Source organism: Haliotis rubra, unplaced genomic scaffold, assembly GCF_003918875.1.
Source record: "Haliotis rubra isolate DU_JTF1 unplaced genomic scaffold, ASM391887v1 Scf544, whole genome shotgun sequence".
Taxonomy (NCBI): domain Eukaryota; kingdom Metazoa; phylum Mollusca; class Gastropoda; order Lepetellida; family Haliotidae; genus Haliotis; species Haliotis rubra.
Genome location: NW_025767240.1, coordinates 618,031 through 762,209, shown reverse-complemented (window position 1 = coordinate 762,209; position 144,179 = coordinate 618,031). Strand labels below are relative to the sequence as shown.

Genomic DNA, 144,179 nt, shown 5'->3' with positions numbered 1-144,179 from the left:
TTCCGTGTACGTTTTATTCATGCTCAGAGTAGGGCACATGATAACGATGTTGTCGAACACATCCCTGTAGTACCCCTCAAACATATCCAACACGAAAACGGTCTTCCCACAGCCAGTCTGCCCACACACTATGGCGCAGTGTGGGTCGCGGGGCAAATCAGCAGGCAATGGCCTAGTAGATGGCTTGCACGAATCTCCCATTGTCTATATTAAGTTGTGCGTCCATAATAACGTACAGATATAATTTCAACTTGCCAGTGGATTGAGCCTTCTTGGTGATCTGGATAGTTATCCCCTCGCTGCCGTTATCTATGCGGCGACCGCTACCGTGCAGTTTATCGTCATCCGTGGATCACATGTCCAACCATAGGGCGTACTTGGTGGTCAGGTATTCACCGATCTGCACGGAGGATAGGTCCAGGTCCTTGGTTATGTATGGGTGTTGTTTGATGGCCGGTAGCTTTTTTATCTCATCCCACTGCTGGTATGCCCTCATACCATGACTGAACAGCTGGTTGGGCACGCCCTCTATGGTCACTTCCACCTTTTCAATCTCAGGGTTGAAAAACTTCTCGCTGTCCCTCCAGAACGGCTCGTAATCCTCCACTGGGACGACCAGGATACCTTTCATCGATCGCGCCCGCACGTTCAGGTTGATATTCCACACAGTGTCGCTCTTATCTCGCACGACTGATCTATGCCTCAGTATGCGATCGTACAGGATGGCCATCTTCCCAGAGTACTGGCTTCGAACCTGCCTGGACAGCTCCGGGCTAGTGACCATGTCGAACTCCAGAGAGATGTTGTCTATGGCGTAACTGGCCTCATCACCGTTCGGCGTACGCACTACTTTGCTGTAGTCATTAAACGTTAGCTCATATTCAAGCCTATCACCCAGCTCGGCCTGGTAAAACGGCGCGTGTCCCGTGAGCAACTCGAAGTCGAGGGGCACGCAGAACCGGTTCCCGTACGCTTGAGCGATGGCCTTTTCACCGTCCGATAGCTTGTCTAGCTGGTCTTGCGTGAAGCTATACCCAATGCGCAACCGGGTCGATTTTCTGATACCCTGGTACACGTCATTGACACGTTCTCCCTCGCTTTTCCAGAGATCCCCGTAGCAGTGAAACACGTCGCTGTCGTCGATGCTCAGCACCTCGTTACCGCTGATCTTGATGGTGGTTTTCTTGATAATGGCTCGACCTACGTTCCGCACTAGCTCACGTTTGTCGTTGGTGGAGGTCAACGTGAGGTTGAACGCCAGTCGAACTGTGCCTGGTACAATGAGGTCATTCTCGCCAAGGTTCGGGAATCTAACCAGCAGAGTTTGATTCTGGTCTATCTTGCTGGGATTGTTGGTGATGGTCACCGACTGGCGCACGGCTCTGACGCCTAGAGGCTCTCTTGATCTTCTGAAAGGATCTAGTTTTCTACCGTACATTGTTATATAAATGAAATATATAAGTTTTAATACTAAATAATGGCTGAGTACATACCTATGGATGATATGTGGGATTATAGTGCCCAGGCATTCGAGGATGACACCTCATTCGAGATCTCACAAGGCAACGAACTCATGAAGCAGGCCGTCAACGGGTTTTACGATGGTTTAAAAAGGGATAAAAATTACGTAGAGCCGTGGGGGCGAGACTATTCCAAGTTTTTTGTTGATGACAATGGCACGCTGCGACTGAGGGGTCGCCCGGAGATCGATCTCATGAATAAGCGCACTAGAGAACCGCTTGCCTTATCAACACTCGGCAGTCGCCATGGGAGTGACTTTATCCGTGATGAACTAGGCTTCATAGATTACGGGGGCGCATGGTCTAAAGCCCTTCCCAAGGAGGCCGTTCAAGATCTGCAAGACATCAGGGCGCCACATCGGATCAAGACATGACTGATAACATTGAAAAGCTGTTGGCCACCTACCATAACAAACCCTTACCCGGGTTCGAATTTACCGTTCGGGAACTGCGGGGGCTGGACATGGCCATGCAAACCATTCGCGGACATCTCGTGAAAAACACGGCCAAACTGGACGCGATAGACGACCACATCGCCCATGAAAAGGCCAAACTCGGTGAAACCGAGGACGAGTCTCTGAAAGCCACCATCGAGGAACGAATACGTAATTTGGAAGAGGAAAGGAAGACCCGGCTGGAAACGGCATCCTCCTTCCGAGACCAGCTTCGATCCCAGGTCAGCCGTGTGCGGGAAACTGTTGATCGAGTCCTCTACCAGGACACCACGCTAGCTGACAGGATTCGGATACTGTTCCGGGAGCAAGGGATCACCATCGCCAGCATTCTGACTGCATTGGGCTTCATCATATCAACCCTGGTGGTGTCATTGAGTGGGGGTACCCCCACACCCCCAAGTGGCGGCGGTGGCACACCACCAAGTGGTGGGGGCGTCAAAGCCTGGATAAAAAAACTCTGGGAGGCCCTGGCTAAACTGGCTGGTAAGGCTGCCGAAGCCCTGCCCGGCATCCTCGGTAGCATCGTCTCGTGGTTGCTGGGTGCTTTGGCTAAAACTGCCACGTGGCTTAGTCAAAACCTGTGGGCAGCCATCGTCGCCGTGGCGGGTCTGGTGTACGTAGCGGCTAAGGAATTTTTAACCAAATGAGTCCCAAAGCTACCCCACCAACCACCAGGGCTGTTTTACGATCGATATGCTGCTGTGTGTGTGACCCCACAGGGGGTGGTCCCACAGGGGGTGTTGGTTGAACCCTAGGCTCCGGGGGTGGCGCCACTATACCCGTTTCACCGGTTTGGGTGGTGGGAAGTGGGGGACGTTGACATCGGGGTTGACGCCCAACTTTTGGTCCGCCGTGGCTATAACTATTTCGTTGTTGTATCCCACCACTTTTTTTACTCTCAGTTGCATATCGCTCGGAGCCATGTACAACCCCACGTCGAACACGTAGTCGACTTTCGACCTGGCATATTCCAACACGTCTTGGTAGCGTTTGATGGCACTCGGGAGATCAACTGGAGCATTGATAGCATCCTCAATGTTGACAACGAACTGTTTCTGAGCGTCGTAAGCAGTCCCCTTGCCTAGGATATTGGAACGCATTTGCGTCTGCGCACCCAACAGCGCCCACACGTACGTTCGAATCGAGTCGTTCAATCTGGTGACACCGGCACGAGTAAACCCTTTCGACGTGTCCAGCATGAACTTTTTCCAGTCATCCGCTGCCCCCTGCTCAAACCTCCAGACTCTGTAATCCTTACTGTTGTCGAAAGCCATGTAACGGTCATCCCACTCGTTGGTTGTGAGGTGATGATACGACTTGTATCCCCATTCCTTCAATTTCTTGCTGGCTTCCACGAGGTGCATGTTATGAACGATGGGGATACCCAACCCGTGGTTCGGTCCCGGCAAACGCCAATCCGTCTTCGGGTTTAGTTCGAATTCGTTACAAATACGTTCATAGGCCCATCTATCGTACTTGTTGTTTACTGCGTTCCATGCGTCGTCCTGTGGGAGCGGGGCGCTGATTTCTTTGAGGATATGCCTGACCTGGTAGTACACGTGGAACGTGACCACAGACTGACTCAGCGGTCCACGCCGAGTGTCGGTTAATGTCACACCACACCCCGTTGTAGCGCACCACACGGCGAAGTTGAGTTGATTCTGCCAGAACTGCATCGGGTTGTTGAACCAAGCATGAACTACCTTAGCGTTAGTCACCAAAAATTTATACAGGCTGAACACATCTAAAAGCTGGGCGTTGAAATACATCCCATCAGCAACCGCGATCTTCATGGGTGAGAAATCTACGCCCAGTTTAGGGTAAAACACTCCAGGGAAGTAAGACACTCCTTGCGAGGATGCTCCTCCTTGGGAGTACATTTTAAAACTATTATATAATGAGCATATATACTCTAACATGTACATAACACTTCCAGGAATAACGAGCGGCGAGGCCGTTCAGCTGACGCATGCGATCGATAACACGTTGGGTCAACTCGAAGTCGCACTCTGTGATATCACCTACCTACCGCAATGGACTAACATCAATGCCAGCAACAATAAGCTGTTCATCAGTGGAGCTCGCAGCCAGATAACTGACGGCTACTACAGCGTGTGCTCTCTAAGCGACGAGGTCTTCAAACCCCTGGGAGCCGAACTCAAGATGAACGACTCAAACGGTACAGTGGTGTTAATCAACAACGGAAGAAACTCCTTGAGACTCGGGCGGCCATTAGCGAGGACACTCGGTATGTTGCCTGACGAGATAAAACCAACAACAACCGTCACAGGCATGAAGTTACCCGACCTAGTACCGTACCGAGAGCTGTACTTTCATCTCGGCATGGTGAGCACAACGTACAACATTCAAGGGGGTCACCCTTCCACTATACTGAGAGCCGTACCGGTGAAAACGGAGAAATACAACGACGGTAGAATGGAGTCGTTTTCACCGCGGCAGTATAAGAGGTTGACTCAGGGCAACATACCTGAGCTGATAATATCGGTGTTAGATATAAATCATAATCCCGTCAATATAGGATACCTCAGCTTAATGCTTCACATAAAATGACCAGCGCACAAGGGCCCGGGGTGAAAAAATGCGTCAATGTGGGGATCTCCGACCTTGGGGACACACGCGGTTTCGATGCTCCCGGAGTAGATGGTACATTGTACGCCTTGCAACTGAAAAACAACATTTACAAACGCGTTGAAGTCCCCTCCGGTGGAGCCCTAGGTGATATAGTAGATACCACAAGAGCGGTCGTCAACACTAAGTACACCCTAGTCAACACCGGTGACGATAAATGGATAATATACCCATCGTTCGGAGGCAAACTGTTCTACTTAGACGATGTTGAGAGCACTACCGAAACAAGCCATATACCCTCGTCTTCACCGAAGATGACAAGTGGGTGTTGTTACCCGATAAAGACGACTGGTTTCTCAATATTAGGCTCTGCTCCCCCTACGTGTTCACGGATAACAAAGACAACCACCTAAACAAAGTCGTAAACAACGGAACCCTGCTAGTGGCTTACGTCCCGACTCAGAGACGTAGCGTAGTCATCAGCCCACTCACCAGTATGGCAGCCCACATGCTATCGGGTAAACCGAACATGCAAAACGTGGTATTGCAGTTGGTGTCTGAATTCGAAGGCGTGGTCAAGATCCTGGAGAGTCTACCGGCGAACTCAACACTGGTCATCCAAGTCTACCTAGGGGAACCATCGGGGAATGATGTTGAGATCGTGAAAGGGATCAAACTCGGGTGGGCGAAACGACACCAGTATCAGGTTTGCAACGTTTACGTGCGGGTGGGTGTCGACTCCAAAACCAGTCTGCAGGGAGTCAACGTGATCGTGGAAGACATGATATCACTAACCAAGATATTCCTACCCGACAACATACACTTCATGGGGGTGAAGTTCACCACTGAACTATTATCAGAAAACCAGTTGGAAATTATCTCGTAATAGTATTATAGCAATGACCGGTCATCGTCCCAACGCTACACTTAACGACCTAGGGGACATGGAGGGATTCGATCAGCCTGGTGAGGAAGACACCTTGTACGTCCTATTATTTAAAAACGGTGTGTACATACGGCAGGACCTGGCAGACTTAAAGGAGCCCAAATGGGTGATCAACGTGACCATCACCGCACCTTATATCTCACTAGACAAATATGGCTATGTCTCTGAAATTAGGAACAACGGTACCTTGATCATGTCTTTCATTCCAACTGAAAAGATGATAGTTTCTAACTCCGAATATTTGCTTAGGGACACCCTGTTAATTTCATCCAAGCAGTCCCAGTTAAAAGCCACCCCCCATCATACCATAGCAGGGGTTAGGGCTATGGCCCCAGAATCCACACTCATCGTAGAAGTCGCTCACAATGGTAAGTTTGATGATTCTGGCGTGGCGTTGACCCACCCCCAAACTTGCAACTTTTACCCGGTGTAACAATACGTTGGGGTGAATCCTACGCATCAGATTTCGTATATTGCCGTATCATTATACGATTGGGGGACTCCCAACAGGGATTACTACCCCCCATAATAAACGGCTATGGTGTTGATATAGACCAGAAGTTACCTATTGACCCTTCCCGTATCTACACATACGAGAATCTAAGTTTTATAAGCCTCAGGTACGTTGACCGACTATTAACTGAAACCCAATTAAAATATCTTTTGTAATATATATTATAGGATGGGGCTATACCCAGTCGTAGAGGAAGTAGCGAAGACCCTGGAAACCGTAGACGGGTTCCGTTTGAGGCAGTTATGTGATGTGAAACGCCAACTAGAACAAGACCGCGACACGCGGAAAACACTATGTAAAAAGTACCATAGAGCTTTCAATATCGTAGACGGAGCTGATACTGCCCTTATGGCAACCAGCATGGGGCTAGGGGCGGCAGGTGTTGGGTTGTTAGCTACCATCGTGGCTACTCCCGTAGTGCTAGGCATTGAAATAACAGCTGGGGTGGCAGGGGTGTTAGGGTTGGCGCTTAAGTTTGCATCATGCAGACTGCATCGTAAGGCATTGAAACACGACGAGATCAGGGTTCTGGCTGAAGCAAAGCTGAACACAGTAAGTGAGCGTATTTCCACGGCACTCACTGACAGTAAAATCTCAGAGGAGGAGTTTCGTTCAATCCTCTCTGAACTCACAAAATATAATAAAATGAAACGAGATTCGATCCAAGTCTCGTAAGTCTGCTATCAGTGAGGACGAGAAAAAAAAGTACATAGAACAAGGAGTGAAAAAAGCCCAGCAAGCCTTTATTACAAACACCAAAGAGATCATAGGCGATTCACATTAAACTGTTTCATCGAGGTAAACGTGGCATAGCGACACAATAGTGCCATAGCGGCACGTTAGACGCAGCCCAGCATTGGATGATGCAATCCCAGGATACCAACCTACTTCAACCATGTCCCCGGTAGTTAAGCGGCGCGGACATGTGCAGTTCGTATCCCTTAGCGTCCCAAACTTTTTTATAGTAGGGGTAATGGTAGCAAGAGCTAAGGGTCCGACCAAAGCCTTATTTGGGAAATAAGGCTTTGCAGAGGCTTCTGTTGGACCTGGTCCAGAACCCCCATTGTATATACTACTTGTGGTATGACATGTTTCATGTGATGAACACTGATGACATGTGGTATGACATGTTTCATGTGATGAACACTGATGACATGTGGTATGACATGTTTCATGTGATGAACACTGATGACATGTGGTATGACATGTTTCAGCTTATGAACACAGATGGCATGTCATATGACATGTTTCAGGAGATGACCACTCATGACATGTGGTATGACATGTTTCATGTGATTAACACTGATGATATGCAGTATGACAAGTTTCATATGATGAACACTGATGACATGTGGTATGACATGTTTCAGGTGATTAACACTGATGACATGTGGTATGACATCTTTCATGAGATGAACACTGATGACGTGTGGTATGACATGTTTCATTTGATGAACACTGATGATATGTGGTATGACATGTTTCATTTGATGAACACTGATGACATGCGGTATGACATGTTTCATGTGATTAACACTGATGACATGTGGTATGACATGTTTCAGGTGATGGACACTGATGACATGTGGTATGACATGTTTCAGGTGATGAACACTGATGACATGCGGTATGACATGTTTCATGTGATGAACACTGATGACATGTGGTATGACATGTTTCAGCTTATGAACACTGATGACATGTCGTATGACATGTTTCAGGTGATGAACACTAATGACATGTGGTATGACATGTTTCGTGTGATGAACACTGATGACATGTGGTATGAAATGTTTCATGTGATGAACACTGATGACATGTGGTATGAAATGTTTCAGGTGATGAACACAGATGACATGTGGTATGACATGTTTCGTGTGATGAACACTGATGACATGTGGTATGACATGTTTCAGGTGATGAACACTGATGACATGTGGTATGACATGTTTCATGTGATGAACACTGATGACGTGTGTGTGGTTGACATGTTCCAGGTGATGAACACCGATGACAGGTATGTGCCGGCTAAGCCTGTCCCCGGCGCCATCGTGGTCAACATTGGTGATATGATGCAGCGATGGACTGCGGATCAGCTTAAAGGCACAGTGAGCAAACGTTACTGTATAGAACCAAACGAAATATCATGCAAAATTGTGAAACTTGTGTCAATGAACTGCAAGCTCAAAATGACCTTCTATGAATGTGTCGTGTACATTGACGCTCATGATGTCAGTCACTAGACTGTCTGGTTTAAACAAGATTATTTACAATTACTTATAGCGTTACACAAACAAAAAAAACCTTCAGGATGTGTGTGTGTGTGTGTGTGCATGTATATTAGTGGACCCAACTATCATTACCTATGAGGGCGAAGATATCGGGGTTCATATATATATTTCATATGATGCCCAATTGCAAAATTTCAATGTGTCATGGCTACGCGACGTCATGAGCAATGTTATGACGTCATGTGTCTTCTATGACGTTGCACCCTACATGCGGTGACGGCGGGTAGCCAGCCTATGTTAGACAGTAGATTTTTTTGTATATTTTCTTCACTTTCACGCCTTCGGTAATGAAAAGAACATTATATTCGTGCCCATATCATAGTATGTTTATGACACGAGTGCATAAATGTTGGTATTTACCCAGCGAGAGCTACCCGCCGTATGAAAAATATTTACCTCATATTTTCGCCCTCGTAGGTAATAATGGATGTCCCTTGAAAATACAACCGCCGCAGCCTCCGGATTCATATACATTTATATTTACAACCTCTCTGTGGCCAAGTTAAAATCAGTGAGTAGTTGAGATCAGTCAGTTTCAGAATGGGGTAACTGCCTCTGTGTTTATGGTGTGAAGAGTCAATCTTGTCAGTCACAGATTGGTTAAATTAGATAAAAACGTCAAAGTGCATGGTGACGTCACAAACAGTATGTAGACGTTAATCCCATGTTCTTGGGGCAAGCCAAATCTCAGAATAGCTTGTACCAGCATAGTACATGATGTCTGCTACAAGGTTTTATCGGTCAGCTGTTCATGGACACCTTGAGCTTGTGCAAAGAAACTGTACATGAATGGCTGAAAGTGTGTAATACGGGATGTAACTCTGATCAGTATTCACATAGACAGGCGGCGGATAATGTCCACATTAAGAGAAGTAACGGCATGAAGGGTCTGATCTGGTCCGTCATAGCTTGGTAAAAGTCCACGTGGAACGGTCTGACGTATCAAATAGTACGTCGATGTTATCCCCGTGTTCTTATTCCACTTGGCCTACACGACATACGAACTGCAAAGATGTGGTTCAGCTGTTAAGGTGATTATGGATAAGGGAACGTTACCTGATTGGCTGAAAGTTTGGAATCAGTTTGTTTTGGGAGTTTGTAACATCAATATTCCGCAGAATTGTCAATATCTTGGGTGGCTACTCACACAGACATCCGCGGCGGGTAATGCCCACAGGTTAGTGTTGAAGCTTGACTTCATGCCCGACGTTAAACATATGCTAGAACGGCCACCCTCACATATAGCTAAGTCATGGCGTCCATGACCTGACCTGAAATCATGATTGTTATTGAGGAACATTGTTCCCTCTTGTGTCAAGTATATCCTCCACGTTTGTTATTTTCAGAAACACCGGGTCCTGATTCCTGAAGCGGAACTTAAGAAACATCAGAGTCGACAATCAGTTGCTTTCTTTGTCAACCCTAATAGTGATACCATGATTAAATGTCTGGATGGTTCAGACAAATATGAACCAATCTCATGCGAGGACTATCTGAACTATAGGTTCAGTCTGACCTTTTAGTTATGGAGGGGCGGTGGGGTAGCCCAGTGGTTAAAGCGTTGGCTCGTCACGCCGAAGACCCGGGTTCGAATCCCCACATGGGTACAATTTGTGAAGCCCATTTCTGGTGTCCCCCGCCGTGACGTTGCTGGAATATTGCTAAAAGCGGCGTAAAACCAAAATTCAGTCAGTCAGTATTAGTTATGGGGGCAAGCACTTGCCAACATTGCTTGGGAAATCTTATCCTTAACAATTAAACCATATGTTTTGCCGCTTCATCGTGTGCGTTTCATAGCCTACTTTTACAGAATGGTAATGCTGATAGACATCCCGACAGCAATGGTACAAGAATATTTATTTTGAGCATCATTAAAATTATATGAGGTTAGATACATTTTAGGGTATAACTTGAATCTTGGTTAGAAATCACATATAGTACTTGGCTTGTTAGTTCTAAATATACAGACTAAGGTGATCACATGTAAAGCTCATTGTTGTTATTTGTGACACGGTAGTCAGTCGTCTAAGGCTCCGCAAATAGCTGTGCAGAGTTGCTTCCCTATGACACGCCAGAAACCTTTGCTGTGGGTTGGTGAGTGAGGGAGTTTAATTTTACGCCGTACTCAGCAATATTCCAGCTTTATGGCGGCGGTCTGTAAATAATCGAGTCTGGACCAGACAATACAGTGATCAACAGCATGGGCATCGATCTGCACAATTGGGAACCGATGACAGCGAGCCTGACCACCCGATCCCGTTAGTCGTCTAACGACAAGCATTGGTTACTGAAGGCACATTTTAAACCCGGACCTTCGCGGGTCTGTGGGTTAGGATACCGATTGGGTATTGTGCCATAGTGGTTAGGGTCGGTGTTTTGTCCGGTACAGAGTTATTTGGGCACACAAACAGGACACACAGTCAGCGAATTGAAAGTTGCTGCGAATGAAATGTTATTACATGGACAGACAATTTTGTCAAGGTACAGTAACGATCAACAGTCCATAACGCATCTTGCATATGCAAAATGCCACCATATTATTATAACAATCCATCCCATGATAAATTTGTCTCATTAATGTCAACAACATACTCTGTTCTTATATTAAAGGAAGATCTCAATGTTCCTTAAAAGTAATGTATCATGTTAAGTAGTCTTGCATTGTATATCAATATGACTTGCTCACTGTAGGATGATTTTTGTATCCTAGCACTATGGGCCATGAGGCCGCAAATGCAAAAATATACTTGTCACTTGTCACACACTTAAACCACATCACAGAAGGGGTCTACAAGAATGTTTACAGGATCACTAGCGATTCTATGCACCTTTTCCGTTGATGCAAGCCTCTCAACTGCGCTTCATGAAGACCACTGAAGGTTGATACTTCCTGCGATCATTATTTTGTTGTCACTTTTCGCTGTTTGTTACGAAGGGGGAACCACTTGAGGACAGAACAGTCAGGTGACCAACAAGCGTGTGCAGTGAAATTTGAATTTCACACGTACAACTTGCACACTTTGCTGTTCTACCAGCAAGTGTACCTCCTTCGTAGGAAATAGAGAAAAGTGACGACAAAATAATGATTGTCTGATAAAGAACTTTTTTATTCGGGTGTCCACAATTATGTGACAAATCATCAGAGTGACTGCGCAAAGTTTGGTTTCGTTCCATTTATTAGATTTTGTGTTAGTGAGCAATTCATCGGTCTCAGACAGACAGACAGACATTTTGTTCAGTAATAGGCCACTGGCCCAAAATACATTCATAAATATGATAAGAAGTTACATGCGTTTTACCAGGGAGGCTATATAACGTTGTATATTATCCCTGGTTTTACATAAAAAACATCAGAATCTCTTATTTTCCCAACATAATATAAAAATAGGCACAAATTATTATAACATTTATGTTTGTTGAATCATTATGTTTATAAACCTGTGTTGTGAAAAAGGATGTTTCAAATATTTACCCAGAAACTTATTCCTTATATCTAGGTAGGCTTTACAACAAAGTAAAACATGTATTTCATCTTCAATTAAATTAAGATTATTTTTGTAGCAAAAAGGACAGAATCTTGAATAATAAGGGACATTGTTATATCTACCGGTCTCAGAACTAAGTTTAAATTTACCGCATCTAAATTTTGTTAAACAATTTCTTAAATATGGGGCAATTTCTAAACTGAGATAAGTTTCAACATTCATCGGTCTCAAATGACATCAAACGGACTATAGCTGGACGTCTTGCACGGTTCCGTTCTCGCAGATACACCGCAGATGTGGTACGGACTGTGGGTGGTGCAAGATTGTTTAAGACTTCCGTAATAAAACTGAGTCTGGATAGCAGTTAATAGATCGTAAGTCAGATTTCCTTACTAAATGTGTCAATATTTTAGCAAACTCACCCTGTCATCCCACCAGGTCCCCGAGTTGGTGCTGCAGGTGCTTGGGTGGTCACGTGGTCACGTGGTGTCACGTGATTTTGTTACGTTTACTAAGTTGAGGCCACACAATAATCAACCACATTACCCTGATGTCCTATAAATATTTATTCCCCGTTTGTATCTTTCCATGATCTTGTGAGTGTCAGCTATGAATTGAGACATATAAAAACATGTTCCCCATTTGCATTCACTGTTATATCTTTGCATTTTCTAGGAATGTCAATACTGCTATTTTCATGGTCAGCAACATCTTTAACATATGTTATATCTGGGATTACACTTTCTTTGTAAAGTACAGATTCTAGTAGTTTTGTTGGGTTGAGTCCCATCCGGGATTCGAACCCACACCCTCAGAGTCAGGCACCTAATCACCAGCACACAAAGTCAGACGCCTAGACCGCTCAGCCACCGCGGCTTCCACAAAAATGGAAGTCGGACAACTGGTAGTCTAGACTGCGGACTTTGTGTACCCCTCTGTGAGTGTTAATTGGCACGGCTCCCACGGCCAAAAGCTATGAAATACGCAATGCCATTTAGAAAGTGATCTTTCTAAATGGCATTGCGCATTTCGCAGCATCTGTTGGTAACTGATCTACTGAGTCTTACTCTATGAAACATTGCCCATGGACAAGATACAGTCTGACCAATCCTCGCACATACGGTTGAGATCGATTGCTTGATAAACGCTGCAAAACCTCTGCTGTATCCCACGCACTGCTGTCAACATATGACTTATATATGAATTGTAAACGTCTGACTTGAGGGAGGCGGACATTATTCGTTCTTAAAATAATCATGGATGTTTTGTCAGTTTTGTACTTGCGTTTCTGTATTTCTCCAGTGGGGTAATTATTCACTCACTCACTCACTCACTCTTACTCACTCTCACTCACTCACTTACTCACTCACTGAGTGAAGACTCCTCAAGCAACGTCACAGGCCGCCAACCACGTTGGTTAAACTTGGCCAAGCGCTGCAAGAGGAGTGAGAGGGTCTCCCCCGAAACGCCATAAGCGGGCAGTACACCTCCTCAACTGAATGAATGTTGGACAAACCGTTTGAAAGTTACCAGTTTATCCCTATTTTACTCCTGTTGACCTTACAGTTCAAAGACGGTCATCTGCTGTCATACTTCACTTGGCAGTTAGGTGTTCTCAATTCGATAGTTATTATCACACAAGTTATCATGATACAGTGTCATCATCCATCACACATGTAATGAGTATATTCATACAGTGTCATCATCCATCACACTTGCAATGAGTATATTGATGCAGTGTCATCATCCATCACACATGTAATGAGTATATTGATACAGTGTCATCATCCATCACACATGTAATGAGTATATTGATACAGTGTCATCATCCATCACACATGTAATGAGTATATTGATACAGTGTCATCATCCATCACACTTTCAATGAGTATATTGATACAGTGTCATCATCCATCACACGTCATGAGTATATTGATACAGTGTCATCATCCATCACACATGTAATGAGTATATTCATACAGTGTCTTCATCCATCACACATGTAATGAGTATATTGATACAGTGTCATCATCCATCACACATGTAATGAGTATATTGATACAGTGTCATCATCCATCACACGTAATGAGTATATTGGCACAGTGTCATCACCCATCACACATGTAATGAGTATATTGATACAGTGTCATCACCCATCACACCTGTAATGAGTATATTGATACAGTGTCATCATCCATCACACATGCAATGAGTATATTGATACAGTGCCATCATCCATCACACATGTAATGAGTATATTGATACAGTGTCATCATCCATCACACATGCAATGAGTATATTGATACAGTGTATATTGATGCATCATCCATCACACATGTAATGAGTATATTGATACAGTGTCATCATCCATCACACATGTAATGAGTATATTGATACAGTGTCATCATCCATCACACATGTAATGAGTATATTGATACAGTGTCATCATCCATCACACATGTAATGAGTATATTGATGCAGTGTCATCATCCATCACACATGCAATGACACATATATTGATACAGTGTCATCATCCATCACACATGTAATGAGTATATTGATACAGTGTCATCATCCATCACATATTGATGTAATGAGTATATTGATACAGTGTCATCATCCATCACACATGTAATGAGTATATTGATACAGTGTCATCATCCATCACACATGTAATGAGTATATTGATACAGTGTCATCATCCATCACACACACATGTAATGAGTATATTGATATAGTGTCATCATCCATCACACATGTAATGAGCATATTGATACAGTGTCATCATCATCACACATTGTCATCATCCATCACACATAATGAGTATATTGATGCAGTGTCATCATCCATCACACATGTGAGTATGATATATTAATGATACAGTGTCATCATCCATCACACTTGTAATGAGTATATTGTAATGTGTATATTGAGTATATTGATACAGTGTCATCATCCATCACACATGTAATGAGTATATTGATGCAGTGTCATCATCCATCACACATGTAATGAGTATATTGATACAGTGTCATCATCCATCACACATGTAATGAGTATATTGATACAGTGTCATCATCCATCACACATGTAATGAGTATATTGATACAGTGTCATCATCCATCACACATGTAATGAGTATATTGATACAGTGTCATCATCCATCACACATGTAATGAGTATATTGATACAGTGTCATCATCCATCACACATGTAATGAGTATATTGATACAGTGTCATCATCCATCACACATGTAATGAGTATATTGATACAGTGTCATCATCTATCACACATGTAATGAATATACTGATACAGTGTCGTCATCCATCACACTTGTAATGAGTATATTGATGCAGTGTCTTTATCGATCACACTTGCAATGAGTATATTGATACAGTGTCATCATCCATCACACATGTAATGAATATACTGATACAGTGTCGTCATCCATCACACTTGTAATGAGTATATTGATGCAGTGTCTTTATCGATCACACTTGCAATGAGTATATTGATACAGTGTCATCATCCATTACACATGTAATGAATATACTGATACAGTGTCGTCATCCATCACACTTGTAATGAGTATATTGATGCAGTGTCTTTATCGATCACACTTGCAATGAGTATATTGATACAGTGTCATCATCCATCACACATGTAATGAGTATATTGATACAGAGTCTTTATCCATCACACATGTAATGAGTATATTCATACAGTGTCTTTATCCATCACACATGCAATGAGTATGTTGATACAGTGTCATCATCCATCACACATGTAATGAGTATATTGAGACAGTGTCGTCATCCATCACACTTGCAATGAGTATATTGAGACAGTGTCAGTCATCCAGCACACATGTTATGAGTATATTCATACAGTGTCTTTATCCATCACACTTGCAATGAGTATATTCATACAGTGTCATCAAACTTAACATAGACTTAGCGCTAAAGTTGCTTTTGTACAACTGCACACAGGTCGATGAATGTGCTATGGTTATTCCAGGTGGATGCCATGTTCTCGGTGTCAAGGTCCTTCTTTGATCAGCCTGTAGAAGAGATGAGGAAGTGGGCCCGAGTTTCTGCAAACCATGGTGGCCATGGATTGCCTTGGAGAGCGAATCGTGAGCCACAAAATAATCGTCGCGTTTTGGCTTTATGTTTTTGATTTAGACTCTGTATTATTTTATTTAGTCATTGTACTACATTATACTCTCACTCTATTTATATATATGAAACATAGGTTTTCATGATGCATTGTGATAAGCTGTTTGGACAGAAGTAGTTCTCAGAACTTTTTCTATCATGAAAACACAATCCTAACAATAACTTTTGTTACATTCTTAACGTCATTGAAAATAATACATTTGGTCACATATGTCGCAACATTATTTGTACTGTTGCATCTCGTTGTCATGCTGCAGTTGGATTCGAACCCGAGACCAAACTCTCCATTGAATGTAATCACCGTACCAGTTCTCTTGGGGTTCACTACCATACGACCCCCATGGGGATTTACGTATTAGAAGTGATCCCCAGCAACATACTTACCGACCAGTTGGTTGTTTGTCTTGATATTAATCACTGGTTTTCTGACTCGATTATTTACCAGACGGAATCAATCTGCGCTTTCCTATCACATTAATCCAATACCTGTGAATAGCTGATATACTGCTCCAAACGGCTCAGTTCAGTGGTTAGCTCTTTGTTTATTTCCCCACAAGGTTGAATCCCGAAAGAAAGGTTGGAGACCTGAAGGAAGCGTTCAACTTTACACCAGGACATGATGGGGTATTTAGAATTCGTCATTATCAAGAATGTGTATGTTACTTCTGACTGTACGTAAAGATTGGTTATGTGGAGGCCTAATTGTCTGTCAGCATCCATCTGAAGACTACAGTAACTCATTAGAAACATCATCGGACGAATCCTGGCGTTCCTCTAACCACTTGATGACACTTGACTGACTGACTGACTGAGTTTGGTTTTACGCCGCTTTTAGCAATATTCCAGCAACATCACGGCGGGAGACACCAGAAATGGGCTTCGGACATTGTACCCATGTGGGGATTCGAACCCGGGTCTTTGACGTGACGAGCCAACGGTTTAACCATTAGGCTACCCAACTGCCCCCTGATGACACTTGAATATTTCAAGACGCTAGATGTTCATTCGCAATATGGTCACTATGGCAGCCAAATTGTCCCTTTTTATAGTTGTAACTCGAAGTTGAATATATACAGGTGGTTTCGACATACACATGTACCCAGTTTCGGCCATAATAGAGTTATTAACCTGTGATTGTATTTTGCACATACACATAAAGTCTACGAAGCTGAAAAATGTTTCTTGGTTTGACACCATCATATCCGTTATTTGTTGGTTTTCAACATCATCGGCCTTCATGCTCTTTAAAGCTGACACTGATGTAACTGAAATACTGTTCAATACGGTTTACCATACCACCCACTTACATCGAACGCAGATTCTAATATCAACAAACTCTAAAGAGTGAATAAGATAAGTGTTGTTTCCGTAAGTAAGACGGATTAAATTTTTAATCCTTTTTAATTTTTGAACGTGGGCAGGCCTAAGAGGATGTATAAACAAATATGTTTTTCATACTGTTGGCCGGAGGATCCTGTCCAGTTTGAGTCAACTTTTATATCATTCCATGCCGACTGCAGACGGTTGACAGAGCGAATCCTTGATGTTTTGTCTATCGGTCTTAAACTTGAGGTATGACATCCATGAAGCAAAATGTGGTGAATATAATCGCGCAGTTACAGAATGGAGGTAAAACAGGTAACAGAGGGAGGCCAGAGTGTTATGTCAAGCTTCAGGTATGGCATCCACAGCACATTCATGGGTGAACGTAGACATTGTACAAATAGCTATCAAAGCTACTTTATATCCTGTCCACCGGCCTGAAATGTCATCATTACTATCAAGATGATCTTGTTTTTGAGGATAGTGCCTGTGTATTTCAGAATCAATTTCTCTATCTTTTAGGATCCAATTTCAGTATTGTCCCATGTTTCAGTATCGGAGAATTAAGTTTCTGTTTCTGCTTCAGGAGAATAATTCAATTAGTCCTCGTAATTCAGGATCTCTATTACCTTCGTGAGTTTTAAATTTCTCCCCATGTTCTAGTATCGCTATTACCTGCGTGAGTGTCACAATCTGATGGGCAAGAAAGGCGGCGCCACCACACTGAGAAGTCTGTACTACCCCGCTCTGTCTGGATGTAAGGATTGTTCCTGTTCAGTGTGAAATGGGTTGAACTGTTGCTGTTGCTTTGTATAGAACGTTGAGGCGTGTTTTTCTGTAAATGATGGGTTTGATGATGGGATGGATGGTTGTTGGGCAAAGGATGTGGGGTGTGGGGTGTAGGGATGTGCACGTGGCGGTGTGTATGTTGGTAATGAAAACTATATAACTGCAATTTCATATGGACAGTTATCTCTATATAATTATTCTTATAAACTACAAAGACTTTCCAATTCTGCATCTACAGCCGTGAAACCAGGTCAGGTTCGCTATGGAGAACACTCCGACTATGGGACAATAACACTGCTGTTCCAGGACGACATCGGAGGCTTAGAGGTGATGTTCTCAATGTGTTTCTCGGGGAAAACGACATAATCGCAATATAGCAAAAATGAAACGATGGCAATGATGTTTTTGCTACTTTGGTCACTTTGAAACTATAGATCAGAAAGCACATGGAAAGGAAGTGTGAGTGTCTTGTACATCAAAATGATATGGTAAAAATGGTATTTAGAGACTTCACAGATCTGTATATGACACGTTTCAAGTGGCGATCACAGATGTGTGTATGACATAAATTTATTATTTCAAGTGACGAACATGTATGTGGTATGACATGTTTCAGGTGATGACGATTGATGACCTATATGTGGTATGACATGTCTCAGGTGATGAATGGTGATGATGTCTATGTGGTATGACATGTTTCAGGTGATGAACACTGATGACATGTATGTGGTATGACATGTTTCAGGTGATGAACACTGATGGCGTATATGTTCAGGCTCTGCTGTCTGGAACACAGCCCTTCTGACACTCTGGGTAGGCTGCAGCGTTGGGGAGCCTTCATATTCTCCGGAAAGTTTTTGGATTCGTCAAGGAAGTGTTTCCTGAGAGAAGTCCCATTCGTTATCTGGGCTGCGTGTAGAGGGGGCAAGGGCCCTGAGCTGATGATGAGCCTAACTAGCCTGTCTGTGCCAGGATCACCCTAAGCCAATCTTCTGCAAGCGCTTGATGTTCTCTGTTGATGTTCCAATGAGGATGCTGTTGTAGTAGTCGAGTTGTGACAAGATCAATGACCTAACAAGTGATCATGTAGCGGATACTTCCGATAGATCTGATGTGAAAGTAACATTCCTTGACGATTTTGTTGACTTGTCTGTCCATGTTGAGAGAGGAATCGAAGTAAACACCCAAATTATTCACAGATGGGGAAAACGAAATGGTTGAGTTGCCAACTTGTGAACGATCTACAGTCACTTTCTTGGAGGTCCAGTGAATATTGATTCGGTCTTGTCATGATCGTTTAACTTAAGACAGTTCTCACACATCTACGATTTGACATCTTCAACACAGGTCTCCATTGTTGTCATGGTATTGTGCTGGGCTATTCCATCTGTCATGAAACCATCCTGAAGTGTGTCATCTGCATAGGGGTTATATGCAGGGTCATGTTGAGATATGACACCTCCAAGTAGAGTGATAAACAAGCTGAATAAGACTGGTCCTAAGACTAATGAAACAATCCAGCTTGTTTAAATCAGAGTGTCACAAATATCAAATATTCTGGGTTGCCACTCGTACTGACTAGGTTGATTCATGTCAAAGCATGCCAGTTGTGTACATTAAAAACTCATGGTTCAGATAAGATTATTTACAGATCCTGAAGCGGAATCTAAGAAACACCAGTGTCGACAGTCAATGGCTTTCTTTGTCAATCCAAATAATGACACAACTGTTAAATGCCTGGATGGTTCAGACAAATATGAACCCATCTCATGTGAGAACTATCTGAATTATAGGTTCAGTGTGACCTTTTAGTTATGGAAGAAAACACTTTCTGACAACATTCAATGCGAAATCTTGTTTTAAACAAGAGTTATTTTTTCACCTTTCCCTCCTTTGCGTCTGGTGCTACTTTGACACAGTAATCCTAGAAGAGAAACTAACAGCAATATGATGCAGGGATATTTGTGCTGAGCTTTGAGAACCAGTATAGAACATCCTAGTGGCTGCAAGAGTTGTATGAGGCCCAGGGAGTTGAGATTGATAATATGATGTTCGACTGAGATTAACACCCAATGATCGAGGGAAAATGAAGAAGAGCTTTGAGCATGCATGTGGGTTGGACTATAGCGCTTTGTAAATACCCATATAATAATAATATAAGTATATGACGTAAAATACATTTTAGAATACAGTAAGCTTTGTAAAATTAAAACGTGATTATAAAATAGCATATGGTACTTGGCTGATTAATTATAAATACAACAAATGAGAGCAATCATGTGATGGGCTCATTATCTTATTTACGGAGGCCAGTCGTCTAAGGTTCAGTGTGACTTTCAGTTATGAATGAAAGCCTTTGCCGTCAACCATGCTTGATAGATCATATCCTTAACAATTATACTATCTGTTTAACCTCTTCATCGTGTGAGTGTCAGCCCCTACGTTACACCATGGTAATCCTTGTAGATATACCGACAGTAATGATACAAGAATATTTATTTTGAGGACCATTTAAATTATATGAGGTAAGATACGTATTAGGATATAAATTGAATCTTGGTTAGAAAATCTCACATTGTACTTTACTGATTAGGTCTAAATATACAGATTAAGGTGATCATATGTAGATCACATTTATGGTACGTTTGCCAGTCGTCAAGGTTGTGACGAGTTGAGTCCCTCCATTCGTGGCTTGTCTGGTCCAAAATAATATGCTCAAAACCAAAAGTTATTGTGCACACAGAAAACAAACACGGCGTGGCCTATGGAACATGTTCCAGAACGATGAATGTGTTCTTCTGACTTTTGCTCTTTGTTACTATTGGTCGGCCATTTCGGGACGATCTATAACTTGATCGTATTGTGAAAAACCTCACCATATGTACCCGAAATGGTGTTTTCTTGAACGTTAATTCGACGAGCAACATCACGCTTCGAGGTAACAGACTTATAGGAGAATAAAATATAATTGCAATAATTTGCTGGGTGAAAGATAAAGTCATCAGAATCATGTACCCCAATTTTTATTTCAAAAATATGGTTTATTATGTTTTTATCGCGAAAACAGTTTCTGTTATCTGAGCTTCGGCCATTATGCATATTCCGCTGGAACTCACGTGATCTTTCCGCTCGTGACGTCATATGTGACAAGCGTCCGCCATATTGCCAAAGAAACAAGCGCTACAGTAATACAAATCGTGCTGTTTCTGTCGTTTTTGTAAATGGTACGATGGTGTATTCCGTTGCCTGGGGATGCACAGAATCATCGAACAATGGAAAGAGCCACCATTTCTTCCTTCTTCCAAGTAAAGAGACAGATTTAGGCAGGAGAAATGCTCCGATCATTCCCGAATCGGACGCATATGAAAGAGACATGCACACATGGGGTATGAAAATCCCAAACCTATGCTGAAGAAGGAAGAAGTACCCAAGAGATTCATTTATACTCCATCATTTCTTGTTACAACTTACTATCAGTGGTATTTTTAGCATAAATTAAATTAAAGTCCGATTGCCAGTCGAATTGCCCCCGCTACAAATTGCCCCAGCAAATTTGGTCAAATTGCCCCGAAGTTTTGGTCAAATTGCCCCAGGGGGGTAGTCAAAATGCCCCAATTTATTTAAAATGATTAAATATAGGCCATAAATGCATAGTTTTGTCAACTTTGATATTATGTTCTTCATATAAAAGTATATACATAGTTATGAGTTTACTAATGGAACATTTTTCAGAAATATTACTTCCTAATAACTTTTATATGAAGAACATAATATCAAAGTTGACAAAAACTATGCATTTTACGGCATATATTTAATCATTTTAAATACATTTGACCAAATTAGAATGAATGACCAAATTTGCTGGGACATTTTGTAGCTGGGTCAGTTCAACTGGTACCCATGAGATATATATTAATTATCAAAATCAGTAAGAGATTTCACATGAGCTTGGTAGTGTTTCGTTATAACTTTCTTTTCGGTTGGAGCCCTACATGCTGCAGTCTACCCGAAACATTGCCGAATACAACGGCAAACCATGAAGTACTTGTTGCTTTCACTGTTTTCCATTTTGTCCAATTACGCACGTCGGCATCAGACTCGCTTTTTGTCAGTAGTATGTGCCGTGAAAGTTGTTCTGTATTCATTGGCTGACAAGATGTCATTCTAAGGCTATGAGCGAGTAACATAACTATTTCCATACCCAAAAACTACGGAAACATACATTGTCCTGACTAGTATTATATAATTCACCAGTTTGGGGGAATAACTTATCTGCGTAGCGAATATTATCTCTGCTTAACCAGGCTGGGATCTTGTATGGAGACTTGATACGTTATTAATGAGAACCAAGATCCTATTTTTTTTCAACAAAATAATTCCAGTGTAATTTTGTTTGTAGCAAGTAATTTCTATTTTCCCACGTCTGAAGCATAATTATTTTGTTTTTAAATCCAAGACACCTTGACACATTTGATTCAAAAGGAACTGCAATAACATTAAAAAAAAACATTTTAGGCACTGGTCATATATTTATAGGGGTGGGTTTGCTGGTTGGAACTATATCACATTTTGCTGACAAACAGTATTCTTATTAAATGATATGGTCTATCTTTATATTTATTTTGACCTCAAGCGGTGCCCCCGTTCCGCTTGATTCTTCTTCTTCATCTTCACTGGAAGATTGTCTTGCAAGATGTAAAATCTGATCGTACTGATACGGTCTAACATCCAGTTCAGAAATGACATCAGGAACATCTTTAATGCTTCAGCATCCATGGACACTGTTAAGTTGTGAGGCAAAATCAAAGAAGAAGCCATCAGCAACAGGCACATATGACGTCATGTCAAGTGATACCCCCTCCGCTGATTAACTGTCGGGTGTTTCCGCACTAGGTGGTAATACGAGTACGTTTTTGTGTTTTTATTGCTATTTTACAAACTTTTAGTTCAATTGTAATCACGGAATGTGACTTTTAGAATATCCCTCATAATATATCAAAAGTTTTGTTTTCGTTCGTATTCACCTTTAAGATTACCTATAGCACATGTCGAACTTGTTCCAGAACGATGAATAGATGTGTTAGTCTGACATTTGCACTTCTTGACTGTGCTTAATGGAAATGGTGGTAGACTGCTTGTCTGACCATTTAAAGTAAACATTGTCGGCCTCTTGTCTCGAATATGTAATGCTCCTTGTTTGCGTTTGAACCAATTTGACACATTCTTTCTCTTGTGCAAATCCCCAAATCCATTGATAAGTTGATCGTTAAAATATTTCATGGCACACTAACCTTTGTCTCTTGGTTGTATGATAAGAAACAATAAAAACATTAAAGGTATTGTTGTCAGTGATAATAATAAACTGGATCAATACGCTGATGATACTGAACTATTTCGGTTGATGGAACCGAAATATACATCTGTTTATCTGTACATCATGTAGCTATATTACTTTAAGCCGTATGTATCAAGGCTCTGTCTATCTGGTATATCTCTGATATTGTAATCTTGGGAACCAATAAAAAGAAATAAACCCAAAACTTTGTCTCTGAGTGTCTTTCCGACGACAGTGGATAAAACAGCCCAGTGTCCGAGTTGGGGTATAGAGCCGATTTGAACACTCTGATACGATAAAATCTATTATCCCGAGGCAAATCCAAATTGCGCAGTTAATAAGCGCTACAATGTGACAAAAAGAGAATGTATGACATTAAAACAATGTTTAGGAAACTTACTAATATAACCACAGGTCATGTATTGCACTTACTTCATGAACTTGTTTCTTTTTTCGACATGGATTTTGGAAATCTGTTGACATACTGTGTTCATTGAATTCGTTTTTTTGTGTTCCTGAATTTGTTTAAAAAATTATATTTGTATCTTTTGTTTTGTTGACAGTACCTACGTCTTTGGTGGCAGGTACCTGCCTCTTTGGTTGCCGTTGTGTACATTGCCTCGTGGGATAAGGTGCTCTTCCACTGAGAATACGTTCATAATAAAAATCCTTACACTGTGTGCAAGACAGCGCACACAAGGAACAACATATAGAGATATATATGAATTGTAAACATTTTCATTGACGGAGCCGGTAGCCTCGGATTCGAACAAGTAATTCGTTCTGAAAACATGCACTGTTTGTCCGTCCACCACTCACGTTCTATTTCTCCATTGTGGTAAATATTCACTGACCCACTCACTGCGTGAACAGTCCTCGTGTATGTCGTGATAACCGACTTGGAGATGGGATTGTGATTTATTCCAAATATGTATATCATTTGATATGCTTTGGGCATACTCTTATTGGTTGGATTTAGCGCTATATAAATTTTCAGTATTATTATTATGTGGATTTTGGGTTTTGTCTCTCTGTACGACAACGATGGTGCTTATTGACGAAGCGTCAATACTCACAACCAGCACCGGAACATCCATACAAGACCATGGCCAGCAATGAGCCCAGACCTTTCCCAACACGTCTGGGACATGATAGGAAGACGTGTGCATCAACGTCAACGGCCACCAACCACGTTAGAACCTTATTTAATCAGTCTCCCATTGAAACAACGTATCTGGTTAACAAAACTGCGAACATGCAATCACAGATTACCGATTGAAACCGGCAGATGGTATAATATAGACACGGAAAATAGAATATGTACAATTTGTAACCAGCCTGTTATATGTGACGAATTTCATATTATATTATCATGCAGAGCTCTAGATGATGTAAGAAAAAGTATACTCCCTAGCTATTTTTGTTATAACCCCCATATTGATAAATTTGTTTCCCTTATGAAATCTGACTATCATCCTTTGGTACAGAAACTGTCACGTTTAACGAAATTGTATTATCCCTGTTTTAGTTATACATTTATATTATATTCATATGCATATAAGCCAAAATGGAACTTTGTATTCATCAAAATATATGCATGTTCTCGATATCATTTTGTATGATTTATGAGAATAAAATCCTTAGTCCTGAGGGTTAAACTTGACCAAGCGCTGCAAAAGGAGTGAGATTGTTTACCCAGAATCGCCATTAGCCGGCCCACAAGCAGTACACCTCCTCGAGTGAAGGAATGTTTTGACAAACCGTTTGAAATTGTCCAGTTTACCCCTATTTTAAACCTATTATCCATTCAGGTCAAAGACGGTCATCTGCTGTTATACTTCACTACTGGCTGTTATGTGTTCTCAATTCGATAGTTATTATCACACAACCATACTCAGAAAAACTATGACTCTGCAAATGCTAAGGTATTCTGAATAGCCTCAACTTGTTTTGAACAGTATAAATACAGGTCAGTAAGAGGTTACGTGTCTGCCACGTGACGTGGGTGAGTTTTTCGTAGGTAGGTTAATCGTGCGACTATGGCGGCGTCTGCTATCCCAATTGTTGACTTCCAGAAGTACGGACTGAATGTTACCGACCCCAAGTCCGTGACGAGTGACGTCCTGGAGACCACGGCCAGGGAGATATATGATGCCTTTAGTACAATAGGCTTTCTGTACCTGATTAATCATGGGATTGAGCAGAGAAAGGTAAACAGCATATCCTGTTTCTAATGTATTGTGGTTGATGTCTAAATATTTTGTCCACCGGGAGGCCTATTTGCTTCCATAGTTTTGCTGTTAAACGTTACCTCCTTAGTCTTGTTTTGCCCGTTAGATAATAGCGAGTTGTAACTGCGGCTGAAAAGACCCTGTTGACGGGGTTACCTGGGATCAAGGCCACCTTGCACTTGTTTTCTTATATAAGTAGGTCGCGCCGTTATCTAATCGGGAAGTCTATGATCAAATGTTGCATAGGTAGTAGGGAGAGATGCATTGCTACAGTGCACCGATCTCTCACTCGTCCGATGTGTATATTGACACCGTGCACCGATCTCTCACTCGTCTGATGAGTATATTGACACCGTGCACCGATCTCTCACTCGTCTGATGTGTATATTGACACCGTGCACCAAAATCTCACTCGTCTGATCTGTATATTGACACCGTGCACCCATCTATAACTCGTCCGATCTGTATATTGACACCGTGCATCCATCTCTCACTCGTCTGATGAGTATATTGACACCGTGCACTCATCTCCCACTCGTTTTGGTGTGTATATTTACATCGTGCACCCATCTCTCACTCATCTGATGTGTGTATTGACACCGTGCACCTATCTCCCGTCCTTACTAATTTGTATGTAGCTAAAATGACATCATCCATCGCACTTGCAATGAATATATTGATACAGTACTGTCGATATTATACAGTACTGTCGATAATATCTTTATATTTAATTCAATTGTTCAGAAGTGTCTAAATACAAAGGGAAAGAAAATGTATGCTTTGTTTGTCGATTTTAAGAAAGCGTTTGATTCAATACAGAGAGAAAAACTTTGGGGGGTAATGCAAAAACATGGTATTAGCCCTAAGATGAATAGATTGCTACAGAAGATATATGATAATGTGAAAGTTTGCATCAGAAATAATCATGAAATATCAGATACCTTCAATTGCAATGTTGGGCTTAGACAAGGCTGTATTCTGAGTCCATTCCTGTACTCAATGTTCATTAATGAATTTGCTTCGATAATACAACAAAATGGTACTCATGGTATCCAGTTACATCCCTATTTGACACAATTGTTTTTATTGTTATTTGCCGATGATATGATTCTGTTTGCGACTACTGTTGTTGGATTACAAAGGCATATACGTGAGTTGGAACATTATTGTAATGTGGCAGGATTAACTGTTAATTTTGAGAAAACTAGAATAATCGTATTCAAAATTGGGGGCAAACTATCTAAAACGGAAAATGGTATTATAAAGGAGAGCCGCTCCAAGTCACACAATCATATAAATACCTTGGAGTCTACTTCACTAATCGTCTTGGCTTTTCAGCACATGCTAAATATTGTTCCACACTAGCCAAAAAGGTACTTATTGGGGTTCTCAAAAGTATTAACAAACTCGTAGATATTGATTATCATTCTTTTTTCAAAATATTTGATACAAAACTCCTTCCTATTCTATTGTATGGTTCAGAGGTATGGGGTTTCAGTAATTTTGACGTAATTGAGAAAATACATTTATATACTTGCAAGAAATTTTAGGAGTGAAAGTAAGTACACCTAATGCCATGGTATATGGAGATTGTGGAAGATTTCCCATACACATTTTTGCTAAAGCTAGAATAATAAAATATTGGATACGTCTGTTATATATGCCATCTGATAGATACCCTAGACAGTGTTATGACATGATGTTAATGTACGATAACAACGGGAAGACTAACTGGGTGACTAACATTCGAGAATTGTTAAATACAATAGGTTTTGGGGAGGTATGGCAAAGGCAAAATGTTGACTTTCATACAAATTTGGTGAATAATGTTACTCAAAGGCTCAAAGATATATATACACAAGAATGGGTAGGAGCACTGTCATTGTCAAGTAAATGTTTCTATTATAGAATGTTTAAATCCCATATATACACAGAGAATTATCTGCTGTCACTAAATATCAAGAATTTTCGAAAGGCATTTGCTCGGTTTAGGTGTTCCTAACATGACATGGCAATCGAAACAGGGAGATATCATAAAATAGAGAGGGAAAATAGAATTTGTACATTTTGTGATCTTAATTGTGTAGAAGATGAATATCACTTCCTCTTAATTTGCCCATTATATTGTGAGTAAGAAAAAAAAATTTCCCAAGATATTATTCTGTATATCCTGATAGAGTGAAATTTTCTTTGTTAATGAGTACTGATGACAATGTTCATATTGATTCATGTGTCATCATGGGCCTGTGGCCACACATGAATAAAGATTGATTGATATTGATACAGTGTCATGCCAGTAATGAGTATATTGACACAGTGTCACCATCCATCACACATGTAATGAGTATATTCATACAGTGCCACCATCGATCACACATATACTGAGTATGTTGATACGGTGTCATCACCCATCACACATGTAATGAGTATATTGATACAGTGTCATCATCCATCACACATGTAATTAGTATATTGATACAGTGTCATCACCCATCACACATGTAATGAGTATATTGATGCAGTGTCATCATCCATCACACATGCAATGAGTATATTGATGCAGTGTCATCATCCATCACACATGCAATGAGTATATTGATACAGTGTCATCACCCATCACACATGCAATGAGTATATTGATAGAGTGTCATCACCCATCACACATGCAATGAGTATATTGATACAGTGTTATCATCCATCACACATGTAATGAGTATATTGATGCAGTGTCATCATTCATCACACATGTAATGAGTATATTGATACAGTGTCATCATCCATCGCACATGCAATGAGTATATTGATACAGTGTCATCATCCATCACACATGTAATGAGTATATTGATGCAGTGTCATCATCCATCACACATGTAATGAGTATATTGATACAGTGACATCATCCATCACACTTGTAATGAGTATATTGATACAGTGTCATCACCCATCACACATGTAATGAGTATATTGATACAGTGTCATCATCCATCACACATGTAATGAGTATATTGATGCAGTGTCATCATCCATCACACTTGCAATGAGTATATTTATACAGTGTCATCATCCATCGCACATGTAATGAGTATGATAATGAGTATATTGATACAGTGTCATCATCCATCACACATGTAATGAGTATATTGATACAGTGTCATCATCCATCACACATGTAATGAGTATATTGATACAGTGTCATCATCCATCACACATGTAATGAGTATATTGATACAGTGTCATCATCCATCACACATGTAATGAGTATATTGATACAGTGTCATCATCCATCACACATGTAATGAGTATATTGATATAGTGTCATCATCCATCACACATGTAATGAGTATATTGATACAGTGTCATCATCCATCACACATGAATATTCCTATGAGTGTCATATCCATCGCACTTGTAATGAGTATATTCATGCAGTGTCATCATCCATCACACATGTAATGAGTTTATTGAGTACCGTTTTGTGTTTCGGGTCGATGCCATGTTCTCCGTGTCGAAGTCCTTCTTTGATCAACCTGTGGAAGAGAAAAGGAAGTGTTCCCGAGTTCCGGCAGATCATGGTGAAAATGGCTGGATTGCCGTGGAGAGCGAAACGTGAGGCACAAAATAATCTTTGCACTTTGGAAATCCAAAACATTAGTTTTTCGTTTGATTTATGCATTATACTTAGATTTGATCTTATCTATCGATATCTATGTATATATGAGTAAATGTACATGATTCATGTTCATAATCACTAGCTGATAAGGCCAGATTACGAATAATATTTACTTTACCTATATCCTAGTAAACTGGTTGGAGTGAAGTTGCTGAGATATACACTTAAAGTGGGTTTGTAGGTAAAAAGGGAACTGACGTTAGTGTGTCCATGCTGGTGACAACGGTGATGTAACAGTCCTACTTGTTATAATCACCTCTGTTTGCTCAATTTACGGTGACATACCATACCAACAGTGACGTAGATACACACGTTCAAATATGTAGCAACATTTTGTGTACTGTTGCATCTCGTTGTCATGCTGCAGTTGGGTTCGAACCCGAGACCAAACTCTCCATTGAACGTAATCACCGTACCAGTTCTCTTGGGGTTCACTACCATACGACCCCCACGGGGATTTACGTATTAGAAGTGAACCCCAGCAACATACTTGCGGACCAGTTGGTCGTTTGTCTTGATATTAATCACTGGTTTTCTGACTCGATTATTTACCAGACGGAATCAACCTGCGCTTTCCTATCACATTAATCCAATATCTGTGCATAGCTGATATACTGCTCCAAACGGCTCAGTTCAGTGATACCTCTTTGTTTATTTCCCCAAAAGGTTGAATCCCGAGAGAAAGGTTGGAGACCTGAAGGAAGCGTTCAACTTTACACCCGGACATGATGGGGTATTTAGAATTGGTCATTATCAAGAATGTGTATGTTCCTTCTGGTTGGACGTAAAGATTGGTTATGTCAATCCTGCTTGTCTGCCGGCATTCAATTGAAGACTGCTCATTAGAAAAATCTTCGGACGAATCCTGGCATCCCTCTAACCACTGTCATGGCACTTGACCATTTCAAGACGTTTTTGAAGACGGATTGATAGAAATATCAACCTGTGTTTTTATTTTGGCACATAAACATAAGGCCTAGTTAGCTAAAACATTTTTCTGGGTTTGACACCATTAAATATCCGTGTTTTTTTTATTTTATTATCAATGGCCTGCATCAGCTCGGGAATTCATCCACACTGATGAAACTGAAATACTGTTTAATACGGTCTAACTACCCACTTGCATTAAACGCAGATTTAAAAGATAAGATAAGATAAGATAAGATAAGATAAGATAAGATAAGATAAGATAAGATAATACTTTACTACCAGATTATTGACATCGTCAAACACATGAGACAGAACAACAATGATTTTTCAGTAAGCACTGAGATTAAACAATTTTGTTGAGTTTAAAACTCTATTTTGAACTGAAATGTTGAGGTAAAAACCCAAAATGGTACAACAAAGAAGGTTAAAATATTAAAATTAACTTTGTATAATGATGTTTTGTTCTAAACGGCATGCGCAGACGACCATAAAGAAATTCAAAATCGTAAACAGATCAATGTTAAATAGATGTCATTGACTCAGTTTTTGTTTTTAGCTCTATTTTGAACAGACAGGTTACCAAACCAACAAAGAAGGTTAAAAGTTAAAATACTTTGTATGAATGTTTTGTGAAACAGTACCATACGAGAACAACCAATGTTAAAGTTGTTTAAACGACGTAGGAAATACAATATCTGCTGGCCTTTCTTATACAGGTAATCAACATTGTCATTCCAAGTAAGCTTACCATCAATGACAGTTCCTAAATATTGGTATTTTCTCACAATTTCAATTTCCTCGTTGTTGATTACAATAGGGTCCAAAGAGTTCCTGTTGATTTCCTGAAATCTATAATCATTTCTTTCGTTTTCTTAGCCTTTAAAACCAAAAAGTTTTCTTTACACCAATTAGTAAAATTCAAGACTGCATTTTTGTAATCAAGGTCAGCAGATTTTAAAGTGAAACAATCGCTGCGCCATCGGCAAACTTGATAATGAAACAGATAACTGCTTTACAGATACAATCGTTGGTATAAATGATGAACAATATGGGTGACAAAACACATCCTTGTGGAGCTCCAGGGGATAGGTTGGTAACCGAGGAACTGATTCCATTAACAGTAACATACTGAGGTCTGTCAGTCATGAAAGCGTCTATCCATCTGATCAGATTTGCTGTTAACACTTAAGTTTGTTAGTTTTGACAGAAGTAAGTGTGGCTGAATGGTACTGAATGCGGAGGAAAAGTCAGCGAACAGAATTCTCACATATGATCTATTTTGATCTAAATGTTTATAGATAAGATTCAGGAGGGTTAATGTGGCGTCGTCTGTGCCTCTTCTCTGTCGGTAAGCAAACTGGAGTGGGTCTAGATGTTCTTCAACCTCGCGCATAAGTAGCTATTTCACAATGCGTTCCAGACACTTCATGGCTACCGATGTCAGAGCAACGGGGCGATAGTCATTTAGCATTTTCGGGTTTTGCCTTTTCGGGAGTGGTACAATGTTAGATGTTTTCCACATACTGGGTATATGATTGAATAGCAGGGTAGTTTGGGAAAGTTGTTGAAAGACACCACTTAACTTATCACGGCACTCCTTGAGAACAGCACAAGTGATATTATCGGGGCCCGCACTCTTGCGTCAGTTTAATCTTCGAAACGACTCTTTGACGTCATCAGTGGAGATTACTGGAGTTTCGCAGAATGAAAGGTTTCCCAAAAGATGATTTCTTTCCTCTGAAAAGTCATGTTCATCAAAACGAGAATAGAAAATGTTCAATTCATCAGCAAACTCTAGACTGTCATTCACGTTAATCTCCGTTTGCTTCCGATTGGTTCCAAAAATAGTTGCTAAACAATTCCATCCATCCCGAAGGTTATTTTCCCGAAATTTTTATTCGACCCTTTCTTTGTACTTGAGTCACGATATGGCTGAAATATTGCCGATGCGACTTTAAATCTTAAGTCACTCACTCTTTGTATATATACTTGAGCTTACACTCCTTAATATGTCGTAATATGTCCTTCTGTGCTGATATAACTCTCAGCTTGTCCCCTGAACAGAATGCACGTTTCTTGTCACTAAGTAGGGCTTTCAACTCCTTTGTCACCCATGTATGTTGTTCGGAAAGATCTTGATTGTTTTATTTGGTACGATGGAGTCCACGCTAAAGTTTATGTAATTCACACAATTCGTCAACACTATCGGAGTCCTGCTTGAATAGGTCCCAAGCTGTGCTATCAAAGCATGCTTTCAACTCATCAATGGATTCTTTAGAATAGACTTTCACTGATTTTTTCACTGTTTTTCAGTTTTAAGTTTCTGTTTGTAAGCTGGGATTAAGTAAACTGCGTTATGGTCAGAAGTTCCGATAGGTGGCTGGCAAAATGATTTATATGCGTTCTTGATTGTCCCATAGCAGAGGTTAATTGTCTTCTCGCCTCTTGTTTTACAGTTCACATCCTGATATAGGTGTGGTAGTGATGACTTAAGATTGCAACTATTAAAATCACTAAGGATGAATTTGGGAGCATCCGCCGATAGCATGTCCAGTTTATTAACAAAATCTCATAAAACATCCGAAGCAAGTTTATCATTTCCATCAGGTGGAATGTACACAACAGTTATAAACACTTGACCGACTTCCCTTGGTAGATAGAACGGTCTGAAAGACACAGTTAAGAGTTCGATATCGGGTGTGCACACAGTATCTCGAACAACATAATTAGTGCACCATTTAGAATTGACATACATGCATACGCCGCCTCCACTAGATTTACCGGTTGCCACTTCATCTCTGTCCAGCCGTATCGGGGTACCAAATCCATCGAGGCAAAGACTTGCACTATCAATACTGTCCGTTAGCCATGTTTCCGAGAAGCAAAGAAGGCAGCTGTCTTTATATTGATGTAGATATGTTACACATGCTTCAAGCTCCGTGAATTGTTTCCATAGACTGCGTACGTTAGCGAGAACTAGTGTAGGTAGAGGGGGCCTGTACTGTCTAGCCCTAATCCGCCGTCTCACTCCACCCCTCTTACCTCTTTTCCGCGTTCTCTGTGTTTTTCCAGTGTCAGATTCCTGTGGAAAATCCAGTCTTAGTGAGCTGATAAGTAAGATGGATTTAAATTGTAATCCTTTTTAGTTTTTGAACGTGGGCAAGTCTTACCTGAAGTTTTAGCAAATATAATATGTTTCATACTGTTGGTCTGTTCCAGTTTTGGCCAGAAGATCCTGCCCAATTTGAGTCAACTTTTGTATCATTTCATGCTGACTGCACGCGGTTGGCAGAGAGAGTCCTTGATGTCATGTCTATCGGCCTCAAACTTCAGGTACGACATCCATGAAGTAAAATGAGGTGGATGTAATCGTGCAGTTACAGAATGGAGGTAAAACAGATGACAGAGGGGGTCATAGTGTTCTGTTTATTGGCTTCAAGCTTCAGGTATGACATCTACAGCAGAGTCATGGTACCAAGTACAAAGAGCAAACAAACCGTGTACTAATGCCCTGTCTACAGGTCTGAAATATCAGCCATTACTTTCAGGATGGTCCTGAAGGATCTTTTGAGGATAGTTTGAATCTACTGATGTCAGATTCAATGTCTCCATCCTTTGGAATCAGATTTCATCTTAATGTTTCAGTGTGGGATCCTTCAGTTTCTGTCTCTGTCTCTAGAATTCAATTTGTCCTCGCAAGTTGGGATATATTTTACCTGCTTTAGGTGCAGGTATAGATTGAGAGCAAATAGGTAATAATCTGTCCCAATCATTTTCAGCAATTACTTTCACTATTGAGGGTAGTCGTACAGTTATGGACTGGAATAAGGAAACAGATAAAACAGAAGGTGTAGTTGATATCGGCCTCAAAGTTCTGATATCCATAGTTCAGACAACCATAGCTGATTCGTGGTGGGAATGTCTGTCAGAGATAGACTGTGTTTGAGCGAGTCCATGGTGTTCTACTTCAGGCATGACATCCAAAGTAGATTCAGGTTTGAAGGGAGAGATGCAGTTATTAACATTGAGAACAAATATAGCTAACAAAACATGTACTTTATGTCCTGTCTACAGGCCTCAAATTTCAGCATTATGTGCCTGCGTAAAAGGATGGCAACAGTTTCAGAAGTTCAGGCTCAATCTTTTTGTCTTTTGTGATCTGATTCTTATTGCGTCCCATTTATAGCATAGCAATTTCAGTTTCAAGTATTTGTTTCAAGATTAGAGTTCGATTTGTCTTCGTAACTCAGGATCTCCTTTACCACAATTTCTCTCTGTGTTTTAGAAGAGTTATTACCGACGTGAGTGTCTCAGTTCTCCCGTGTTCTGGGATCTATTTTACCTGCTTGAGTGTCTCAATTTCTCCCCGTGTTCTAGGATCTATTTTACCTGCTTGAGTGTCTCAATTTCTCCCCGTGTTCTAGGATCTATTTTACCTCCTTGAGGGTCTCAATTTCTCCATGTGTTCTAGGATCTATTTTACCTGCTTGAGTGTCTCAATTTCTCCCCGTGTTCTAGGATCTATTTTACCTGCTTGAGTGTCTCAATTTCTCCCCGTGTTCTAGGATCTATTTTACCTGCTTGAGTGTCTCAATTTCTCCCCGTGTTCTATGATCGCTATTACATGCCTGAGTGTCTCAATTTCTCCCCGTGTTCTAGGATCTATTTTACCTGCCTGAGTGTCTCAATTTCTCTACGTGTTCTAGGATCGCTATTACATGCCTCAGTGTCTCAATTTCTCCATGTGTTCTAGGATCTATTTTACCTGCCTGAGTGTCTCAATTTCTCCCGTGTTCTAGGATCGCTATTACATGCCTCAGTGTCTCAATTTCTCCCCGTGTTCTAGGATCTATTTTACCTGCCTGAGTGTCTCAATTTCTCTACGTGTTCTAGGATCGCTATTACATGCCTCAGTGTCTCAATTTCTCCATGTGTTCTAGGATCTATTTTACCTGCCCGAGTGTCTCAATTTCTCCCCGTGTTCTAGGATCGCTATTACATGCCTCAGTGTTTCAATTTCTCCATGTGTTCTAGGATCTATTTTACCTGCTGGAGTGTCTCAATTTCTCCCCGTGTTTTAGGATCGCTATTACCTGCGTGAGTGTCACAATCTGATGGACAAGAAAGGCGGCGCCACCACACTGAGAAGTCTGTACTACCCCGCTCTGTCTGGATGTAAGGATTGTTCCTGTTCAGTGTGAAATTGTTTGAACAATTGCTGTTACGTTGTATAAAACGTTGAGGTAAAGGTATTTTTTTCAGTGTGGAAGAGGTTTGGTGTTGCCATCGTCGTTGGGATAGGAAGGATGTTGTGTGGGGGGTATGGGGTGTTTGACGTGGTGTAGTGTGTGGTGTGTGTGTGTGTGTGTGTGTGTGCGCGCGCGTCTGTCTGTCTGTGTGTGTGTGTCTGTGTCTGTCTGTGTTTGTCTGTCTGTGTGTGTCTTTGTCTGTGTGTGTCTTTGTCTGTCTGTGTGTCTTTGTCTGCGTGTGTGTCTTTGTTTGTCTGTGTGTGTCTTTGTCTGTGTGCCTGTGCGTGTCTTTATCTTTGTCTGCCTCTGTGTGTTTGCGTGTGTCTTGTCTGTCTGTCTGTGTCTTTGTCTGTCTGTCTGTGTGTCTTTTCTGCGTGTTGTTTGTCTGTCTGTCTGTGTCTGTCTTTGTCTGTGGCTGTGTGTCTTTGTCTGTCTGTCTGTGTCTTTGTCTGTCTGTCTGTCTTTGTCTTCTGTGTGTGTCTTTGTCTGTCTGTCTGTTCTGTCTGTCTGTGTGTGTGTTTTTGTCTGTCTGTGTGTGTCTTTTCTGTCTGTCTGTCTGTGTGTGTCTTTGTCTGTCTGTGTCTTTATCTGTCTGTCTGTGTGTGTCTTTGTCTGTCTGTGGGTGTCTTTATCTGTCTGCCTGTGTGTGTCGTTATCTGTCTGCATGTGTGTGTCTATCTGTCTGTCTCTTTGTCTGTCTATCTGTGTGTCTTTGTCTGCGTGTGTGTCTGTCTGCGAGTGTTTTTGTCTGTCTGTGTCTTTGTCTGTTTGTGTGTCTTTGTCTGTTTGTGTGTGTGTGTGTGTCTGTGTGTGCATGAGTGAGTGTGAATGTGGGTAATGAAAACATAACTGCAATTTCAAATGAACAGTTCTCTCTAATGAACATAATATCATTCTGATAAACTATAAAGACTTTCCACTTCTGCTTCTACAGCCGTGAAGCCAGGTCAAGTTCGCTGTGGGGAACACTCCGATTATGGCACAATAACACTACTGTTCCAAGACGACATTGGGGGCTTAGAGGTGAGGTTCTCAGTTTGTGTCTGGGCGAAAATGACATAATTTCAATATGACATATTAAAACCATGGCACCTTTTGCCAGTTTCAGGTGATGATCACATATGTGCGTATGACATACTTAAAGTGATGATCACAGATGTGTATATGACATGTTTCAACTGATGATCACAGATATGGGTATAACATGTTTCAACTGATGATCACAGGTGTGTATATGACAAGTTTCAACTGATGATCACAGATATGGGTATAACATGTTTCAACTGATGATCACAGGTGTGTATATGACATGTTTCAACTGATGATCACAGATATGGGTCTAACATGTTTCAAGTGACGATCACAGATTTGTGTAGGGCATGTTTCAAGTGACGATCACAGATGTGTGTATGACATATTTTAAGTGAGGAACACAGATGTGTATATAACATGTTTCAAGTGACGAAAACTAATCACGTGCAGTTGGCATGTTATGTTTCAGGTGATGAACAGTGATGATATGTGTGTGGTATAGCATATTTCAGGTGATGAACACTGATTGCGTACTGTAGTATGACATGTTTTAGGTGATGAACAGTGACGACATGTATGTGGTATGACATGTTTCAGGTGATGAACAGTGATGACAATATCATGACATGTATGTGGTATGACATGTTTCAGGTGATGAACAGTGATGACATGTATGTGGTATGACATGTTTCAGGTGATGAACAGTGATGACATGTATGTGGTATGACATGTTTCAGGTGATGAACAGTGATGACAATATCATGACATGTATGTGGTATGCCATGTTTCAGGTGATGAACAGTGATGACATGTATGTGGTATGACATGTTTCAGGTGATGAACAGTGATGACATGTATGTGGTATGACATGTTTCAGGTGATGAACAGTGATGACATGTATGTGGTATGACATGTTTCAGGTGATGAACAGTGATGACATGTATGTGGTATGACATGTTTTAGGTGATGAACAGTTATGACATGTATGTGGTATGACATGTTTCAGGTGATGAACACTGATGGCGTGTATGTTCCTGCTCAGCCCATTCCCGGCGCCATCTTGGTCAACATTGGTGACCTGATGCAGCGATGGACTGCAGATCAGCTTAAAGCCACAGTGAGCAAATTCTGCTTTGATGGAAATTGATGTCGTTCAACTGTTGAGATGGTTATGGATAATTAGTGCGTGTTCAATGGAACGTTACTTGAATGGCTGAAAGTTTGGAATTCGGGTTGTAACTCTGATCAGTATTCCACAGTAGGGTTCAAATCCACAGTAAACGTCTTGGGTTAGTAGTAAAAAAACAGGCGCGACGGAATCACGGATCACGGGTTAATGTTTATACCTTTAGTCACTGTTAATCACCACACTATCGACCACAGGTTAGTGTTGAAACCTGACTTTATGTCCAGTGTCAAATATATGCTTCTGCGGTCATCCACATATCTAGCGTCATCGCGTCCATATTTGATGTAGAGGAACTAGTGGAGAGTCATCTATGTTGCCACGTGTGTCATAATATATGATACATGTTCCTTATTTGCAGAAACACCGGGTCCTGATTCCTGAAGAGGAAGTTAAGAAACGTCAGAGTAGACAATCCATGCCATTCTTTGTCGATCCAAATTATGACACCATGATTAAATGTCTGGATGGTTCAGACAAGTATGAACCCATCTCATGCGAGGACTATCTGAATTACAGGTTCAGTCTGACCTATTAGTTATGGAGGAAAGCACTTGCCAACATTGCTTGAGAAATGATATCTTAAACGATTGTCTATGAATTTTAAATGGTGGTCAGCTTATGTTAAAAGAGGAGAGCCCGAAGAGTGAGTTAGCATAGATTTACGACGTTTCTAGTAATATTGTTGTGCAGACACAGGATTTGGTGTTTGCACATTGTACCCATGAAGAAAAACCAATTGGGACCTTCTGAATGAATGAACGCTTTAACTACAAGACTACCCAGCCTTAAGAACTGCTTGTTTTAGATTTCAGTTAAATGATATTGGTGAAACCTGACTTTCTTTATGACAATCACCCGTGTCTATGGTGCAGACACATCGCTGATCGTAATCGGGGAAAATGTGGAATTGAGTCATGGCACACCCATCGTAGAGGGACTTTAGAGAGTGTCCATCAGTCCGACCGATGAGAGAGACGTCAGAGTGAATCTCACCAAAGTTTGACAATGCATCATAATATAACAGTAGTACATGACATCTTGCAGAGTTGCGTCCCTTAGGCGAGACAGGAACCGTGATTTCAAATCTCAGATACGCACAGATTATATACCTGGTTTTAAGGATCATACCCATGCTCGTCGTCGTTCGCTCTTTAAGACGACAGTGTCGTCATTATCAACGCGTATTTCGTAAACACAAGTGGAATCGAACAATGGTCTCTGCTTTCAGTGTAGGTTATAACCCGTGGAGATCCGGGTTAGAAATGGTCTCTAGCAACACATGCTTGTCGTAACAAACGACTCTCGGAATCGGGTGGTCAGACTCTCTGACTTCATTAAGACATCAGTTAAGATTTTACATGACATATTTCGTATCGTGACGACTTCTTTAAGACATGACATCGTATCCTAATAGCGTAGATCAAAGCACATGATGTTCATCACTGGATTGTCTGGTGCAGACTGATTGTTTGCAGATTGGTTGCTGAGTGTGACGTTAACCAACAAGGAAACAAAAGAAACAAACAAAAACAAACAAAAACAAAAACAAAAAACAACCAAGTAAACAATAACCAAAAACATAGACCCGAATAGTTGAGGTATGAATTTTTCGATTGGATTCGTTTTGTCTGCTGGTGATCATCACTAGGTTTTCCTACAAATAATAAACAGGCAAACTAGGAAGGGTTTCAATCACGGCCGTGAAACATCCACAGAAAATGTACCTTTCTTCTTATAGTCGTATTATGTCGTTGTGTACAGTGATGCTCAAGAAATACAATCACAATTAAAGGACCTGGTCAGCCTTTCCAATAACGAACTCCCAAATACGTCGACGCAGCTATGATCAAGCAAGAGGTCAGAAGATACAAAGTTTCTCTTAGTTTGGGCGTATCTAATTCAGGAACCATAGTGACTGTACAAGTAAGATAGAGGAAGCCTAATCATACGTTTGTAGCATCGTTGGCTGATGGATGTATTCAGAAAGAGAGAGGCTACATTGTCAACTAGAGGGTACAATAAATCTTGTAATTGTTTGAAACGTTTGGACAAACCAGAAAACAGAAGATCCACATGTTGCCGAATATAATAAATATGCTAAGAGATCTTAAGAAAGTAGCTGCCTTGAATTAAAGCAAAATTCTCAGGCAAAAATCAGTTTCCTCAAATGACCAGCATTTGAAATTTCGGGAAGCATAGAACGTTTCATATTTCTAAGACGGAAATCGTTTCATCAAAGTTGTGAAGGTACATGAACGTGTTTCAGATTACAAGGCCAGTCCTACTACTTGTGGCTTCCAAAATCTGTCATACTGCTACCAGGGTGTGGCTTATTAAATCACAGGTGACTTTCAAATACTCCAACAATGACAACCTTCGCCAGTTATTTAAACAGAGACCAAACTATAGTGCTTCTTTAAGTGGCATTTACATGCTGGTATGTTGAAGAGAAATACTGCTTTATAGATAGATAACTTCTTAGTTGCAATAGATGACACGTTTCGGTGTAGATCCTAACACCGTTCACAAGCAAATTTGCTTGATAACGGTAAAGTGTTCCTCTTCCAAATATAGTGAACTATGGTGATATGAAGAATCAGCATGATATGACATGTGGCCTATAGTAATATGAAAGAATCGGCATCACATGACAGATGAATCACAGTATTATGAAAGAGGCATGGTATGACAGATGGCCTAATGATAGTAATATGAGAGAATCGGCATCACATGACAGATGAATCACAGTATTATGAAAGAGGCATGGTATGACAGATGGCCTCATGATAGTAATATGAGAGAATCGACATCACATGACAGATGAATCACAGTATTATGAAAGAGGCATGGTATGACAGATGGCCTCATGATAGTAATATGAGAGAATCGACATCACATGACAGATGAATCACAGTATTATGAAGAATCATGAGGCATGACAGATATGACAGATGGCCATCAGATGGCCTAATGATAGTAATATGAGAGAATCGGCATCACATGACAGATGAATCACAGTATTATGAAAGAGGCATGGTATGACAGATGGCCTCATGATAGTAATATGAGAGAATCGGCATCACATGACAGATGAATCACAGTATTATGAAAGAGGCATGGTATGACAGATGGCCTCATGATAGTAATATGAGAGAATCGGCATCACATGACAGATGAATCACAGTATTATGAAAGAGGCATGGTATGACAGATGGCCTCATGATAGTAATATGAGAATCGGCAATCGACAGATGATCACATGACAGGCATGAATCACAGTATTATAGTAATAGAGGCATGGATGAATGACAGTATTATGATGGCCTCATGATAGTAATATGAGAGAATCGACATCACATGACAGATGAATCACAGTATTATGAAAGAGGCATGGTATGACAGATGGCCTCATGATAGTAATATGAGAGAATCGGCATCACATGACAGATGAATCACAGTATTATGAAAGAGGCATGGTATGACAGATGGCCTCATGATAGTAATATGAGAGAATCGACATCACATGACAGATGAATCACAGTATTATGAAAGAGGCATGGTATGACAGATGGCCTCATGATAGTAATATGAGAGAATCGACATCACATGACAGATGAATGATAGTAATATATAAATCGGCATGATATGACTGATGGCTTATGGTAATATGAAAGAATCGACATCACATGACAGATGAATGATATTAATATGAAAGATGCATGGTATGACACATGGTCTATAGTTATATATATGAAAGAATCAACATGGTATGACAAATGGCCTATAGTTATATGAAAGAATCAGCATGATATGACATATAGCCTATAGATAAGAATCAGCATGATGTGACAAATGGCTTATTGTAAAATGGAATAGGCATTACATGAAGATGCTATGAAAGAATGTGCATGCCGTGCTAAATGAATTTTAACAATATGGAAGAATCGGTATGAGAACGCAGGTGAACTTACTGTTATATGAAAGAGTTGGCATGATATGACAGGTGGACTTTGGCAAAGACAGATGGCTGTTGTAAGAGGCAACTAACGGGATCGGTTAGCCAGACTCTGTTATTTGGTGGCATGTCATGGCATCCCATTTATGATCGGTACATATGCTCCCAATTACTGGAAAGTGTCAATTATACATTAAAGGAAATCCACAGCTTCAATACCACCGCGTGTAGCTTCAAACAACGAAGCTATATATAGTATATATTACGTGCGCTTCAAGAGATTACCATGCGCAGCCAGGTGATATTGGATTTACGAATGCTTACGTTTTTAAGTTTTGGTGAGAAGTACTTGATTATTCTGATGAGCAATATCACAGAAAGGTTGACTTAATTTTCTTTGTCATGTTTGACTAAAGATGGTTTATCAAATTCAAAACGGCACTACATATACCCCCAAATAAAAGAAATATGGCGAGAAGCATTATATACATACACTCATCAAAACTGACTGACTGAGTATGGTTTTACGCCGCTTTTAGCAATATTCCAGCAGTATCATGGCGGGGGACACCAGAAATGGACTTCATGCACTGTACCCATGTGGAGAATCGAACCCGGGCCTACGACGTGACGAGCTAACGCTTTAACCACTAGGCTACCCCACCGCCCCACAAAACAATTCATGTCCAGGACAAACTCTACGATATTCCGCAATTAAAACAATATTCCTTCTCTGAGGATTTAGATTGCAACATGCTACAGTATCATGGCGGGGGACACCAGAAATGGACTTCACGCACTGTACCCATGTGGACAATCGAACCCGGGACTATGGCGTGACGAGCGAACGCTTTAACCTCTAGGCTACCCCACAAAACAATGTCCAGTACAGACTCTACGATATTCCGCTATTAAAACACTGTTCCTTCTGTAAGGATTTTGGGTTACAATATGTTACAGTTTCTTGGTTTGGTGGCTTGGCTGATTGCGTGTTATTGAATCCAATAACTTGGGGTTGCCAACTGTGTCACATGTTTGTATCACAGAATGTTGCATTATGCTCAACAATCATCTTTGAAAATAAAAATAATTCTTCCTAAGGCAAAAAGCAAAAACTTATAAAATTACGACATTTGGTAGGCACATTACTTTCCAAATCCTTACTTAACCAAGATATTTTTACAGAAAAGTACCCAATCACAGATTACTAACTGTCTCATGAATCTGTGATAGTTAAAAAGGTATTACCTAGTTTAGCAATAGTTCTTTCAATGATCAAATCCATTAAAAAAAACCCAAATACCTTCGACCTTTTGACATTCAGCTTATTTTAAATTTGGTGGAGTATGACCTTGATGAGGCTGTTCGCATAGTTGTATTGTAAGGAAACCATCGCCTAATCTAATGCCTAATACCACATTACATAATTGTGTCCAGCACTTTCACACTGCTGTTACTTGACTGTGAGTGAATAGGACACGAGAAGAAGAGAAAAAATCCAACAATTTCAGGCATTGATATTTTCAGTATTTAAATATAGCTGCGAGCAGCGATGTAGGGCTCCTTGGCTTTACTTCTTTGGAGCCTTGTGCATCTCTCACATATCTCATGAAAGTAGTAATGAATCATATCACTGCTAGTCGAATGCTCTTCGACTGGAAGTACTGGGAGGTCATTAAATTTCGATATACTCATCAAAAAATCCTATTTTCGTAGATTAAATAATATCACTTAGGTACAATGAATATCAAAACAGAAGAACCCTTTGTTCAAACAGTCAGAGAAACAGAAAATTTTGTGGCCTGAACTAAATAATTTGAAAGGTTCACTGTGACTGACATTATGTGAATTTAAATGTACGTCACATGTAGCTGACAAGTCGTGATTCACATTTAACGGTCAGTAAACACAACTCATGTGCCATTTTACGGAAAGAATGACATTTTCGTGCTCTTTATTATGGTGCATTGCCTACTGATAGAGGTACCTGGCGAGTTTAGTGCGGATTTTTCTGCACTGTTGGTAGACACCATTTCCATCTAAATATCAACAGCAACCAAAAAGACATGTCGACACGAAGCACTCGTGCTCTGTATTTCGGTAGCGTTTATCAATATCCATAACACTGTTCCTCTCACGCTGACACAAGTGAACATGTGGTTTTACAGCAACTAACGTACTCCAGTAGGGGTATTCTCGGACGTGGACATCCTAAGTCGTAAAAGCAAAGTCTAGAAAAATGTGTCCACTTTGGGTTACTAAGCCAATTAACGCCAGACAATAGACAGAGTTTGTGATTGCAAGAATTCAGGCAATGCTAGACTGCGTAATTATAAGGAAACGAAACAAGGGTTTATTTACAGTTTTAATAAAATTATAATACACTGTGTCGGCAATGACGCTAATGTTCCCACGGTTATTAAACATCGACAAATCTCAGTTTCATTTGGATCAGCGGGTGGTTGTGAGAGGATGTCGTTACCTGTAGATACAGTTGATTTACAACACTTGATGCCACGAACACCAGTCATTTCTTCTTCTCTTCAGGATTCTGTATGGGTGTCAATTCACGCAGAAATATCTTCCGCCTCGAAATGTCAGAAGTAATTTGTAATCTAACTGTAGCAACAATTTCCTGACAGTGATTATTACTCACCTAGCGTGTACACTTATCGGAGTGAACACATTTTATGAAATCAGTCAACACTACAAGCGATTTCTGAGTGAACTCACTCACCTATCATAGTCACATGCTAACCACGCTTACCAGAGTGAACTACCAGAGGAACAGACTCACGAAACCTTCACAATTCCGGTAACAGTTAGGATTTTAACACTTCCCGACCAGTTAATCCCTTACTTAAAAAACAGACGACATCAGCGAAACCCTGTCTGTCCACGTCCTGAGAAGACAGACAAATATTTTCCTTAAGTCTCACCTCATGTAAAAGTACAGAAGTGGCATATATGATAAAAGGTACACTATGGATTTAGCCGCATAAAATAAGTTTTCTTCTTTGAAGAACGCAGGTTTTGGCTGTAAAATAAACATGTTCTTTAAATAGTAAAATCATTTCTTCATTATCACATAAATCTAAGAAGTTGGGATAGCTGAAACACATATGGCAATATAAACTTTCACGTAGATCATCGTACAGCGCACATGCCAACAGTACATGACGTTCGACTTAAATCTTATCACTACATTGAAAACACACTCTTTCATTTACATGCATATTTGAATATCTGCCTGTTTCCAACTTTAGAGGTGCAGAACCGGATCTAAACTTGGAAAGGGCAGATCGATAGGAGCGCGGCATTTGCACACTTACATAGCTTTCGCAACCATACACACTTCTCTCGCCTCCCATACCTGCACGTGAACCACGCTTTGCAGTGGTAGTCTCTTTATTGGACATATCATGAGGGGGAAATTAAGCCGACAAACAGTCGCCAAGGTATCCCATGCACATGTTGATATGTAGATATAGATGTAGATGTAATGACTGCATACTTACCTATTACTTTTCAAGTGCTATCCATGCTGACACGGTGAATAAACGTGCACAACTTGTCTGCGTTTGTGTGGAATCGATAACAAACAGCGCGTTTCAAGGAGCGGCTATAATCGTCCTCGCGCTTTTCTTCAGACTGTCGCATGTTTTGCACGGGTAATGTGCCGTGTGTCGTAAATGTGTGAGAAACTCTTTGAAACATTCGGCAATGTATCCCTGGGCCTTCGGTGATGTAAAGTACTGCCATATAGCTTGAATATTGCTGACTCCGGCGTAAAACTAAACTCACTCACTCACTCTCACGCTGATGCAAGTGAACTTGTAATTTCACAGCAATGAAGGTACTTCAGTAGTTTGTATTAGTATCCATTACACTGTTACACTCGGGCTGTTGCAAATGAATAGTGAATCGAGAGCAGGTATATATACTGGAAATACACCTAACAGCTCGATAAAGGTCACCTATGAAGTTTTAAAATCCATGCAAACAGCACCGAATTGTTAGCAAAAGCGTATTACTCTTCGGGCATTGCAAAGTCGGCGCCTGGTCTTCGTTGAACGATTTTACTAGCGCTTACTTCAGCTAGACCAGAGTTTCCCCCCCCTTAGACCACAGCTACAACTTTTACCCTGACCCGGAACGCTCAATCATTGACAATCTTTAAAAGCTGCCTAAAGACATACCCCTTACAAAAGATTCAATTACAATGAAGGAATAGCACCTCTACTGCAGTGTATTTTAATTTTGTGTAGCGCTAGCGCTCGTCATTGTCAATTGAAATTTACATCGTCTCCCATATCTGCACGTGGACCACGCTTTGCAGTGGTAGTCTCTTTATAGGAGATATCGTCCTTGCGCCTTCCTTCAGACTGTCGCATGCTTTGCACGGGTAATCTGCCGTGCCGTAAATGTCGATGAAACTTATGACACATTCGGCAATGTATCCCTGGGCCGTCGGTGATAAAAAGAAGTCCCTATTTTGTTAAATCTGTCCAAACTTTGGGGTATTTACTGTAAGTATTATTTATGATCACTGGCACGTTGTTGGAAGCCTCTTTGCGTAATGTTTGGCGTGGTGTGCCTGGAGGTGTGGGTCAGTTTGTTTGGCACTCTTTTTCTTTCGTTTGGGGTTCGTCTCAAATAGTATTTTTTCCTTTTAGCTCCCATACGTTGTATTCACACGGATAATGTTGAACGCCGTAGCGCTTCACGTGACTTTTGACATAGGACCAAGAACAGAAAATGTTCAACAACCAAAGGCCACTTCAGAACAAGCGTTTAAAGTGTTGTATGTGCTAAGTTTAGTTTGGCACAAAATGGCAAAGAAGCCCGTGAAAGTTTTGAAGACAACTTTGCCCAGAAGTAGCGTCAAACATGGCGGCCATCAAATACACATAGCCACATTTGACGATGCTACTGTGTAGTAAGGTGCATAGACACAAAGTATGCAAAGTTTGAAAGCCGTAGCTCTTGAAGTTTCAGTGCAGCACATTTTGGGAGGAAAGTAGTCAGCATTTTGCTGAAAAAACATCACCAAAAACTTCAATCCAAAATAGCGGCCAAACGGTGCATTTTAGCGACTTGAGCCGTCCAGGCGAAATTGTAGGCATTTTGATTGCGCATCTGCTCCAGAACTTTGGCACACATTGGAGCATTAGTTTTGGAGAAATTTGCATTTGAAATTGAAATTTTTGAATTAATTTTGAATTATCTGCCCTTTGCTATTGGTCCTACAGCCTACAGATTTTAAAGCGCGATATGTACCCCTCGGTGGGCATCTGGGTGATTTTTGTCAAGGCATTCTGTCCAGCGGTGCTCTCTGTAGCTCAGTTACAAAATACGGCGGAAGAATAAATAATAATAATAATAATAATAATAATAATAATAATAAAAACACGAACGATTACAATAGGTCTCCTGCCTAATGGCAAGGAGCCCTAATTACCAGTTTCAGGTTTAGCTGAAACGCTTGTAAAAGGAACATACGCAGGGTTGTGTTGTTTCAGCCAGCAGCTGAGATTAGCCCTGTAGAGCGCTTAGAGATTAGGAAACAGTCTAAGCTACCTTCATCTTCGTGTGGTTGACACACAGAAAAAGGTGACGTATGTATATGTTACGCAGAATGACATCCATCATACACACGCAGGCACGCACCTGTGACGAGAGATATGTCTAAAAGCGATATTTTAGTAATCTAAGGGAGACAACTTTATTGTAACGTCGCTTATGATTTATTTATTCTATGAAATATAATGTAATATTCATAATAAATACAGACAAGACCTATAGTCCGTCAACTGAACTTTTGGCACCCTGTTTTTTCACAATTGACCTTTTAACCAAAAATGCCGTCAACATGTTTTTGTGCATACGCTCTTTATATCTAATGACCTATCTAAGGTTTAAATTTCATAATTTTATGGCAATTATTAAAGCTTCTTCTTAAGAAGCCATCATATAAAAATATGAAAAATAGAAGTAGTTATACCGGGGAGTAAAATATTATGATGGAACAGCCAACAACATGGTGTGACACACGTGCATCTCGTTTACAAAATTACGCCTGCAAGCAAATCTACAGGGACTGTATAATCATCACAAATCCATTTTAAACAAGTAGATTTATTGAAGTCTTTAAATACCTTGGGTAAAGCATGTGAGTACATGATTAAAGAATGTCACTGTTCTCTATCTGATCCTGAAGTGTCGTATATACCTAGTTCTACGTCTGTGTCACTGTCTGTGTTCAAATCCACAATCACTGGGTTAACACACCCCTTTTGCAAACCATCCCTTTTCCAGTACTGCTGTTCAATATCTAGCACATGCTGTACACAACGGTTCCGCAACTCTGGCGTAAAGTCCCTGATTTCTTCATGAACGATGTTCTTCACATCTCTTAATTTGAAGGAAAGTTTTTTCTTGGCCACGTTGTGTTTTATATGTCCCCACACAAGTTCAAAAGGATTTAGATCGCAGTGGTAAGGCGGCAACCGAATGACCTCGTTTCCATGAAGCTTCAGCAAGTTGTCAATTTGATACACTGGTGGTGTTTTCCTGGCAAGGATGATTTTATGCAGTATTACATTTGTGGCCTTTGGGGGATATTCAATGCCAAGTCTTTCCAACATTGCACCATATCTCCCTTCCTTGATGCAGAGGTGGGGCATCTGTTGTTCGGTTCTCTGCAGCTATGGTAAGGAGCATTATCCATGACTACGACAGATTTAGCGGGTAGTGTTGGAATAAGCTGCTCTGTCACATATTCAGTAAACACAGCTGAGTTCATTTCCGAGTGGTAGTCGCTTGGAACGGAAAATAAGGTCACAACCATGAATAAACCCTAAATGAGAGCCTGCGTGAACAACAGTAAGTCCCTCGCCTTTCCCCAATGGAATCTTCCTGTTGTTGGCTGCTTCCGGATGTTGCCACTGATAAGAGGAAGTATGGTTTGCATTCACCCATGTCTCATCTAGCCACACGATCTCTCGTCCCTCTTGTCGCGTATTCTTCTCAGATAATGGGCTCTCATACAAGTGATATCTGCCCTTTCACATAGAGTCAGTTTCTGGCTGCTCAATCTCTTGTATCTATATCCAAATCTGAGCAACAGCTTGCATATAGTATACTTTGATACATTGATGTCATGGTCTTCTTTCAATATTTTCTTCAATTTACTTGACGATATGGACTCATTGGATCGATGTAACCGACGTATGAGGTCCCTCACAACCCTTCTATCGAATTAATCAAGCTTTCTTTTCTTTGCATGTTTTGAGAAGGCCCCCCGAGTTAACTGCCATGTCATCATCAGGCTCTGAAATAGTGCCATGGGAGATAACTCTTTGCACAGTTCTTTTGCAGATCTTGGTGGCATTAATTGTTCTTTTGGTGAAACACTCAATTGAGATAAGAGGTTTTTTTTCGCTTTGTCTCGCACTTGAAAAAAGTTGTGACCTCTTTTGATGATTTGCCGGGCATCTTTGGACAACATCGTTTTCACTACAACTCTTCAACCTGTGTGCTGACGATCTTTAACATCACTTAAGCGTGCTAATGTAAATACCCGTGCATGTACATTTCACACTGACACACATTTTACAATGTTGTTGGCTTTTCGTTCACGTGCGTTAACCTCGTAATACTCTCGATAGTTTTACAATTATTACATGATAGGTTTAAAGGCAAACTCTTTAATAACCGTTTTGAAATGACTGAACTCGATATTGTGATACGTCACGGGATACAATTGCCATATGAACAGAGTAATGTTTTAAAATATTCAGGAGTTTTTTGTAAATTGTGAAAAACAGGGTGCCAAAAGTTAAGTTGACGGTCTATAAGTGATGAATATCAAAGCCTCTACCTCCGATCACCATCAATAAAGGAGAACTGAAGTATGTCCAAGACTTCACTTACCTTGGAAGTGTCATTAGCAACGACAATGGTGCCCACAAAGATATTAACGTCCGGTTGAGTAAGGTAGGAGGTATCTTCAGCAGGCTCCGCCCCATCTGGAAGAGCAAGAACTACATTCTCAAGACCAAAGTGAAGCTCTACAACAGCAAGCTAAAGTCTGTACCCTGTATGGGTCAGAGCGTGATACTGACAAACATGAAAAGATCGATGCCTTCCACAATAGCTACCTGCAGAAGATCTGCAACATCTACTGGCCAAAGAAGATCTGACCTCTACAGAAAACAAGAGCAAAATGCAGTTCTCTTGAAATAAAGACAAGGAGGTACAGATGGCTTGGGCACGTTTTCAGAATGAGTCCAGACTCTATTCCAAGAACGGCACTCAAGTCGACGCCACTAGGAAAGAAGAAATGAGGAACAAGAACAACAAGGCGAAGAACAGTAACTTCCGTGAACAGTAAGAGCGATGTCCCGGGTACTTCAACGCGGCTTTCATATGCAAAAACTTCATCGTTGAATATTTCATTGTTGTACGGCCATATGCCAGTGCATTTGAACAAATTGACAGCTTTTGCCATAGTTGTGGGCATCACCAAACAGTTCAACCATTTCAAAGAAGGAAATCCTTTTACCTGGATTGACAAGGATTTACCTGGTTGTACCGTGTCTTCAGTGGTCCAAAAACAGTTCTATCGATAGGCTGAAGTTAGTACGTGGTGTGAGGTGGGGTGACCAAGATGGTTATACCCAATGATCCTCTCGGAGGACCAAGATGGTTATACTTCAGTGGTCCATAAAAAGTTATATCCAAAGGTTGAAGTTTACGCGTGGTGTGAGGTGAGAGGACCAAGATGGTTATACCCATTTCACGTGCATAGCTTTCAGCTTCCAGTGACTTATTGGCTGCTGTGTCCGTCAAGCAACAGAAGACAGGCCTTTTGTGCTGCAGGTTTGGCAAAGCGTTTGAGACACGTAAGGAATTTATCATGGTTGATCCAACCGTTGTCGCTCGTAAAAACGACAGATCCATGTGGTGTACCTTTCATCAGATTGGATGTCATTTGTTTCCGTGGGAAAATCATTATTGGTGGGATGTAGTTTCCTATTCCATTGACACAGCAGAGAACAGTGACAGGCTTACCTCTTCCCCAACTGGTGATTTCCCTCACTTCCCAATTATCTTACCAGATTTATGGACATTGGTTATGGAAGACTCATTAGCAATCCATATGGTTTCTGGCCTGAACTTGTGGGTTTCGTAAACCTATTTTAAGAGGGTTAAACATTCGTTGACTGCTTGCTTGCTGAAACCACTTGCTCTAGCCATACTTGTAGCTTCAGGTTTACGCAGTGACAACTCAGGGTACCATTTCTTTAAAGAAGAAAGCCAATCACTACCAGCCACTTCCTTGGAAGTCATGATTGAAATGATAGGGGGGAATGGTTCCTTTCAGCCATGGAGAATTCTAATTTTTGTATGTCTGTAAGGGACATTCCATGGAACACAGACTGCATTTCTATTATATGCTTGGTCAGCTCTGATTTGAATCTGTCGTTATAAATCACGCCCGAATCTGCCAAGTTGGCCAGAGTTTTCCACTTTGCCTATGTAATTTCGTTGCAAGGTCGAACAAGGTACATGTATATATCAAGTTGACTTGCTACCTTGCGGATAGCACCGCCGGATTTTATAGCGTCCAATACAAGCTGTAGTTTTTCTCTTCCATAATCTCCTTGCTGCGTCTTTCTTGTTTGGTTTCTTACCATTGTTTAACCATTACATGTTAAGCTCGTCAATACAACCTTGACGCAGATGATAGTCCCGGGGGATGTGGATGTATGCACACCTTGTGAGTCGCTCTGATATTCTGAGAAGTATTTTCGCACACTGAAGTACAGAAAGGGATGCCTTATTGTACATGTATATGGAAAGAGTGTCATGGGAACACTTGACATAAAACACTGCTTCTTTCACTTTTCCTCAGAAATAGTATGGACCGGTAAGTAAATACACAATGTGGAACACAATATCATTTTGCGTGTCATCGTTAGCATCAAAGAAGAACAGATTTGAAACAGCTCCTCGCTAAAAGTTCGATTCACTGGTTCTGTATGCAAATTCTCTTTTCATAAGCTACAAGCAGGAGTTGGGACCGATGAGAGAAATGTCAAACCCTTGTATTCTGAAAAACAGGAAAGTAACATGCCAGAAAACATTAAACTAGGGGTGTGTAACATAGTGTTACATTTTGATGCAAGAGGTAAACTAATATGCACCTCTAAAAACATGCAATATCATTAATTACTTTTTAAAATATATTGTTAAGATATATATTACTGTAGTTCCGGGAATATTCAAACTTTATCCAAACGAACAAACTGATAAAACATTCTTCTATCATAAACAAATAAAATCAGAGGTTCCTAGGTATAGATTTCTCTTAAGAATGGTGCTAAAATGGTGATTAGGTTATATATAGGTTTACATAATGTTCCCGGTTCCAATTTATATCGCCCGACCCTAACATCCGACCCAATTCTACTGTTCTATAATATTTTGGCACAAGAGAATAAGAATGAAAGTCAACTGCTCAGAATGCTTCTGTGACAAGCTTTGAAGCTGTTGCATTCTCGATAGTAAATAGGTAAAACCTTACACAAAAAAGGGTTTTGGATATGAAGAGAAACATATTCATAGAAAATAACTTCCGCTCCAACAACCCTAAAAGTTATGAAATGAATAGCCGAGTAATAAAAAACATGAAGCTTTTTTAACAAGAAAGTATCACTTATTTTACAAAATATTTATGCAACACGGATTGAAATACGCGATCAAATATTGTTTTGAAACACATTTTCTAAACTGTAGGGGTAAAGTGGGCCACCCTGGCTCAAAACAACGGCATACGTCTAAAACTAACATTAAGGCATCGGTTACTTCTAATACACACTTTATTTCATCTAGCGTCATTGCATTTATATACTGCTAAAAGAGGAGGAAGTCATATTTACTAAAATTACACGTATATATTTTTATTTGTGATGCATTCGTTTTATATCTTACTCCTTTTTAATACTAGATCTACTACAAAAGTGATTGATAGCTAGTTAATGCATGTTGACGTGCATGCTTCTGTCTGACATCTTTTTAAAATTCGCGGGATTCCAGCTTCTTTGGGGTCAAAGTTCATCCCAGGCACCTGCAGCTTGTCTCGCGCAGCGACCTCGAGAGAAGGTGTGATACCACGATATTTGCATTCCAACATGGCGGACGACGAAGACGATGCGAAGTACTCTCGGTCACCTCGCGAAGACTACGACCCTTTGAAGGACGATCGGTGAGTGGCAGTTAATGCTACTGATTCTCGGAAGTTGTTTTTATGAGATGCGTACTCAATGGGAGCTGTAGCTGTTTGCAGTTCTGCAGAAATCGATCAATGCGGACAGACATCCTTCCTTAGCTTTTGTTGTGCGATATGTCCCCGATCGTCATGCAGACAGAAGCCCACATACCTGTTTACTTGTCAATAGTCATTAAGGCGTGGCTTTCAGAATTATATGACAATACATGCCATTGAATTGCATTAACACTTTGCTGAAATAGCCATGGATACGCATTTGCCTCTAAGCATCACTCGAAGTTCTATTGTTGGGGTCATGACAATTTAGTTGGATAATGACGTTTGTGACAGTGGGACCCTGCTGTAATAGTCTACACTTTCTTCCGCGTTCGTGACGGATTTTGTACGTATCCTAGCCTTTACCTCAGACTTGTACGCAATCATGTTTAACCTATCGGTGCTCTGTTTGTCACAAGAAGCGTGATGTTTAGTATATTGTTTACTTCTTAATGACATTTTTTTGTCATGTCATGTGCACAGGTAGTGCAATGAATGAATTAAAGGGACATGTAATAGATGATGTATATCGTTTCACTTTTAGTGATACCACTTTAACTCTTAAATTCATACAGCAGAACTTCGTATAACTTTATCAGCTGTTCATGAGTGAATGCATGCACTGTAAGCTATTCCACCAAATTTCATGGCCAAACAAGCATTTTTTGCATTTATGTTTTCCAAAAAATCCAAACAATCATAAGGATACTCTGACTGGGGCAGCGACAAACTCCTGATTTCCTGATAGGGTAAAGTAATGGCATGTGTCGAATTAGAATTTCATTGTTAGCTTACTATTGGCTGTAGGATTTTGTATGTTGATGATTAAATAGCAGTTTGTGAAGTAGTTTTGTTGGCACATATATATTTATAAGACTTTACTTCAACTTTTATGGAGTTGTTAAGGTGAACCAGGGAGACTATATAACGGGGAGTGGTCACTACTCGAAAAGCCCGTGACCAGTGTAGCCAATATGGCGGCAGCATAGTTTTTAAGATTGAGCCCGGTTTATTTTCAACAGCTGATTACATTCGCTGAGTGTTGTGACAACTAAAAACCTACATGTAGAAGATAAGTTACCTATTCTGACACTTCTGACATATCGCCGATCTGCCATTGAAATACTACAGGGCGTTGTTTGAGTGTTTCTACTAATTCTAGTTATTGTTCTAAAACATCTTTCACATACACCTTTAATTTTTATGAGGGGAATATACCATCAGGTGAAATGTGTTTGCAAGCAATGGTGATAGTTTTATAACTTAAATAAAATTGTTAGGGTGTATTTGAGGTGTGTGAAAAATATGACATATCGCCGAACTGTTCTGATCCGCCATTGATGCTTGTGATGCTTGAGTGTTATATAGTTCTCAAACTCCTTTCTTTCTTGTTGATCTTAGTATTTGACAAAACTGGAAAGGTGTTTACAACGCTTTGTTACAACTTTCTGTTTTTGAGGGGTGTGTGACAGTGTCAGTTAACATTTTGTCAATGCCCATGCCATTCCACACATGCAATAAGATATCTAAATTAATTACTAATGTAAACAATGTCTCAAAGTAGATTTAAAAAAAAAAGGACAGCTGATGTTAACACATGTGTTCTAGCGATAGTTTTGCGTTCTTTAACATGTTTGGGGAGGTATGGCCGTGGTGTATCATTTATTCTTTCATTCATTCACATATGTATTTCTTTCTTTTTTTCTTTTTCTTTATTTCTTTCAATCATTCATTCATTCATTGTAAAATTCCGACTGATACAATAAACTGGCTGAAAGTACTGTTAAACGCAGCCGAAGTTGCGCTGGGAACGAACCAAGTCACTGTGTGCGTTGGAGCATGACGAGGCACACGCTAATTAGTACAAATGGTAAAAAAAGCAAGCGAGTGACCTCTCCCTGTTGTAGATTATCCCTGGGTGAACACTGGCATACAGATGCAGCACAAATTTACGGAAAGGGTTTTCATGTTAATATCTGAATTAATACAGAAGATATTGAAGTCAAATATGAAGTAATTAACTGCATTTATATGCATGCCTGTTGGATATCAAACACAAGAGAGCTACAGTTTTGATAAATCAAATTTATTATCCCCCGTCGCGCGTTTAGCGCGTAGCGGGGGATATAGTATTAGGCTCCGTCCGTCCATGCGTCTGTACGAATTGGAATATCTTAAGAACCGTTCACTAAATTGTTTTCATATTTGGTACCTAGTTTCATCACAGTATAAGAAAGGTCCAACTCAGGTTTGGTGACCTTGACCTTCATTTCAAGGTCACAAGGGGACTTTAACATTTTACCTGCATGTTAAGCTATATCAAGAACCGTTCACTGGTTTTTCTTCATATTCAATACCAAGCTTTATCTAGGTAAGGCGCAGAGCCCAGTCGATTTTGGTGGCCTTCACTGAATTTTCAAGGTCACAGAGACACTTTGAAGATTTCAGCATGTTAAATTGCATGTTAAGATAGTCAGCAAGATATCGCAAAAAAATATTCACTGGATTTTCTTCATATTTGACACCAAGCTTCATCTAGAAAGGCGCAGGGCCCAGTCGATTATGGTGACCTTCACTTAATTTTCAAGGTCACAGAGACACTTTGAAGATTTCAGCATGTGAAATTGCATGTTAAGATAGTCAGCAAGATATCGCAAAAAATATTCACTGGATTTTCTTCATATTTGACACCAAGCTTTATCTAGGGAAGGCCTGGGGCCCAGTCAATTTTAGTGACCTTCATATAATTTTTAGGGTAACGACGACACTTTGAAGATTTCAGCATGTTAACCTGAATTGTCAGCAAGATATTTTAAGAACGGTTCACTGGATTTTCTTCATAGACTTTTAAGACTTCTCTTGAATGTTTTTCAATAAGCAATTTCTTTAGTACTAGTTTTGCATACTTCATACACTATGACATTCATGTCAAGGTCAAAGTCAGTCCTGAAAATATGTGTGTGTTTGAACAACTAAAGAGCCAGATATCAAGAGAGGTTGATTAGTCATATTTTTGTTGACATTTAACTTCATCTTAAACTTTCATTACTTTATAAGTTTGATTTGATAATTTGCGGCATTATGTCACCTTAGTGACAATGTTTGCTTTGAGTTGCACTTGCCTTGGTTGTCATCCCATCTAAACCAGGTAGAGGGTTTAATGTACACGAAGTAGGTGCACGCTTTGCTCAGAAACTTAGAGTGAGTGAGTTAAGTGTTACGCCGCACTCAGCAATATTCCAGCTATATGGCGGCGGTCTGTAAATAATTGAGTCTCGACCAGACAATCCAGTGATCAACAGCATGAGCATCGATCTGCACAATTGGGAACAGATGACATTTGTCAACCATGTCAGCGAGCCTGACCAACCAATCCCGTTAGTTGCCTCTTACGACAAGCATGGGTTACTGAAGATTAGTATTCTAACCCGGAACTTCATGTGTTCAGAAACTTAGATTTTGTAATAGTGCTTAACTATGTTGGATGGGCAGATATGGCTCTGTGACTTCCTTGATTGTGTCTTTCTTACCCAGGAGCATGCATTATTGCTCTTAATGCCGATATCTTCCTTGTATAGCCCAGCTGCCATCATGGTCTCAAAGCTGGAATATTTTCTGAATGCCAAGTTCAGAATATGTGTGACTATTCATTTCATGGGAATACATGATAGAAATCAAGTAAAAGAATGCATGTTAGTATTTATAGTCAAGAGAAAGCTTTAATTCGTATCTCCGACTGAGACATATATTTTGCATTGCAATCTTGACAATGAGCTGTTTGATGTTACAATCATGATAATAGGGATGAAGGGTTTGTAAATACGTGTTACAGGGCTTGCTTCATTATCTGAAGGCGCGACTGCTTTATTTTTGCTTTGATGCACACTTTTTATTCATTTCATGTTTCATTAGATGCAAGTAAAGGATGTAAATCATACTGATGTGAGACACTGTGTACAGTAACGAGGTTGCCATGGCTACAATAATCTTGTCAGCATTTTGCAAATTTAGTTTTGCCACTGCGGTAGCCAAGTGTGATACTGTTGTATTCGTGCTTGAATTCAGTATGTATTTGCAGGGGTAATAATTATGAAATTTTGGCAGTCTAAGTAAACTTAGGTTCAGTATTATTCGTTACACTGCTTATGCTGAGTCTAACAAAGCCAAATACTGAAGTAGAAGATTGCGTCAGCTAACCTTTTCAATCAGGACACAACTTACCAAATCACGAAAGTTGACATTCGCACATACCTTTTGAACTTTTACCTTGAAAAAGTTTGTACCTGAACGATTCCGAATGCTATTTTCTGTACGATCACTTCCGAGTGATGCACTTGGAGCACGCCACAACAGTGAGTAAACAGTCGCTGAAAATAGCATTTTTGTCAATATTCAAGGATGTCAGCTTGCGGACATATTAGCTAATGGAAGCCATGTCATCAGAAAGCCCTAAGTGTATATACTGCAGGTGAGAGATCAGTGTCAGCGACCGGGGAATTTTGTAAGTCCCGCCAAACCCTAAACAGTAGCCATTGTCTGATTGGTTAAATCCGTTCGGTCGTATCGCATTTGATTGGGCGGTCATAGGTCGCTCAAAGGTTATCTGACGCGACCTCCTGCTAGGGTTTGTTAGCAGTGTAACAAATAATTCTGAGCCTAAATTTACTTAGACTGGAAATTTTGGAATAATGTTTCCTGATAACTACTCAGGTTATTTTCACCCAGTTTAAGTACTCAGTACATTTCATGTAGTTGCTCAAGAACTGCAATATGCATCAATTTGTGAAACATTAAGGTCTATTGGGCGCAGTGAGTGAGCTGGCTAAGGCGCCAGGCTGGTGATCCAGCGAGGTTGAGGTGTCGGGATCGAGCACACCTGTGAACGGGTGTGAAAACCTTGGACTCAACTTTGTGTGCAGACTCTTTCAGTGTTGTCACAACCCCTAGTGTACAGTACACAACCCTGTGCACTTAAAAGAACCCACGAATCCGTTGGTATATGACCAGATGGTGGCCACATGAATACGTGCAAACACCTAGTTGCGGGTACAGCAACGTGCAGTGAACTTGGACAAAGTACTGTGACAATGTGTCCCAGTCCACCAAGCTGTGAATGGGTACCTCGTTAGGATGAGAAAGCCACAATAACTCGGTGCGCCTAGTGGCTGCAAGAGTTGCATACTCCCTAGTATACACTATGTGGCGAATATGATATGTATCATGAATATTGGGTAACGAATACGAATAATTATTCACGAATACAATATTGTAGTTAAGTGATTGATGTACAATATGGAACACCCATGTTGACAGTTTTGATTTGACACACCGATAACCAGTGATCTCATCACACTCAAATTTGGCATGTAATAGTTATAGTCGACAGTACCACGTGCGACCTTCGCAAACTAACATGACTTGCGCTTCTGCAAAGCTAGTACATATTCCATCCTTGCAACTCTGACTTTCTGAAAGAACACAAGGGTTCAAGTAAAACATGCTCCCTTAAAAAAATCGTAAATATTTGTTAATATTCGGTTCTGGTGACCACGAATAACGAATTGAATTCATGAAGGGCTACGGTTCGATTCACCGACTATGCGAGTGAATCGTTACAGCCTTACTCCCCAAGGAGTTGAGATTGATGACACGGTGTGCCGTTGAGATTGCCATCCAGTGATCGAGGGAAAAAATACCAGCGCCTTTAGCAAGCACTAGTTGCCTGGATATGTGCGCTATATAAATATAGTGAATAATAATAATAATAATAATAATAATAATAATAATAATAAAATAAATATTGTCATACTCCCTATATACAGTTGCCCCCGCAACGGATATGGACTCACGTGCGCGCGTCCGTATAACATTTGTCTTTCCGATAAGAACTCTAAAACCGTTCACTATTTCTTCACCAAACTTGGCATATTGGTCTGTTGGTGTACTGGTGCCTTTTGGTAGTTTTGGAATTCTGAATAAAATACTTTTGGGTTTCCGTGGACTCAAGTTTTGACTTAGCCTGAATTGGTGGTAGTACACTTTTCCGGAGCTGAACTCTAAAACCGTTTACTATTTCTTCAACAAACTTGGCACATAGATAGATCTGGTGGTGTACTGGTGCCTTTTGGTAGTTTTGGAATTCTGAATAAAATATTTTTGGCTTTTCCGTGGCAACAAGTTTGACTTAGCCTGATATTGGTGGTAGTGCTCATTTTGGGAGCTGAACTCTAAAACCGTTCACTATTTCTTCACCAGACTTGGCACATAGATAGTTTTGGTGGTGTACTGGTGCCTTTTGGTAGTTTGACATACACTGAAATTAGTGATAGTGCTCCTTTCTGGAGCAGAACTTTAAAAACCTTTCAATACTCTCCTTCCACTTTTCTATATACACACACCTAAATATTTGACATAATCATAACTCATAGACATAATCATGAAGAGTATTTTGCCATTGCGGGGGATATTGATGACTTTGTCTTCTTGTTTCCTTATACTCTAAGAAATGACAGCTTAAGGAAACCTTTGTTCAACACACAGGGAAAAGAAGGCTAGCCATAGTCTCTGTACCTGGTTTAACTAACATAGGTCAAGTAGATTACAAGTGGAAAGTAACAGTTGGGGTAAACAGGGCATTTGTGTTTTACATAACTGGCTTCCGTTGTTTTGTGTTACTGCAGGAAGAGAGTCTTTCTAAAAATATGATTACAGCTACAAGTGTATTAAATAGAAATGTTTTATAGGCTTAGAAATGCACTTGCTACTCTGCCACAGTGAAAGCAGCAGTTACTCAAGCATATGATTTATTGGGCACATTTTGCATGATGTAGTTCACCACCAGTGGAAATTGATTCACTCTTCTTGTGTTTCTTCTTCAGATGGCACAGCCAAAGAATTATTTTTCTCACAAAACATGTTAAAGTGGAAGGATTTCTAACTTGGGGGACTGGTGTAAACCTTAAATCACAGGTTTTCAGGTTGTAACTAGTCCTGATTGAACAGGATAATTCTGTTTCATAGTGATCGCCCTTGGGGTACATATATGCATTTTCTGCAACTGAAAATGTCATGTGACAGTTTTATCAATTTTTTAATAAAAAATTGTACAAAAAATAAAAAAGCCTTTTTATTTATTATAATTTATACGTCCCCCACCATGTGGAGTTACCTCCCTGACACGCATGCGCAGCCAACCAGGTAAGCACCTAAGCCAGTCATCATTCCTTCTGCTGTCACGCATTGTGTACACACGTGCTTGACTAGTGCTGACCAACGTAGATGCGTACTACGACTATGTCTGAGACTTCAACTACTGTATGTATGGTCTTTATTCGTTCTTTAGAACGCTCTGTTGACTTTGCAGTTGGTTATTTCTCATTTATATGTGACTTTTGTATTAAAATTTACGTTTAGAAGTTTGGCGTGCCACATGGTTGAAATATTGCTTTATTCAACAATTATTTCATGTCGCGTGTCGCATTCACGTATTTTTAATGTTTTATACGTGTATTTTACTTTTGTTTTGGCTGTTAGCTACATGCGTTGCGTGTTTGCTTTCAGGCGTTTACAGCGTGTATTGCCTGTGCATGCCGATATGCATGACAAGTGCTTCTGTTGCCTTGAAAAGGCTGGGCATACCCTGATGTGTGCGAACTTTGCCTCGGTTTCTCCCTCTGTGCCCAGAAGAGAAGGGCTGCCGATTTCCTCTTCTACAGAGAACTGAGGGAGGCGGGAGGGGACCCGACTGAGGAAACACCCCCCACAACGGCTTCGGGTCCGGACGCCTCGGCTACCCCGGAGAGGGAGGGTTCACACCCAGTCCCTCTCCCAGTGCTCGCACAGGGGCCGTTGAGTATTCCTGGTGTTCAAGTCCCTGCGCACCCTATCCCCTTGAGAGGCTCCAGTTCTGTCTGCGCAGCCTCCTGCTTCTTGGGACCGGGGTCCTGGCATGTGGTTGGTGGCCGGAGCGGAGAGCGTCTCGGGCTCTTCCTTCCCCTCGTCGTCTGTGGCTCGGCATTCCACCGGGGTAGGGGTTTGGGTCTTCTCTTCGAGAGGATCCGGATTCCGGCTCGGGGGCCGAATCCATGGATGTTGGGGAGGTTGAGGAGTCCGAGGGCGCTTTTGGCTTCTTGTCAGCTTTACAAGAGTTACGTCAGCGCATAGCGCTACTGCTACCCTAAGCCGCGGTGCCGACTAGCTGCTGCCATGACTCGTTTGAGTTCTGCCTGTCGGGTGAGGCGTTTGCTCCTCGGCAGCCTTCACAAACACGGCTCCGTGTTCTGCCCTCCCTGGTTCAGGATGTTGTGGACACGTTACTAGCTGGTTCCAGGCTCAGGTTCGATTTGCCTGAACTTGTGAAGCGGTATCAGCTGGGTGATGAGTCCCTCTTCCTGGTTCTGGTGGTGCACGAATGCGTGTTTACCTCAGGGGAGGCTCGGCTTCCTCGGGTGCAGCTCCGGCTGGCAAACATGGGCGGCTGGTTCCACTTTTTGCCCAGTCGGGCGCCCCTCTGTGGCGGGCATACCGTACCTACACGAGGAGGTTTACTGGAATGCCATGCAACAGATTCGGTCGTGGTCCATGGGGCGTACCTCTCCTCGATTCAGAGGTCGGCCCTGGAAGTGGAGGCGGGCACGGGTGGCGTTTCACCTAATGTTGTCCTCCTGCGTCAACTAACCGAGGTACAGGCCCAATTGACCAGGGACTCTTTACGGTCCGCTGCGCCAACGGTGATGTGCACCGTCATGGGGATGCGCAAGCTGTGGTTGTCCACCTCTCAATACTCGGCGGCAACCCAGCAGACCTTGCTGGCCCTTCCCTTTAGACTGGGTGCGACCTTGTTTCCGGGGGTTCAGCAGGGCATTCGGGAGGCTGCTGCTGCAGCTACTTCCTTCAAGGACACCAAAGTCTTGCTGGAACAACTCGCCCCCATGACAAGTTCTTCCTCCGGGGCGAAGCCTACGCCCGAGTCTGCCGGCTGGCTTCGGCCGCTGGGCAGGAGCAGGAGGAAGAGCCGTCCCGCCAAGGATAAGGGTAAGGAGCAGGCCTCTTCGTCTTGCTCCCAGCAGCCTTTTTGAGGTCGCGGGGGGGTCTGCCCTGACCTTCCGTTAAACGTGCAGGCTGTCTCCGTACTATTCACGTACTTATACCACATATCACAGTGAGAGGCCGCCTCTCTCTCTTTCTTCCGGAGTGGGAGAAGGCAACACACAACTCTTTGGTGCTGTCCACCGTACGTGTCGGCCATTGACCGCTATGGAAGCGAGGCCGCCAGAATTCTTCGGCATAAGGCGCACTCCCGTGCCGTCATGTCCGGTCAAGGCGGGTATCCTGCGCGATGAGGTTCAGGCTTTGCTGGACAAGTCCGCAATAGAGCGTATACCACCGGGTGAGGAACAGGCGTACTTCCTCGTTCCGAAGAAAGACGGCGGGTTCTGTCCCATTCTCAACCTCAAGGGGTTGAATCGCGATGTAAGAGGTTCCATCCTTCAAGATGGAGACACTTCGCTCGGTGATCTCCTCTGTTCAGCCCGGCGATTCGCTTACGTCGATCGATCTAAAGGATGCATATCTACATGTGCCTATTCATCCCTCATTCAAGCAGTACCTCCGGTTCTCTTACGACGGGATGTGTTATCAGTTCAGGGAGCTCCCTTCGGCATATCCACTGCCCCCAGGGTGTTCACCAAGCTCATGTTAGTGCCGGCTACTCTCGAGCGGTCGCAAGGAAGGCATTGTCACCCTTACCTAGACGACTGGTTGCTCCGTGCACTAACTCAGCCAGCGAGCCTATATTCTACTCACACAGTGATAGACATTCTAGTTCGACTGGGGTGGATCATAAACCTCAAGAAATCTGACCTGGTACCCACCCAGGACTTGTTTTTTTCTCGGGGCGCGGTTCACAACTCAACACGGTCTTGTGTCTCTGTCGCTCGACCGGATCACCAGAGTACGGGAGATGGTATCTTCGTTCCTTTCCAAGCCCCAGGCACTGGCGCAGACTTGGCTCCATCTGCTGGGTCATATTGCGGCGACTGTCTCTGTCGTGTGGCGGGCACGGTTGAGGATGCGCCCTATACAGCAAGTGTTGGCGAGTCTGTGGGCTCACTAAGAGGATCTGGAGAAGTCTCTCACAGTTTCCGGGTGGTTGTCTCCTCACCTTCAGTGGTGGACCGATGTCGGGAATCTCTCCAAGTGGGTCCCTTTGAAAATCCCGACGCCAGCTCTTACAGTTACAGTGTTCATGAAAGGTGTTTCAAAGTAACAGGACAGTGGGTCCTGTAAGTTTCAGGTATCTGTCTGACCCATTAAAAAATATACAGGACCCATAGAATATTATTAAGCACACATTTCAGATTTAACATTTCTTATAATTGGCATTAAATTATTAACAAATATAAGATTTACAAACAGCAAACAAGTGTCACATGTCACATATAACAACTTCGGTCAAGTCATTGTGAAATATACAGTCAGACACTGGGGCCGGCGGGTTGTAGACTTCTATCAGACCAGTCTGTTGGTGTCCGGATGTTGGTTCGAAGCCGAGGCTCGCCTTCACATCAACGTCTTAGAACTGAGAGCTGTGCCGTTGGTTTTCGAGCGCTTCCAGGAGCATGTTCAGGGCCAGGTGGTTCGTCTTCAGGTGGTTCGTCTTCAGTCTTCAGTTAGACAACCGTACATCCTGAAGCAAGGCGTCACGGTGTCCCTAGCGCTCCTTCGGGAGGCGTGGGAGTTTGTCCTCTGGTGCGACCAGTGCGACTGTCAGGTGATTCCTGTCTATCTCCCGGGGCCGGAGAACGTGCAAGCAAAAACGCTTGTTCCAGTTGTACGTGTCGTTCCAGGTGGATCTGTTTGCGTACAGCGGGACGAATCAGATACCCGTGTTCTGCTCTCGAATACCGGACCAGAGCGCGTTGGCTTTCGACGCCTTCCCGCTGGATTGGACGGGCAAGTTGCTGTGGGCGTTTCCACCACTACCACTCATTCCCCGGGTCGTCTCCCAGCTGTCCACCCAGCCAGCTCGGCTACTTGTGCTTCTGGCACCGCTTTGGCCGTCACAGAGCTGGTTTCCGGTTATTCTCAGGTTTCTGGCTCAGCCTCCTGTTCTATTACCTTTGCGACCGGACATTCTCACTCAGAACAGCGCGCCACACTCCAATCCAAGGATTCAGTGGGTGGCTTGGCCTCTGTCAGGTCTAGCTTCGAGGCACACGGAATTCCTGCAGCAGTTGCAGACACAATTCTGGCTTTGAGGCAGGATTCGACAAACGTTCAGTACGAGGATAGGTGGTCCTGCTATGTGCGCTGGTGTTCAGATAAGGGGATTGCAGATCAAAGTATATATCAAACGAACACAAGGGATCCGTACGGGTACCCATCTGTTCTGCTGTTACGGTGGTGGGAAGGCTGGGGCTCCTGCCAGCAAACAGACACTTTCTTGCTGGCTTGTGTCAGTTATTTGTGCTGCGTATCAGGCTAAGGGCAAGCCTCCCCCCGAGGGGTTGAAGGCTCACTCGGTCAGGGCAGTCGCCACTTCAAAAGCGTTTGCAGCGGCACTGCCCATCGAAGAGATTTGCTCTGCCACTATTTGGAGCCGGCCTAGCACTTTTATATGGCACTATCAGCTGTTCTGTTCTCTCCGGTGGACAGTGTCCTGCCACCCTGACCGAGTGAGTCTTGGTTATTTGGTTTTCTAGAGAAGCTGTGTTCAATTGTTCTTTAATTGACATATCAGCTGTTGATTCTTGCCAACTTTCAATCGCTCGGTTGAGATTTTCGGTTGTGAGTTGTGGTTTCCCCCTTACGGTGCTCTCTATAGAGTTTTCATTCAGTGGGCGGGGTGTGTTTAAACTCTATATCATGTGTTGTCATGCTTAACATGTTAAAGTCGGTCCTCAGTACGATTTCTCCTCCTCCCTAGCCTCCGGTCTTTGGGAGTCTTTGTTAATGCATATATGCACCCCAAGGACGATCTCTATGAAAAGAATTAGATAAACCTGTAGAGGTTTCCAATTCTTTGAAGAGAATCGTCCTTGGGGTAGGGCTCTCCTACAAATCTGTTCACTGATTTGTTCAGCAGAAGGAATGATGATACGGGCTTAGGTGCTTACCTGGTTGGCTGCGCATGCGTGTCAGGGAGGTAACTCCAAGTGGTGGGGTCCGTATAATAAATAAGTAGGCTTTTTTATTTGTTGTACAATTTTTTACAAAACCATTGATACAACTGTCACATGACAATTTCAGGTGCAGAAAATGCATATACTACCCCAAGAACGACTCTCTTCAAAGAATTGGAAACCTCTACAGGTTTATCTAAATTTGGTTACTGTGGTTATTTATTGTCAGTTTTATTCAGCACCAATTTGTTGCGAAATTGTAGCTGGAAAAATGGTCCAGAATTATAGATCTCAATTTGTTCTGATCCGTGAGGACCTGTGTCTGTGGGTTCCACCAAAGTTGTAAACTCCTCAACCCAGCATCACCTTGGGCTTTCTTCCTATACCAAACAAGGTCGGTGGGGTAGCTTAGTGGTTAAAGCTATCGCTCATCACACTTAAGATCTGGGTTCGATTCCCCACATGGGTACATTGTGTGAAGCCCATTTCTGGTGTCCCTCGCCGTGATGTTGCTGGAATATTGCTAAAAGCGGTGAAAAACCAAACTCAGTCAGTCAGTCAGTCAGTCCTATACCAAGCTGGTACAATGTCCTACAACAGAAATAGTTTTCAAAGCTTTCACTCAGTTATTCTATTTAACAGACATTTTTTTGTAAGTAACACAAAGTTCATTTCTCAATTACGGAAATCACTTGCAGTAAGTTAGTGTAGGGCTTCAGAGAATGTGTTATTCATATAGTGTTATTCAGGTTAATCATGTGTTAATCATGTGTTCAGCATTGCTGTGCTACATTTCACCAGCTTGTGGATGTCAATAAGTAGGTCACTTGGGTCGACTACTATTTTTTGGGATTGGAATAGAAATAGACTCAGGGAAATCCCAGGAATTGGAATAGTTTTCTTTACCTTTACACAGGGTGATGGTTAGACTGGTGGTAGAGCTGTTGCCTTGTCAGACTGAATTCCTGGCTTCAATACCCAAGATGTACAAAGGGTGAAGACTATTTTTGTATCTCCCTCTAAAGTTGCCAGAGGCCATTAGAACATTTAGAAGAACATTTAGAACTTGCACTGGTGCAACCTGAAATTTCAAAATGCAAACTCATTTTTATACCAACTTGCACTAGGTGCATATGAATAGTTAGCTATTAAAAGAACACAGACTTCAGCTGGGAAACAGAATGATGAGCAACTGGCCTGGAGCAGTGACTCTAACGACTACACAAACAGTGATTGAATGACAGTTACTGTTCATGTCATGAAATGTTTTGAATACGATAAAATGATCCCAGAATAATTTAGTTTTATGGTGTTCTGAATCATCAATACCAAAACTCAAGGGTTATGTGTAATTATTAAGGCTGTTACGATTCACTCTCAATATTTGGTGAATCGAACCGTAGCCCTTCATGAATTCAATTCGTTATTCGTGGTCACCAGAACCGAATATTTACTTTTTTTTAAGGGAGCATGTTTTACTTGAACCCTTGTGTACTCTTTAAAAGTGAGATATGCAGTAATGGAATATGTACTAGCCTTGCAGTAGCCCAAGTCATGTTTGTTTGCCAAGGCCGCACATGGTAACTGTCAATTATAACTATTACATATACCAAACTTGAGTGTCATGAGATGACTGGTTATTGCTGTGACAAATCAAAACTGTCAACATGGGCGTTCCATATTGTACATCAATCACTTAACTACAATATTGTATTCGTGAATAATTATTCGTAATCGGTACCCAATATTCATGATACGTATCATATTCGCCACATAGTGTATTCATTGCAGCCCTAGATATATTTAGCATCAAGTGCAACCTGTTTTGTCTGGTGCAACACGGTTATTACCTGAGGGTGCACCGGAATCAAGTAGGTTTAATTTCCTTAAATGGAGCTGGAATACCTAAAATATTGCTTGAATATTTGTCTAAGTTGTATAATATGTTAGCGTGGTGGTTAAGCTGTCCTCTTGCCAGAATGCAGGCCTCTTTTGATAACCAAGATGGGTTCAATGTGTGCAGACCATTTCTGCTGTGTCTTACTGCTACCCATGAAGATCCGGGTTAGAATTGATCTTCAGTAACCCATGCTTGTCGTAAGAGGCGACTAACGGGATCAGGTGGTTAGACTCACTAACTTTGTTGGCACATGTCATTGGATCCTGGGGCGTTGGAGTAGCCTAGTGGTTAAAGCGTTCGCTCGTCACGCCGAAGACCCGGGTTCGAATCCCCGGGTTCGAATCCCAACATGGGTACATTGTGTGAAGCTTATTTCTGGTGTCCCCCCGCCGTTATATTGCTGGAATATTGCTAAAAGCGGCGTAAAACCAAACTCACTCACTCACTCATTGGATCCCAATTGTGTACATCCATGCTCATGCAGTTGATCACTGGATTGTCTGGTCTAGACTCGATTATTTACAGATCGCTGCCATTTAATTTTAACTGGAATATTGCTAAGTATGGCGTAAAACTAAACTCACTCACTCACTCTGACTGTTGGAATATTGGTATAAGTGGCTCAAACACACTCACTCCTACACTGAACTCCGGTTAGGATTTGGAATTTTGGGTTAGACTTAATCTCTAGCTGGTGACCAAATGGACGGGGGATCAGGATTGGTGACTTGGTTGATGGCATGGATCTTTGCTCACCATATCGATCACTGGATTATCTGGTTCATATCTTTACAGGCTGTCATCATAGAGCTGGAATATTGCTGAGAGTGGTGTTAAACGAGATACAAACTATTACAAGCTGATGAATATTGCTAGTAAATCAATAATTCACTGCCAGTTCACAAACAATTAGTTACACTAATGATCTAGACATGATTATTTACAGGGTATGTCTTGATTATTTGCCGGCTTCACAAAGGCAAACTTCCATGTTTCATGATTAACTGGGCAGTGGGGTAGCCTAGTGGTTAAAGTGTTTGCTCATCACGCTGAAGGCCCGGGTTCGATTCCCCACATGGGTACAATGTGTGAAGCCATTTCCGGTGGCCCCCGCCGTGATATTGCTAGAATATTGCTAAAAGCAGTATAAAAGTAAATTGACTCACTCATGATTAACTACACTCATTTAACTACAGTCAAATGAGAAACAAACTCCGCAATGAACTATGCTATAACATCACATTTCTCTCCCACAGACAAAACTTTGCTCAAGCTGACGATGGAGAAGTCAGTCCTGGAGAACAGGACAGCAATTTTGAAAATGGGGCTTTTGACGACGATGATTACAGCACCCAAGGGGGCTTCCAATACAGCGTCACCCCTCCAGCACAACCGAGGATGAGGAAGCGAGCCAGCCGGAAGCTGTCAGGGAAGGGGAAGCAAGGCACAGACTCCTACAAGGAGTGGAAGGAGTATCTGGGCATGAAGAAGACCCAGCCCCAACCTCGGACACCGGTCACCATAATCAAGGAACAGTATGGGGATGATCCAGGCCTATGCAAACTCAGTGGTACAGATTCAGATGATAATCTGGACAGAGATAACCAACGAGAAAAGAAGGATAAGAGACGGAAAGAAAATCGGGATTCTAAGCGGTTGATGACCAAATCCCGTGGACACGAACGCTTCGTTAAAAGGCTTTCTGATGATTTTACTGAAAGCTCTGAAAATCAGCTCAATAAAAAGATTGTTTTACCTGTAAATATGCATGCAAATATCGATTTGAATAAATCTAATACCTTCTCCAGCCTCCAGATGTCAGTGAATCCGATTTCCATTATGCCAACTAATCGAATCCAGAGAGAAGCTGCAGTGCCAATTGAATGTCCGAAAGAGAGGTTCGACTTTTACAATATCTTCTCTACCTTGATTAATATGGGTTCGCAAAACAAGAAGGACAAAGACCGACAGTTAGCTAGCTGCTATAAGCGTCAGCTGAGCTCCGAACAAGAAATGTGGCAGAACAAGGTGAATGATGTTATTTGGATAGAACTGCATGCATGGTTTAGATTTTGTTCATTGGAGGAGGCTAAAGAACATCTGAATTTCGAAAGGGAAAAAGTGATGGGAGTTCTGGAGGAAATTATCAACTTCAAGATGGTGTGTCAGGATATGTCAGATGTTGATGATGACACTTTTCACGAACATGGAGATTCCAAGACATCTCCTGTGGACAAAATGTGTGGTCGTGTGTCGCCAGGTGTATCAGCTTCGTTTCAGTCGCTCAATCTCACGTCAGACATGGTGGATTGTCAGAGAGAGGCTCTCAGCTGTGTCAAGAAACTCTTAGATGACTTAGACACTTGTGAAAGTCTTTATCCAACCACAAAAGCGTTTGCCAAGGAAAATGAGTTGTATGCTAGTGAGCAGTTTAATCAGAGGGTGAAATCTCTATGTTTGTGGTTGAACATTACTCGGGATCTGTGCCACAAGATGAAGCTGTTAGGACGCGTGCTTGGTGTTCAGAACATTCACGGTCTAGACTGGCCGATGATTGACTATGAGAGTCCACGTGTGTCGGAGTCGGCGTGTGTGTCACAGAGACCCAGCATTCCTAACATACTGGAGACAGGTAAGCACTGGACCTTTGTCTTCAGGTGTATAGCTTGTAAATAGACCAGTGAATATCTTGAAGGATGTAGTATGGTCTGTTCATTAAGGCTGTGTATTGGCAAATAAACTGTATTGCAATATATTGCGATTCAGGTACCCGTATTGTGATACCTATTGCGATATATTGGGAACTTAAGTGTTTGACAGTGAGTGACACTAATTGAGCATGTCAATCCTACTTTCTACATTATAAGTCCCTAAAAATATATGTTATGGTTCTGATAACAGCAATCTCAAAATTGGGTTGCAAAGTCATGGATTCTATTTTGCAGTTTTGTCATTGAATAACAAATGAAAACATTTGTTGTGAATAAAAGTACGTGTAGATTTTAATTTAAACCATAAAGATAATCACAAAAACTTCTCAGAAAAAATATTGCAATACATATCGTTTAAAAGGCGTATTGATACCAGTATACCGGTAATACCATGCAGTCATACTGTTGATCAAATGCATGATTTATTGATGATTTTGTTTTGATCAGTTTCCATATAAAATTTGACTTGGTTGACTCGGTCATGTATGGGAAGTTCATGGTTTCATCAGGAGAAATATGAGTTGCCATGGTTATAGTCAGAAATGAAAACATGGAACATCAAAATATTTGTGGTTCTAGGCTAGGGGTATCTTAAGTTGAGTGTTGTATTAATGTACATGTGTCTGAATATCTGCCTCTGAGCTGGTCCTGATGTTAGCCTATGATTACAGTATGAAGCGTCTATGTACATAATTATCATTGGTGTCGGGTTTGTTATGATAATAATCATGAGAACGTATGCTATAAGTTGTATGCTTCTCTCGAGGGTAATACGGTCTGATGTACGCCTCTTTGTAGCAGTATCACCCGAGCCGGTAGGCGGGGAATGACACTGCTACAAAAAGGCGACATCAGACCGTATTACCCGAGGGAGAAGCGTACAACGTATTTATCTTACCGCCAAGTTAAATGTACAAAATACCATTTTATTTTATGTTAAAGATCGCTACCGACTATATGACATGCAAACAAAATGGCGTCTCTGTCTCGACTGGATTTTTAACATCAGTGAATCATATTCTGACAAGCATAAAACTGCTATAAAAATTGTTAATTATGTTTAAGCTGAGTGTGCAAACCACTCAATGTATAAAATAGCTTAAATAAAGTAGTGAAAGTCGGTAAAATAAATCTGTACAAAGTGAACACAAAAACAGCTGATCGAACGGTTTTCGAACTCCGGTCACGGCATACGTCATATTATGACATCATAAGATTGTTAGCGCTTCAGCTTCTTGGCGGAGAGCTTGGCGGTTACCGTGACAACGGGTAATATTTTTTCCAGTTGTCACCCTGGAGGGTGACACGGAAACTTGTTAAACCGTCATTGACCAATGAAATTAAAGTATTTTACATGAAGGTAAGATATGGGTAATGTACATGATTTACAGTGCTCTGTGATGAAGACGATTTGTTTCCAGTTCCGTCGGACTCCGATGCTGATGATGAGGCAGAGGATGCTGCTGGAGGAGACAAGCAGTTTCTCAGCCCCACAGACGATTGCAAGAAGGTCAAGTTTGTCGGGGTCAGTAGGAAGCCCAGCTCAGTTTGTGCCATAATCTTTTGAGTTTGTTATTTGGTGTTATTTACATGATTTATATTTGGGACTTATTTATGAATTGTGAACATTATTCACAACTCGTTTTGCAAGAACAAATTGTCATCATTTATGAGGGACGGTGGGGTAGCCTAGTGGTTAAGGCGTTCGCTTGTCATGCTGAAGACCCGGGTTTGATTTCCCACATGGGCACAATATGTGAAGCCCATTTCTGGTGTCTCTGGCAGTGATATTGCTGGAATATTGCTTAGAGCAACGTTAACCCCATTAAAGGTAAATGTAATTAACTCATTCACTCACTCACTCACTCATCATTCATGAAATTTGTAATATGATATCTTTCATGATCTATTTATCTGTTAACCCCATTAAAGGTGTATTTAGATGTTTATGTAATTTTGTACCAGAGCCTATTGCATGTGAAATTGCTCATGAATATCTTATTATACTTTCTTGCATAAGCTTGCACTTGCTTGCATAGGTTATTCCATATAATCGTAGTCTCTACCAGTAGAGACTACGATTGCAATCTCTACTAGTAGGATCGGAGATTCTACCAGTAGAGACTCCGATCGCAATCTCTACTGGTAGAGACTCCGATCACAATCTCTACTGGTAGAATCGGAGATTCTACCAGATCGCAGTCTCTACCCTGACATATATATATGAATATTTATGGATTCCTAAATATTGTCATTGTTTATGACGTTGTATCTATGCATATATTTTAGATAATGAATACTTCCTGCTGTTAAAGGTCACATGCAACATAAAACACAACTTTGCAGATTCTGATACCTTTCGGTATGGACTTACCGAAACAAATCGTCAAAAATGCAAATTCAACTTATAAAGTTGAAAAATAACGCGAGAAATCGGAGTTCAAACGTTAAACTAATTTTCCCCAGACTTTTCGGGGGAAAACGGGTTTCAACAGCTGGGCTGCGCTTATAGCACGTGCGCAGTGAAGTAGGTTTGCGCAGCTTGGAAGTGGTTGTCAGGTGAATACTTGGTGAAGGCTTTGGTGTGAGCTATTTTTCTAATGTTTTGTTGATATGTAACAGGCGCGAGCTTTTGATATGTTATGACAGTAAATTAACTGTTTATATAATTTCATTTGTCTATTTCACCACACGTTCTTCTTACCGAGTCACTTTCTCAGTTCGATACTTAAAAGCAATGTCATTATTTAGCGTTGACAGAATTTCCAACTGTGATATAGATATGTCGTTGTCACAGACAAAACTCAATGTCTTGTTTTATTGACACCTGTGTGTCTGCCTGCCTGTCTGCTAATGACAATATTCAATACACAGCTGCTTTCACTGACCACATGCAATTTGAACTTAACACCAATCAGGCTATACACCATAAACAAAATGCATTGATTTATGGCCCGAGTTCGGTCTCTGTCACATTATGTAATTACACAGACAGGCAGGTGTGATACTTGAACACTTGACATGTTATGATGTCTGTTGATTGCAAAATGTTATACACAAAAAATGAACATGTTTTTACAAAACCCAACATCTCTATATATACACACACAATGAGCTGTGAGGGCATCTGCAAATGAACCAGCCGTTACACTTGAGTGCACACCCACCCGCTCTGACTGGGTTCGGTATCCCGGCTGCTTCGTTTCGAGGGAGGTAAACCCAAGTACAAAATATTGCACTTTTGATTTGCGATTATACGCTTATTATTTTGTTTATTTGTTTTTTCATAATCAGCAATGCATATTATATGTCATGAAGAAGTGATAATTGTGTTTTAATTATGTGTTTAATTTTTTGGTTGCATGTGACCTTTAAATGTGTAAACATTATAGCAGCAATGTTCAACACGGTCAAGATCTATATTTGTCAGGCTGAATTTTGTGCAATAAATCTATTGAAAGTCGAAAGAGGTCAGGTGCATCACAGTCATATGCTATGTTGACCGAGTGACCACAGCTTAATTGGTGTACATACAAATACATACATTCTAATTATATGAATGAAGATCTGGTGGGTTAGAATTGATCTGCAGCAACCCATGATTGTCTTAAGAGGCTACTAATGGGATTGGGTGGTCAGGCTTGCTGACTTGTTTGACACATGTCATTGCATTGCAGGGTTTTATACAGGGAATTTTCTGGAGTTCAAGCTGAACATGTTGAAGTAAATAAAGAATTCCAGATATTTATAGTATACTGATTCCTGCAAGTCTGTTTGCTAGATTTATCTGCTCTTACTTCAGGTCTACGATGGCGATGAGAAGTCTTCGAGACCCGAGAGCCCCTGTATCAATGAAAACACCCTCCCACCCTTGGGTACATCCACCCCTATGAAGAGGGGAAACATTGGCTCCTTTGCCACGTCAATATCTCGAGAGTCGAGTGAAGTGAGTCTGGAGGAGTTGAACAAGACCTCCGTCTACCGGCACTTTGTGGACAAGTCGCTCAAGAAGATGGGGATGCAGAAGTTGGTTATTCGACTTAGGGATGGGCTGGACCGGTCTCTGCAGCGGGCTCGTGAAGCCCTCGAGAAGCCCAAACCGACCACATCTGAGGGAGGCGAGAAAGACAAGGTACGGCTACTTCATGACATAATGTACTCATTAGGGCTGATTGTTGGACACCATGTTGGAAAACTGTTTTACGTGGAGAGGTATTAAGGCAAAATTAACAGGGATAAAATTCTTCTGTAAATCTGCTGACTTTGTTAACATGGTTATGTCAAGATTCTCTTTCCTGATATGGAATATTAAAATATTTTCATGAATAAGGTAGCCCAGATGCCCCCCTAACTATCAGTGATTTTAAGAAATACATTTTGATTATTGAATTCAATGTTGTGATCAATAATAGGACCAAATCTTTATTCTGCTGCTGTTGACAACTTTCAACACAAATTTCAGAAATGAAATAATGTAAATATTGGTATTTCAAAAGCTAATCTTATCACTTGTTGTAATAGAGCAGTGTTGTTCTTATTATGTTTTTTATCTAGTCAAAAGTTAAATTGTTTCAATTCAGGTGTAATGTGTTTTAAATAATATCTCTGATAAAACGCCCAATTGGTGCTGTAATAAAGAAGTAAATTTGATTTTTTATAATTGTGTGAAGAAAAAAAAAGAAAGTCTGTTCAAGGGGAGATAATTAACAAAAGTTGTCTCCCCTTAATCTAGTCAACAGTTATTATGTTTCAATTCAGGCGTAATGTATTTCAAATAATATCTCTGATATATCACCCAGATGGTGCTATAATAAAGAAATAAGTTTGAGTTTTTCATAATTGTATGAAAATTATCTGATAAAGGGGAGATAATTCAACAAATGTTGTCTCCCCTTATTACCTTTTGCCTAATATCCTGCTTCAGTCCCCCAGTGCTGGTGACCTGGCATCTTCCCCCTCCCTCGTCCTGCTCCCAGATGTGAAGGACAACATATTCTACCGCAGCACCAGTTTGTCGGAGCATGGTGCTTGGAGCCAAGAGTTCATCAAGATGGGTCTGCCCTCTTTCCGACCCAGCTACTTGTTCCTGGTTCGAATCCCCGCTGGATGTCATCCATGAGTGTCTTCGGTTAAGACTGGAACATCGGCCCTTGGGAGACCCTTCCTTTCTCAGTGTCAGGCAGGTCAGTATGTCTTTGAAGAAAAGGGTACAGTGGGGAAGCCTACTGGTTAAAGCGTTCGCTTGCCACGGTGAAGACCTGGGTTCAATTCCCCACATGGGTACAATATGTGATGCCCATTTTGATGTCGCCTGCTGTGATATTGCTGGAATATTGCTAAACATGGCATAAATGGCACATTTGAGAAAATAGAATGTATATTTGTTATGACAGATTGGATAAGTTATACAACTTGAGTATTTGTTTTGGATTAGATGTGGAGGAATAGTGATTTCTTTTGCCATTTAATTACTGAAGGATTCATTGGCATATTTGTATATTATAGTATAATGCTAATGTTTTGCTTCATCAGACCGATAGATATTGCTCAGTTTTGTTCAACAACCAACTACCCGTGAATGTCCGGGTTAGAATATTGATCTTCAGTAACCCATGCTTGTCGTAAGAGGCGACTAACGGGATCGGGGGTCAGGCTCGCTGACTTGGTTGACACATGTCATCGGTTTCCAATTGTGCAGTTTGATGCTCATGCTGTTGATCACTGGATTGTCTGGTCGAGACTCGATTATTTACAGACCGCCGCCATATAGCTGGAATATTGCTGAGTGTGGCGTAAAACTAAGCTCACTCACTCACTTCAACAACCAACAAACAAACCATCTGTGCTGTGGACTAGTTTCACGTGTTCCCTATCAATTACATAGAATGTTGCCTGTTGATAGACTATTGAATGTTTACATTATTGGTGAAGTACAAGTACATTAATATATGATGTTTATATTCCTAAGTTTGTTTCTTGTTTAACACCGCACTCCAGCAATATTCCAGCCATATGACAGCAGTTTGTAAATGAAGCTATGGATTTGAGGCTGACAAACCATTGATTATTATGAAAGCTAATCTGTGATTTCTCTATGAATTTGAGGCTGACAAACCATTGATTATCATGAAAGCTAATCTGTGATTTCTCTATGAATTTGAGGCTGACAAACCATTGATTATCATGAAAGCTAATCTGTGATTTCTCTATGAATTTGAGGCTGACAAACCATTGATTATCATGAAAGCCAATCTGTGATTTCTCTATGAATTTGAGGCTGACAAACCATTGATTATGATGAAATCTAATCTGACCCCACTATCTTGCACTGAGTGACACCCTGTAATCTCCTGCAGCTGATCCGGGAGTGCAAGGAGGTGCTGAAAGGGGCAGTGCTGGTCAAGCAGTACTACCAGCACATGGTGGCCTCAGTCATGTGGGACGACAACGAGGCTGAGGAAAAGTTTGCCACTGACCTGGAACAGTTCGATAACGACATGAAGGCAATGCTGGATGTACGTATGTCGATGGAGGAGTATTGAGACTGTACCTATGATATTGCTGCCTATGGACTGCGATTTTCATTCCCCACTTGGCCTCTTTTTAAGACCAGTTTTTCAGAGCCTATGCTATTACAACATATTTTTAAAAAAATTGAAAAATTTGATCAAAAGGGTTTTGTTTTCAATTACTGTCACATTCCTTTTTATGGTAGAATGATTTTGGATTTGATGAGAAGGTGACAGAATTCATAATACAGTAATGACATGTCACACAATGTTAAATTTCATGTTTGATATTCCGCAATATCTAAAAACCCAACACTCATTTGTACAAAGTTGAAGATGAGCAAGATGAGCAAGCTATACAGGGTATGTAATTTAGATTTCACTTCAGTTTTATTGTGGAATCTTGTTCTGGGCAGGATTACTTCAAGTATCTGCAGAGTTGGATCAGTGCACTACAGTCTCTGCCTGAAGCATCGCGGAGTCTGAAAAATGCACTGGAGGAGGAGTGGATGTTCACCAAGTACATCTGTCCCCACGTCATCGGAGGGGAGGCAGAAGCGGGCAAGAAGTTCAGGTAGGGATGTCGTCATATATCATGATATTGATGGATGGTAAGGTTTGTAATGAAGATACTGTATTAATACCAACTGAACCCTTGAAGATCCGGGTTAGAATTGGTCTTCAGCAACCCATACCTGTTGTAAGAGGAGACTAAGGGTTAAAATTGGTCTTCAGCAACCCATACCTGTTGTAAGAGGAGAGGTCAGACTTGCTGACTACGTTGACACATGGTATTGCATCCCAGTTGCATATATATCGATGCTCATGCAGCTGATCACTGGATTGTCTGGTCCAGACTCGATTATTTACAGACCAGCGCCATTTGGCTTGAATATTGCTGAATGCGGCATTTAACATCAAACAAACTGATGAATATTGCCAGTAAATCAAGAATTCACTGCCAATTCACAAACATTTAAATACACTAATGATCTAGACATGATTGTTAACATGCTATATGTTGATTATTTACCGGCACACTGGCATGATTCATGATTTAACTACTGTCACATATTAGGAAACATAATCAGAGTTCTTTTGAGTAGCATGAATTGATTTGTCCTGATTGGTCCCCAGCACCATGGTTCTCAGTTTGCTGCTGAATATTGCTGACTTCCTGGAGAACGGCATCGATGACTGTACATCTGACCTGTACGACCTGACGGCCTACGGCAGTGACCAGGAGTGCTCGGACGACTCAACCACCACGTCCAACAAGGAATGGGTTTCCGACTACAGGTAGTTGCTCTTTGTTCAGTTAAAGCTACAGCTCGAATCTTTGTGAGTGAGTGAGTTTAGTCTTATGCGGATTTTCACAATATTCCAGCAATATCACAGTGGGGGACACCAGAAATGGGTTTCACACATTGTACCCATGTGGGGAATCGAAGCCAGGTCTTCAGCGTGAAGAGTGAATGCTTTAACCACAAGGCTATCCCACCGCCCCTCTAATGTTTGTGATTTTAAGAGGAAAAGAGTGCACTGCTCCATATAAACCCACACAGGTTCCTATAAACATGAATGAAACTGTAAAAGGTTAATTAAGTCTTGTAGTCCTTGTCAAATCAAAGGATAGGAAACATCAGGTATGAAACACCCATCTACTGTCAAGTTGGGTAAGGAAAGAGAAGCTGTGTTATGCCCTTGAGCATGTTGAACCTTTTACACAGTCTCCATTCTCAGTCTGAATGATGATATTTTAAAAAAGTGTCATTGAAATCAGATATTTAACTGAATCAATTTACAATGCTGAGCTCATAAAAGCGAATACATTATTCAGCCATGCAGGAAGCAGGGTTGGAAATAACCCATTGCCCAACGCCCCAGTCCAGTGCTTTTTTCTGTTGGGCTAGCAAATTTGTATGTCACGCTGTATCGGTGTCAAGTTGACTTTCCAATGTTAATTTTGTTGTTTATTTAAAAAACAACAAGAAAAACGGCCAGTATAGTGGAAAAATTATCAGGCAAGTGATTTTACATGTGCCACTGTACCGGAGTACATTAGCAATTTTAGTTATTTCCACCCCTGAGGAAGTGTATTAAAACAGTTATCTCCCTTTGATGGAATAAGCTAAGTGTGATATAGTGTATCGTCTTTAACAAAGACGTGAACATACACCACACCTAACCATCCAGTTTGCAGTATAGTAAATAGCTAATGTGCAAGCTTGCATTTTCTTTCCCAAATCAGTAGGACAAATTATGCTGATTATGATTGAGACATGATACAAAACACCTGACTTTTTCACTTCCATCCAGGCATACCATCCAGCACACGTGTAGGAACTTCAAGATACTCTTTCATGAGGCTCGGGAGAGAGCATCAAAGGCCCTGGGTTTTGCTAAAATGTTAAGAAAGGTAAGCAGTCCATCAACATTCAGTGTCTTGCTCTACCTGTTTAGGGATATTTCTGCTGCTTTCTAGTATTTGGTTGAAGTGTACAGAGACTGTGTTTTCTCTCAAGTATGTTTTTTCATACGGCTGATTGTTTTTGATACTGACTTCTTTTATGATCCAGAACTGAGTGTCAAGTATTCAGTAGTAAAGTGTTTCGCTTTGTCTTGACCAGTTGAATATTTCTAAATAGCCTGTTACCTGTGTTACCTACAAATGAACATAATCAGTTGGTATGAAGATAGTAGTACTACTCTAGAAAACTGTGAATGTTTTACCATAAGCTCTGTATGAAAATAATTACAAAATTATGATAGAATCATTTAGGGATATATATAATGCATTACCATTTTGAGTTTGAATTACTTATGGCCACTAATATTTTTTATATGCTGATGTTTTGTTTTATTCAAGGACCTTGAGATTGCATCAGATTTCAACATCTCCGTGACAACTAGAGAAATCCTGGATAAGCTGGAAGAAAAGAATCATGTCAGGGTAGGTCCTCGTGGCATATCTATGGAGAAAAAACATGTCACATCATGGCATGTTGCTAAATTTGTGTCTCGTGATCGAGGTTGCTACTAGCGGTGTTATGATTAATTGAAATAATCGAAGATTGGTCGCAGTGACCAAATGACCAAGCAATCGATCCCATTTTCTCATAATCGAAACAAAAAGATTGTGGAGCTACTGTTTTAGTGTTGGAAACACTTGATGATGGAACATATCTTAGAAGTTGTGTGGGCCTGAAAACGTGTTTATTCTTTTTCAGAGAGATCGTCCTTGGGGTACATATATGCATTTTCTGTGGTTGAAAATGTCCTGTGACTGTTGTATCAATGTTTTAATAAAAATAGCCACGGTAGCGTGTTGCTTTTCCGGGGAAGTTGCCATGGCGGGAAGTTTAGCGTGCCACGGGTTGTCATATTATGCTATTAACCAAGTATATCTTCCCGTGGTCGCTTTCACTTAATTTTCAATGTTTTGTACATGTATATTTATGCTGCTGGTTCCTCTGTTAGCTACATAAGCACGCTGATAAGCTCGAGCAAGTGCTTGTGCTGCCTTGAAAGGTGGGACATAACCCTGATGTCTGTGAGCTTTGTATGGCCTTTTCTCCCCGGCCCAGAAGCGAAGGGCCAGCAGATTTCGGTTCTACAAGGAATTGCAAGAGGTGGCAGGGGAACTTACCCAGGAGGTCCCCTGCCTAAAGCCAAAAAGTCCAAACCGACTAAAAAACCTAAGTCGCATAAGTCGCCTCACCAGTCATCCCACAGTTGTTTTGATATGTCACTAATAACCCAATTATTCCAGCAGCATCTGGACTCCGTGAAGTTCCTTGTTCGTGAGTCCATTGGAAGTCTCTGTCAGGAGTTCCTCGCCCACTCTGAGCAGGGGACCGAGAGTCCGGGGATGGGATCGCCGAGCCCTGCTCGATCCCTTAGCCTGGAGGTGTCTGTCGATCCTTTGCCTTTGGCTTCGGGTCCAGACGCCTCGGCTATCCCGGAGGGGGAGGGTTCGCTCCCAGTCCCCCTCTCGGTGCTGGCGCAGGGTCCGTTGAGGATTCCTGGGGTTCCGTTCCCTGCGCCGCCCCGCCCCATGAGAGCGGAGGAGTCGGTTCTGCCCGGTCTTCCTCCCGTGTCTCGGGACCGGGGTTCGAGTGGTGTGTCGGTTGCCGGAGCGGGGAGTTCCTTCGGCTCTTCCCTTCCCTCGGTGTCTGGGGCTCGGCCTCCCACCGGGTCGGGGTTCGGATCCTCTTCACGAGGAGACCTGGATTCTGACTCGGGCTCGGGTGCCGAGTCTATGGACGTTGGGGAGGTCGAGGAGCCGGAGGGCACTTTCCGCTTCTTGTTGGCTCTCCGGGGAGGTCACGCAGCGTATTGCCGTAGTATATTCCCCAAGCCGCGGTACCAACCTGTCACTTTCAGGACTCAGCTGAGTTCCGCTTGCCTGCGAGGCGTTTGCCCCTAGGCAACCCTCGCAGACACTGCCCAGATCTTGCCTTCCCTGGGACAGGGCGTGATGGATCCCCTCCTGGTTGGGACACGCCTCAGATTCGATTTACCCGAACTCGCTAAGAGGTACCAGCTTAGGGACGATTCTCCTCTGTTCTTTGTGCCGGTGGTTGACGCAGTCTCGTGTTCGCCCGGGTCGCCCTCGAGGGAGGCTTCCCAGCTTCCTCTGTCACAGCCCTGGCTGCCAAGCAAGGCGCTTTAGTTCCACCGTTTGCTCTTGCTGGCGGCGCACCCTACAGCAGGCTTACCGGACTTATGAGGAAGTCCATCGGAATGCCATGCAGCAGGTGTGGGGTGGTGATCCATGAGGCCTACCTTTCCTCTATCTCAAGGTCGGCTCTGGAGGCTGAAGGGAGCACTGGGGACATGTCCCCAAGATGTTGTTCTGCTTCGCCAGTTGTCCAAAGTGCAGGCCCACCTAGTGCACTCCACTCTTTGTGGTCTCGCGGGCGCTCACGGTGATGTGCACAGTCATGGGGATGCGCCAAGCTGTGGCTGTCTACATCCCGCTACTCGGCAGCTTACACAGCAGACCTTGCTAGCCCCACGCTCCAGCTATGAAGCGACGTTGTTTCCGGGGCTCAGCAGGTCATTCGGGAGGCTGCCAGAGGTACCTCCTTCAAGGACTCTAAGGTCTTGTTGGAGCATCCGGCTGGGCTTCGCCCGGGCGTCCCAGTAGCTGCTTCTCCTCCGGGTGCAGCCTACATCCGAAGCCCGCCAGCTGGCTTCGGACGCTGGGAAGGGTAGAAGGAGGAGCCGCCCCGCCAAAGGTAAGGGCAAGGAGCAGTCCTCTTCGCCTGGCTCCCATCAGCCTTTTCGTGGTCGCGGGAGGTCTGCTCCGACCTCCCGGCAGAAACTGCAGGCTGTCGCCGTAGGGGTCCGTCCCCAGTCAGTTCACCTCCGAGGGACCACTCACGCCCTCTCTTACCACACGTCCCAGTTGGGGCCAGCCTCTCTCTATTCCTGCCGGAGTTGGAGAAGGCTACCAGCAACACTTCCTAGGTGCTTTCCACCGCCAGTGTCGGGCCATCAGCCACTGTGGAAGCGAGGCCTGCCAGAATTCACTTGTTTTTCTCGGGCGCGGGTTCCAAACTCACAAGGATCTTGTCTCCCATTCGGGGTCACCAGAGTACGGGAGATGGTGTCTTTGTTCCCAGCCCCCACCAGCAGACTTGGCTCCGCCTCTACTGGGGTCATATGGTGCAACTATCTCTGTAGTGTGGCGGCGCTGAGGATGTGCCCTATACAGCAAGCTTTGGCGAAGTCTGTGGGCTCACTCGGAGGATCTGGAGCAGTGTCTCACAGTCCCCGGTGGTTGTCTCCTCACCTTCAGTGGTGGACCAATGTTTTAATCTCTCCAAGGGGTCCTTTGAAATCCCGGCCCAGCTCTTACAGTTCAAACTGGATGCGTCCCTCATGGGCTGGGGTGTGTTCTGGGCAGTCGGTCAATGTCCAAACTCTGGTCCGAGCCGAAGCCCGCCTTCACATCAACGCCTTTGGAACTGAGAGCTGTGCGGTTGGTTTTCAAGCTTCCGGAGCATGTTCAGGGCCAGGTGGTTCGCCTTCAGTTGGACAACCGTGCGGCCATGACGCATCCTGAAGCAAGGCGCATGTGTCCCTAGCGCCCTTCGGAGGCGTGGGAATTTCTCCTCTGGTGCTACCAGTGCGACTGTCAGGTGCTTCCTGTTTATCTCCCCGGGTTGGAGAACATCGCGAGCAGACGCTCTCTCTTGCCGGATCCTGGCCCCTCACGAGTGGATGCTCGACCGGCAGATATGTCGGAGTTATCTCCCAGTTGTACAGGATCGCTCCAGGTGGATCTGTTTGCGTCCCGCGCGGACGAATCAGATACCCATGTTCTGCTCTCGAATACGGACCAGAGGGCGCTTGGCTTCCGACGCCTTCCTGCTGGATTGGACGGGCAAAAGTGCTCTGGAAGCATGCCTGCCGCTACCACTCATTCCCCGGTCCTCTCCCAGCTGTCCACCCAGCCAGCTTGGCTACTTGTGCTACTGGCACCTTCATGGCTGTCAGAGAGCTGGTTTCCGGTAATTCTCAGGTTTCTGGCTCAGCCTCAGCCTCCTGTTCTATTACCTTTGCGACCGGACATTCTCATTTAGAACGGTAGTGCCATACCCCAATCCAAGGATTCAGTGGGTGGCTTGGCCTCTGTCAGATCTCTAGCCTCGGGAAGCACGCTGAATTCCTGCAGCAGTTGCAGACACAATTCTGGCTTCAGTGAGGGATTAAATTCGAAACATTCAATATGGGATAGGTGGTCCCGCTATGCCGCTGGTGTTCAGATAAAGGGGATTGCAGATCCCTTTTCTGCAGATTTAGTCCGAGTATTGGAGTTTTGCAAGCTTGTTTGGAAGAAGGCCTGGCGGCTTGGCAATTGTGCCGACCATGTCGTGGCTACTTTCACCACTATTTCCACTTTTCACAAGGCTGTCGATGGTGGCGGTAACTTCTGGGGAGGGTCGGCACTTACATCTTCTGCAGCCCGCTTGTGCTGGATCGTGTCAGATCGGATTCGGAAGGTCCATCACGCTCAGTGACAGCTCCTAACCAGCCCCAGCCTTCCACATCGGGGACGAGTCAATTGTGCTAGATTGTCTCTCAAGGTCTATATCAAAACGCAGGGGATCCGCAACACATCTGTTCTGCTGTTAGGGATCCGTGCAAACAGACCCTGTCTCGCTGGCTTGTTTCCCATCTGTTATCAGCTGTTAGGGTGGTGGTCAGGAATGCATGCACTGCCCATTGAAGAGATGCTCTGCCGCCATGGCGAGCAATCAGGGCACTATCCTGATCACATTCACGTGATCTGGCTTTGTTTCAGTGGACAGTGTTTCAATCTTCTGGTTTAGTTGACACTTTTTCAATTGTGTTTTATTGATATGTCCGCTGTTGTGTGATCTAACTCCTTTCAATTCTCTCCAGAGATTATGGTCGGTTGTGAGTGATTTTTCCCCCCACGGTGCTCTCTAATAGATCATGATGTGGATGGGGTTGTTTTTCGTGACTTCTTAGCATCTATTATGCTTAACCTACGAGGTCGGATCTCAGTACCTATCCTCCTCCTGTCGGGTTACCCTCCCATCATGCCTCGCAGGATGCTTCGGGACACATGGACAGGTGAGTGATTGTTGGCGCCTGTTACATTCTTCCCTAACGATCGCTATTCATGTGTACTTTGACAGAATTCCCTCCTCCCTGGCCTCCGGTCTTTGGGAGTCTGAGTTTATGCATATATGTACCCCAAGGACGATCTCTCTGAAAAAGAATTAAACAAACCTGCAGAGGTTTTCAATTCTTTGAAGAGGATCGTCCTTGGGGTAGGTCCGCCCGCCTCCCCGCAATTCTGTTCACTGATTTATTCAGCAGAAGGAATGATGATACGGGCCTAGGTGCTTACCTGGTTGGCTGCGCATGCATAGCAGGGAGGTAACTCCACGTGGTGGGGGCCGTATAATAGATAAAAAGATTTTTATTTATTGTACAATATTTTTATTAAAACATTGATAAAACTGTCACATGACATTTTCAGCCGCAGAAAATGCATATATGTACCCCAAGGACGACTCTCTTCAAAGAATTGGAAACCTCTGCAGGTTTAGTTAAATTCTTACAAAACTCACTTCTCTTACTGAAAAGTCATGACTGAATATTTCATGAAGACTCTGGGAAGTTTATGTTTGTGATAAAGTAGCAAGTTGCATCTTCACACTGGATGTGAATTTACAAATGCAATTTGCGCAGTAAAACAATAAACAGAGAACTACATGTTTTTGTCTTTATACTTATCTGCAATATAACCTGAAAAGGAAAATCTGACAAAGGACGCTAACTAATTTTTTTTCAATGATTGCTAGTTGGTAATGAACCAATCATCAATTGTGAGATTGCAGCCAATTCCCAACACTAGTTGCTACAGTAGACAAGACAAGACAATCGTTTATTGTATTTTAGGCCACCGGCCCTTATACAAGCGAGTTACATACATTAAGACATGGTTAACTGTAAGTGCTCGTTACGACGAATAAATGCATATTTAACATAGAGAGCTAGATTGCGTAGGGTGAATTCATTATTAGTTGTTAATAAACTGGTAAAAGCTATCAGTGGTGGTTCCGACAGATAACGTTCTGGGATATACATGTAACGTAAATCTTTATAAAATGGACAGTCAAGGGTAAAATGTAGTTCATCTTCTACTGAAAAATTACATAAAGGACAAGATCTTTCAGATTTTGGGATGGACAGTTTTCTGCCTCTATTTACCATTAAGTCCAACAAACCTATCCTATATTTGACAAATATATTTCTGTTAGACTTAAAAGTAAGTTTAGATAAATACAGTTCAGGTTGTAATAGGTTTTTAAATGTTCTATATAATTCGTAACGAGAGCTACTTTCTAGAGTGAAATGCCATTCCTGATGAAACATATTTACCGCTCGATCACGAAATTCTTTTAAAAACATAAAGACATCGCCCACACCCTGGCTTATCCATATAAACCCATATCCATGAGAAAACAACAGTATTGACCTCATCAGTGATATCAGTGCTTGTACACTACAGGTGATCGCGCCTCTGAGCTCTGGGTACATGATGTTCATCCCACGCGAGATCATGAGCAACACCCGCCTCATCCTACAGCTGCTCAACGTCACCTGTGGTCGGGAGGAGAGTACAGCCAAGCAGTGGACAGACGAGGATGGTCAGTGTCTCGTCAACGAGGGCTACCTCCTCATGCTGCGGTGTAAGGGCGGCATTGACCAAGTGCCTCAATGTCCACTGTGGTCTGGGGAGAAAGTCCATATGGAGCTCACGGCGGAGACTGCTATTGCTCTGTCTCATATTGAGGTGAGTGAAAACAGAATCTGCCAGTATAGTTTTAGGGTTAGACAGACTGATGATACTAGTATACTAGTTTTTACATGGTATAATTTGACAGGGTCTCCTGAGCTTGTTCATAGAATGTTGCACAGCTCAGGAAGGAAACAAATTAATCTTTAATGATGCAAATTGTATACCAGGGATTCAGATTTATCTGTCAGTGGAATGAATAGACTTACAGTTATTCTTCTTTTATCCCATTTACACTTTAAGAAAATTTAGAAAAAAGTCTCTAGATTTGGAGAATCTAAAAAATATACACTATGTGACATAATCCATTGGTGAGAAGCATTAGTTCAAACCAGCTTTTGGCAAAATGTCAGATAAATATGTCTACTAATTTGGAACAAAGTATAGTGTCTTGTGTCTAAAACGAAGTTTTATCTAAATATGATTTAGAATATTGGTCACTGTCTTTTCCCCTCATGTGCAAATGACCTGTTGCATTAGGGATAATTAATATCAAACAAATGCTTGGAATGTTCAAATAAAGGTTGAAGCATTGGTCCGACACTGGCCATGTCTTTTTGCCTCACAAAAGGTGCAGTCATCCTTTCATTGTGATATGTGAGAGGTCAGCTTACATGCTGGTACAAATGACTACTGACTAAAAACTGAAACTATCATCAGACGCTTCATGAATTACTAATGCGTCAAGTTAAGTGTAAGGGTTATTGTGATGCTTCTTGTAAAAAGTGGCTGATATTTCAGGTGGAGTCTCTGTTGTTGGTGGTTATTCACTCGTCACAGCTGTCCAGTCAGAGGAAGGAGTTCAACTACAAGATGGGAGACACGATCAGTTTGGTCAATGAACAGACATCCTGCCATCAGTCTATAGCAGAGTCCCTCGCTTCTCTCAAGGTTAGAAGAATAACATCAATGATAAAAATAAATCTGTTTATTATGCACCAGAATCCATTCACAGAATGAATACTCATGGTGTTACATTCTTAATACCGTGAGGATGTGCTGGCAATGTGAGTGTTAAGTTCATTGCGCCTAACAGGCAGCATGGCTGTATGATCCCCAGGGAGTTGATAAAGTATCTGAAAGTACGATTATGTCCTATGACCGGGGATAGTAATGTACGTAGCGCCGTGAGCAGGCAATGTGCCTGGATATGAGTGCCATATAAGCGGACTATTACTATTACTTTTCTTAATACCCTGGACAGTGAGTCAGTGCACACCCGGTTTCATTCCCAGCAGCCTGGGGAGTATACACCCCAAACTGGCTTGTGAGACATTACAAGGTTGATGGTCACTGGTGGGTTGCCATTCTCTGCTGAGTGAACGGAGGCTTATTCCAAACAATGTCCTATGATTTTGCTAGAATGTTTCTAAATGAGGCTGATATGAAAGTCACCTTTCTAAAAGTCTCCTCCACTCCTTGCTAGCTAGCTAGCTAGCTTGCTCACTCACTCACTCACTCACTCACTCACTCACTCACTCACTCACTCACTCACTCACTCACTCACTCGATACCCCAACACACACACATACACACATAGCCAATATGTTGAGTAAGTAAGTTGAGTCTCTGTCTGTTGCAGGAAACAGCCATAAAGATGCGGGAGAAAGTGGCCACAGCCATAAGCCAGGTGGACGAGAAACTCAACTTTGACGACATTGCCAAGCTGGAGGACAGCGAGAAGAATCACATCCTTAAACTATACAGAGAGACAATGTTGCAGTGTTACAACTTTGGGTTTGAGGTGAGTCAAGCTGGGTAGTAGGAGGCAGACATTCCTATACCGTATATAACCGTAGAGATAGTCCGACCCCATAGATAAGGTGACCCCCAAACTTGACCTTTAGAATCAGTGTCAAAATGGTATGTTTCGTACATAAGCCGATCCCCCGCGATGGGGTCCTAATCGCGGCAAACACTGACCACAGACAAGTGGCAGTTACCAATAATCCTTGCAAATAATACAATGCCCAGCCAAAACAACTTACAACTTAAAAGGTAAATAATCTTGTCTAGTGATGTTTAATTGCAAATTTGACGTCTTTACTGACAAAGTTGTCTTCAGTTGTTTGTTCACGCGTAGTGATACGATGTTGTTTTCTTTCCCCTGGAAAAACATTTGACGAAAGCGTAACCCATAGATAAGCTGACCCCCTTCTACAGACTGCTTTTTGGGGGTCCTCAAAATTCGGCTTATCTACGGTAATATACGGTATATATAGTACCGTACATGAATTTTGGGAAGTTTTGATTATTTGTTTGATGTTTTACCCCACACTCCGCAGTATTCAAGCAGTGTGACAACAGTTTGTAGAGAACCCAGTGATTGATGTAGTGAGCATGATTTACACATTTCGGATATGATGACTTGTGTTAACTAGATCAGCAGGTCACCGGTAAAGTAAGTCACCTACAGCAGCAAGCATAGGTTGCTCTTAGGTTTTAGCCACTATTGTTTATATTGAAAGTATGCATTGTAAAAGAGGACCTGTGCTTTTTGTGTGCAGTATTACAAGGAGGTTTCCCGTCTTGTGTCTGGGGATCAGAGGCAGAGACTAGGAAGAGGACTTGTCAAGTTTGCCAAATCTTGGATGAAGTTTGTGTCAGAAAAATGTGAAAGGGGCAGAGGAATGAGACCCAGGTGACGTATTACTAGATTATTCTATCAGATGTAGGTGCCTGGGAGATGTGTTGTGAGCATATTCTGTCAGTTGAGGGTAACCTAGTGGGTTAGGCGTTTGCTCGTCATGCTGAAGTTCTGGGTTCCATTCCCCACATGGGTACTATGTGTGAAGCCGAATTTCTGGTGTCCCCCGCCCTGCTATTGCTGGAATATTGCTAAAAGCGTGTAAAACTAAAACTCACTCACTCTTAAATTACAACAAACAGTGACTCCATACAATGGCTGATGTTTTCATGCATTAGTATTGACCAGTTTGCAGGGATGAGAATTTTCTTCGGATCCGCGGAATTCCGTGAATTTCATAAGGCCAAGGGTCATTTTTGTGAATCGACTAAATCTGTTGATAAAGTTTTAGTGGGGATGGGGTTGCTGTGTTCATGATTTCAGTTTTCAGTTGATTTCAGTTCATTTCTGAGCCAGTTTTAAAGGTCTAAAATGCCTAAATATCAGGAGCTTCATGTCCCCCCAACGGGCACTGCCCTGGACCCGCTAGTTTTCAGCGTTTTTCTCAAAACTTCATTCTCATCCCTGAATTTGGGTTGTGTACTATATATAATGTTGTTTCTCACACAAATGATGACATTCACCATCCAATCAGTGTTATGCATGTTTATCTCACATTCATTCATTTTAAATATGTGTTGAAATTTCCCAAGATATGGCAGATTCTGCTGTATGGAGGTAAAATACTAAGTATATATTTAGAAATTTGCATATTCTTGTCTTCATGTTCTATGGTAATAGAAACAGTTGACAAGGAAATGAGAGAGCTTTCTGTTTTGAACTTTGGTGTAGAGTAAGAGGAATTTCATCATGTTACATTTGATGACATTGTACATCAGTTGAGAATCATCTTCTCCAGGTGGGCCAATCAAGGCCTCGATTTCCTCACAGTGGCGTGTGAACCCAAGGTCCTGGCTTGTTTGTCGGAGGAGGAATTTCAGGTATGTCTGTATATCTGACTAAACAAATATACACTCAATCTTGGTCATTTCCAACCTCGATAATCTCCAGGGTATACATTACGATCACTCTTCACTATACCCTGGATGCATCCACGTCTTGGCCTGATAATTATATTACCTCCCTTTGCTGGCTCTGCATTCTCACAGTAGCCAATCAGCTAAGCCCCCGTTACATCCGAGCTTGCCAGTGTCAACAAAGATAGCGGTCCCAGTCGCGAAGGTTTGTTCACAGTGACATTTAGATTTTTGGGGAAATCATACAGACAAATTGACAGATCTGAAACTTTAAAAAATATATGAAAGAACTCCTTCTACCTCTTTCAGAGTACCTCTGCATCAATTGTGTTGCCAAGTTTAAACGGCTAGATAATTTAAGAAGCGAAAGTGAGTTGTGATTGGTTCGCTCAACTTCCCAGCGTAGACACCTGATTGGATAAAAAGCCAGCAAAGGGAGGTAATAAAATCATCGGGCCAACCCGTGGATGAATCCAGGGTATAGTGAAGAGTGATCGTAACATATACCCTGGAGATTATCGAGGATGGGTCATTTATACAATATACATATGTGAAGCAGATTTTGTTGACATGTTAAAGAATCAAGCATTTCATACACATACTCAAGGACATGTGAGTGTGTTTCAAGTGTAGTGTTTGAAAATGTTTGAAACTAAGATATGCTTCACATTCTGGTTGTTGAAGTATATGAGCAGAGCTTTTTTTTTTTTAATTCTTTTTATTCATTTCAGGAGGTGTACATTGCAAGGTGGAATGAAAATTGATATAAAAGCATTTACAATATCGTACAACACAGGAGATATACGTTTCATTACAATGACATACTGTAGGTTCTCTAAGAATTGAATTAATCTATTTGGCCACTTTTTGTAAAATTTAGCGATCCTGTTGTTTTTCCTGGCTATGTATCTTTCAACTATTATAATATCCTGTAGTATCTTCATGAATTCTGCTATATGTAAAAGTTTATTATTAATACTAGAAGTTAATATAAATTTTTACCAGCCAGTATAATGTTGTTGATAAAATCATAGCCAGAATTAAATCCCAACAGGACTGTAAAATTTGTGAGTACTAAATCAATATTAAGAATGTTTCTAAGAAACACTCTTAAATCATTCCAAAACGTGAGCAGAGTTATATCCCTTGGGGGGTCAGGATCTGACTGTTATCAGTTTTGCCATTTTTATGATGCTTTCTCATCAAAAATGGACGACGACTACATGCTGCGTCATTCAGTTAAAATCCCATGACATAACTAAAATACTATTCACAGGTTTGTTAAAACTAAACTCACTCGCATATCACATGTACAACATATCTTGCGTCAGTTTGATATATGGTAATAGTCCGAATCTTATTTCAGGAGCTGAAGAAAAACATCAATGACTGTATCACCCACGTTATAGGCTCAGCAGACAAGGGAGGACATTGGCCTCATGGTAAGCTGCCCTTTGTGTCTGGGATCATCTCAGGGAAGAGTCAGATGTATGGCAACTTACTCAGTCTCCTGCCTATAGAAAGTATACTCTCGAATGTTAAATGTCTTACATTTGACCACTTTCTAAATTATTTCCTGCATAATGTGTAATCTCAAATATAAATGGCAAGGTCTGTGATCTAGACTACCAGTTGTCTGACTTCCATATTTTGTAGAAGACGCGGTGGCAAGGGGGTTAGGCGGCTGACTTTGTGTGCTGGGGATAAGATGCCTGACTCTGAGGGTGTGAGTTCGAATCCCAGATGGGACTCAACCCAACAAAAGTACAAGAATCTGTACTTTACTGAGAAAGTGTAATCCCAAATATAACATATGTTACATTGGGTACTTTTGAGTTATAAATTAAGTCAGCCTCTAATTGATGAAGCCATAAAAAAAAGATATATTTTTATATTATATTTGAAAATTCTTTGCAGGTAAATCAGGTGTAGAGGGCAACTTCCGTCACCACATGCAGAGATTTCCATCGTGTCCGGAACCGTCCCTCAGCCAGAAGATGGTGCGCTCCAACTCCAGTAAATCCACCATGAGTGAAGGGATCCCACATGTCTCCGGCCTGTCCACGCCCTCCACACCCAGTCCCAACATCTTGGATTCATGTATGTACACAAGTAATTCAACTCCACTCAACAATATTCCAGCTACACTGTATAAGATGGCAGCTTGTCTTGGGACAACCTCTTCCCCTCAGACAGATTTTCACATTGTTTCACATTTTCCTTCCTGACAGTTAACCGTACAGTTAACATATTTAAATGGGAAATATTTAAACTTATCTCACGTAATGTACTTTCTCCTGTTCTGTTGACTGTGGAGTGGAAACGACCTCAAACTAAGTTTTCAGCCTCTTGTAACACCTTGCCAGAACACACACATGCTCCATCTATTGTTGTAGGCAGTCACTGGAAACTCATGCATATAGTGTGTCTTCTTCCGGTTGACCGCGTAACTCTTAAGTAACGTCATTTTCTTCCTTGTCCCCAACAGGTGCAGACGAATGTGTTCAAGAATCTTAATGAATGGACTGCTCTGCAGTCATACTTTGAAAGCATAATTATTTAAGTCCCTCACTCAGCTTCTGTATACATGTATGTGAATTTAAGCGTGAGGGAGTTTTCGTTTTACGTTGCTTTTAGCAATATTCCAGTATTATCACAGCAGGGGGACACCAGAAATGGGCTTCACACCTTGTACCCATGTGGGGAATCAAACCCGGTTCTTCGGCGTGACAAGTGTACGCTTTAACCAGTAGACTACCCCATCGCCCCATTTCAGGATTGGATATGTTCTCCAATCTCCCATTGTAAATCCCTGTTATTTTTGCTCATGGATGTTTGGGTAAATGTCTGTTAACTATGCTGCAGCCGCTCAGTGTGAGTCTCTGACCAACTTGACGAGGAAAGACCGCATCAAACTTGGGTGTCGCCGCCTGGAGGAGGAACGTAATCAGAAGATGCGGGACAAGAGGATGATTGGCCGGACCACGTCACGTCAGAGTGAGATTGACTACCACATCAACGTCAGGAGAGTCAACTTCAGGTGGCAGAGAGGAAACAAGATAGGTGAGCTGCAGTAGGCTTTTAAGTCAGGATTATATATTGTCATTTAGAATTTGGCTGATGTGGTTGATGTATGCCATTGTATCATAACTGCAAAATCAACGCTTATGATTTCAATCACTTAACTATAACTTAAATAAGGCTGACTGCGGTGCTATGAAACAGACGACCAAATCAATCAAGGCACAATAAAATGTCTCTACAAGAAAATTCATCTCAAATCAATGATGCCCACAAAATGTCACATTCCCCCCAAAATATGATTGTTGAAGTCTTGCAATAATAGTTTAAAGTATTTTTGCAAATTACAATTAAGTTTGGTTGATCAGGTTCATAGTTGAAGATACATTGTGTGGTTCAGGAAGCTTATTTGCCAGAGCCCAGTCCACAAAGCGATGATAAGACTATGTCAAGAAATGTAAACTATTAAAATATGCAGCAAGTGGTTGGGACCAAAACCCAGATGTTGTATCTGTCAGTTTGTTATTCATGTAGTTTAATGTATCAGAGGTCACCTTAGCGTTAAAATCACTTCATGGAACAGGGCCCTGATATGAGACATACATGACACTGTGTGTTCTAGGTGAGGGTCAGTTCGGGAAGGTGTACACAGCTGTCAACATGGACACAGGAGAACTGATGGCACTGAAGGAGGTGAGTCACAGAACATGGACCCCCATAGCGATTCTGAGTTAGAGCAGGTCCAAACATCCCATGATGGTCGTCCTAGACCACTGACTGTGGCGATTAAGAGTTAGAGCAGGTCACAAACTTCCTTTGATGGTCCTAGACCACTGACTGTGTGGCGATTAAGAGTTAGAGCAGGTCACAAACATCCTTTGATGGTCCTAGACCACTGACTGTGTGGCGATTAAGAGTTAGAGCAGGTCACAAACATCCTTTGATGGTCCTAGACCACTGACTGTGTGGCGATTAAAAGTTAGAGCAGGTCACAAACATCCCATGATGATGGTCGCCCACTAGACCACTGACCGGGCGATTAAGAGTTAGAGCAGGTCACAAACATCCTGGATGGTCCTTAAGACCGTTAGAGCAGGTCACAAGAGCATCACAAACATCCCATGATGGTCCCTAGACCACTGACCGTGTGGCGATTAAGAGTTAGAGCAGGTCACAAACATCCCATGATGGTCGTCCTAGACCACTGACCGTGTGGCGATTAAGAGTTAGAGCAGGTCACAAACATCCCATGATGGTCGTCCTAGACCACTGACCGTGTGGCGATTAAGAGTTAGAGCAGGTCACAAACATCCTTTGATGGTCCTAGACCACTGACTGTGTGGCGATTAAGAGTTAGAGCAGGTCACAAACATCCTTTGATGGTCCTAGACCACTGACCGTGTGGCGATTAAGAGTTAGAGCAGGTCACAAACATCCTTTGATGGTCCTAGACCACTGACCGTGTGGCGATTAAGAGTTAGAGCAGGTCACAAACATCCCATGATGGTCGTCCTAGACCACTGACCGTGTGGCGATTAAGAGTTAGAGCAGGTCACAAACATCCTTTGATGGTCCTAGACCACTGACTGTGTGGCGATTAAGAGTTAGAGCAGGTCACAAACATTCTTTGATGGTTCTAGACCACTGACCGTGTGGCGTTTCCGAGTAGAGTATCTAATAAATATCCTATGCTATTTGTTCCAGAGCTAGGCTGGTCAGGCTCAGTGACTTGGCTGTCATAGTATTGCAATTTAAAAAAACCCATTATGAGTATAGGTTTAAAGGTCACATGCAACGTAAAACACAACTTTGCAGATTCTGATACCTTTCGGTATGGACTTACCGAAACAAAGCGTCAAAAATGCAAATTCAACTTATAAAGTTGAAAAATAACGCGATAAAAAAAAACGCGCGAAATTGGAGTTCAAACGTTTCACTAATTTTCCCCAGACATTTCTGGGGAATACGGGTTTCGACAGCTGGCCTGCGCTCATAGCACGCGTCGCAGTGAAATAGGTTCAGCGCAACTTGGAAGCGGGCTGTCTGGTGAATACTCGGTGAAGGCTTTGGTGTGAGCTATTTTCCTAATGTTTTGTTGATATCTCACAGGCGAAGCTTTTATATGTAATGACAGTAAATAAACTGTTTATATAATTTCATTTGTCTATTTCACCACACGTTCTTCTTACCGAGTCACTTTCTCAGTTCGATGCTTAAAAGCAATGTCATTATTTAGCGTTGACACAATTTCTAACTGTGATATAGATATGTCGCTGTCACAGACAAAACTCAATGTCTTGTTTTATTGACACCTGTGTGTCTGCCTGCCTGTCTGCTAATGACAATATTCAATACACAACTGCGATCACTGACCACATGCAATTTGAACTTAACACCAATCAGGCTATACACCATAAACAAAACGCATTGATTTATGGCCCGAGTTCGGTCTCTGTCACATTATGTAATTACACAGACAGGCAGGTGTGATACTTGAACACATGACATGTTATGATGTCTGTTGATTGCAAAATGTTATACACAAAAAATGAGCATGTATTTACAAAACCCAACATCTCTCTATATATACACACACAATGAGCCGTGAAGGCGGCATTTGCTAATGAACCAGCCGTTACACTTGAGTGCACACCCACCCGCTCTGACTGGGTTCGGTATCCCGGCTGCTTCGTTTCGAGGGAGATCGAAACCCAAGTACAAAATATTGCACTTTTGATTTGCAATTATACGCTTATAATTTTGTTTATTCGTTTTTTCATAATCAGCAATACATATTATATGTCATGAAGAAGTGATAATTGTGTTTTAATTATGTTTGATTTTTTGGTTGCATGTGACCTTTAAGTAATTTTTAACTAATCCTGCACTACTTACTTCCTGCACATATTGCTTACGACTCGAAACGTGGCTGTGCCAGATGATTGATGTTGAAAGCGTAGACTGTGATCACTTCCTGGTCTTGGGTAAACATCCGTCTGCGCACGCATCACCGAAGGTGGCGTCAACCACCTCTGATTATTAGGCGTGTGGTTTTGCCAGCTTCGACTTATTTGTATGGTTTTTATTGCTCGACTTATTTGTATCCTATGAATTGTGTGTTTTCCTTTGTTTCTCAGAGGGTGTAGGTATTACCCTTCTGTTTCTTTTTTGTAGTACTGTTGTAGTGATGGTGTTTGTGTTAAACACGATAGTTTTCATCACTAATATCGGTCACTTCGCCATTCAGAACACGTGGCCTCGATGTATTCGTAGTTGCTTTTTTTTGGCTCATGCTTATTTGTTATACTATTATCGTATATTAAGCCTTAATTCTGGTCTCCAGTTTTTGTCAGTATTTGTGAGACGTTTGTTCTCAATTATGCTGTTTCCCTGTGTGTTTGCTAGGGGTTGCTGCTATGTTGCAGTTTCTATACGGCACCCGCTGAATAGTTTGTAAGGCGGGGTATCTCATAAGTGCCTTCATTCATACTGTTTGAATTGCACTTTTCCGTGTTTTTTCACATGAATGAATGTGCTTGTTGCGCTTTCTTGATATATCATCTTAACACCTTTTTTTCCGTCTATGAAGCGCTAGGTCCAACACTGACGTCGCCTATGGCAAGCACCCAGAAACTGAGATACTTGCCACACCACTGATGTCCACTAACTCTAGGGCGTCTGGCGCTCCGTCTCCATTCTCCAGGTTGCTGTTTTCAGAGTTTCCATGGCAGGCGTCATACTCCTGACGCCTAAGACCCATGCGCCGCACACTTAGCAGTCACTGGATGTTTCGACATCCATTCCACACTTGACCTAGTTAGCAGGGACTGCAGCGCCTGTACGGTGCATCTACCACATTGACTACGACCTCGGCGTTCGGCAGTTGGTGTCAGCGTCTCCGTCGCCATACCTACCTGTTCCAGCTTCATTCCTGACAACAGCAAATGTATGGTCTACCTGATCCAGCGCCTGTACGGTGCCTGTAAACCATACTTACATACTTACTGGTGAAAAGTCTCATATCGACAAGGGAGGATATGAACGTAGCTTCGTCCCCTTCAAGGGTGACGGAAGCAGGGGCAAATGAAGCTCAAGATCCACACGACTGGACGCTCCCTCTTCCAGAAGCCCTTGTATTATCCAAACACCTGTACATTGGTGACTACTGCATTTCCGACGTAATGGGTTATTTCTTGGGGGTCCATACGTCACGACATCTGGAAACGTGTTCCGGCTCCTCATAGCTCTGCTTCAACGATGTGCCTGGTTCCGAGGTTTACTTCGACCGGGTGTACCTGCGCTTTTACTTCAAAAGCTCCATGGTTATTAACTCATATCATAATGCAGCAACAGTGATAATTTGGTGATTTCACGTGTGCTGTCCACCATATGGCGTAATTTGCATACGGACAGCAGCCCGGTTTTCACCATACGTCTTTATACTAGCTGGGCTAATTAGCTGGGTTGACTTGTCAACCGGGACGTTTCGGACCTTGTACCATCACACACACTGACGTACATTTGAAGCCTCTTTCAAACAGACAAGATCCTCATTCGGAATCCGGCAGGTACAGGTTTTAGACCCTCATCCCATGTGTGCTGTTCGGACCGATGTCCACCCGTGAGATGACAGACGGACATTCGTCAACGTGTCGGTCTCCTGCCTCACTTACCTCAGTATTTTTTTTTTGTCCTGTGGTGGACTCGCCCATAGATGTCCTAGCTGCAGTCCCCTTGACGGAGCGAGTTCCGAACTACCTACGTTTAGGTCGGCGCCTCCATGCAGAATTGAGGCGCCCCCTGACTATATCTGATAATCTCAGGGTTTCGGTCATGAGATCAATCAGCAGTTCGGAGCTCTAGGCAGTGTTCCTCGCTATCCATCACTGGGCGCGCATTATCTCCCGTGCAACCTGGTTGTTGTGTGGTTTAACAAGAGTTTGACCGGGTTACTGTTTTCAGAAGGTCTGTCTGTTCTCCAGTAATAGCCAACACTCGTGTCTGTCTGAGAACTCAGATATTCCTGGGTGCAGGTACATCTTAGTGGACACTATATCGGGATCTGACAGAGTCGCTTTCACAGACTGAATGCTACACAAAGAGATACCGGTTTATGTGTCTCTGTCTCCGGATGGTCAGCCTGGTCAGCGGATGGCTTAAGCCTTTCCTGGGGGAGCTACATGCAAAATACGTGTCCTCCGGTCTTGCTTCCAAATGTTTTCATCCCAATCAAGAATTAACAACTTGACTTCGACGATATTTAGTCGGTCCCAGCTGACCAACCAGAGTATGGTTTCCGATTTGAAGCAGTCTAGTGTCAAGTGCCCCTCTTCAACTAGCCAGATGGGGAAACATCCTATAGTGCATCCTCATCCCACGCCAGAAGGCGTTTCAGGAGGGACATGGCTGCCACTTCTGTTAGTGGCCATTCGTTCTAACAGTCCCCATTGACAGAAGTTACCGTCCATGCTTCGTTTCTTGAGCACTTGTGTACCCAAGCTACAGTTTTGACCACCCGCCCAGGACTCTCAACATGGTCCTGGACCGCCTACGTGTTGTGTTTTACAAGTCACTCACGAACACTTCCCTTGCAGACTTGCACAGCGATAGCGACAAGGGTCATGCGTTTGGTGCGCTTGGTGTTAATTGGATCCAGTTTGAACGACGCAGTCATGGTTCTGTACCTCTGGGTATTTTATGGGGATTTCATCACTACACACCTGTTGCCAGCTAGGGCGAAATGATCGACGGTTCTCTATTTCGCCCTTATCGTCTGTTGTTGGCGTGAAGACGTTCCTGTGTTCAGCTGGTGTACTCAGTTTGTACATTAAGCGAACTCAAGCCGTCAGTGTCATGTAAGCAAAACACCGAGTGTTTTGTGGATACGGACTTCCTTTATTCATGCGTAGAATGCGGCTGGTCTGGTTTGCCCTACATCTACGCCAACCTCCAGCACACTAGCCTCTATAATGGCGCTTCACTGTAACTGTACAGTAGCGCTTCACTGTAACTATTCAGTGGCATTGATAATGCAAGAGTGTTTCTAGAAGTCGGACACAGTCTTCGCCAATCAGTATCCACACCATATGTGTCCAACGCTTCGGACCATTGGTGCCAGACCAGCACCTCAACAATCCCCCGAAGGATACCACATCCTACATTGTTGTTCGCAATGAAGCATGACGATGTCGTGTGGGGGATGAGTTGTTTTGAGCAAAACAACTGGGTATGTCAGTTAAGGGGTAACACTTGGATAGACTCAGGTCCATGCTTCTTACTGCATTCCCTAAAGCTAATAACGCTTTAAAAATCGTGTGGCCTTTTCCATTTAAGCGTACATGGCTTATTTACCTCTGAGATGTAATCCCTCTCTGTCGACCAGTCTTCCAGATTCCACGAAGGTGTCTTCATTCATGATATTTCTTCCCACGAGGCATGATGTCGCCGTGTGGGAAAAGAGTTGTTCCGAGGGAAACAACTGGGTGTCAGTTAAGGAGCAACACTTCGAAAAACTCAAGTCAATGTTTTTTACTGCATTTCCCTAAAGCTAATCTCGCTTTAAAAATCGCGTGGTCTTTTCCATTTAAGCCTACATGTCTTATATGCGAATTACCACTGAGAGATAGTCACTGTCTGTTGACTATTCTGCCAGGTGCAACGAAGATACCTTCCACAATGTTTTTTTCTTCCCATGAAGCACGCCGACGACGTATGGGAAAAGAGTTGTTCCAGGAGAACAACTGGGTGTGCCAGTTAAGGAGTAACGCTTGGGTTAACCCGAGTCACTGCTTTTTACAATATTTCCCTAAAGCTAATAATGCTTTAAAAATCTTCTGGTATATTCCATTTAAGACTACGTGTCTTATATGCGTATTACCACTGCCTGATCGTCACTCGCTGTCTGTGCAATAAGTGCAGGAAGTAAGTAGTGCAGGATAAGTATACAAATATAAAAAATATTTAGATTTTACTAATATTTAGCTAGATAAATGAATTTGCATTCGTCTGTAATTATCTTTTGTATTCGTACATATACTGAGATAATCAAAGCTTTAGAAGGCCTATAAACGTGTATTTGTTACTTGTCATTAAGGAAATTGTCCCAGCCATGAGGAAGGAAGGTGAAGGCATGGTCATCTTCCTGCGTAGATCTTTTGTTTCCCTGGAGCTAAAAGAGTTTGCGATTTCAGATGAAGATGCAGCCAAATGACCAGCAGGGGTTTAAGGAAATTGCTGACGAGATCAAGAACTTTGAGGGCAACCAGAACAAACACCTGGTCAAATACTACGGGGTGGAGGTGCACAAGGTATGTTGTACATGGGTACTGTGGTTTCCAAAGTTAGATGCTGGACACCAGAACCCATTGCTTCTGAACTGACTGGAAAATGCTCGTGTATCCTGTAAGAGTAGACTTGAAACCGCCATGCCTCCTGTATGTGCTGACTCAAGTCAAAAGATATCCTGTGTGCCGCATATTGTAGGATGAGATTCCAGTGAGACACTGTATTACCATGTGCTGGTGTGTTGCAACCCAGAATATACGAGAATACTCGAGAGTCGAGAGAGACTATGTGAGCATATCCTGGTATTTTTTCAGGATGAGATGCTGATCTTCATGGAGTACTGCGACTGCGACACTGTGGAGGAGGCAGCGAAGATCGGCCTCCCTGAACACATCATCAGGAAATACACCAAGCAGATCCTTATCGCCATCAATCATCTCCATGAAAACGGCATCGTGCACCGAGACATCAAAGGTAACTCCTTGTCATCTCTGTGCAGGAGGGGACTGTGGCATATGATGGACCCCTTACCATTTCTACTGCAGGAGCACGAGTGTGAATTATGATGACTAGCTGATTCATTGTATACTCTCCAGGAAGTTGAGAATGAAAACTGAGTGCACATTGATCCCCTTACTGGGGTTATAATGGTTTATAGTGCAATGACTTTGTAATATAACTGTTGAGCTTCTAGCTATCACAATTATATACTCCCCAGGAAGTTGAGAATGTAAATCAGTGCACACTGATCCACTCACCAGGGTAACAGTGTAGTGCTTTGAAGATTCACATGAGTCTACATGCTTGTGACAACCTGTTTCTTGTGTTTTTGTTTCAGGGGCAAATATCTTCTTGACATCAAACGGAACTGTGAAGGTTGGTGACTTTGGATGTTCGGTGAAGCTGAAGAACCACACCACCATGTTTGGTGAAATAAACAGCCTGGCAGGGACAATGGGTAAGCGAGAATACTACCCACATTGCACCTTTTAATATATTAGTCCAGGAGGAGGCAGCTGAAAAATTTCAAATCGTAGCCTCCCCAGTACTGATTTTGTTTGACACTATTTTCAGTTAGTATGATGTCTTGGGCTCATGAAAAGGCTCATGAAAAGGCCTGTAATACTCTCAGATTGTGGTATCAGGTTTTTTTTACAGGCCATTATATGTGGTGGGGGTCTGCGAGCATTTTCGTCACATTTGGTTTGCTGCCCGACAACACCTCAAAGTTAATCATTAATAGTTTTACTACTATCAATCTGATCACTTTCATTTTGACTTCTGTGTACTGCTAAAGGATGTAGAAATTATTTGACATAATTTTGTTAGCAATGTTGAAAACAACATTAGTTGTGACAAATACACCCAGACACACCCAAACATTGAGTTGTGACAGACCTGCAGAAACAGACACACAGACACACCCAAACACTGAGAAGCAGGCACAGACCTGCAGAAACAGACACACAGACACACCCAAACACTGAGAAGCAGGCACAGACCTGCAGAAACAGACACACAGACACACCCAAACACTGAGAAGCAGGCACAGACCTGCAGAAACAGACACACAGACACACCCAAACACTGAGAAGCAGGAAACACAGACCTCAGCAGACAGACCTGCAGACACACACAGACACACAAACACTGAGAAGCAGGCACAGACCTGCAGAAACAGACACACAGCACACCCAACAGAAGCACACAGAGACAGACAAACACATGTGTTACAGCGAGGTTTGTAGCACTGACTTATGTTTCAGCATATATGGCCCCGGAGGTGATCACCCAGAATGACAAGGAAGGCAGCGGTCGTGCCGCAGATATATGGAGTCTGGGCTGTGTGGTCATTGAGATGGCAACCGGGAAGGTGAGAGCTTCTTACTAGGGTTCCTTTCTTTCCTGAATATGCAAGCTTTATTTTGGTTACTTTACACAGAGATCAGTTGAAGAACATTGTCAAAAAGTATTATTATTTTGTTTATTATTACTGGATATTTATATAGCACACATATCCACGCACTAGTGCATGCTCAAGGAGCTGGTATTTTTTCACTGGAATTTGTATAGTCAGTGATAATGTGTGACGACTAACCCAAATCTTATATTTCGTTCTAAATATTATACCAAGAGATATTGTAATAGGTTCTTGCTTTGGCATGTAAGTGAAGCTTTTTTCTTTTAATGTTGTGTGTCTGTCAAAGACAAGACTGATCAATATGAAAGATGTACATGTCTAAGAACAAATTATGTGTCTGTCCTGAACTATTTTCTGATGTCCCCTGCTGTGATATTGCTGGAATGTTTCTACAAGCGGTGTAAAACGAAACTCTCTCACTCACTGTCCTGAAATAACGAACTCTCCTTGGAAGTTGGAAATGTGTTCCGTCTGGCTGCATGACTTCCTGTATTCTGTAACGAGATCTGTGTGTTGCTAGCGCCCGTGGCACGACGCTGAGAACAACTACCAGATCATGTTCAAGGTGGGGATGGGAGGGACACCGGCTGTCCCCGAGAACCTTAGTGCTGAGGGCAAGGATTTCCTGGCGAACTGCTTCCAGCATGACCCTCAAGCAAGGTGGACAGCCAGCAGACTGCAGGATCATCCCTTCTCCAAGGTAGGCATATACTCTAGACAGTCAACATTCCATCCAGTTCTAAACACTTTGACTGATTTTATCTTTCCTGGTACAATTCTGGATCAATATAGTCTGTCAATGTATCGTGGAGCACAGTGGTGTAGTGGTTAGCATGCTGGCCTCTCACGCCAAAGGCCCGGGTTCGAATCCCGGTGGAGACACCAAAATTTGTGACCTGGGTCTCATACTGTGTTGTGTCCCTGGGCACGGCACTTCGTCCACATTGCACTCAGTCCACCCAGCTGTTTAAAATGGGTACCTGAAAAGCGGATGTACGGACCTATACGGTCGCGCTTAGCGCTTAGTAGCAGCTTTGAAAGTACAATTCTGTCAGGGTAATAATGTAACGCCAGAGAACAGCATCACGTTGGATTCTAGGCGAAAAATTAGCATTAGCATTTATTATTATTATTATTATTATTATTATTATTATCAAGTAGTCTGCTAGTTGTTCCTCAAGCAAATGGACAGCTAGCAGACTACAAGACCACCCAGTCTCTGAAGTAGGCATTTACTCTGGACAGTCAACTGTACAGCTGCAAACATTCCTACAGATTCTATCTGTCCCTTTACAAGCATCGGTATAAGTCTGCATCAAGTGAGCTTTGCTCTAATGATACTGAAGTGGTTGTAAAGGTTTTGTCCCATGATGAGAATTGAGCACGGACCTCATCCCAGATGCTTACTTTGTACTCGTGATCAAAGTGCTTATGCCGTCAGTGCTGACAAGGTACAGATGTCATCTGTAGGATGACTCCATGTTTTGGTACAATATGATTGTGTACTGGTTGTGACAGTGTATTGTGTAGCAAACGTGTTAACAAGAGTGTACCATATAAAAAGTAAAAAGTGAGTCTGTATGTACTGTTGGTACCACCCTGGCTATTGTGGTGTGTCATTCTACCCAGACGGTTGAGATAAATATCTTGGACACAGTGGTTACAACATGTGAAATATCTCTCTGCATTTTGCCAATGGTCAGTACTGATCCATCAGTTAAAGCTGTATGACATCATCCATTGCATTGACGTCTAAACTGGAGCCTTCACTATCACCACCATCATCATCATCATCATCATCATCATCATCATCATCATCATCATCATCATCATCATCATCATCCAATTCAAACTCTACCTTTTGCTCTTTTCAGGTTTACGAAGAAGCTGATGGCGAAAGTTGATGATGGTGTACTACTAGGCGGTGAAGATATACCCTGTTACCATGGTTACAGCTAAATTCTGTGATTGCTGTCTGGCAGCTACATGTTGTATATTTCTTGATCTGCTCCAACATGGCCGACGCTGCAGGGGATACACAATAGGGCACCAGTGACTCTTACATCCGATTTCTACATTATGAATTACATTTTATAACACTGATTTGTCTCAGGCCATGTGATGATTGAAAAGATGCAGGGAAAAATGTCTTGGAAGCAATCAGGCAGAATAAAAGTTGAATTGTCTCGTATCATTAAGATCGACAGTATTTTGCAGGCGTTAATATTAGTACCCTGCTTGATGCATGTTTGGTGTATTTTATATTAATTACTTCGAAGTTTTGTCATGTTAACACTATTCATTCAGGAAACAGTGAATGCTGTAATGTTTGGTACGCTATTTAATCTGAAGCAATATGGGGAGTAGTATTCAGCATGAACAGTTTAACAGTATGACTTTGCTTACTGAGTTGACATGCTTCTTTGATGATGATATACTGAGGGAAAAAAATAAGGGATCACATGAAAGCACCATTGTTTCTTATTTTTTTCCAAGGCTTTCTTCACAAACTTTGAATCACACAGCTCGTGAAGAAACCTGGAAAAACATAAAGGAACACTTGTGCTTTCATGTGATCCCGTATTTTTTTCCCTCAGTATATATTGGTCAACAATGAGAAGTTTATTGAATATTGTTGAAAAAAGTCACCACCATACATGAATTTCAAGGGTTCTTATGGGAAATACGGTGGTGGGGTAGCCATCATGCTGAAGACCCGGGTTCAATTCCTACATTGGGATAATGTGTGAAGCCTATTTTTCGTAATATTGCTGGAATATTGCTAAAAGTGACGTAAAACCATACTCACTCACTTACACAAAATATGAGGGTTAGTTACTCTAATGTGTAGGTTCTGTAAACAGGGATTGAAGCAAGCTAGTGTCTTACAGTTTTACTAACGTTAAAGATATCCTAAGGGTTGTTCAAATTTTGAACATTTTGGTGATGTAGGATTTCATAATTACTATCTACTATGATTACAAGATGTTTGCTTTTCTTTTCAAATGGCTAAAATTATGGGACATATTTTCTAGGTTGTTTGGAAGAGATTGTATATCCAGATATTGGAATGAGTCAGTTTTGCCCATGTGAAATGACAGCTTGTATTTTGAAATGTGTCGAGTTGTGATATTTGTCAAGATATGTATTGCCATGCATTTTGCTACTGTTATTGAAGTCCCCCTTCTACCTAAATGGGTGCACTTTTGAGGATGGCTGTTATTTAGATGCAACAGTCTCATGTATTGACATCCTGCACTCTCCATGAGTGTGTTTGCTGTACTATAGGGGATCCATACAGATCGGGGTTAGAATTGATCTTCAGTAACCCATGCTTGTCGTGTAAGAGGCGACTAACGGGATCGAGGGGTCAAGCTCACTGACTGGGTTGACACATGTCATTGTATCCCAATTGCTTAGATTGATGCTCATGCTATTGATCACTGGATTGTCTGGTCCAGACTCGATTATTTACAGACTGCTGCCATATAGCTGGAATATTGCTGAGTGCGGCGTAAAACTAAACTCACTCACTGTACTAGTGGAAGAAGGAAAAGAGGAATCAGCAATATTTATGGGGGTAGTTTTGTCCTGAAGACTAAGAGTGAGTGAGTGAGTTTAGTTTTACGCCGCACTCAGCAATATTCCAGCTATATGGCGACGGTCTGTAAATAATCAAATCTGGACCAGACAATCCAGGGATCAACAGCATGAACATCGATCTACGCAATTGGGATACAATGACATGTGTCAACCCAGTCAGCGAGCCTGACCCCCCGATCCCGTTAGTCGCCTCTTACCACAAGCATGGGTTACTGAAGATCAATTCATACCCAGACCTTCACAGGTCTTGGAGACCAAGAACACAATATGATAATAATATTCCCCCAATATTCTTAGTTCCTAACCTTTTTGTTCAGTATATCCAGCATTGTTTGTGTTACTCTTGGTTGATACTGAAACAGTTACTAGAATTTCTTTCATTTTCTCTTACTTGTTTTACAAAATGTTTGAAACAAATAAGTTTCAACTTTCAAATCAACTCTGTATTAATGTACAAAATACAAGTATTAGCTTGCAGGAAATTGATTTTAGTGTTGGTAGTTGCTGGTTTTCAAACTAGTTTCATCAAATTCTTTCTAACTGAAAAAATAACAATTCATGTTTTAATGGCAGTAACTGGTCGTTCGGGAATGTTTGATGTCTTTGTAGATAAGAATTTTGAGAAAACACATACAACTTAATGAGACTTATAAAATAAATGGTACACATACCAAACGATACTGTTTCAGTTAACTCTGGGGCTTGTAATGCTATTGCTAAATCCTGGAGAAAGGTGTTGAAGTCCAACCAATCCAGGACAGGTACAAGGTTGTGAGGTTACATATGTATTTACCATAGTGTTTGGATTCTGACACTGTGTTAAATGGATGTTAAATGGATGTTGATGAATAATGTAATACACACAAACTTGCATATGTTAATGTTAATGTGGATATTGAAATGTTGGCTTTTTACTGAATATTTTTCAATCTAATGCAGGTTTTCTTTTGATATGTAACTGACATATCTTTTCCCAAAATGAAGTCTTGTTTGAATTTTTGTTCAGTTTTTGGAAAGCATTTAACATTAGCCATTGCTTGATCTTTTTGAATGATGCCATACTGTGATGATGCAGTTTTGTGATGATGTCATTGTTTGAAGATATCATAGTATGATGATACTATAGTTTGGTGATACCATTCATTGATGTCATTACTTTTAAGATGGCACCATTACAACAATGATGCACTAATTTGATGATGCCATTGTTGGATATCATTTCTTGATAATGTCATTGTTGAATGATGCCATTGTTTGATGATGTCATTGTTGGATATCATTTCTTGATAATGCCATTGTTGAATGATGCCATTGTTTGATGATGTCATTGTTGGATATCATTTCTTATAATGTCATTGTTGAATGATGCCATTGTTTGATGATGCCATTGTTGGATATCATTTTTTATAATGTCATTGTTGAATGATGCCATTGTTTGATGATGTCATTGTTGGATATCATTTTTAGATATCATGATAATGTCATTGTTGAATGATGCCATTGTTTAATGATGTCATTGTTGGATATCATTTCTCGATAATGTCATTGTTGAATGATGCCATTGTTGGATATCATTTCTCGATAATGCCATTGTTGAATGATGCCATTGTTTGATGATGTCATTGTTGGATATCATTTCTTGATAATGTCATTGTTGAATGATGCCATTGTTTGATGATGCCATTGTTGGATATCATTTTTTATAATGTCATTGTTGATTGATGCCATTGTTTGATGATGTCATTGTTGGATATCATTTTTGATAATGTCATTGTTGAATGATGCCATTGTTTGATGATGCCATTGTTGGATATCATTTCTCGATAATGTCATTGTTGAATGATGCCATTGTTGGATATCATTTCTCGATAATGTCATTGTTGAATGATGTCATTGTTTGATGATGCCATTGTTGGATATCATTTCTTGATAATGTCATTGTTGAATGATGCCATTGTTTGATGATGTCATTGTTGGATATCATTTCTTGATAATGTCATTGTTGAATGATGCCATTGTTGGATATCATTTCTCGATAATGTCATTGTTGAATGATGCCATTGTTTGATGATGCTATTGTTGGATATCATTTCTTGATAATGTCATTGTTGAATGATGCCATTGTTTGATGATGTCATTGTTGGATATCATTTCTTGATAATGTCATTGTTGATTGATGCCATTGTTTGATGATGCCATTGTTGGATATCATTTCTTGATAATGTCATTGTTGATTGATGCCATTGTTTGATGATATTATTGCTTGATGATGCTGAAGTTTGATGCCACTTCATTTAAAGAGTGACTGTGTCTGTAGCACAGCATATACATACTATACAACAGCAACATACATTGTCACTAACCATTACGCATATCAGATGTACGTGTCATACTGAATATGGTATTACAACCAACTAACTGCTTTAACTCCAATAGTAACCTCCAGACATTAAACATACAATTACATCCACTGATAATATGGTAGTCATGTTCCAATGAAACCTGGATGATAAGTGCTTTCATGGTTTTGGTTGAGTACAATTTGATTAGGCTTTTCGCGAACACCTGGTGTCATCTTTGATTTTCATCACTACTTAGGGTGGTTTGGGTAGTCTAGTGGTTAAAGCGTCCGCTTGTCATGCTGAAACCTGGGTTCGATTCTCAATATGGGTACAATGTGTGATGCCCATATCTGGTGTCCCCTGCCCTGATATTGCTGGAATATTGCTAAAAGTGGCGTAAAAGCAAACTCACTCACTCACTGACTCACTCATCACTGCTTTTATGCCAGGTTATATCAGTTTCGGCAGAGATAGAGAAGATATTATTAGACTTTTAATGAACACCTGGTGTCATCACTAACTACTTGTCCTTTATGCCAGATTGTATCAGTTTCAGCAGATAATTGAGGCTGATTATTCTCTGGTGTTTTGCATTTACACCCTTATATCTCACTATGGGCATATTTGTATATAGTGTAGGCTTCTGACTGATGAAGCCAATATTCAGTCTCAGGGTTAGTAAGCCTGGCCAAGAGGTGATAAGTGCACCCATTTAGTTTGAGTCAGGATTTCACTGGTCGCTATGTTGTACATACTGCAGTGCTGACTGACAAACAACCACGTCTTTCACCAGATTGTTGTTATGAGAGGAGATATTTTTAGATAATCATTGTATGAGAGACTGAGTTAAGATCTGTGGGAGATGAGATTATGTAAGAAAACATGTACATTACAATAAATAGACTAACTTTGCTATTGCTGTGACTTCTGTAGATTGGTATTAGCTTTCATATCATGTGCTGCATATTTGTACCATATATTATTGATGGATTAATATCTTCAGGTGTTAATAATATGTTCAAATTTCTCGTCCCAAACATATTCATTTGAATTTTAACGTTAATAACCTGAATAGCTTCTTATGAGAATATATATATCTATCTGAATGTTGACTAATGTCTGCATCATTTATTCAAAAATGTTTTAATGGATACCCAGTTTTGTTTCATTCAAAAACGTGCTCTACAAGCACCTGTAAAATCACTTGCATGATTCTAATATCAATGTTCAGCAAGTATTTGGTTCTGTCTGCAAACTGTGTTTGATTTTATAGGGATAAAATGATGTGCTTTAGATGAACATTTTAATGTAGATAATATTTTTATATCAGGGGATTGTGTCAAAAGTTTGTTTTAGTTTTAGGAAATTATTTTATGCTCTCATATTGTGCTCAATTGTTTAAGTCAATGATGGAGTCACTTTTCCTTGTCACAGATAAGCTGATCTGTTTGAGGATGGGATAAAGATGTGAAACCTTTTAAGTAGTTTGGACTTCTTAATTTTCAAAATAATATGTTGTTAGTAAGATATGCATCCATTTATTTTTATGTAGTCAAATATTCTTGGATCTTACTGAGAAAATGGCTTTGCATAGGCAATCAATATATTCATGAGAATTTTCTGCAGATCGATGGAATTCTGCAGATATCTTTATGTGAAAGGGCAACTTTGTTATAGGTACAGAATATACAGTTAAATGATATAGTTCTGCCAAGATAGCAAAACATTTTATTTTTTTAAACATTCTTACCCCTGAATTTAGTGATCACATATTTTTAGTTCTTCCCCTGTAATGGTTCGGTATACCAGAATCCACAAAACAAAATGCAAATGTGATGTATGACTTCATGTGCTTTAGGGAGAAATAATGTACTTTCAAAAACACTGTTTATTGGAGGTTTTCCAGAAATGCAGTAGATAGGATCACAAATATTGATGCAAAGTAAACGTTTACGATTGGTGTATAAGCTTACTTATGATCAAAGAGAAATTTGTTTGTATTTTGAATTCTTATGTGTATGTCAATATACAGTTAAACCTCAATGTCAGTCACGTTATGACGCCAAATATTCACTCATTATATTTCATGCATAGGTTTCAGCTAAGCAATTAAATACGATTGTTGCCATGGTTACAAATTATAGAATGCAATTATTCTCCTGCAAATAGTCATACATTTGTGCTCAAATCATGTACATAGCTCTCGTTTAGAGATGTACATATATGGAACAGAGCTCCTGGAGCTGGTTGTATATTTATTCCTCAAAGAAGGCGTGTCATGAATGTATTTTCACTGCAATCTGTGATCAATTTCAGTCTGACCCGGGAGCTGTCTGTGATTGCTGTGAACAGGGCCTGTGTATACAGGGCACCCTCTCACAGGAGGTCCATCTTGTCCACCAATACAATTGTTGAACTGCTTTTTGAAAATAAGCTCTGTTTATTATTATTGTTTTTGAAAATCCAAATTGATCGAACCTAGATTTTATGAAATTACCAGTTAATATTTGTAACATGATGCCGTTGAAACTTGTCCAATAACTTTTCTAATTTCATCCAAATGATGTTGATAAATCTGTTACTAAACTATGCATGGTTTTATATTCTAGATCATTGAATACTTCCTTCTATAGGAATACTCTCTGAGTATGAAGTACATTTGTGTTTTCTATCAAACTTGATTATTTGAAACTTTGAATTATTGGAACATAGTCGTTTTATGTTTTGTAAAATTAATATTCTTGATTTGTGTGACTTGAAGATAGACCAGACCTTTCTAGATTTGATCTTTACTTTCCTAGTGCTGGACACAGGGCCTGTACATACTCTAATATTTTAATTATGTATAGAATGGAGTGCCACCATGTTATCCAATATGTATAGATTGGAGTGCCAACATGTTATCCAATAAGTATAGATTGGAGTGCCAACATGTTATCCAATATGTATAGATTGGAGTGCAAACATGTTTTCCCAATATGTATAGAATGGAGTGCCACCATGTTATCCAATATGTATAGATTGGAGTGCCACCATGTTATCCAATATGTATAGATTGGAGTGCCAACATGTTATCCAATATGTATAGATTGGAGTGCCACCATGTTATCCAATATGTATAGATTGGAGTGCCAACATGTTATCCAATATGTATAGAATGGAGTGCCACCATGTTATCCAATATGTATAGATTGGAGTGCCAACATGTTATCCACCCAGACATATTTATTTGATTAATCTGTGTTTTAATTCAACTCTTATTTGGATCTTTTGTATCAACTTTTCTGTTATTGTTCTACTTGCCCAAGAGAACCTGATGTTTCTTGTACATCATGGGTTTGGAGGACCTATTGGACAAAGGTACAGAACTGTGTACTTTGGTGGTTTTTAGATTTGAAATTCCAGATTCACCCTGTGGTTTCCTTGGGCTGTGTATTCTAGACTTAGCTCTGAGTTTTCAAGGATGTAGTGGATGTCTGTTCCCGTGTGCCATGCTTTGTCTTATGCGCCCGTTCATACCATGATATTTAATATTACATGATGGTATAGTGATCTCAAACCTGAGATTACGCATTTCATCAAGAATGTTGTATAAGAATTATTCCTTGTGCTCACATTGGTATTCAGAGTTGACTTTCTAGTTTTGTTGGTAATGTATGAACATTTGAAATGTTGCGGAGATTCCCTATTTAACTGATCGATATCTTATTGAACAAAATGGGGTTTGCCATTGTTTTTCATTTTTATGCTGGAGCGGTGGGTTAGCCTAGTGGTTAAAGCGTTTGCTCATCAGGCCGAAGACCCGGGTTCGATTCCCCACATGGGTACAATGTGTGAAGCCCATTTCTGGTGTCCCCCTATCGTGATATTGCTGGAATATTGCTAAAGTGGCATAAAACTAGACTCACTCACTCAAACTTGTTTATGCTGTATATTACAAAACAGTTGAATACTAATATTAATCCTATGCAATCTGCTTTTGAAATCCAGACACACATAGATTTTGTGCCTTTTTGAGGTATGCTGCAAATATTGTTCTGATACATTTGAGCCTGTGTGATATTTAAGTGTTCATCATTACTAGACTGTTAATAGCTCTTGAAACATATTTATTGTAATTCTGTTATTTGCTTGTTTAAGGTACATCTGAATTTCACTGAATTATTTTGATGTTGAGAGGAATGCAACAGTAAACATGCGGGCCATGTTAACTCGGTCACAAGAAATGACCCCTGAAACATCACATTAATAAATGTGTATATAACACCTTGTTTTCCTGGTTTGTTGTAGTAGCTGAGGTCATACTGAAGATGTAGCTTCCCACAAGCACTACATCTTTATTGATCTTCTTTTGTTTGAAGCACTTCTATTTGTTTTGTGTTGATAATGTGATGTTCAGTGATCTTCCAGTAGGAATATTTTGTTTCCCTTCACTTGTCAACCTTACTTCTTCCAGGGTAATTGAAACCCATGAAAATCCGGGTTAGAATTAATCTTCAGTAACCCATGATTGTCATAAGAGGCAACTAAAGGGATCAGGTCGTCAGACTCGCTGACTTGGTTGACACATGTCATTGGTTCCCAATTACGCAGGTCGATGCTCATGCTGTTGATCACTGGATTGTCTGGTCCAAACTCGATTATTTACAGACCGCCACCATATAGCTGGAATATTGCTGAGTGTGGCGTAAAACCAAACTCACTCATTCTTTTGCTGAAAGCACTTCTATTTGTTTATTACAGGTTTTTATGTTGGTAATGTGATGTTCAGTGATCTTCCAGTGAGAATATTTTGTTTTCCTTCACTTGTCAACTCTACTGCTCCCACACATGCACATGGTTACATATGAAACTAAAACACGAAATTGTTCCAGTGCATGATTTAATGATACTAAGTACAAAAAGTAGGGGATACTTTGTTTTGAGGTGAAACAACAGGAACATACGCCAATGTCTGGCAAATATGTTATGTTCTGTATGTGGCATGAACATGTTTGGAGAATATATGTTCACAACCATAACAATGTTACAGTCATGATGCCTTCGACTTCATGTAGCATGTGCAAAGGGTGGTATGCCAGATTTACCATTGTCTCTCACACTTGCTTGTGAGCATAGGTATATTTTACTTCTGGAACCCAAAATTAAAATCCAAAAATTACTTCACACTTATTAAACAGATTTGATCAATGCACCAAGTGAGTTATGATTTAACCTCACTCTTCATTAAAGACATTGGATCAATGCTCTAAGTGAGTTGGGATTTAAAGGTCACATGCAACCAAAAAATCAAACATAATTAAAACACAATCATCACTTTTTCATGACATATAATATACATTGCTGGTTATGAAAAAACATAAAAACAATATTATAAGCGTACATAACACAAATCAAAAGTGCAATATTTTGTACTTGGGTTTAACTTCCCAAGAAACGAAGCAGCCGGGATACCGAACCCAGTCTGAGCGGGTGGCTGTCAGAGCTGGTTCATTTGCAGACGCCCTCACGGCTCATTGTGTGTGTATATATAGAGATGTTGGGTTTTGTAAATACATGCTCATTTTTGAGTATAACATTTTGCAATCAACAGACATTATAACATGTCATGTGTACAAGCATCACATCTGCCTGTCTGTGTAATTACATAATGTGACAGAGACCGAACTCGGGCCATAAATCAATGCGTTTTGTTTATGGTGTATAGCCTGATTGGTGTTAAATTCAAATTGCATGTGGTCAGTGATTGAAATTGTGCATTGAATATTGTCATTAGCGGACGGGCAGGCAGACACATAGGTGCCAATAAAACAGACAAGCGCTGGGGGAAAGTTAGTTAATCGTTTGAAGTCCGATTTCGCGCGGTTTTTTTCATCGCGTTATTTTTCAACTTTATAAGTTGAATTTGCATTTTTGATGATTTGTTTCGGTAAGTCCATACTTAATATGCGCTCTGATATTTTCACAACTTTTTGACCTAATAAATAGCAGCTAAATTCCCCTCATATGCATAGTGTGATATTAATTCTACGTTGAAATAAGATTTTGCTGTGTGAACACTCGAGTCGGCAAACTGATACCACTCCTAAGATAATTGAATAATAGTCACAGTCCACTAAGGTGAACCTGAAGGTCACACACACCTGGGCCGGAAAGGGGACTCCCGAAGGAGGGTGGGGCTTAAGGGTTAAACAGTCGATTAGGTCAGACAAAGGTCACACCTATGTGACATCATAAAATCAAAATGGCCCACCAACAAGGTCTTTCCCCCTTCCCCTACAACAGCTATGAAATAGTGATGATACCAGGTGTTCGCGAAAAGGTCACCCACCTGGCACCCTTCATAACCATAATGGAAGTAGTCCACTTTTATTCCAGGATGAATATCTTGCTCAAAGCGCATATCATTATTAAACATGTGCTAATTATAGTCAATTGTTCACTTCAAATAATTCGGAACTTATGTATAAGTCAAAATAGGGAACTGCGTCGGACATAATTTGTGTCACTGATGCATGAACTTTGGAAATTTCCTCCACGTCTACCACAAAACTCATTGAGAGCATTACTGAATGCCTTGAATGTTGCAACCTTGATCAAACAACTGCTGAGCAAGAGTGCTATGACGCTCTTTGAAATCCTGATAAAAAGAATCTCAAAAGATGTGAAATGTAAACACCAAAGGCTGTAGCTGTTGGAATATTGCTCGACATGAAAAGGAAGTTTACTATTAGAAGGTTGAAATCATCCCTTTTGTCATACAGCCTTATTGAGAATTTTGTGTCACTCTATGCATAGATCTAAATATGAATGAGCTGAAGCGGTCTCACACTCACAGTCCCAGATTTACAAATAGACAAACAGTAATGTACAAATCAACATAACTCAAGTAACTGATTACAAGATGACAGTTCACATGGTTAAACATCTTTCAGTTTTACTACATGATAATACACAGCACATACAAATCCTGCCAATCAGCTAAGAAATAAATATAATACATATAAATCCTTATTTTCAGATGTATTCAAAGGATAGTGGCGCAGTTGCTTGTGCCACTGGCATTGGATCAAGAACAATATTTTCTAGATTACCAGATAACAGCTTAATTTTCACAACCAAAGCAAAACGCCATACTATCAGCTCTTAAATATATTAATAAATACCTTAAATATAAACAATGTATAATCTTTTCAAACTATATTTCGTGCCTTCATGCTATTACGAAAATATCTAGTAAACATCCACTTTTAATTAAAGGTCACATGCAACCAAAAATCAAACATAATTAAAACACAATTATCACTTATTCATGACATATAATATACATTGCTGGTTATGAAAAAACATATAAACAAAATTATAAGCGTACAATCGCAAATCAAAAGTGCAATATTGTGTACTTGGGTTTACTTCCCAAGAAACGAAGCAGCCGGGATACCGAACCCAGTCAGAGCGGGTGGGTGTGGACCCAAGTGTAACGGCTGGTTCATTTGCAGATGGATCCGGGGTAGAATAGGTCTTCAGCAACCCATGTGCTTGCCATAAAAAGGCGACTATCTTTTCGTAAGAGGCGACTAACGGGATCTTGTGGTCAGTTTCGCTGACTTGGTTGACACATGTCATCGGTTCCCAATTGCGCAGATCGATGCTCATGCTGTTGATCACTGGATTGTCTGGTCCAGACTCGATTATTTACAGACCGCCGCCATATAGCTGGAATATTGCTGAGTGCGGCGTAAAACTAAACTCACTCACTCATTTGCAGATGCCCTCACGGCTCATTGTTTGTATATATAGAGATGTTGGGTTTTGTAAATACATGCTCATTTTGTGTATAACATTTTACAATCAACAGACATCATAACATGTCATGTGTTCAAGTATCACACCTGCCTGTCTGTGTAATTACATAATGTGACAGAGACCGAACTCGGGCCATAAATCAATGCATTTTGTTTATGGTGTATAGCCTGATTGGTGTTAAGTTCAAATTGCATGTGGTCAGTGATAGCAGTTGTGTATTGAATATTGTCATTAGCAGACAGGCAGGCAGACACACAGGTGTCAATAAAACAAGACATTGAGTTTTGTCTGTGACAGCGACATATCCATATCACAGTTAGAAATTCTGTCAACGCTAAATAATGACATTGCTTTCAAGTACCGAACTGAGAAAGTGACTCGGTAAGAAAAACGTGTGGTGAAATAGACAAATGAAATTATATAAACAGTTAATTTACTGTCATAACATATAAAAAGCTCGCGCCTGTGAGATATCAACAAAACATTAGAAAAATAGCTCACACCAAAGCCTTCACCGAGTAATCACCGGACAACCCGCTTCCAAGCTGCGCGACCCTATTTAACTGCGCACGTGCTATGAGCGCAGCCCAGCTGTTGAAACCAGTTTTCCCCCCGAAAAGTCGGGGGAAAATTAATGAAACGTTTGAACTCCGATTTCGCGCGGGTTTTTTCATCGCATTATTTTTCAACTTTATAAGCTGAAATGCATTTTTGACGATTTATTTCGGTAAGTCCATACCGAAAGGTATCAGAATCTGCAAAGTTGTGTTTTACGTTGCATGTGCCCTTTAAAAAAATGGAGTCATAAATTTATCTTGCTACTGGCCAATACGACAATACGTCTTCTGTTGGTTACCCAGCCATGTTTGAATTTCTGGGAACACAATGGCCGATTTTTATGCCAAGGCAGTACTCAACAAATCTCTGACACCAATTCTCATTCGATACTCTGATTCCAAAGCTATCATTAGATCGTACATCCGTGATCTGATGCAGATGAAGTGGGACACTCAGGTATGTATCAATTAACTACACGAAATTAAATCAACTATTGGTTATGCCTACTTAGATTGTCATTATGCGACGATGTCGTATTAGCCATTCAAGATATACACACGAATATTTGCTTATAAGATGAGGGTCCTCCATTTTGTATCCCTGGTGATAAAGAATCACGGCCGAGCATGTCCGACTTGACTGCATTGATTTTTCCATCACAAGGGATCAATATCTCAAAGCTTTATCCATGAAGGGCCTTATTAAAAAGTCAATTTTCGTTTAATTATTGCGTTTATAAAAGAAATCGAAATGAATGAACATTTTTATTGACTTGTTTTGTAAATAGACATGTGTTATTTTGTAATTGATAGATTAGACTAGCAACCACGATTGTGGGTGGATGATTCCTCAAAGGGGCTTAAAGTATTGTAAAATTATCGTCCTTCTGAGAGGGTACTAAGACCCAAAACTTTCAAAGTAACATTTGATCTACCAACCATTTTAATTGTAGTATTATTGTCATTTTAAAATGGGGTACTCGGGCTGCTGTCAATCGCTGTTCAGTGTGCTTCGCCGGGTGGCCCTCGAGGACCAAACTTTTTATGACTGCTGTGTACTCAAGCTTTTCCATTTCTGCCGTTCCAATAGGGGTACATATGATTAGATGTCACGTGTCCGGAAACAAGCGACATGTGCATGTCAACATTACGTTTATGTGAATGATATAAATCATTCTTCAATATCATAGAGTTATTTCTATCATGCACATGTCAGAAGTATTTTAGGCTCAAAACATTTTGATAGCCCTCGTACACTATACCTTCAGCTGTTGGCGATGTATAGCCTGTTTTGCATATTGTGTATTGTCCAGATAGTGCTATTAGTTTTAACTTTACATGCGAGTTTTAATTCTAGCTGTGATACTCTAGTTGTTTTACTGTATTTGACGACAGGTTTTATAGTATACACGTATTCCTTATCAACGTCAAAGTTGCTCTCGTCACGATATGGCTGAAATACTGAAGATGACGTTAAGTATTCACTCACTCACTCACTCAGTCACTTGCAATTGCAAAGCCCATACAGTTAAGCCAACTATGCTTGACGACGAGCCTTCCATCACAAGGGATACACACGGGAGGTTCTACCTTATCTGTTTTAAGCAGATATTCGTGGGTAAACCGACAATGGCCATTACGACATCGTCTTGACTGACAACCCAAATATGTATAACCGATTGTTTGGATCCGTCTGTAAGAGGGATCTATTGGTGTTATATTTTTAGCGAAATTGATTGTATTCCTGTTGAAACATCAAATCTTTTCTTTCGGACTTGTTCGGTTTAGTGAAGGTCTTCCTCTGGTTTCACCATCTGTCAGTCGGTAAGGTGATATGATATAAACAGGTACCGAATAATATTTACATTTTAAGAGCTTGGGTACTCAAGGTAACACGTAAAAACATTACAAATGACGTCCTCCGTAGGCAACATATACATCCTGACATTATCAGTTACAGTTCTAGGTGGCACAGGCGAACAGTATACTACGAATTAGACATGCAGAGTTCCTTAGTCTTTTTCCGTAGTTGTCCCAAGCTCCCCGAACCACAGGTTTGAATAACAGATATCCAGTTTCAATTCAAACGCCTCAGTGTTGTTTGTCATACAGGTTTTTCAACAAGTTACAAACTGGACAAGTAGAATTGAAGGACATGGAAAACAAATGTTTTGAACAAGATGAAATAATATACAGAGGTACATTGTGTTGCTTGTTGTACTGTTACTCTTAACATAAGTGTTCAAATCCACAGAACAGAAACTCAAGTTAAAATGAATATGAAAGGTGAGGTGTGGAATGTGTATTGACTTCAATACCAATGTTCAGGGACACCAAGGACGCCAGATACGCCAGAACATTAACGGTTATGCATTATTTGCGTGTGAATGAGTGTACATACCGCCAAGGTGTCTTTCAAAATGACCATGAAGTGCTGGTATGTTTTTCGTATCATAGATGTTTGCATCGGCTCCACTGTTAATCAGAGCATTTACGAGCTCTGCCCTCAATGTGTAATATCGTTCCTTGTACTCAGCATGGTCACCCAAAAAGAAAGCAAGCTCTGGTGGATCGCATGCTATATGGAGAGGAGTGCGTCCTGAATTGTCCTGTATGTTTATGTTGGCATCGTGTTGAAGAAGATGCATAACCTTATGCAGCTGAGCATTGTGAAGCACCCTGAGGAATTTTTGTGAATCTGGTATATCTGCGAAATGGTAGCCACTGTTACAGGCATAATGCAGAGGAGTCTGTCCATATTTGTCTTGGGTATTTACACAGGTCCCTGTTTGAATCAAGATGAGGGTAATATCTTGTTTTCTCTCTGGAACAATTGGGGTGTGAACAGGATAACATGCTTCATGCAAGGGAGTCGTATTGCTGATGTCACATTGTAGAGTTGCTTTTCTTGATACAAATAATCTGGCTAAACCAACGTGCCCGCTTTCACAAGCAAGATACAATGGTGTTCTGCCATGACGGTTTCTTGCATTGACATCCATATCGTGATTCAGAAGGATTTCTGCGACATCTGTATGGCCACCATGTACATGCCATGCAACCCTATGAAGGAGGGTGTTTAGGTCTGTATCTAAAACCTTTATATTTGCATTTCTGTCCATGAGGAACTCAAGAAGGCTTAGCCGCCGTGCTTCACAAGCAATGACCAAAGGCGTTTTGTACCTGTCTGTTTCTTCTATGTCCACTCCTGCATCAATAAGTATGCGCACAACATCGACATGGCCATTATAGCAAGCCAAATGAAAAGGTGATGTGTTATAATTCCTGTGATGAATGTCGACATCAAACTCTATAAAGATCTGAACAATCTCCTCGTTTCCTTCTTCACAAGCAACATGAAATGCTGTTTTCTTGCCTTTGTTCAAGATATTCATATGTGCACCTCTTTGCAGCAGGATGCGCACAATATCCTTGTAGCCAGAGTTTGAGGCAAGGTGGAGAGCGGTATATCCATGCACATCCTGTTTATTTAGGTCTGCTTTTTTGTTCAGGAGGACTTCAACTATATCAAAGCTTCCACTGTGACAAGCGCTCATCAATGGGCTTGCCTTATTGTTGTCTTCTGAATGAGGATAAGCCCCTGCTTCAAGAAGGTATTTTACCGTCTCACTGTTACCTGCCTTAGCAGCTTCATGCATTGGCGTGGCACCAATGTTATTTTTCAGGTTAATTTCAGCGTTACCTTCTATAAGCAGCTGTACACAGGCCTGACTTCGATCTGACTGATGCTTGGCTGCTTCATGCAGTGCTGTATTATCATGATGTCCACCAGCTTTGTTGATGTCCTGGATCTTTGGGATCATCATCTGTACGCCATCCAAATGTCCTGTTGCGCAAAGATAATGAAGAGGTGTCAAATTCCATCGATTGGCAGCATTAGGATTTGCACCATGCTTCATCAGGAGATCCAAAATGATGAAGTTTCCTTTAACTGAGGAAACAATTAAAGGTGTATCTCCTTCTGCAGCCACAATGTTGACATTAACATTTGGAAAGGCAGTAAAAATGAATGAAACACAACTCGTTGCATTGTTCTGGCATGCCCCAAATAATAAATTCTCAACCGCAAATTTGGGGAGAGGAAATGCTTTATGGATGAGGCTCAGCAGATGCTTGGATGTACTACTGGTGCAGAGGAACAAGAAGGATCTTTTGTCAATCAGTGTTTCAGAGCCCCCGCCCAAATGTGCTTTTTGAAGAGACGTTGGTGGAGGATTCTCTTCAAGGTGTGATGGCAGGTTCTTTCCATGGTGGGAGAATAACAGTTCTTCCCAGTTGTAACGGTCTTTTATGAACTGAAAAATGCCTTTAACAAAGTCAGCATCATTGAATATATCATGCCTAAGTGTTTTCCTCAAGTTTCCTCTCATCAGTTCCTTTGCAACTCGTTGTGTGATGTCTTTAATGTATTCTCTTCCAATCTGTACTATGGATTGCTTGGTATCGACGACATGTTTAGCACAAGAAGGCTTTAATCTCACATGATGAATCCAAAATGTCATGCTACAACGTTCTATGACAAAGAGGGGATCCCTTGTCCCTATAGCCAAGGAAACAGTTTCAAATATCGAGGGATGCTTAAAGACAACACTCTCATATTGCTCTTCAATGAAACTTCCTTTCAGGTTATTCATTGCCCCCTTCCTCTCTTCATCTGTCAAAAGTGGCCTTCTTTGACGAATTGTGCTAAGGTCCAGCTCTCCATCCATTTGAATGATCTCCTTAAATAACTTCTTATATGAATCGTTTTCAGCAATGAGTTCTTTTGTAGTTCCCATCAAGACCCCAATTGGATGTTTGAAAAACTGTGTCGGGTCGCACGACATTTGATTTATATTGAAAAACATTGAGCAGCAGTTTGGAAATCCATGCAAGGATGATAACTTACATACTGTGTCCCTTGTATCCTCATCAATCAGTTGTTGTGTGTTGTAAACATCAAAGATCTGTACCTTTTCATCAAAGGAAAGTTTGTGCTTTGTGGAATTTAGATCAAAAAGACACTCTTCAGCAATCACTCGTGCCTCAAATTTATGCAAGTAATCTTTTCCTTCTTGAAGTACATTGAATCTGCTAACAAGAAGAAGCCTGATGTGCCGTACGTTTGGATTGTGCCTTTTTGGTGACTTATCAAACATGACATCTTCCAAAACAGGTCTCCATTTTTCAAAACTGTCCTTCTGAAAAACACACATCCCGAAAACATCATTTATCATGATGTAGGTATCTTTGGGACTTTTAACAGAGGTGATGGTGTAATATTCCTTGACAGATTTTATTGCAAAGACGTCAAAATTGTGTTGAAGTCCTCTCAGTGTCATGTAGGCCAAAGTTGTCTTACCATCACCAGGGGCTCCAGTAATAGTCACACATTTCTGGTTTCTTTGGCATTTTCGGAGAACTTTAGTCAGAGACCGCGTCTTCACGCAATGATGTGTTTTGTTGGTTATTTCATATAACGTGCGGGCTGAAACATAATTTTAAACTAGTTTTTAAAGTTGTTGAGTGCAAAAAGCGTTCCACTAATATCGTTTTTCAAGTATCTTTTAAATTTATAGAAATTGACAAATGAACTGTTTTTACATAACGAATGTGAATAAGCGAATAGGATATTTACAAGTAGATTTCATTCCTGTACGGATTGGCTTGAGAAATGGTAATAAAACCATTATTTTGACGGGATCTGTTGGTTGACATGAATAAGACAGTATTGACCTGCTTGTCTGTTTCCCGTAAACACGATTCTCCACATTTCTTGATAGATTCGTTGGTCTTACCTTGAAGTGATTCTTTATCCCTGTCGTTGCTGGGGGTTCTTATACACACGATTTCATTTACTGAAAATAGGAATAGAGAACAATATAGCCTGTCTTATGTACGCTGGTTATGACATTTATCAAATTTGGACAATACACGTAGGCAAAACAAGTTGAATGAATGAAGAATGAAGTATTGTATAGTTTTACCTTAATGGCTTACAATGTAAAAGCCATCTCTACATAATATAAGTTAAAATGTGTCCATTGCAAATAAGTATATTCAAACGCTTATCCTGAGGCATTCTACAGTTCTTTTAGAACAAATGCAAGCATATGTACAACACATTACGTCAGTTAGCTATCAAAAAGGAATTGGGGTGGTGGGGTAGCCTAATGGTTAAAGCGTTGGCTCGTAACGCCGAAGACCCGGGTTCGAATCCCCACATGGGCACAATGTGTGAAGCCCATTTCTGGTGTCCCCCGCCGTGATGTTGCTGGAATATTGCTAAAAGCGGCGAAAAACCAAACTCAGTCAGTCAGTCAGTCAAAAAGGAATTCACACATTCCACCTAAACAAGCACGCTCGTGTACTGTTCCCAACATCTGTCAACATTTGAAATGATGTACAAAGTCAAACCAACTGGTGTTGCTAAATGTAAGTTGAAAATATGGTTTATTCCCAGGAAGGCGACTCGTAAATCCACAGCAAGTGATGCGTGCAAGGATTATCTCATCTCATCTTTATTCTCAAAAACCCACCAGCGGTGGTACATGAGACAATTAAATACAAATGAATATAATATATGCCAAGATGGCATGGATGTACATCGGAGTTTATAATACATATACATGTACAAATATATATCATAACTAATTGTAAAAGCGTAAATGTTACAAATTAGATTTTATTTGGAACCTTTTGGAAACAATTCTTTATATATTTTGCTAAGTTACGTAAAGTGATTGTTCTTTTGGAATTGAAAAGGTTCGCCATTTTTGAGAGATTCGGCCATTGTAGAAATTGATTTGGATAATAATTGATCATTCCGAAATGAAGGCTGCACATTTAAAAAGATAATGGAACTCATCTGCAACTGCTACGAGCTGCAGAGAGGGCAAAGTCGCTCTTCGCTGGGTACTCCACTCCAGCGGCCAGTCTCAACCAGTAGATTATGGTTTGATGTTCGGAACATCAAAAGTTGCTGTGACATAGCTTTGGGAAGGAGAAGATATATTTCAAAATCTGGGGAGTGTTTGTACCATCGATAATAGATACCTTTTGGGCTTGCCATGATATTTTCTCTCCAATTTTGAATAAACTGACCTTTAAGGATTCGTTCAACATTTGAGACTAACCATGGAGTGGAATACCCAAGTGGATTGTTTAGAACAATACTTAGTCCAAGATATTTTAGGATACGCCTGATGGAATTGAGCCAGGGATAATCTTTACAATTGATTTGAGGGTCCAATGTGTCGTCAGCATAAAGTAATACAATGAATTGTATCCACATAATGACATCGGAGTTATCTGGGCACTTGTTATCGACAATTCCCCCTGCACAACCTTTATGATTCTAAATCATTTAAGAATATAGAGAACAGCAGCGAAAAAAGGTTCTCGCCTTGTCTTACTCCGGTGAGGCATGGGAAGTAATCTGAATAAGTATTATTTACCTGAACTTGAGATTTGATGTCTTTATACATGTTCATTATTAATGTAAGGATTTTACCTTTAATACAATTTTTCTGCATTTTTGACCATAATCCTACTCTCCAAACTGTATCAAAAGCCTTGGAGAAATCAATGAAAGCACAGTACAACTTTCTTTTCGATAACTTTAGGAACTGCGTAAGTAGATGGAGAACAAATACGTTGTTGGCCGTCATGAAATGTTTACGAAATCCAACCTGGATAAAATCGCGTTTTTGTCAAGAAAGTTTGAAAGTCGCGTATTAAGTATTCGTGTGAACAGTTTCCCTAAGCAGCTTAGAATTGTGCTAGGTCTATAATTGCTTGGGTCTTTGGTATCGCCTTTATTTTATATATAGGCTTAATGATGCCATTAAGCAACATTTCGGGCAAAGAACCTGTTGTAAGTACCAAATTGAAGAATTCAACATAAACCAGTGCTAAGATTTCGGCCGAATCTATAATGTAATCGTTTTCTATCGCTGTGGTCGAAGTTGGAGAACAAAAAATGTTTCTTGTGATTACAAGCATCATGGCAGGAGTAAATACGTAAATGGAAAAGTACACAAAACGAAATATTCCAGAAGTTTATTACATCGTCGTCATTGCCATTATATACAATTTTATATACATGTTTTTTCTATAATTGTGCAGAAATACTGATTTTTTAGGAAAATATAAATTTACATGTCACATTTAATAAATTTCAAAAATACATAAACAACATAGAAACATATGCAATACATGCCTATCGAGAAATTTAGTTAAATGACAAACATAATATAAAATTCAGGACAGCTTCCACAGATGTGAGGCGGCGTCAGCGTAGTGGAAGACGTCGATGGCATCCGTCTAGCTGGAGTCGGTGTTGCAGACACATCAACTTGCGGCCTATGTCGACATATTTCCTCCTTTTTGGTGGTTGGCTCTGCCCGGTAGAAGGTTCCGTCAGCATAGATGGTCTCGGCTTCACATAGTCGACGCAGGTTGACTGATGTGCTGAGTTCAAGTATTTTATCATCTCTCAATCATTGTTGAAAACAAACTGCTCTCCGGCATCTGTTCTTTGGAAGTCGTCGGGGATGGTGATGTCTCTCCGGAACTTTGGCATGGGTGGGAAGGTTTTCACTCCCTCGTTGTACAGGGACGGTACTGGAGCATTTATACCTAGTGTATGAGTTAAGTGACTGGTACTTCCAATTACAAATAATCAACGTCAAATCAATTATATAATTAATAACTCACTGGTACTTCCAATAAAAAAATAATCAATGTCAAATATCCTTGGACTAAAGCTCACTTGTACTTCCAATCACAAGTATTCAATGTCAAATCAATTCCTTAGATAACAACACACTGGAACTTCCAATAAAAAAAATCAATAAAGTAATCAATGTCATTGGTACTACAAATTTTTCTTACTTTTGAGTTCTTTCCGCAGTCGAGTTCGACGTTTTAACCTAACCACAACTTTAAGCCCTTATTTCAACATGCGGTGCACTTCAAAGAAAATTTGACTGAAATCACAAAGTAGGTCGTCTTCCCGGGAAGACACCGGAAATATGGCACAGATGAAGCTGCGGTTTTGGCTTTTGTTTATCGCATCAGGTCGAGCATTTTAGATTTATGTAAAGAGGATTAGATTAATACTAATTTCTATATAAACATATACTATACTAAACAACCCCAAAGCCTAAAATACCTTGATTAATTGGCTCTCAGCTTTTCTCATTCATATTATCATACCGTGTTAAGAAATTAAATTGTTACAAATGTGTTTACCTCACAGATTCATATGATTGAACTGTTAGAAACAGATAATTTCCTAACGAATGGAAAAGAATAAGCCAGGTGTTTTAATTGAATATAAATTTGAAAGGAAACTGATGTTTACCTAATAAGTACTTCTTGTAGGTTTCTTCTTTCCTCGATAGACAGTCGACCCCGGTAGAGCATGAGTCCCAAACTTTATAAGATTTTGATATTTCCAAGAAGTAAATGTTTATGAAATCGACTTGTCTTATAAGCTGAATGGTCATGGATTATAACCCCTATATCATTTGGTCATGACACATTATATTTTGCTTACATCTGAAGCATTTCTTGACACGTCTGTCGGCGCGAATCGGAAAAGCCGAGAAATCGACCACTGTCGACGTCTTTACAACATAATCAATTGAATAATTCATTTCACGCATTGTGCATTTTTAGGCTAAATGAGGTTATGTAGCCGCTGTGTCAAGATTTTAGCTTCTGTCAAAACATACAGAGATATTTACGAAAACAATAACTGTACGCATCGATGGTATTTGCTCATGTAAAACAAATCAACTGAACCGGTTGTTGAAAAGGTACTGTACGGGTAGTTGGTTTCCTGTTATTTATCAACTGAGGTAGGCGAATTTTTAAAGTACATGTATAATGTATCAGGAATATTATTTGTAAGCAAAATATGATACAATTCCATCCAACACACCCACCCCAGTCCCTGAGAAAAGTTTGTTTTGAAATGTTATTGCAGATCCTTTTGACCTTTTGAGTCTGGGATTTAAAATAAGATATGCTTCAGACAGGGGGAAAATACATTTGGGATACAATGACATGTGTCAACCCAGTCAGTGAGCCTGACCACAGATCCCGTTTGTCGCCTCTTACGACAAGCATGGGTTAAAGAAGACAAGTTCTAACCCGGATCTTCATGGGTATTTGACATATTGGGAAATCGCAGGATCTAGGTCAGTGTACGGAAATTACTGCTTGACATAACCCAGTGAAGATCCGAGTTAGAATTGATCTTCAGTAACTCATGCTGGTCCAGACTCGATTATTTACAGGCCGCCACCATATAGCTGGAATATTGCTGAGTGCGGCGTAAAACTAAACTCACTTACTAATGCTTGACATTGACTTCTCAAGAGCAGATTTAGCTGCCGAATCTGCCTTTGAGTTTCCCAAGATTCCAACGCGATTTGGCAGCCAACAAAAAGGGATGTCCATGCCAGCCACGGGCACATTTACATGGCATTTCAGTGAATTTACATGAACATTCAGTGATGGTCAGTACTGCGATTGTTAATCGCCTGCAAACTATCTGAAAATATTTTAAACCTGCCTTCCTTGGAGCGTTCAATACGGTGTAGAGCTAACAACATGACCTTAGCCTCTGGCGTTAAAGTGGAACTTGAACATACAATAGTAGCTACTCTAGGTTGCCTAGCATAAGTCTGTACACTTTGCTCTGCCTATATCATTACCAAGCAAAGTGTAAAGTTCAGTATTTTGTTTGCTAGTCTTATGTTCTCAGCTTATCCAGCAGAGTGGTAACACGGGCAAGTATGGTTGGATACTTGAAAACTACAATGTTACGTTGTTCTTCAATGAAACTTCCTTTCAGTTCATTAATTGCCTCCCTCCTGTCTTCGTCTGTCAAAAGTGGCCTCTTTTGACGAATTGTACTAAGGTCCAGCTCTCCACCCATTTGGATTAGTTCCTCAAATAACAGCTTGTATGAAGCTTTTTGAGCAATGAGTGCTTTTGTAGATTCCATCAAAAAGCTAACTGGATTCCTAAAAAACTCTGTCGCTTTCCAATTGAATTGCTTCATCATGCTGAAAAACATTTCGCAGCAGTTCGGGAAACCATGTGAAGTGGACAAAGAACAGACTACGTCCCTTGTTTCTTCATCAATCCTTTTTTGACTGTAAACTTCAAAGATCTGTACTTTTTCTTCAAAGGACAGTTTGTAAGACGGAGAACTTAGATCAATTAGGCTGTCTTCACAATTCACCAGGGTCTCAAATTTATCTAAGAAGTTTTGAGCCTCGTTCATCACATTTATTCTGCAAACGAGAAGAAGTTTGATGCATCTAAAATCCGAATGGATCCTGTCTGATCTTCGGTCAGTCAAGACATCTTCCAGAACGTCTCTCCACTTCTGCAGCCTCTTCTTCTCAAACACAGACAATCCGAAAATATCATCTATCAGGATGTAAATATCCTGAGAAATCCCAGCAGCAGTAATGGAGAAATAGTCACTTTTGGTATGCACTGCAAATACTTTAGCTTGTTTTTTAAGTTCTCTCAGTGCCATGTAGGCTAAAGTTGTCTTTCCATCCCCTGGGAGGCCAGTGATAGTCACACATTTTCTGTTTCCTTGGCATTTTTCCACGACTTTAGTGAGTGCCCGCGTCTTGATGCAGTGGTGCGTTTTGTTGGTGATTTCTCTTTCTGTGCATCCTGAAACGGAGTACAAAACACTTAAAGTACTTAACCAGTTAAAGGGGATATTTATTTTGACTATTTATGAACCACATTCATAGTGTAGAAATAATATAAATCCAAATTATATATTGAGTGTGTTTATATCCCATTCTAAGGATTGGCCCAATTTGTCACTGAGCAGAAGAAGTTGTGCACATGTTTGACAATATTATGTGAGCAGACAAAACGATTAATAATATCTCAGTTGCGCTGCTCTGTACGTATGCGAATCAAAACAATACCATTAATGTGCATTTTGTACCACTCAAAGTTGTCAGATAAAGTAAAGCTGCACATTGAGTTTCAGGTGGACAGGCAAGCTGACTTGGTTGAAGCATGTCATCGCATCCCATTTCCGATGCTCAAGATGCCGATCACCTGATGAATTATTTATAGACCGCTTTCATATCGCTGGAATATTGCTGGGTGCGGCGCTAAACAACATGCAAACCACATTGATATTCAAACTATAAGATTTACTTGTGTCATTACCTTGAAGTGAATCCACCTTTAGGTCGTTCGGGTTGACAGTTACATTTTCAAAGCGGTTGACTGAAAGCATAGCAATACTAATATTGTGTGGAGAACATCTAGTATAGTTTTAATGGATACCAGTAAATGACAGTGATCTTTTACATATATAAATATAGCCAAACATATGTTCAACTGACCGATAGTGTGAGGTCCAAATGTGCACCCAGTGACAGCAGACTGTCCAACAGAACCACCTTGTACTCCAGCTACGTTCAAACTGATGTTAGTTCCACCTTATTTACAAAACAAAACAAACCAAACATCTCAGTGAAAAGCAAACCTGAAAGTATTATGATAAACATATATTTCTGATTCGATATGCCTGTATATTTTATATTTTGGCATTGTTGAGGTGAGGTGAGGTGAATTTTGGTTTAACATCGTGCTTGAGAATATTTCGCTCATATGACGACGTGCATGTGTGTGTATATGTATGTGCGGCTGCTTGTACTAGCCTAGACTGAAGCTGGTTTTATAGTGCTAGCCCACTGAGATACCATGCCGCAGTGAAGCATGAATACCCCACGCAGACACATTATACTGACTCCGAGCCGACCAGTCCTTGATGTACCCATTACTGCCGAGCGCCAGGCAGGGACCAACAAGTACCATATTTTAACGTCTTTTCGTATGACGCGGTCGGAGATCGAACCCGCGACCTTCCGCTCTCCTGACGGACGCTCTAACCACTACATCACGGAGGCGGTCTTTTGGCATTATTCAATAAGGGACGTTCGCACAGTTGTATTTCAATGTACAAAACATGGATTGATAGTATATCAAAGAAAGGACACCAAGCTTGTTAATATATGCTTACTTACTTTCTCGTGGACCACTGTCCTTCGATGAAGACATCTTGTGTATTGTCCTGAAATATAATTTGCAAAGTAAATAGAATGCAACAGAAGTTTATTTTAATGCAATTTTTCAGCTATATGAAAGGCGGTCGGGTCTGTATCGATCTGCTAAGTCAACCAGGTCAGTGAGTCTGACCACCCGATCCCGTTAATCGCCCGTTACGACAAGCATGTTTTGCTGAAGACCAATTCTAACCCGTATCGCCTCGTCTTGTATATAACGTCTTGGGTAATTCATATTATGGACGTTCACTATATTCTACGGATATGCCTAATATATTGATAAATCAGAAAATACAAAACAAAATAGATATAACGTTTGAAATAGAAATGAGAAAACAGTCTCTAACACCTATATAATAGCGAGCAAGCAATGACCCTTTGTCCTATAGGTCACAATTTCTGAACATTATTTGTTGTCACAAAAAATAATGTAGGTGATAGTCATCTGCACTACTTTGCGTTTCAAAAACCTATACTAACTAACCAGCGTGTATGCGATACATAAGTAGAAAAAACTGTAAAAATTTGTAGCCTACAAATACACATACACGAGTTCACTGCCACGGTGAGTTACCTCCCTTTGTTAAGGACAACCATCAACTTATACTTTATTTATACTCAATATTTTATTCATACTTTCATTGGAAAAAGTCTGTTAACATGAATTGCTTCTGCCTCTGTAAATTTGCACGTAATGCAATGTTTTCAGTCATTAACCATTGTGGAGATGACAAAACTTTATGGATGATCAATTCTATATTTTGACAATGGCGTCGTTTCGGTATAGGTTCTTATACCGTTTTTAAGCATATGGGGGATGATTGGGTTCACCAGTTTATATACGGCTAGCAGCCTGGTCTGTATTTTCTGGAGGCGTTGTAATTGTTCATCAGAGATACCAAATAGTAAACTATTACAGTAGTCCAAGCGTGATAGAACTAGAGGTCGAACGAGGGTGACCGTTGCTTCCATAGTTAAGATGTTGCGTATGGAACCAATATTTCGGAGATGGAAGCTGCATGTTTTGCACAAGTGGTTAATATGACTTTTCATTGATGGATTTGAGTCCAAATAATCACCAAGGAAGTGGATGAAAGCTGACACTTCCTCTGTCTTTGACGTGGAGCAATAATGATGGCTTCTGTTTTACTATCGTTTAAGACCAGTTTGTTGTTTGTCTTCCAGGACTTGACCTCATTGAGACATGACTCAATGCTATCCTTGGCCTCCTTCTGACTGCCTGGACTCGGTTTAAAGCTATCCATCAATTGGGAGTCATCAGCATAAAAATGCCGTCCAATGCGATGATCAGAGATCAATTGTCCTGGAGGTTTGGTGTACATAGTGTACAGTATCGGTCCTAAAACTGAGCCTTGTGGCACTCCATATTTTAGTACATCGCTGTCTGACTTAAGTCATATTCAAGTATTATTCTCACTAATATGATCATTATTAGTATTATTACAACATGAACCTGCTACAGTACAACTTCTGTACCATGTATTGTGTAACAATACTGTTGCATTATCATTTGATAAAATTTGGTACATCAACTGCCACTGCTTATCTTATGAGATATTTGCTACAATGTGATCTTTATCTCCTGCGTTTGAAAAGTACCATAAATTCATCAGATAACCACTACTGTATTATCTTTTGTAACCGTTGATATATCTGTCACCATTACTTGTCATGGGTGATACCTTTTGCAATGTGGCTCTTTGTACCTATATAGTACCATATATGTACCATGTAATGGCACAACAGTATAGTATCCGGTATGAACTGATTGAAATTGTATGTTACTGTACGAACATGTAACCTTATACAATGTTTGTTTAATGAAACATAAAAATATACAATGTTTGTTTTATATGCTACTGTACGAACATGTAATCATGTACAATGTTTGTTTTATATGCTACTATACGAACAGGTAACCATATACAATGATTGCTTTATATATTACTGTACAAACGGGTAACCATATACAATGTTTGTTTTATATGTTACTGTACGAACATGTAACCAAATACAATGATTGCTATATATGTTACTGTAAGAACAGGAAACAATCTACAATGTTTGTTTTAAATGCTACTGTGCGAACAGGTAAGCATATACAATGTTTTTTTTATATGCTACTGTACGAACATGTAACCATATACAATGATTGCTATATATATTACAGTACCAACATGTAACCATATACAATGATTCGTTTATATGTTACTGTACGAACAGGTAACCATATACAACGATTGTTTAATATGTTACTGTAAGAACAGGTAACCATATAGAATGTTTACTGTATATGTTACTGTACGAACAGGTAACCATATACAATGTTTGTTTAATATGTTACTGTACGAACAGGTAACCATATACAATGTTTACTGTATATGTTACTGTACGAACAGGTAACCATATACAATGTTTGTTGAATATGTTACTGTACGAACAGGTAACCATATACACTGTTTGCTGTCTATGTTACTGAACGAACATGTAAGCATATACAATGTTTGTTTTATATGCTACTGTACGAACATGTAACCGTATACAATGATTGCTGTATATGTTACTGTACGAACATGTAACCATATATAAGTATTGCTTTATATGTTACTGTACGAACATAAAACTATGTACAATGATTGCTTTATATGTTACTGTACGAACAGGTAACCATATACAACGATTGCTTTAAATGCTACTGTACGAACATGTAGCCTTATACAAAGTTTGCTTTGTATGCTACTGTACAACTACGTAATCCTGGTGTACTGAAATAAAAATGTTTAAAAAACCCTTCTTTATTTTGACAATTGGGTCATTTCGGTATATACTTTATACCGTTTTCAAGCATATGGGGGAATGATGGGGGTTCACCAGTGTATATACAAGATACATGTACAATATGATAATGACATAACAATAACGAAACCATCGTGAAGTAACAGAGATGTTTATTTGAACAACGGACTGATATTTAAGTCAGCTGCGACCGGATTACTAAGCCTTGTTCTCATAGCAAGTTGATTGTTGGGACGGATATATTTGTCAACTACGTCCGCATCACAAAGCATTGTTCTCAAAGCAAGTTGATTGTCGGGACTGATATGTTAGTCTGTAACTCACTGGTATGTCAGTAAATCTTAAAAAGACTAAGATTCTTGTTTTTAGAAATGGTGGCCCTCTAAGAGATTATGAAAAATGGTATTACAATGGTAAACAAATTGAATGTGTATCCTTTTATAAATATTTAGGACTTGTATTTACATTAAAACTTGTATGGAGTAAAGCACAGACATGTCTTGTTTCTAAGGCCAATAAGGCATTATTTTCTGTAAATAACTTCTAAAGAAAAATGGGTGGTGTCAATTGTAAAGATTTGTTTAAAATATTTGATTGTATGATCTCACCTATATTATGTTATGGAGCTGAAGTTTGGGGCACCAGTTATTGTAAACTCATAGAGTCTGTACAAATTAAATTTTGTAAGTATTTCTTAAAAGTTGGTAAATCATCTTGTAATAATGTGGTACTTGGAGAATGTGGTAGACTCCCTTTACAAATTGTATATATGACTAAGGTTGTCAAATATTGGTGTCATTTATTGTACTTACCCCCACACAGACTCCCAAAACACTGTTACAAAATGCCGAAATCATTAGATGATGTTGGACGTGTAACTTGGGTAACTAATGCTAAACATTTTATATTATATTATACATTTTTATATGTATTTTATATACTTATGGTTTTGGCTATGCATGGGTCAGTCAGGATATTGGTAATGTCAAGTATTTTATGTTTCTTTTTAAACAAAGACTGACCGATAATTTAAAGCAATCCTGCCTGGTATTCTTCCATTAAAAATTCACATAAAAACTGTTTATTATTGTCAGTATAAGACTCTGTTAGATGTAGAAAAATATTTAAATTGTAATATTTATTTAAATTTGAGATCTGCCCTTTCAAAATTTAGATGCGGAAACATTAATCTAGCAGTAAAGACTGGGAGATATGAAAATATTGCTTCTAATGAAAGATTTTGTTTATTTTGTAAATCTAAAGGTATTAATGTTGTTGAAGATGAGTGGCATATTTTGTATATTTGTGAATGTTTCTCTGATATTCGAGGGAAATATATTGGGAAATATTTAAGTAAGCCGCCGACGATAAACAACTTTATCCATATTATGCAATCTGCAAATGTCGATATGATTAAGAATGTTTCTTTATTCTTATATAATGTACAAATTAGAATTAAGAGCAGAACACTTTTATAAATCATTGTGTACCATTCATGTGTTTTGTGATCACGCATTTGACTGTATTATGGGCCAGTGCCCTTTTACTGAATAAAACTGTCTGTCTGTCTGTCTGATATGTTAGTCTGTAATCCGTAATTGAGAGAGTCAGGATTATTAAGAACGGTTTAATGATAAATTAAGAACAATTTTGCCGGGACTCAAAGAGTAGTCTGGATTATTTAGAAAACTGGATTGCACAGAGTCCGGATTTGACAGATTCCACTGTAGTCGGAATCGTACAATCGCAGGTACGTTTAGCAGTTGTTCATTTCGAATATATTCAGCATACAGTCCATGAATGATACATTTGGTCAAGTCATAATTCTTGTCAGAACACAGTGTAAGTACAGGACAATCCAAATGTAATCAGAGCGGTGCAATCAATTCGAACATCATACACAATCTTCTAATAGGGTATAGATTACCTCCCTTAAATAATACTTATACTTTATTGCCCGACAAAGAAATTCGTTTTTACAACAGTGAGACATACAACATTAAACACAGAAACACGATCACCTTAGACACACACATACACAGGCTGAGAAGGATAACCAGTGTATACTGTAATTGACAAGTAGACAAATGCATATACAATTGTGGCTAGGTCTAACATTCATTTAAATGTTTAATGCTTACAGGTATAAAAGATTAAATCTTTGAAGGGCAGTTAGAAGTGGAATGCATAAGAAAAGCAAGATTTATGGATGTCAACTTCTTTATTGTGAATAACACCATGTTTCGGAGTGAATGCTTACTCCTTCATCAGGTGAAAATACTGGTATTTCATCAGGTATAAAAATGTTTGGGACATTTTTGTGCGAACTTTAGGGACGAGGAATCTACGTCCAGACGGTAAAAGTTTAAAACAAGAATGTAAATGATGAGACGGGTCGGAGCATTTTTTAAAACACGATTCTCTCTCTCACACTCACACACACACACTCTCTCTCTCACACACACACACACACACACTATATATATATATATATATATATTATATATATATAAAACAAAGGGGGTTAAAATTCATGCCGATAATTTTTGAACAGGTGGTTACAACTTTTGCAGGTTGTTTTTGTTTTGGAGACAAAGGGCACCGAACCAACACTAAACAGAAAACAGTACAATATAAAATAGATTGGATACAACAGTTATAGAAAACATTCAAAATGGTACAGTCAATGCTAGAAGATCTGAGCCTTGTCATAAAATACATCCGTTGTGGACATTTCTTGTATATAGCCTCGGCATTTTTTGAGAAAATGAGTTTACTGTCTATGATAGTTGAATAAATAAACACACAAATAAATGAATGAATGAATGAATGAATGTATCTTACTGTATTTATCCCTCAGAAAATGGTCTCAAGCAAGATAATAAATATATTACCTGATTCCATAACAGCATGATTTACTTTATTAAAGGTATTAGTATCAGTGACAAATAGTTGTTTTCCTGTAACTGTTAATTTATACTTCCGTGGCATCTGTACATTTCAGTTTATACACAGCAAGGATTCTGAAATGCTACGGTACTTAAACAAACTTGTCAACATGACATACATTGCTTGTACATAATATGGAAAAGGCGTGTTTCTGGCTATACAGTTGACAGGATGTAATCACCTCATCATGCGCAGCTGAGGCTTTACGGTAATGAAAACAATTTAATTTTCTTTTCTTCTCCAGCAAATCCTTGCCATCATCCCCTTACCATACCCATTTTGTGATTAGCACATCTGAGCTTGCTCAATGGTCAATAATTGTTAGGTTTACTACCTTTCATTGCACATATTGACAAAGTGGGTACATATCCACCTCCTTGTTCACGCCATACTAAACCAAAACCTAAGTTAGTTAATAAATATTTCAAACTTGTTGCCCATGTAGATCTACCTATTTCATCGAACCGTGATAACATCAAATCGCAGGCCGTTAGGTATTTTGTGGTAGGCATATATCCAACTTGTAATCAATATTTTGTGACAGTGTACATATATGACGTATGTGTAGAGAATGCCTTCCTAGCTCTCAAAGTATATAATAATATATGATAGTGCTTAATGAATTACCAAATATCTTTGTTTTAATACGTTATATATATCAATTTTGATATCACTACCTACAGTAGAAAGTTTCTATTGTTAGTTTTAAACATATTTTATTCTTGAGAAAAGAACTGGGTACAAGTTAGACAACTAAAAACACCCTCTCCGTAGTATTTACATAGATTTTATTTACATTCTTTATACACGATGGACAGAAAACTGTCTTTTTGGTTGTCATTATCAGATCCCAAAGCGAAGACAACTCTTGGCCTAGTACACCGTGCATTGCCATATTTCCACTACACTGTTTTGTGGGCACACTGGTCATAATTGCACGAAACGCTTTGTTAATCAAATACCCGATAAATCATCTGCCCACTTGGACATGGGATGAGGATGTGTGTGTGTGTGTGTTTGTGTGTATGAAGTTATCAAAACAGAAATGGCATAAGTCTTGCATACATACATTTGTGTGTGAGACTTACCTACCTAGTTAATAATCTAGTACTGAAACCCCCTAATGTCAATATTAATACATGTATACCTATCTCAACAATTCTCTTGTGGTGAGCATTTGATCATGTCCCAGAGCGTGCAGTGTTGATACTGCTGTGTATCACGTAAAGCGAAATATCAAATAGGACGGAGCCCAAGTTCAGTAATAAACAGCCTGTGGTAACCAAGTGTACTTACACCCGCTTCGTCTGTTAAAAACAATTCCATTCCGGATTTCAATCTAAAATTGAAAACCGACGTACACAAATCAAAACCAACGTACACGTATACAAAGGTCAGTATACTCACACACTGTGCCTTGTCTCTTTCCAGATCAACTTTCCTTTGTTATATGCCTTGTAGTGTTCGCACGTAGCGAAGTCTTTCGTGGTTTTCTAGTTTACAATTCACCTTTCACGGTGACAGTATATCAGCAATGTGCGAAATACTAGTGTCTGTTGTATTCTGGTTTCCATACCACACAGCTGCGCCACAAATGGTCCTTATGTCGAAGTGTTACCAACACCATCAAGGATATACACCGACCTAGATACTAACAGCTGTAACGACCTGTGCACGATGATTCAAGACATGCTCAGATCTAGGTCAAAGCAATAGGTTGTATGAATTCCTCGGGAATGCACGAATGCATATAAAGAGCAGATACGACCCCTGAGATCGGGGATAGAATTGCTGTTCAGCCAACCATGCTTCTCGTAAGAGGTGACTAATGTTCATTAGTATGATCGTTAATTCATTAATGGACAAATATATGCAAAACGTCATAGGTCAGAAAGGTCAATTACGGATCCAGTGTGCTATTGCACCGATGCAATTCCTGACTCGACCCTTCATAAACGTAAGAACAATGCATAGTAATACATGAACATCCATGTAACGTAGTTTTGTACTGGACCGGATAAGCGTTTGAACATGAGCCACGCGGAATGGAATGTGTCTTTCTGTGTATCCAAGCTAGCAAACAAACTGTGTGAGCGCGTGTGTGCGCATTGAACGACATTAGTGATGGTTAAGCTACCATCCTGAGTCATTAAGTAACTAATGACATGGGCATACAGGATAAACCAAATATACTGACCAACACAAAACTTCACACTTGGAGAAATGAACTATAGTGAAGTGAGTGAGTGAGTGAGTGGGTGGGTGAGTGAGTGGGTGGATGGGTGAGTGAGTGAGTGAGTAAGTGAGTGAGTATGGTTTTACGCCGCTTTTAACAATATTCAAGCAATATCACGGTCTGGAACACCAGAAAATTATATTGAAAATGGGCAGTACAAGGTATAGTTAATATGGGCGAATACCACAATGGTCAGGTATAACATGCCTCATCCTCCCATTTGAACTGAAGTGAACCACGCGGGTGTACGTGATAATGTATTTATCCTCATTTGGAGTTTTCATTCTGGTGACATTCGTTTCGCTTGTTTTTCATTCAGTGAATTTTGTTAATATCTTAACTCAACTGGTGCACGGCCCTCTTGAAAGATGATGTGACGTCAAGAACTCAGTTTGCTGTGAAGTTTTCAATGCCTTAGGACAACAGCAGCAACAGAAACCAGTTCACGTTTTGGCATCATCGTCGAAATCCAAAACAACAACAACTACAACAACAACACCATTATGTTTTTCATGATGTGGATAGCACATGCATCTCAAGACATTGAACCACTAACAAAGGAGAATATAAACAATGTTTGTATGTGAAACACTGATTATTCATAAATTCATGAAAGAATAAGACACCGAACATCCTATATTACAATAACATTTCTGTTCAAAAATACACTTCCAGGGTCTCTCTCGAAAGTTTCGAAAGTTTTGTTTTGGTGGGACTGTTATTGATTTACGTTTTACGTACACAGAATTACCTTTCACTCATGCTTGTTTTTGTTACTTTTTTAATCCATCAACAGGTTCAGTGACATGGCGCATGCAAGGTTTCCACGATGTTAACAAATTGTTTGTATCCTTTAGGTTGGGTATGCCGTATCGTATTAGCAGAACGAGATTAGAACTTGGCGTTGTGTAGTGCAAGCTCCAGTTTATCATTGATGGATAACTTGCACAAGTCTATTTGATCCCTAATGAAGATCAATGTGTCATGAATTTGCCAACAGATGATGTAGAGCTAATGTTATGAATCATAGCCTTTTGGTTACCAATCACTTTAGATGCCTCTATTGAATCTTGACATGATTCATTCGAGTGTGCAACAGTCTCCTGACTGTAGGTCCCTTCCTGTGCAGGGTCTACTTCATGTGAATCAATATCATTGGATTTACATTTTTCCACTTGAGTGAGTGAGTGAGTGAGTGAGTGAGTTAATTTTCAAATTCACATCGGCAGTATTTCAGCCATATCGTAACTAAGAGAATTGCATACTAATGAAAACAAACTTAGACAATAGAAATACCTGTCGATTAAGGACAGTATAATAACGAGACTACCACAGATTTAGACGTAAAACTAGCGAATTACAATAAAACGGTTTGTTTATAAACAAAGATACAACTTACAAATGGGCTATTTACACCACTCCTTCAGATGTTGGCGATTATTACAAATTTAGCCAAGAAATAAAACAATACATATTCTACGATTAAAATGTAGTCGTATTAAATATACTTTGAAAGACCTGGTCTTACGTACCCTCTCAGAAAGAAAATGATTTTTACAATACCTTAACTCCCTTTGAGGATACAGCCACAAACAATCTAAATTACTAATATAATGTAAAAAAATGAATGCCATTTATCTATTTACAAAACATTATAATCAAACATTTTCGAACAGTTCTATTTCCTTTCAAAAGTCAATGATGTAATGACAATTAGCATTATTTACTGTTTTACAGTTATCATTTTTCGATGAAGCCTTCAAAAGATTCGATTTAGGCTGGTTGGAGCATGGGAAAATAGAAACCTTTCACGTATGTGACTGAAATACATATGATCAAACGTTTGTCAAGCACAGTGGGAAAATGTCCTGCGTGGTTATGACAGTAATTTCTTTCTTCGGGGTGGGGTCTTTATTTTTGACGAAAAGGTACTGTACAATGCGTGAGGGACACCTATCAAAATGAAAGAAATTGTACTTGCCATTGCATCTGTAACACTGCTCTTCCATCGGCCATGCTGTGTCCTTGATTTTGGGTACGTCCATTGATGAGTGTGCTGCCACGGCCTGGTGGCATACCATGGGGACTGCCTGTGGAATTGAGGACGTTGATTCTGTCGGGACTTGTAAGTTTTAACCTTTAACCATACCGGACACTGAAGCAATCTGTCCTCTCAAAGTATCGGTTGTCAGCTTGATACTCTTTAGCTTGTGAGAGGACCGATCTAGCCAGTAACTGTCTCATTAAGCACTGTTTGCTGTTTCATTAGAGCATGCGCTTGGTAAGGTCATCCAGGTCCCGGACGAATGTGTCCATAAAGTCCGTATCTGTCTTTCCTAACATGCTTCCCGTATCAGTCAAATCAGCCAAATATGTATCTATTGATTCCTTAGGAAACAACTACAAAAATCTCAAAATGGACATCCGGTTAAGTGGGTGGACGTATTTGTCCTTAAAATGTGCCTGCCTCGTCAAAATGGACTGCTGATTGTACCAGATATACGCCTTCAAAACTAACGGGTAAACTTCAATTAGTGTGCATCAATCCACTTATTAAAGTGAGATGTGTCTCTGCCTGTGAAATGTTCCGGAATTATGTTCTAATCTCCCATACTGAAGTCAGAGGGGGGGGATTTTGGACTGAAGTCATCTGGTGACGAACCAAACAGGTGAATGGCAGGGAGAACATTAGCGTCCTGACATAAAAGATTCTCGCCAGTGTAAGAACAATGGAGGGAAGGATCCTGGGGAGGAAGGGTCGGTGGGATTAGTCTGGACGGCTGTTGAGTCATACCAAGTCGGGATGGATTTGTAAAAAATGTAGAAGAGAAGGGACATGACATGAGGTGAGGTGAAATTGGGTTTAACCTCATGCTTGAGAATATTTCGCTCATATGATGACGTGCATGCGTGTGTATGTGTATGTGCGGCTGCTTGTACTAGCCCAGACTGAAGCTGGTTTTATAGTGCTAGCCCACTGAGATACCATGCCGCAGTGAAGCATGAATACCCCACTCAGACACATTATACTGACTCCGAGCCAACCAGTCCTTGTTGTACCCATAAATGCCGAGAGCCAGGCAGGGACCAACAAGTACCATATTTTAACGTCTTTTGGTATGACGCGGTCGGGGATCGAACCCGCGACCTTCCGCTCTCCGGGCGGACGCTCTAACCACTACACCACGGAGAAAAGGGACATGAAGGGACATGACGCGAAATGACCATCAACTGGCTTAGACGCATTAGACTCTTATGCATCAGATACCGGAAATAACATATCCCACTTGCGAAAATGGAACCTACCGCCAACCGTTCGTCAAGGTGGGGTGTTGAAGAGACATAGTTGGAACGACAATAGGAAAAACAAAGAATGAGGACGTCTTAAACATATTGATTGAGAAAACCCCACAGACTCTACCATGTCGTAACTGCATTTGGGTCAGTTGAACCTACATGAGTTACCTACACGTATTGCTGTTCCATGTTATCCTGGGGGAGGTAAGCTCACCTGGTCAGTCGATGGTCGTTAAGTCATGGAGAGAGTTGTCATGCACTCTTGCACATTCTTACAAAGGTTAACCCCAAACCAAGATCTATACTCACATAGGTGTACTTTGTCTCAGTACATCGCTCTTACGATAACACCAGACAGCATAGACTCGTCCCAACTTGTGGTAATTGAGTGACGATCTTGAAGCCAGCATCACTCTATTTGTGTTAAGGTATCTTTTTATACTGTGACAAGATGTTCCACTACGTCGTACACGTGTTGAATCTTTAAACACTCTGTCTAAACACGCACTCATGTTTGTCGTGATTGAAAAATACCGGACATCACTGATTGGTTAGTCAGCCCTTTACTACTCTTCTTGATTGTTATAACGTTAGCCTAATCTGCCTCTCAAGAACCTCGTTAGCCTAATCTGACCTGTCTCTCATGACTACTGTGCTCTTCTCTTACCATCTAATTAAATGGCAATTACCGCATGGAACAATCACCAAATAAATATATCTCTACAGATTTGCTTTGTTTCCGATGCTTTCCACAAATATCCACGACTCTGGGGCAATTAAGACAAGAACCGCACACTTAAAATAAATTTGTTGTAATTTCCTAGTGTTTTAGGGGTGCAGTTCTACTTTATATCAACCCTCAAGGAGTGTTGAAGAAAAGTAAAATAATTGTCCCCCGAAGAGGGTATGTAAGCTCCACACCATTCCACAAGTTATCATACACGTCATACGTTTAAACGTAGTATTTCCGTCATTTTAATTTTTGGCTATACTCATCAATTATCGCTAATGACTGAGGGTGATAATATTGTTTTTTTACTCTCTTTTGTCGAAAATATAAATTGTCGATTAGATTTTAAACCTTAAGATTTATGTACTATTGATATGTTACTAGTTTCGGCTTAATTGGACACATATACTGCCGACGTGACTTTAAAGGCAGTATGTCACACTTCACTTCTCTAAAATAAATATTGCATTTATCTCAATATTACTAACTATCAGCCCTCAGGGAAGCTACCATATAATTTAAAAATAACGTACTAGTATATAAATTACAATATTAAATAAGAAAGTTCGAGTGAATTTATGCAACGTTGCATTAAATCGACTCTCGCGCCCTTTACTGGCCGAACATTATTTCAAGCAAACCCGAAAGAGTTATGTCCCTTGGAGTGCTATTTACGAGTATCCTATGACGCAACTTGTGACTGAAACCAGTCTGGCAAGACTGCGTGCGACCGTTTTCGACGACGAAGCAATTATTTACATTCCCTATATGGCAAGTGTTATCTGTTAGGAAGCCGTTCGCCTCGAAGTTTTAATTATTGATTTCAGGCAAGTCGTAAGAGATAGTAAGTCTTTTCTTGCATCAATAGGAAGCTAAAGTGAGTGCACAAGCCTCAATATGTATAATAAAGGCCAAAATATTGTCGAAAGTGACATTGTGCCTTTAAATGTTAATTCATGCACTCGCTCAAGCCAATCCATAGAACAATCCACCTTCGGCTCAAGTATTTAATAAAGCATAACGTTGGATCACATGTCCACCATATGGGCACCATATGTCGCCATGATTAACCATGAATGAGGTTACCTCCCTTGCTTGCCTTCACCCGCTACGCCAGAAATGTTTTTTTTTTAAATAACAGATGTTACGAAGGTTTTAATAATAACGTCGGTAGATAAGAAAACTAATTTTCAACAATTTAGGCAATATGATATTTCTTTTTAATTTCTGCATATTCTTTTTCCCTCACTCCGTTGAACCAGAAGCTGCCAGGGATAATGGAGGCGAAGAACGATTAGATATGCCACGAGTGTTACTTAAAATGTTGAATGAAATATATTTTACGTGAGTAATTATTAAAGATGAGGTTGGAAATCTGAAAGCACAACCCTCTGAGGAAATGGGTGTCTGCCTTTGATTGTGGCAATATTGTATTTTGACATTAAAATATTTTTCGAACCAAAGCGAGGGAGGTACGTTGCCAACCTTTGCTCGCTTCGATCGCATACAGGGAAACTGGACATTTTTCTCTCTTTGCGCTACAGTTTGCCTGCGCTGTATATAAAACCCTGTATTTAATCATCGCGAATAATTAAAAACATGGTCTTTGACGGACAAGGAATAAAAAAAACATTTTGTCCGGTTTCATTCCTCATTAATAATAATAATGGCTTTTTGTAAAGCGCCTCTATCCATGCACTTGTGCATGCTCAAAGCACTAATGAATTATTACCCCGGGCAAACCAAGCTGCCGGTGAGGCGCTAGAAGGTTAACAGCCATATGACATATCCCACCTGTTACCCATTCACGACTGAGTGAACAGAGGCAATTCATGAACAAACTCACTTGCCCGTTGTGGGGCAGGACTGAAGTCCTAAAAAACTCTCAGCAGTCAAGCTGCCAATCACGGTCACCAATCCAAGGACTGTCTGCGCCCAACACTGCTTAACTTTAACTGACGTGGCACAGGATCACACACCTCCACCTAATTGGTCTCACTTGCTCGTAGTTCTAAATGAACCTAAACAAATGTGTCTGACAAGACTGCGTTAGACCCTGTTATCAATTCTATTGATGTTACAGATGCGTCGTAAAATCCTCAAATGCATGTTGTGACTATTTAAATGCATGGTCTTGATTCTCATCACGGGTTACTGATATACATAAACCCAGTATACGTTTTGCTATAGCCCATGACAATTGCGAATAAAATATTAATTACCAACATTATAAAGCCACTGTTATTGAGTGTGGCTGGATAGGTGCTGAGGATTATGGTAAATCTTCCGAATACCCGTTCGTCATCTTTGTGTGTGACCTCATGTGGTGAGTGAGTGAGTGAGTGAGTTAATATTTAACGTCACATCGGCAATATTGCAGCCATATCGTGACTAAAACTAGTTCTAAATGTATAATACATACATATGATATATAAAACCTTGTCAACAAAGGACAGTAAAACCACTAGAATATCACAGATTGAGTTAAAACTAGCTAGCATATATCTTTAAAAGTAGAAAACTATTTTGGGACAATACAATGTAAAACTGGGCTATAGATCGCCAACAACTGAAGTTAAATCACCATACTAGGGACCATGGGGACTTACAGTGCCTTTGCTACCTGCATGGACCCTAGTTGGATTTACATAATCCCTTCAGCCGCTGACGATTGTAGGACAAGTTTAGCCAAAATTTAAATGAACAAATATACTACGTTTAAAAATCGGGTAAGCAAAAAGTTAGCTTTGAAAGTTTTGGGACTTACGTACCCTCTCAGCCTCATGTGGTGAGTATGATGGCTTGGGGAAATTAGTCTTGTGATTTCTTCTCGGTTATCCCTAACTATTCAGTGTGTGTATATCTTCATTCCAACTCATGAGCAAAGAACTAATATCTTTGAAAATAGGATGTGACTAAAACGTAGAAACAGTTTCAAAACGTGACAGTTAAAGAAGGATTAATCACACCTCTTGAATACCCTTAATAAATACGTCAATTTGGAATACCCAATTTTATTTGTTTTTATTTTAGTCATCGTCTCACTTTGAAGTTATAGATTTTGGCAGACAGTTTAGTGAAAGTCTATGACCTGAACCACTTTCACATTAAGCTGACATTCCATGATGAAACCACTCATCGTTTTAGCATTCGTCACCACTCGCCCCTTTCCGTAACCTCCAAGTATTCGGTTTGTCCCGGAATCACACGAGTTGGTCACGAAT

The 144,179-nt window shown here is 40.8% G+C and overlaps 3 protein-coding genes and 1 long non-coding RNA gene across 5 annotated transcripts; 3 read left to right on the top strand and 1 right to left on the bottom strand.

Moving 5' to 3' along the window:
* Positions 1-8,025: 8,025 nt before the first annotated feature.
* On the top strand, positions 8,026-10,297 carry LOC124253558. Its single transcript, XR_006892233.1, has 2 exons — positions 8,026-8,132; positions 9,662-10,297. It is a non-coding gene; the product is annotated as an uncharacterized LOC124253558 (long non-coding RNA).
* A 15,140-nt stretch (positions 10,298-25,437) lies between these two features.
* Positions 25,438-38,700, top strand: LOC124253557 (proline hydroxylase buaE-like). The gene is made up of 8 exons (XM_046687362.1): positions 25,438-25,636; positions 29,142-29,263; positions 29,994-30,060; positions 33,477-33,590; positions 35,339-35,432; positions 36,441-36,529; positions 37,545-37,655; positions 38,086-38,700. The coding sequence occupies exons 1-8, from the start codon at positions 25,466-25,468 to the stop codon at positions 38,260-38,262; spliced, it is 945 nt and encodes a 314-aa protein (XP_046543318.1). The 5' UTR covers positions 25,438-25,465; the 3' UTR covers positions 38,263-38,700.
* Positions 38,701-52,873: 14,173 nt separating this feature from the next.
* Positions 52,874-104,848, top strand: LOC124253545 (mitogen-activated protein kinase kinase kinase 4-like). Its single transcript, XM_046687348.1, is given in 26 exon segments — positions 52,874-52,954; positions 68,293-69,668; positions 71,169-71,272; positions 73,550-73,879; positions 74,672-74,845; positions 74,847-74,930; positions 76,104-76,262; positions 76,673-76,830; positions 77,394-77,555; positions 78,576-78,675; positions 79,126-79,209; positions 85,315-85,599; positions 86,344-86,493; positions 87,185-87,346; positions 88,110-88,243; positions 89,148-89,229; positions 90,632-90,707; positions 91,183-91,365; positions 92,131-92,328; positions 92,909-92,979; positions 99,477-99,593; positions 99,885-100,044; positions 100,409-100,528; positions 101,337-101,443; positions 102,012-102,191; positions 103,366-104,848. Coding segments are annotated over 26 exon segments (4,860 nt in total). The 5' UTR covers positions 52,874-52,880; the 3' UTR covers positions 103,396-104,848.
* Positions 104,849-116,060: 11,212 nt separating this feature from the next.
* On the bottom strand, positions 116,061-136,427 carry LOC124253552. Of its 2 annotated transcripts, none has more exons than XM_046687355.1 (5): positions 136,100-136,427; positions 128,888-128,934; positions 128,204-128,299; positions 121,598-121,657; positions 116,061-121,287 (listed from the first exon to the last, which is right to left on the bottom strand). In XM_046687355.1, exons 2-5 carry the CDS (start codon positions 128,919-128,921, stop codon positions 118,166-118,168), a joined length of 3,312 nt encoding a protein of 1,103 aa, XP_046543311.1. In that variant the 5' UTR covers positions 128,922-128,934; positions 136,100-136,427; the 3' UTR covers positions 116,061-118,165. The 2 variants fall into 2 exon arrangements, with proteins under 2 accessions (XP_046543311.1, XP_046543313.1); XM_046687357.1 differs by lacking the exons at positions 116,061-121,287; positions 121,598-121,657 and adding exons at positions 125,232-127,508; positions 128,025-128,084.
* Between the last annotated feature and the right edge of the window lie 7,752 nt (positions 136,428-144,179).

What these genes read in the sequence shown, in the direction of transcription:
- LOC124253557 (XM_046687362.1), top strand. Translation starts at nt 25,466, where the DNA reads ATGGCGGCGTCTGCTATCCCAATTGTTGACTTCCAGAAGTACGGACTG. An exon ending in CTATCGGCCTCAAACTTCAG is followed by an intron (nt 33,591 to 35,338) that starts GTACGACATCCA and finishes CCCGTGTTTTAG; the next exon opens with GATCGCTATTACCTGCGTGA. An exon ending in CTACCCCGCTCTGTCTGGAT is followed by an intron (nt 35,433 to 36,440) that starts GTAAGGATTGTT and finishes CTGCTTCTACAG; the next exon opens with CCGTGAAGCCAGGTCAAGTT.
- LOC124253552 (XM_046687355.1), bottom strand. Translation starts at nt 128,921, where the DNA reads ATGTCTTCATCGAAGGACAGTGGTCCACGAGAAA. An exon ending in GGACAGTGGTCCACGAGAAA is followed by an intron (nt 128,300 to 128,887) that starts GTAAGTAAGCAT and finishes TTTGTAAATAAG; the next exon opens with GTGGAACTAACATCAGTTTG. An exon ending in ATTTGGACCTCACACTATCG is followed by an intron (nt 121,658 to 128,203) that starts GTCAGTTGAACA and finishes TCCTATTTTCAG; the next exon opens with TAAATGAAATCGTGTGTATA.